At 48.1% G+C, this 133,014-nt stretch overlaps 35 protein-coding genes across 35 annotated transcripts; 18 read left to right on the forward strand and 17 right to left on the reverse strand.

The window, feature by feature from the left end:
- Positions 1-1,282: 1,282 nt before the first annotated feature.
- Positions 1,283-5,092, reverse strand: F4807DRAFT_405353 (putative mportin-alpha export receptor; the record flags this gene model as incomplete). The annotated part of the gene is made up of 6 exons (XM_047996209.1): positions 4,701-5,092; positions 4,409-4,551; positions 4,003-4,341; positions 2,628-3,940; positions 2,489-2,571; positions 1,283-2,433 (listed from the first exon to the last, which is right to left on the reverse strand). Coding segments are annotated over exons 1-6 (2,875 nt in total), but the record flags the coding sequence as incomplete, so codon positions are not given.
- A 958-nt stretch (positions 5,093-6,050) lies between these two features.
- On the forward strand, positions 6,051-10,985 carry F4807DRAFT_449354 (uncharacterized protein; the record flags this gene model as incomplete). The annotated part of the gene is made up of 1 exon (XM_048000012.1): positions 6,051-10,985. One exon carries the CDS (start codon positions 6,051-6,053, stop codon positions 10,983-10,985), a length of 4,935 nt encoding a protein of 1,644 aa, XP_047859504.1.
- Positions 10,986-15,990: 5,005 nt separating this feature from the next.
- Positions 15,991-17,837, reverse strand: F4807DRAFT_455433 (uncharacterized protein; the record flags this gene model as incomplete). The annotated part of the gene is made up of 3 exons (XM_048000731.1): positions 15,991-16,235; positions 16,294-17,608; positions 17,754-17,837. The coding sequence occupies 3 exons, from the start codon at positions 17,835-17,837 to the stop codon at positions 15,991-15,993; spliced, it is 1,644 nt and encodes a 547-aa protein (XP_047859505.1).
- A 3,929-nt stretch (positions 17,838-21,766) lies between these two features.
- Positions 21,767-24,541, forward strand: F4807DRAFT_405389 (Mis6-domain-containing protein). The gene is made up of 8 exons (XM_047996210.1): positions 21,767-22,005; positions 22,067-22,442; positions 22,494-22,565; positions 22,616-22,739; positions 22,800-22,970; positions 23,025-23,285; positions 23,336-23,453; positions 23,503-24,541. The coding sequence occupies exons 1-8, from the start codon at positions 21,930-21,932 to the stop codon at positions 24,426-24,428; spliced, it is 2,124 nt and encodes a 707-aa protein (XP_047859506.1). The 5' UTR covers positions 21,767-21,929; the 3' UTR covers positions 24,429-24,541.
- F4807DRAFT_405392 (CCR4-Not complex subunit Caf16) lies at positions 24,542-26,276 on the reverse strand. Its single transcript, XM_047996211.1, has 2 exons — positions 25,976-26,276; positions 24,542-25,916 (listed from the first exon to the last, which is right to left on the reverse strand). The coding sequence occupies exon 2, from the start codon at positions 25,673-25,675 to the stop codon at positions 24,812-24,814; it is 864 nt and encodes a 287-aa protein (XP_047859507.1). The 5' UTR covers positions 25,676-25,916; positions 25,976-26,276; the 3' UTR covers positions 24,542-24,811.
- A 228-nt stretch (positions 26,277-26,504) lies between these two features.
- On the forward strand, positions 26,505-27,889 carry F4807DRAFT_405394 (uncharacterized protein). The gene has a single exon (XM_047996212.1). It carries the CDS (start codon positions 26,664-26,666, stop codon positions 27,657-27,659), a length of 996 nt encoding a protein of 331 aa, XP_047859508.1. The 5' UTR covers positions 26,505-26,663; the 3' UTR covers positions 27,660-27,889.
- Positions 27,890-29,106: 1,217 nt separating this feature from the next.
- On the forward strand, positions 29,107-30,323 carry F4807DRAFT_16586 (uncharacterized protein). The gene has a single exon (XM_047993389.1). The coding sequence runs from the start codon at positions 29,181-29,183 to the stop codon at positions 30,258-30,260; it is 1,080 nt and encodes a 359-aa protein (XP_047859509.1). The 5' UTR covers positions 29,107-29,180; the 3' UTR covers positions 30,261-30,323.
- Positions 30,324-30,775: 452 nt separating this feature from the next.
- F4807DRAFT_16592 (uncharacterized protein) lies at positions 30,776-32,408 on the reverse strand. Its single transcript, XM_047993393.1, has 3 exons — positions 31,999-32,408; positions 31,274-31,924; positions 30,776-31,225 (listed from the first exon to the last, which is right to left on the reverse strand). The coding sequence occupies exons 1-3, from the start codon at positions 32,075-32,077 to the stop codon at positions 30,894-30,896; spliced, it is 1,062 nt and encodes a 353-aa protein (XP_047859510.1). The 5' UTR covers positions 32,078-32,408; the 3' UTR covers positions 30,776-30,893.
- Positions 32,409-32,501: 93 nt separating this feature from the next.
- Positions 32,502-34,373, forward strand: F4807DRAFT_16601 (S-adenosyl-L-methionine-dependent methyltransferase). Its single transcript, XM_047993394.1, has 2 exons — positions 32,502-33,201; positions 33,257-34,373. The coding sequence occupies exons 1-2, from the start codon at positions 32,913-32,915 to the stop codon at positions 34,147-34,149; spliced, it is 1,182 nt and encodes a 393-aa protein (XP_047859511.1). The 5' UTR covers positions 32,502-32,912; the 3' UTR covers positions 34,150-34,373.
- A 4,491-nt stretch (positions 34,374-38,864) lies between these two features.
- Positions 38,865-39,307, forward strand: F4807DRAFT_16671 (uncharacterized protein). The gene has a single exon (XM_047993405.1). It carries the CDS (start codon positions 38,968-38,970, stop codon positions 39,205-39,207), a length of 240 nt encoding a protein of 79 aa, XP_047859512.1. The 5' UTR covers positions 38,865-38,967; the 3' UTR covers positions 39,208-39,307.
- A 1,120-nt stretch (positions 39,308-40,427) lies between these two features.
- On the reverse strand, positions 40,428-41,993 carry F4807DRAFT_405432 (DUF572-domain-containing protein). Its single transcript, XM_047996213.1, has 6 exons — positions 41,856-41,993; positions 41,699-41,801; positions 41,547-41,572; positions 41,465-41,487; positions 41,283-41,411; positions 40,428-41,228 (listed from the first exon to the last, which is right to left on the reverse strand). Exons 1-6 carry the CDS (start codon positions 41,875-41,877, stop codon positions 40,653-40,655), a joined length of 879 nt encoding a protein of 292 aa, XP_047859513.1. The 5' UTR covers positions 41,878-41,993; the 3' UTR covers positions 40,428-40,652.
- Positions 41,994-42,572: 579 nt separating this feature from the next.
- F4807DRAFT_16711 (Spc98 family-domain-containing protein) lies at positions 42,573-45,594 on the reverse strand. The gene is made up of 2 exons (XM_047993409.1): positions 45,397-45,594; positions 42,573-45,334 (listed from the first exon to the last, which is right to left on the reverse strand). The coding sequence occupies exons 1-2, from the start codon at positions 45,466-45,468 to the stop codon at positions 42,746-42,748; spliced, it is 2,661 nt and encodes an 886-aa protein (XP_047859514.1). The 5' UTR covers positions 45,469-45,594; the 3' UTR covers positions 42,573-42,745.
- A 308-nt stretch (positions 45,595-45,902) lies between these two features.
- F4807DRAFT_405437 (glycosyltransferase family 15 protein) lies at positions 45,903-47,771 on the forward strand. Its single transcript, XM_047996214.1, has 4 exons — positions 45,903-46,366; positions 46,424-46,684; positions 46,739-47,357; positions 47,409-47,771. Exons 1-4 carry the CDS (start codon positions 46,219-46,221, stop codon positions 47,563-47,565), a joined length of 1,185 nt encoding a protein of 394 aa, XP_047859515.1. The 5' UTR covers positions 45,903-46,218; the 3' UTR covers positions 47,566-47,771.
- F4807DRAFT_405441 (WD40 repeat-like protein) lies at positions 47,772-49,353 on the reverse strand. The gene is made up of 2 exons (XM_047996215.1): positions 48,993-49,353; positions 47,772-48,931 (listed from the first exon to the last, which is right to left on the reverse strand). Exons 1-2 carry the CDS (start codon positions 49,036-49,038, stop codon positions 47,886-47,888), a joined length of 1,092 nt encoding a protein of 363 aa, XP_047859516.1. The 5' UTR covers positions 49,039-49,353; the 3' UTR covers positions 47,772-47,885.
- Positions 49,354-49,381: 28 nt separating this feature from the next.
- Positions 49,382-53,575, forward strand: F4807DRAFT_405442 (Pet127-domain-containing protein). Its single transcript, XM_047996216.1, has one exon. It carries the CDS (start codon positions 49,491-49,493, stop codon positions 53,241-53,243), a length of 3,753 nt encoding a protein of 1,250 aa, XP_047859517.1. The 5' UTR covers positions 49,382-49,490; the 3' UTR covers positions 53,244-53,575.
- A 200-nt stretch (positions 53,576-53,775) lies between these two features.
- F4807DRAFT_405444 (serine/threonine-protein kinase gcn2) lies at positions 53,776-59,130 on the reverse strand. The gene is made up of 5 exons (XM_047996217.1): positions 56,612-59,130; positions 56,215-56,553; positions 55,165-56,161; positions 54,696-55,105; positions 53,776-54,638 (listed from the first exon to the last, which is right to left on the reverse strand). The coding sequence occupies exons 1-5, from the start codon at positions 58,940-58,942 to the stop codon at positions 53,916-53,918; spliced, it is 4,800 nt and encodes a 1,599-aa protein (XP_047859518.1). The 5' UTR covers positions 58,943-59,130; the 3' UTR covers positions 53,776-53,915.
- Positions 59,131-62,238: 3,108 nt separating this feature from the next.
- On the forward strand, positions 62,239-63,509 carry F4807DRAFT_16773 (UreF-domain-containing protein). The gene has a single exon (XM_047993421.1). It carries the CDS (start codon positions 62,440-62,442, stop codon positions 63,391-63,393), a length of 954 nt encoding a protein of 317 aa, XP_047859519.1. The 5' UTR covers positions 62,239-62,439; the 3' UTR covers positions 63,394-63,509.
- On the reverse strand, positions 63,499-65,008 carry F4807DRAFT_405447 (uncharacterized protein). The gene has a single exon (XM_047996218.1). The coding sequence runs from the start codon at positions 64,798-64,800 to the stop codon at positions 63,625-63,627; it is 1,176 nt and encodes a 391-aa protein (XP_047859520.1). The 5' UTR covers positions 64,801-65,008; the 3' UTR covers positions 63,499-63,624.
- Positions 65,009-65,059: 51 nt separating this feature from the next.
- On the forward strand, positions 65,060-67,272 carry F4807DRAFT_405449 (acyl-CoA dehydrogenase NM domain-like protein). Its single transcript, XM_047996219.1, has 5 exons — positions 65,060-65,157; positions 65,223-65,350; positions 65,403-65,479; positions 65,538-65,964; positions 66,017-67,272. Exons 2-5 carry the CDS (start codon positions 65,327-65,329, stop codon positions 66,839-66,841), a joined length of 1,353 nt encoding a protein of 450 aa, XP_047859521.1. The 5' UTR covers positions 65,060-65,157; positions 65,223-65,326; the 3' UTR covers positions 66,842-67,272.
- Positions 67,273-70,050: 2,778 nt separating this feature from the next.
- F4807DRAFT_405453 (uncharacterized protein) lies at positions 70,051-71,394 on the forward strand. Its single transcript, XM_047996220.1, has 3 exons — positions 70,051-70,099; positions 70,153-70,915; positions 70,990-71,394. The coding sequence occupies exons 2-3, from the start codon at positions 70,551-70,553 to the stop codon at positions 71,135-71,137; spliced, it is 513 nt and encodes a 170-aa protein (XP_047859522.1). The 5' UTR covers positions 70,051-70,099; positions 70,153-70,550; the 3' UTR covers positions 71,138-71,394.
- On the reverse strand, positions 71,395-73,067 carry F4807DRAFT_405462 (P-loop containing nucleoside triphosphate hydrolase protein). Its single transcript, XM_047996221.1, has 7 exons — positions 72,969-73,067; positions 72,802-72,858; positions 72,718-72,746; positions 72,641-72,655; positions 72,563-72,587; positions 72,076-72,507; positions 71,395-72,019 (listed from the first exon to the last, which is right to left on the reverse strand). Exons 2-7 carry the CDS (start codon positions 72,828-72,830, stop codon positions 71,434-71,436), a joined length of 1,116 nt encoding a protein of 371 aa, XP_047859523.1. The 5' UTR covers positions 72,831-72,858; positions 72,969-73,067; the 3' UTR covers positions 71,395-71,433.
- Positions 73,068-73,937: 870 nt separating this feature from the next.
- F4807DRAFT_16937 (mitochondrial carrier) lies at positions 73,938-76,772 on the reverse strand. Its single transcript, XM_047993445.1, has 4 exons — positions 76,634-76,772; positions 76,323-76,580; positions 75,061-76,254; positions 73,938-74,993 (listed from the first exon to the last, which is right to left on the reverse strand). Exons 2-4 carry the CDS (start codon positions 76,509-76,511, stop codon positions 74,268-74,270), a joined length of 2,109 nt encoding a protein of 702 aa, XP_047859524.1. The 5' UTR covers positions 76,512-76,580; positions 76,634-76,772; the 3' UTR covers positions 73,938-74,267.
- A 1,861-nt stretch (positions 76,773-78,633) lies between these two features.
- F4807DRAFT_455453 (dipeptidyl peptidase III) lies at positions 78,634-81,240 on the forward strand (the record flags this gene model as incomplete). The annotated part of the gene is made up of 8 exons (XM_048000732.1): positions 78,634-78,644; positions 78,981-79,182; positions 79,234-80,011; positions 80,062-80,111; positions 80,167-80,602; positions 80,657-80,730; positions 80,780-80,803; positions 80,854-81,240. 8 exons carry the CDS (start codon positions 78,634-78,636, stop codon positions 81,238-81,240), a joined length of 1,962 nt encoding a protein of 653 aa, XP_047859525.1.
- On the reverse strand, positions 81,216-82,637 carry F4807DRAFT_16969 (uncharacterized protein). The gene has a single exon (XM_047993447.1). The coding sequence runs from the start codon at positions 82,531-82,533 to the stop codon at positions 81,295-81,297; it is 1,239 nt and encodes a 412-aa protein (XP_047859526.1). The 5' UTR covers positions 82,534-82,637; the 3' UTR covers positions 81,216-81,294.
- Positions 82,638-83,389: 752 nt separating this feature from the next.
- On the forward strand, positions 83,390-86,793 carry F4807DRAFT_466343 (uncharacterized protein; the record flags this gene model as incomplete). The annotated part of the gene is made up of 6 exons (XM_048002372.1): positions 83,390-83,397; positions 83,462-84,501; positions 84,557-85,127; positions 85,188-85,520; positions 85,573-86,229; positions 86,291-86,793. The coding sequence occupies 6 exons, from the start codon at positions 83,390-83,392 to the stop codon at positions 86,523-86,525; spliced, it is 2,844 nt and encodes a 947-aa protein (XP_047859527.1). The 3' UTR covers positions 86,526-86,793.
- On the reverse strand, positions 86,250-88,247 carry F4807DRAFT_17050 (NAD(P)-binding protein). The gene is made up of 4 exons (XM_047993454.1): positions 88,057-88,247; positions 87,835-87,997; positions 87,069-87,776; positions 86,250-87,009 (listed from the first exon to the last, which is right to left on the reverse strand). Exons 1-4 carry the CDS (start codon positions 88,123-88,125, stop codon positions 86,654-86,656), a joined length of 1,296 nt encoding a protein of 431 aa, XP_047859528.1. The 5' UTR covers positions 88,126-88,247; the 3' UTR covers positions 86,250-86,653.
- Positions 88,248-90,539: 2,292 nt separating this feature from the next.
- On the forward strand, positions 90,540-92,200 carry F4807DRAFT_17143 (aldolase). The gene has a single exon (XM_047993467.1). It carries the CDS (start codon positions 91,106-91,108, stop codon positions 92,090-92,092), a length of 987 nt encoding a protein of 328 aa, XP_047859529.1. The 5' UTR covers positions 90,540-91,105; the 3' UTR covers positions 92,093-92,200.
- Positions 92,201-93,913: 1,713 nt separating this feature from the next.
- Positions 93,914-95,990, reverse strand: F4807DRAFT_405490 (FAD dependent oxidoreductase). The gene is made up of 2 exons (XM_047996222.1): positions 95,537-95,990; positions 93,914-95,307 (listed from the first exon to the last, which is right to left on the reverse strand). The coding sequence occupies exons 1-2, from the start codon at positions 95,577-95,579 to the stop codon at positions 93,974-93,976; spliced, it is 1,377 nt and encodes a 458-aa protein (XP_047859530.1). The 5' UTR covers positions 95,580-95,990; the 3' UTR covers positions 93,914-93,973.
- A 2-nt stretch (positions 95,991-95,992) lies between these two features.
- Positions 95,993-97,753, forward strand: F4807DRAFT_405493 (thioredoxin-like protein). Its single transcript, XM_047996223.1, has 2 exons — positions 95,993-96,588; positions 96,657-97,753. Exons 1-2 carry the CDS (start codon positions 96,303-96,305, stop codon positions 97,121-97,123), a joined length of 753 nt encoding a protein of 250 aa, XP_047859531.1. The 5' UTR covers positions 95,993-96,302; the 3' UTR covers positions 97,124-97,753.
- A 3,609-nt stretch (positions 97,754-101,362) lies between these two features.
- Positions 101,363-101,905, reverse strand: F4807DRAFT_17241 (uncharacterized protein). Its single transcript, XM_047993482.1, has one exon. The coding sequence runs from the start codon at positions 101,765-101,767 to the stop codon at positions 101,459-101,461; it is 309 nt and encodes a 102-aa protein (XP_047859532.1). The 5' UTR covers positions 101,768-101,905; the 3' UTR covers positions 101,363-101,458.
- A 10,345-nt stretch (positions 101,906-112,250) lies between these two features.
- F4807DRAFT_466349 (fungal-specific transcription factor domain-containing protein) lies at positions 112,251-115,132 on the forward strand (the record flags this gene model as incomplete). Its single annotated transcript, XM_048002373.1, has 3 exons — positions 112,251-113,343; positions 113,400-115,032; positions 115,087-115,132. Exons 1-3 carry the CDS (start codon positions 112,434-112,436, stop codon positions 115,130-115,132), a joined length of 2,589 nt encoding a protein of 862 aa, XP_047859533.1. The 5' UTR covers positions 112,251-112,433.
- A 3,812-nt stretch (positions 115,133-118,944) lies between these two features.
- Positions 118,945-120,170, forward strand: F4807DRAFT_466351 (ribosome biogenesis protein Nop16; the record flags this gene model as incomplete). Its single annotated transcript, XM_048002374.1, has 2 exons — positions 118,945-119,066; positions 119,122-120,170. 2 exons carry the CDS (start codon positions 118,945-118,947, stop codon positions 119,666-119,668), a joined length of 669 nt encoding a protein of 222 aa, XP_047859534.1. The 3' UTR covers positions 119,669-120,170.
- F4807DRAFT_405542 (uncharacterized protein) lies at positions 119,782-121,795 on the reverse strand. The gene is made up of 4 exons (XM_047996224.1): positions 121,378-121,795; positions 121,100-121,301; positions 120,804-121,024; positions 119,782-120,742 (listed from the first exon to the last, which is right to left on the reverse strand). The coding sequence occupies exons 2-4, from the start codon at positions 121,271-121,273 to the stop codon at positions 120,262-120,264; spliced, it is 876 nt and encodes a 291-aa protein (XP_047859535.1). The 5' UTR covers positions 121,274-121,301; positions 121,378-121,795; the 3' UTR covers positions 119,782-120,261.
- Positions 121,796-123,041: 1,246 nt separating this feature from the next.
- On the forward strand, positions 123,042-125,016 carry F4807DRAFT_455464 (MFS general substrate transporter; the record flags this gene model as incomplete). The annotated part of the gene is made up of 2 exons (XM_048000733.1): positions 123,042-124,218; positions 124,502-125,016. 2 exons carry the CDS (start codon positions 123,042-123,044, stop codon positions 125,014-125,016), a joined length of 1,692 nt encoding a protein of 563 aa, XP_047859536.1.
- Positions 124,978-127,635, reverse strand: F4807DRAFT_405553 (uncharacterized protein). Its single transcript, XM_047996225.1, has 6 exons — positions 126,955-127,635; positions 126,655-126,711; positions 126,240-126,593; positions 125,916-126,130; positions 125,593-125,772; positions 124,978-125,490 (listed from the first exon to the last, which is right to left on the reverse strand). Exons 1-6 carry the CDS (start codon positions 126,974-126,976, stop codon positions 125,323-125,325), a joined length of 996 nt encoding a protein of 331 aa, XP_047859537.1. The 5' UTR covers positions 126,977-127,635; the 3' UTR covers positions 124,978-125,322.
- Between the last annotated feature and the right edge of the window lie 5,379 nt (positions 127,636-133,014).

The raw sequence follows: 133,014 nt of genomic DNA on the forward strand, positions 1-133,014 counted from the left end.
CCTCAATATCCGTCAGATCAGAGATCAGAATATTTCGCGCGCGTTATTAAATAGCGCTGACAACTAACGAAGAATATTTAATGCATTGACGGCGGGGCATCAGCGGGTAAAGTCCCGCCTTCTAAGTCAGGTACCCGATTACGTTGTTAGCAGCCACCGCATTTTGTCGTAGGAATACTGTCAACTCGTCAAATCATCACCGTCTTACGTACGTACCTAAGGCATTGAGATAACGACGAATCCCTCAATTCCTATTAATGAAACGTCATATTAATACGTGACAAAACCCTTACATGTCACAGGCAAGAAATTAGTAAGCCATCGCAATTCATATAACTACTGATTGGCGTAATGAGCGATACACAAATTACCACTAGTCGCTTGATTAAACGACTATGAACCACTATGTATGTAGGGAATGTTTATATGGCGACACTACCTATCTAATTACATCATATGCAAAAAGGGACGTTTTTACTAGTATATTAGCCCTTAACGACATTATCATTAGAGTGACCCGTTCAAGAAACACATGCGTAGGCCCGCCGTTGATGTAGTGGGCTTTGCATATAATGATGGAGGTTGGTTGGGTTGGTTGGATATATTGTGTCGATGACACTTGAGCAGAGCGTGTCGTGACTTATTGGCATTCGACAGAAAATTCCATCCGGTGGGACCAGGACCATTCGGCCGTTTATATCGAAAGAAGGCTCGTTTGTAGGGGCGAACGGAGTAGCTTCTATATCACTGACAGCTAGGTGTTGACTTGGAATATCTGGTACGCGAGATTTTGTTATGAATGGAAGCCACAGCGTTAATGGTGATACGCTAAGGAATGATTACCCCGGCCTAGGTGATGATGGCAGGGGTCAAATTTCAATGGCTTCGTTTGAATTTTGTCGTTTGCCGTGTCTGAAATATGAACCCAGAATATCATTCAAACTCTGATATTCGAAGACATACCTACAATGGCCATATTCGAAAGAGCCATGGTTAGGTAGGTATGTGGAGAGTAGAGAGATAATAACAGTCATAGAACTGTTCCAAGAAAAAGCTACCGACTCTCAAAATACGGGTGGTGCTGGCCTGGAAATTGCTGGCTTGAGCATTCGAAAATCGAATTTAGGGCTATTATTTGTAAATGTAACAATTTGCCTGGATGAGACACCAGTAAATTGAACATATCTCGAACCTTGTGGGCCTTGATAACCTGTGGCAAGCAAAAATAACATTTTCCTCGTATATATTGTTCTATTATTTATTCACTTGATATATCCGGGCATGATAATGTTCTGCGATTGCATTTTTGTATTGGCTATCTACTTATGGCTGTCCGCAAGCCTTTTCATCCATATCATACCTGGCGACGTCGCCTAGGATCAAGATCTCCGAGAACATTCCATCAAACCTCAGAAGTGTTCAGAGACGTGTATGCTTACCTAACCATCCACCAAGTGATCATGTCGTGAACTTTTCGCCTACCTAACCCCGGTTCCCAAACTTAACCTACGTAGATCGCCATAGCCGCCTTACCCTCATCCGAAAGTCTCTCCATGATGTACTTCGCAACGGCTCCGTTGTGCCGAGCATTTGCATCGGTCAAGTACTGGCGTACCCAAACCTTGACGTCCTGGATCTCGGGGTAGACATCCTGAATAGACTTCTTGCACGTGTTTAGGGCAGTGAAACCCAGGCCGAAACCAATGTCGTCCACGTCTGCCTCGTTAACCACATCATCACCTGCGCCGCTCGCTACCTTGGGCGCATTCAGCAGCAACTTCAGCATGGCCTCACATGTGAACCGCCACCCCTTCTGGTAGCGCTGGGCAAAAGCGGCACTGTCTCCCATTGACTTGGCGAAGGATATCACGGCAAGTTTGCGATCGACCGGGCGGTTTAGCAAATCTGAAGTCGGAAGAACGATGCTTAGGTAGATCTGGACGAAAAGGTTGTTTTGAACCAAGTCTACCTGGCTGACGAAGAAATCAGTACCTAGACCGGCATCCACTCTGGCCGACACGAGGTGGTAAAATCGTACAAATCGCAACTTGAACGATTCGGATGGAGAACCTTGGAGTTTTGTGAAGAGGAGAGATAAGATCTCCTTGAAGTAGGGCTCAAGGGCGTTTCTAGGAATGAATAGAACGATAGATTCTAGCAAGTCGAACGCGTTCTGCTCCGTCTTCTTGCTGCGAAGGAGGGTTTGGAAAATGCCAAGAATTGGCTGGACCTGGTTTTCTGCGACAATAGAGCCGGACGCTTTAGGTATTATCGCGGCTAGTAATCGTGTAAGAGCAGGGACATTGCCTCTTGTTTCCCAAAGCGTTGGCATCATCAAGGGAGGCACCAGCGCTTGGAAGTTACTGGAAAGGGTTCCGGATGGCTCTAGCTCTAACAACTTTGCCAAGATCTGGAATATGTATGGTATAAACTCTAGAAAGTAATATGTTAATGCTTAAAGTCTGTGTGAAGGGACGTCTTTACGTACCGTTCACTTCCTCTGCGATTATTTGATTGAAGGGCTCCCATAAGCGACCTTCAAGTGTCGCCGTTCCGCTAGACGAGGCGTGGCTATATTTCTATTAGTTAAGATCCCGAGAGCTAGATAAATTGATGGTGGAACATACGTTACAACGGCTCCTAGGGCCTCAAAGTGATAGTAATAGAAGCGGGGGTTGCTCGGGTTAGCCTTGATGATGTTTGTGATTGCTACCAAATGGTCGAGGACCATATCAGCAAAGCTGAGAATGCCAGTGTTCATAACGATTAGTACGCGCATAATGCAGCGCATGAGAAACTCGTTTTCCTGCAGTTTTGCGGGCGAGTTCTCCTTTTCCACGAGTTTGAAAAGGTGGTCTAGAAGATCTTTCGCGACACCCTCAATGTCAGCCCTACCGAAAAAGCGGACACCTGAATCGTCGGCCAAGAACAGAAGTCTCTCTACGCAAATAGCGGCGTAGGTATAGACAACATAGTTCGACGAGCCCAAGTTTTGGACAAGGGGTGGGAATGCTGCTTGCCACTGTTCTTTCGACAATTGACTTCGGAAGGTGTACAGGTATTTGATAGCGTCAACCTTGGAGATTGGCTCAACACCCGCGTCCGAAATCAGGTCATTCGCAATGTGCTGTTGGAAGAAGTCGACTACGTTGACCTGAGTATTTACGGTTCTAACACCGTGTGCCGCGGTCACGGCACCTTTAGCCGCGACAGCAAGGAATAGGGAAATAGCCGTGTCCTTGTCCTTCCAATTTGTCTTGCCTTGCTCTAGATAGTGGTTGATATATCTTCCAGCAACACTAGTGACCAATTCTTCGAAGTTGCCTTGAAGCTGCTTTAAGAAGTCTGTGGCCGCTCTTCGTCGAGAATCCGTATCTGATCCCTCGAGATCACGCCGGATAAACTCAATGGGCTCGTCTTCAAACAACTCGATATCAGTTTCTCTTAAAGCCACATTAGGTAGAATCACCTTCTCTACGACCTGGTTCAGGACGTTCTCGTTGTTGAACGCGGCGGAGTGCGTTGGGGAGGCAGCGATGGCAGTTAGGAAGTGCAATGCCTTGCTGACAAGGTTATCATACTTAGTTTCCGGTCCGATGGCCGAGAGTAGGTTCCATGCACTACCAATGAACACCTGCGTATACCGGCCAAAGTCATCGTCGAACTTAGTTACATAGAGCTGCAAAACCTCGCAGATGTCGGCCTTGACTATCTCGATGATGCCGGCTTCCGAATCGTCGTCAGTTGCTAAAAGCGGATTCTCGTATGTCAAATACTTGTGGAGTAGAGTCGAGATATGCTCCAAGTTCGATTCGAATTGCGGCGGCATGTCCTGGCAAGATAGGTCATAGAATACTTTTATTAGTAGACTCAGTGTATCGAAGTAGTTCTTCAGGGCCGTCTTGTCGTTGGCATGGGCAGTAATCTGTTGATCCGTAGTCTACACTAACATTAGTCTGAGATAATATAGGAGTAGCTGGATAGGGAGCTGAGCGAACTCACACTTAGAAGATTTAGGTATGGTCCGGCAAAGGTGTTGAGTACGTGGTTGATCTCGGTGTAAAGCTCATCAGAGCGATACAGGGGTCGCCATCTGGCGAAGATGGAGTGTGCAACTTCTAGCACGCCGTTGTTGACCTTGTAGTTATCAGGCGAGAATCGTGACACCAGGTCGGCAACGAGCGTATCCCATCGATCCCAAAAGTCGGAGTCGGCAATTATGCTAATGGCTTCTCCTAGTTGTGTTTGAATGGTGGGGGGGCAGGCGATCATGAGTCCAATAAGCTCCTGCTTTATCGTGTTAACCTCGTCGAGGGGAAGCTTGTAGTTTCGATCCTCGTCCTATACGAGATGAACGTCAGTACCGAGCGTCTTGCAGTGTCATCGTAGGTGTAGGGAAGCGACATACGACATAGTTGTGTCGGATGAAGTTTTTGAAGCAGAGTGCACCTGAAAGACGGATCTTAGGTTCAAGGCTCTCGGTTGCAACAATCTTGAGTAGCTGAAGCGAGAACTGAGGCTTCTTTTCTTCCTCCTTGAGTTTACCCTCGGCTGGGATTCAAAGTTAGCCATCGTGTTCCTTTCAACTGATTTACGGCGGGTGGTGGTGAGAATGGTCAAACAACACCAATATTTTACCATCACCCACTATCACCACCACCACCACCACAAGGTGGGGCTGTAGAGGAGCTCTCACGTACCTTTCTTGTGGTGGATAGGATCAAGAGTCGCATCCAACAGCTGGGCGATCTGGCTCAAATCTGAAGCCATGATGGCTGTTGGTTGTGGTAAGAAAAGGAGATCCCTAGAATTGACGTTTGTGGTTTGGGGAAGTATGTTGTAGGTAAAGGGTTTGAAAGTTGTTTGGGTTGCGCCGACGTAGTTTGTGTATGTACCCAGGTAGAGTTAGTTTGGTACAATTTTTTTATTATTTTATTGACATTGCAGGGCTGTTGCCTATTGACAAGCCCGTTGGACGACGAGGCAACGGCAGTGGAACAATGCTAGGAAATCCCAGTTACCCTAGCTGGGTAGTGGCCTGTGCATCGAAGCTTCTACGTAGTAAGGCAGTTAAGGCTCGTTAAGGCTACCCGTGAACGTAGAAGGTATTTGATTGTGGATCGTGGTAGGGAGGGGAACAGTGGGGGTTGATATGCTTAATTCAGCTATCGGGGCCATTGATAAGCGGTCCAGGGTGTGCAATTAGAAGGTGAGAGAATTAGTACACCTCAGCTGGCACAATCTGCATAGAGCTAGGGTTGAACAGGGATATCTATTGGGTAAAACGGAGAAAGAGACGGCGCGGAAGCTGCAGGTGTACGAAAATGGTCATTGTGGAGAAATCTTTTGCGAACATCCTCTGAGTCCACAAGGTCCCCAATCTTGTTCAGTCTTGCTACCAAGATCTTCTCCTTATGTACGGTAATTTTGTTCAACTCAATGCATCCCGATCTCCCCTGAAATCTGTCATCGAGAAAAAAAAGAAAAAGAGTTTCCGGCCTGCGTCTCCCAATGTACTACCACGTTTCACGACCCAAAACAAATCCAAATCGAGCCCTTTATAATCTTTCGTTTCTACCAGCTCAGCCAATACCTCCACCATCGTCATCAACACTACTACTCATACGGTAGTGGCTGGGAGAAGAGGGTGTAAGAGGAAATTAAGCCTGTAATACAGCCACCAGTACCCAGTTGGACCATTTCTGGAAGAGTGTGTCACGGGTCTCATGTCGGCCGGCTTTTTGCACTTGATGGATGCTTGAAATTTTTATTCTTTCTTGCTTGGCCTTTTGTATCGTCTTTTCATTTTTGATTCCCACCCTTATGCAAGACCCGATTTGCTTGTAAGTACAGAATAAGTCCAATAAGTCCACGTCTATCCATGGATTTGATTGCTTAGGTGCTTACCACATATGTGGTATGTCATCATCCGCCATCACCTCTTTGATGTCCTTTTGTGTTTCTGCCAACTTATATTCTTTTCTTATTTGGGCAATATCCTACCAAGAAGACATCTTCTCGACATTAGCGAACATGATTCGGAAACTAATATGTTCCGTCGCATAGTTTCTCTGGGCCGGAAGGCCGGTGAAGAAAGGCAGATAGTAGCTATGTCACCGTCACCCGGAGATGATGCCTCGTCACCTCACGATTCCAAGAATACTAGCGGACTCGCTAGTGTCTTCAAAGGCCTTGCCGGTGCTGCTAAGTTGACTAAATCCCCTCCAGCTCCTGTACAATCGTCCGGTACCTCCATCAATGCCCAGATCGCCGAACGCCTTAATACTACGCCGAGTATCCTCCGTGGCCTACCATCACAGCACAGCGAAGCCTTCGAGTTATTAAAGAATGGGTCGATGAATGAGAGAGTTAGTGCCGCTAATGCGTTGCGGCATACCGTGGCAGACTATCCCCTTAATCCCGTCTTGGACATTTGGTATGCAGCGAAAGATTTAGTCGATCCGACGAATCCAAAGGCGACCCGACTTGCTGGCTGGGAACTCTTGAAGGAATGCGTAAAACATGCCTCTTCGACCGATCTTGAGCGTAATGAGTACTTCCAGACGATATCTGCTGAGGCCAATCCGGAAGACTTCTATTTACAACTTGCTGCCCTAGTCGATTTGACGAACCATGCTCGGAATCTATCCGGCTTCGACTACGATGTCTTCCCGCTTCTATCTAAATGGCTTGAAGAAGCATTTGACGCAGTTCGGACTGCACGAGGCGCCGCGAAAAAGCAAGGGTCGCGGATGAAAGGGAAAAGTCTGGTTACCGGGGAAGATAGGAATTTTGCGGATCTCTTCAGCTTCATTAACGACGTAATTAAATTCAATTTTAACGTCGCCGACGACGATGCCGCCGAAGTTCTGATCGACAAGTTGCTGGATATCTGCATGAATACTAGCGTTGAAGAGGATCTACAAGCATGTATCGGCGTTATGGATGCTATAGTAACATTCGGGGCGATTCCAGGAGATAAGTTGAAGAGCTGCGTTCATGTTCTTTGCTCTATCCACTGTCTCGTTCCTAGTCTCCAGAAGGATGCGTGGCATACTATTAGCATTCTCTGTCGGTCACACAATGGACATACTACTGTAAGGTTACTTCTGGATGTTCTAACAAGTCTTCCGGCAAATGCGGATAAGAAGAAGGAGGTCGTCAGAGAAGTCAGGGGTGCCTTATCGGTGCTCACCAAGCTTGTGTCGAAGAGTTCCGAGAAAGGATATCCTGCTGTTCCCTATGCCCTTCTAGTCGATGGCCTATCCACAGTGGTCAAGGCTACGTCCGCTTGGAAAATACATCTCGATATATTGCGGTTAACAAACGCATTGTTCTGCGACAGCCAAGGCAATATTAATAACATGATGGTTGATGAAGACTGGACACCTGTCTTCGATGTTGTAGTCACGTGTGCTGGAGCGGTTACCACATCACTGGCCAAAACCGAGGATTCTATTCATTCGCTCTTGGGCCCAGAAGAGGCCGATTCTGCCGAGAGCATGCTAGCTCGGGAATTGGTTAAGCTCATACGTCGAATCGAGAACATACTGTCGGATGAGCCTAGTGCTATTGTTACGCTGAAACAAGAGGGCGTATCTCCGGACCAAGCGGACGTCGGCGGTTTAAAGCCAGAGAATGTGCAGACGGAACAACCTAATCCTCTCGTTCAAAGACAAGATTGTATCGTGTTCTTTACTAAGATACACCATGCTCTTCCCGACTCCGCAGCAACACTGGTCCTCGAATATTTCAAGAAGTTCCGATGTTGCTCCCCATCAGATCCTTTCTGGGAGACTAACTTGAGCCTGGTATTGGATGCGTTTCTAGCAGACAGGAAACGATCAACTGACGTTCGCCTGCGGGCATTGCAAGCCTTTACGGAAGTTTACGACATGATTGAACTTCTCAATGATCAGTTTGAGCCCGATTTCATACCAGAGTTGATTGAGCGCTTGTTGGCGGATGTTGCGGGTGAGACAGATATCGTATTATTACAGGAGGTGGTGTCGTTCGCTGCTTCTGTTGCCAGCATCGCGAACCACACTCTTTTCTGTTACATCGTCGATACGCTCCGGGGAATCATATGGAATAACAGACCGCGTTCCCCTATGTCTTCCTCGCTTTCTCTTACTCCAGAGCCGCCGTTGACGCCTCACCAATTAAAGTCGGTTACCGCTCAAACGCCATCCAATGTAGTTACGCGGGGATACGTGCAGATGTTTCTACGTGTACTCAACTACGATGCCACTAAATCAATACGTCTATTCAGCGTCTTGGTATCCATAGCCGAGTCAAATCTCAGCGAGACAGATGCTCGTATCACTGCGATGCAACTACTAATTCGATTAAGAGCTGACTGGGCTAATCGTATATTCGTTACTTCTCATACTGAATCAACAAACCTTGCCACCTCTTTATGCCGAACCGAAGAATCAATGGCGCGTAAGTTTGCTGAAGAAACATCATATGCTGCTCGAATCTCAAGGGCCGAGACTGCTGGATCTGCACGGTCGTCTCGTGGTATATCCCTTGGACAGGGTCAGATGCAAGATAGAGGTTATCCATTCAGGTCAGCTAGTGGCAGCAAGTTGGCTGCGAATGCATATCAGCAGCTATGGGTTGCTTCTGATGCAGATGCATTGCCAGAGGCTCCATCTCGGGCTGCAAGCACGGTACTTTACTGTAGCGATTTTAACGAATCTACCGAAGCTGATGATTCGGCACAAACTACAACCCTTCGAACCGGGTTATGGCTTGAAACCATCTTGACTCTGCTGAGACAAGGTTGTGACTGGGAAGTTTATAGCTTTATCCTAGTTCACCTACCATCCCAGTTGAGCAATCATGCTATTTTCCGGGATGCTGTTCCCCAGCTCCGGGAGTTAAGACGAACCATCTGTGAACAGATTAAAACCAACGGCTTCCAGGAGCCACCAAATGTCTATGGGCTACGCAAAGCCGATGTTGCCATTTGTTTATTCCACACGTTGACCATGATTCTCAGCTATCATCAATACTTTCAGAAGGCAGAGGAAGACGAAATCGTTCGGGCGTTTGTACACGGCATAGCAACATGGGAACGAAGTGCAAAATGTTGTATACATGCGCTTACGATATGCTGCCACGAACTCCCATCGTCAACCGGCAAGGCTTTAGTCACAATTCTGCAGAAGATGGCGCAAATTATCACTCAGCCTCACGTCGCAATGCATATTCTGGAATTCTTAGCTTGCCTCAGCAGATTGCCTTCCCTGTATGCCAATTTCCGAGAGGACGAATATCGGATTGTCTTCGGAATTTGTTTTCGATACCTACAATACGTACGAGGAAGGAAACAAGCGCATCGAATGAGTTCGATCAGCGACACATCAGCTCCTGCGATAAGCGAATATCTTCCCAACCCGAATACGTCAGACGATCTGCCTCAATATGTGTACACGCTAGCATACCACGTCATTGTATTCTGGTTTCTGGCGCTGAAGCTTCCAGATCGCGCAAATCACGTTGGCTGGATTGCGAAGAATTTGTTTACAGATGTTGATGGACCTCAGGTTTCGGACGAGCAAGCCCAGCTCACAATGGATTTCATGCAAAAGGTTGCATACGCTGATGTTGACGAGTCCGCAGCGGACCCTTTGTTTACGGCGGACAGATTTGGGGAAATACTTAAGAAGAGATGGTTGATTGGAAATAGCATCGTTACAATCGAGCAGGCCACTGCAACTGGTTGGGCTCAGATTACGAAACGACAACCGTCTGGAACCTCGTCCTATACAATTAGAGAGCTATTCAGGCCACCCCCAGCACACCAGCGTCCCATGAATGAAAGTGCGAGAGACGGCTATACAGCGCCTTCGAACAGCGTTCTGCCGAATCATCTACTAGTGCAGCTCTTGTCCTCCATGCCCCAAGGAAGCGACCTTTCACGTCCCATTCCGCTACCCGACGACGAGGTAGTGAACAGGGCTATCAGAATGTTCGACCATAATTCGACAGTGGATGGCCATAAAGTTGGCGTAATATACATCGGGGAAAACCAAACCACCGAATCCGAGATTCTAGCCAACATAACCGGGAGCAAGGACTATCTAGAATTTCTAAATGGCCTCGGTACGTTGACTAAACTTAACGGTGCCACGTTTAATACCCAAGGCTTGGATCGGCAGTACGACTCGGATGGGAAATATACATTCTGCTGGAGAGATAGGGTGACGGAAATCGTGTTCCACGTCACTACGCAAATGCCAACCAATCTGGAGCATGATCCTCAGTGTACCCTCAAGAAGCGTCATATCGGGAATGACTTTGTTAATATCATTTTCAATGACTCTGGTTTCCCCTTCAAGTTTGACACGTTCCCATCCGAATTCAACTTCGTCAACATTGTGATCACTCCGGAGTCACGTGCTTCGTTCGTCGCTACTAGGCAGAGGACACCGAAAGACGTTGAAGAGTCGTTCTACAAAGTTCGTTTGATGAGCAAGCCTGGCTTCCCTGAGATATCGCCAGCTTCCGAGACTAAGATCGTAAGCCTGAGGGCTCTACCCGACTTCATCCGGCTTCTAGCGCTGAATGCGTCGGTATTTTCACTGGTCTGGGCCCATCGGGAAGGCGGCGAGCACATCTCGCCATGGCGTAACAGATTACGAGAAATCAAGAGACTTCGAGAAAAATATGGTCCGAAGGTGGCGCCTCAGGGGCCCTCGCCCTCCCCACCAGGAACCGCTCTAGGGTACGGGCCTCCTCCCGCTATAAATGCTGCAGCACAATTAGAGGCAGCTAGGTCAGGTAACACGGTTCGAGATAGCTTCAGTAGCCTTCGACGGTCATCAGTTGCCACGTTCTTCTCCGCTTCTAGTGAGCAGAACTCTCACCGCTCATCCATGCTTTCTACCGCAACGACAGATAATACGGAGGTCATGACGGTTAATGGGCTAGACGCACTAGTCGATAGCGTAGACTTCTCTAAATGGTCAGCGTAATAACACGCATCGTTGTATCTTCAAACACGAACCTTCGGGTATCTTCCCCGGAGGTCACGCATATACGATTATTATCTACGAAACGTTACGGTTTTGGGGGTTCCGAGAAAATACAAAAGCATGGCGCCTGGGTTTGGGAGGATACCACTGAAGTTATTTGTCTATTTTACTTGTTTCACCTTTATACTTCTGACTGAATATATTGCCGGAAATTTCCACTTTGTACATGGTTAAGGGGGGACTCGTCGTCATCCGCCCAGCGGAACCCGCCTCCCGAGAGCCGGCGGTGACGCTGGCGGTGACTCAGCCCCCGAAGACGAAAAGGAAAAGAAAAAAAAATTATACGGGATGGCGGAAAGCGGAAGAGGTTGGGAAGGGTGGTTTTGGGTTTCCGGGTGGAAATAAAAAAAAGTTGATCCCTTTTTACTTACTTTGCTCACTCTTCGCATTATACTATAAAGAGAAATTTAAGGCACGCCGCCACAACTTTTTTTCCCTTTTCCTTTTTCTTTTCGTTTCTCGTGATCTCTTCGCCTTCGAGATCAATAAGACTGATGATGAGATGACGGTGTATACTTTCGACCCAAGCCTAGAAGGAATAAGCGCTTCCAAGGTTGCGAGTCTCCGTACGTTACACAAATGTGACTCAACCCCTACCTTACAGATGTGAAGGTTACACAAAGCATGGGGGAACGAGAGGAGTCTTTTTTTAGGCATTACGGTACCTCTACCTATGTAGGTAGGTATGTATGCGTTGCACATGTGGGTATTTTCGGCGGTTTCGGCCTGGGATGGAGAAAGGCGACGGAGGGACGCGATTTCTTAGGTGAGAGCCGTAAAAGCCGATCGGGAAGCCAAGTACGGAAGCGACGGATATACACTACACGCATACATATTTTTAGTATGAGGTACCTTCTCTCTTCTTTTCCTTTCCTGATTATATGATCTTCCGCTAGGGTTCCCCCCGGTAGGACTTAAAGGATGTGCGCATTAGGTTTTCCCAGGACCGGGGGTTTTACGCTCAGGGCTTACAGAATTTGGGATGGTGCTACTTTGTGTTTATTGAATGTGGCTACCTGATAGGTGCTCGACGCCCAACTTCCAGGTTTTCTTAAGGAGAAAAACGCGTGTCCGGAGTACAAGAGACTAGGTAATATTTAAGCTTGTACGACGGGGAGAGGCGTAGGTTAGTTGTGTAATGAAGAAGAAAAAAATGAAGCGTTGTCGAAGATCAAAGTTGTTTTTTTGTTGGTAAGAAAACGTGCGTACAAAAATGAACCTGGTCGATGGCAGGGGTAGGTTGACTAGAATAGGCATTAGACAAAGGCATCTTGATGTAATACTACCAGGTATGTGCTCAGCTTTCCCGATCTATCTACTTTCGCCTCGCTCACGCCGTTGAAACGCGCTCGGCTCGCTAGCTTTGCTGAAGACAGTTACCGAGGCCTGCATATCCGAACGGGCGAGCGGGCGAGCGGGCGGGCGGAGGATCTATCGTTGGGAGTTAGGTAGGACAGGAGAACTACGAAAGGAATGCACCGCGGAGAAAAAATAATAAATAAATACAAGCCTGTTACGAGACATGCCTACAGGTAGGCAGGTATCTGGTACGAGGCATTTCAGGTGGACAAGGAAATAAAAGAGATTTCTTGGGAGTTGATTCCAAAGGGGGTGGTTACACAAATCAAGCCGAGAGCGTGTAGCGTGCAGTAGGCCTACGACGTCTACATGCCTGATACATAGCTGATGAGATGATCATCAACAGGGAAGAATCAGAAATGAGTAAACCGGTGTGGATCGCGGCAGCGGCAAGCGCCAAAGTAGGTCACATGGTTTCGTTCCGTTCCATCGACTTCATGAGAGTAGTCTGACGAAAGACCAGTATAACACGGCACGTGTATCGCAAACCGTGGTTGATATATCGTAGGAGCTTTTTCGCCGTTTTCCCGCCCTGCCCGGATTATAGGACGGCGATTATGTGTGCCCCGTACAACGTCGACCTGATGTAGAAACAGCCCACCGCGGTGTGTTTCTTGATACAGGAGAGCGCCCGCCGTCTAACAGTGAGGACAGCTTACTATGCGTCTCTCGGTCCGTCACCAAGTCAAAGTACCTAGGTAATAGGTTAAAGAACAAGGAGAAAAAAAACTACCTGGGGGAGCGCATTGTCCAACCAGACACTGCATGGATGAATGAATATTGACGTAGGACAAGTGGGAAGCACTGTAGGTAAGGTAGACTGAGAGCAAGTACCTATGTGTGCAGACGCGGAGCTTCCTGCAATGCAATGCGAGTTGCATATTGCCCAATAAGAGAACCTCTCCCAGAAACAGTCTGATGGATTATTGGCGGCACTACCACTGCACGGGAATAAGAAGAAGCACTTGCTAAACTGGGCTGCATGACGACGACGTGCCGCATTCACACATCCCCCGTCGTTCGTACGAGTCGGTAAGATAAAAGGGTAACTGCCCAGCAACCTTAGAAAGCTTATGTCTATTTGTAAGTTTTGTCAGTTTGGCTCTATTATTGCCCTTGTAAATGATCGAGTTCCTCATATGATATTGTAATCTTGGGATCGAATATCTGCTGGGATCTTGTTAAAGTACCTGGCCGCTCAGCCATTATTATGGCCTGGATGTCTTACCTTCTTGTAAGCCAAGCCGATCTACTTACCATGAACGTTCTAAGGCTAGCAGATCCGTAGCCATTTATCGAGCACGGCTTAGGGGCGTCATGATTCAGTGCTTACTATGGTAGCCTCTTTCGACTAGTAAGATTCAGCACAGGCGGCGGTGCCTGCTCACCGTGTAAGAAAGCTCATACAAGCCCGCTAGCCTTCTAGTGGGAGGGATCTCCCGCCAATAATCCCTAGATTTAAATATGGTAAGATCCATGGTTACTACTTGTGGCTAGCTTGTGCTTCGGCACTGGGTTGAGACACGCATGTCTCGCGTGGCGGCTCGGCTCTAAGTACGCCGGCGCAGCTAGAACGGGTAAGAGATCGGTACCAGATTTATAGCACATATTTCGAATGTGCTGACGACATCTGTTCGTGTGCGCGTGAACGCGGAAGCACCACTTACGCCTTGTTCGACGCTGATGGATCTTTCACACACTCCGCGCTCCAGCCCTGCGAGATTCAGAATTGGGGGTTGATCCGGGTTTGCTGCGCTTATATTCTGTGTCAGATGGACAAACTCGAGCCTCGCAGGCTGTTAACCTGTACACGCAGGTAAGATAATTGCATAGGATCCGTCCAATGCATTGCAACGCCCAGCGACTTCGTGTGACAACCCGTAACTGCGTAATTGGCGCGGGAGTAGTCGCGGCAAACAGTACGCCCTCCTGCAACAGAGAGTAGTACTCTTCACCTGGTTTACGTAGTGTCTGGTCAGCCGTTGTGACACCCTCTGGCTCACCAAATCATGCTGATCTGAAGCATAGTGTGGATGCAATCTGCGCACCAAGACTGCATAATGAGTTGGCCACCCAAGGTTACACAAGGACCATCAACTATCGGATCTTGTAGGCGTTGCTGGGGTGGTATCATTGATCTGCGCGCTCTGTCCCTTCTGGTACGATGGTCTCAACCGTCGTTGACCTTAGGAACGTTGGTAAGTTTCAACGTATCGTAGAATGAACCGGCAGGTGGGAGGGGAAAAGGTATGAAAAGACATCCGGTTAAAAAGAACAACCTGTATGCTGTGTAAGGGAAACGGTGATAATCTCCTTGGGAATAGACCCAAGAATGCTACAGGAAGCATCTGAAAAACGACAGCCCTTCATGAATCGCGTTCTGGATTCATCTTACTCGCTTATGACCCCCGCATCTAGGCCCCTCCAATCAATATTATATCTCCCACATAAGCTAGTGAATTATAATCATTCACTCCTGGATCTTCGAGGTCTTTGAAGCTGTCACTTGACCAATCTCTGCGAAGTTGGGCAGCTATTGCGAAGGATTCCGCCCCCACAAATCCCCGCTCGACTTTAAGGTATCATCACGGACACCAAAAGAACACAATGGCGCACGACTAGTTATAGGACTTTGCGATGTCCGCTTCAGCCGCTTTTAGACTCGACTATCGCGACCTAGGATGCTTAAGGGCTACATCTCAGCTTCGTAATTCAGCGTCTGAAGGGATTGTTATGCCCTATGATTACATTGCATGACGATGAATCTTAAAGTAGTTGTTGAATGTAAACGTGAACATGTCTGATTCTGTACGAGTGCATGAGTGCTTAGGGACTCGGTATACCTGGACTGAGGAGACCATAATATAGATAGGAGCTTGGGGTATTAACAGATGACAGAACTGCAACTCCCAAGTCGAACCTCGTAAGCACTGGTTCCCTGGATACTCAATTCGTTACTCAACATTAGGTCAAGCCAATAAGGTATGCTGTTTGGGAGAGTCGTCAATCAAGAATTAGGGTACCGAGTTCCCTTCTCTTGTCATCAACGTATTTACTAGTTGATTGAATTGGCTAGTTGTGTGGTGTCGTGTTGTCAGACGATATTGCTCGACAAGTATCGTGGTGCTTATCCAAATGAGCCGACCTCATGCGTGGCTTCTCGTGGTTGATCTAACGTCAACTTCGTGCAACCCATCCCAAACATTTCAAGTCTATATCCGTCCCGACGTAAAGTCTCATTCGAGTAGCAGGGGCCGTGTAAGTTTGGACAATGCATCGCGGAACTGAATGGTCGAGCTACCAGTTCCGGCATTCCTAAGTAATATTAGGGATTGGCTCATAGTACTTCACGATAATGGGATATCTCCTTGCTCTCATTCTGCCTCCATTTCAAACCCTTGTTCATGAATGGACGAGCTGATGTTCCACTTGAAAATTAGTTGAAACAGCCTTATATAGCGCGACTGAGATGAGATAAGATGAGACGCGATTGGAGAGGATGGTGCATTTATCGCAGATAAGTATAATTTTGTCGTGGCGTACGCTCGGTGAACTGGGTGAAATCGTTTAGGCCATGTTTACTAGATCATTGGCTGCCATAGATCTTTATATATCGCCCATTTTTGAAACCCTTTGAGAAGGTGACGTTAATGTTGAGACTATCGTAGTTGGGATCTTGGAGCTTACCCATGGACTGAAATCCTTCATAACCGCCCTTCACCGCATCGAGGAAAACTCGTCTCATTCCTTGCTCCTTGAGTATGGTAACACAAGCGTCGAGTAACCTGATCATAGCTGTGTCCTTACTAGTCGTCATGGCAGGATTCCCATCTTGACTTCATGTTAGCTCAGTCTCCAAATTATCCTGGCGATTCGAGCTGTTACTGACCTGCAATGCAAATGCACGCTACACCCCCCACGTCAGATCCAATCGTTCGCGCCCAAGGAAGGTCTTGTGCCAATGAGCTAGCTTCGTTTGGCGTATATATCAGCGCGGAGGCAATAATCTGGGATTGTTCCAACCCCAGAACAATATCGCTGATGCGACCATCGTTTGCCAGATTCATGTACTGGTCATACCAGCCAGTATGATCTTTGCGAGCGGACTCCTTTTCTATAAAATCCGCAATCAAGTTAAAATCGTCGAATGTGCCTTGCCGGAAAGATAGTCCGGCGGAAGCTGCCGAGAGGCCGCTACTGGGCCAATCATCGATGTTCAAGATCCAATCGCATATATCTTGACCACGACCTGGAGCCTGACCGTTCATTTGCCAGCCCCTCCTTCGAAACCAGCCTTCGGACGCAGATGCCGCAGGTATTCCGCTCAATAGGCGGGGAAACGTAGAGCCCAACTGAATTCGATCTACTCCACGGATCCTCTTAAGTTGCTTAAGGGCATGATCGTACAGACTAAGTCCGATCCCCCGCCGCCGATACGCCGGCTTAACGATGATCATAGCAAGTGACCCAATTAGCCTCTCGCCTTCTCTATCCACAAATGTAGTATAAGTCGCACAGAACCCGACGACCTCGCGGTTTTCGGGGAGTCTCACAACGAAATGCATGGCGTAGCCATCCCGTTGGAGCAAAGATTGTAGGGGGAATTTCTCTAAGTGAAACTGATCTGGTAGGCACTGATTCCAGAGCTCATGCACGGGTACCACATTAAGACCGTCCCAATTTTCCGGGGGCCAGAATTTCGGCTCTATCATCAATGATTGAACGTCTAGTCCGGTGGTACCTGTAGATGTAGCTGTAACCTCGCCAAAAAGAACAGCAGCCGCAGATTGCAAGTCAGACGACGTATACCCAGGCAGTTGGACAATCGTAGGAAAGTTTGCTTCTATGAGACCAAGGTCGTGCACATTTTGGCACGCCACGATAATTTGAGGTCGTTGCTCTCCTATCATCCGTGCCATCAAACCCATCTCGACTTGCGAGGATTGGCCGGCGCTCGGCGGCCCGGAGATGACAAAGACAACAGCTTTAGCTCGCTTGATGAAACCAGCATGTGTACCTGTCATCCCGTTCCGAGATGTGTACGGAACATGTCGAATCCACGGATGTCTCGCGGCCAGGGCTCGGCCAAAAGGCTCGAATGGGTCGCTGCCGCCGCCAACATCTGGTTGAGCAGGTGCCACAACTGGTGTGAGAAGAACGACGATGTCGCCGTCGCCGAGTATCCTCGTAAGAGGGATGCAAGCCTATATATCGTACCTTCGAATCAGTGACACACTCTTGATATGAGCTTGAAGGGATCGTAAAGAGCAAGTTAAGACGACGATGACGGCGATGTCAACATTTGAAACAAGCCATCTCCTCGCTTGAGCTATAACAATAGCCACTAACCTGGTGATCCCTAATGAGAGTCACCTGAGACCGACGTGAGCCTCCTCGGTGTCCGGACGTAGTGGTGGATTGGCCAGGAAGCATTTCTTAGAGCTACAAAAATTCGACTATACACTTCGCCCCCCATGAATGTTGGGTATTCCTAAGATTATATATTAGAACGGGTCAGAAGGTTAAAACCAGTTCGGGAAGGGGTATCCGCTCCATGTTGTCAGCATGTCGCTCCAAAATTACTCACCAGTCTCACCGAATGTGAATTGCTTATGTCATTAGCATTAGCATCATCAAGCAAGTCGCCAGACGATTCATATACTGGGTTCTAGAAAAGAGCTTTGAGGCTTGTGGCGGGATGGAACGTTCCACACTGACCCGATGTAAGAAGTAGAAGGATGTGGCGCTGCCTGTGATGCGCCGGGGTTAAGTTGGGATCTTTCAGCTAGAGGTTAGTAGCGGACCGGGGACGGGGATAATAAATCGAATAAGTTGCCGGATGCCTCTGTATGCAGAAAGTGATAACATCTAATAAGTCTATTTAGTATAGATACGGTGATTAGGGCTGGGAAACGATGACGGTGAGCCCCTGCAGGATCATGCGATAAGTACCTACTAGGTAAGCAGCTCCCGTTACCTTGTACGGGAAGTAGAGCTCCATTCTTTGCCATGCGGTTCTTGACACACATACATACCTACATACCTATACAGGCGCCACCGGCAAAGCCTTATAAATTACCTGATCGGAACCAATAAATGGAACAAAAAGCCGATGCCCGGGAAGAGAGCGACCGGCGGTGAAGTTCGAGTTCCACCAGTCTCCGCTCTAGATTGAAAAGAGACAGAAGGAAGCTGACAACGTAGGTGTACGTGCTCTCTTCTGGTATTGTACAGGGTTGGATTGTTGTACGTTGAAATCACTGTTGTAGAGTATCAGCGGTATCAGTGTCAGACAGATGCAACGACAGAGATATGAAATGGTGGAAGTGAGAAGAGACGCTTACTGACCCGAACACACCCACTAGCTCTTATTTATTAACAGTAGATAATGATATTATTGTTGAGCCAAAACGTACTTCCGTTGCGAATGGTTACGCAAGAAGTCTAGCAAGTACTATATGAATAATGGACCTCAAGAGCCAGCCAAAGAATAGTACGGCGTATGTCGCTCAAGTTTATACGCCCTCGGAGTCCAATAGTAGGGCTTTGACCTCGCATGCGTATTTGTGGATGCGTGTGTATTGTTTATGGCTGGTGCAGTATGCATCTACCTTCATCTTACAATGCCCGGTAGCCTAGGAAATTTTAGTGACGCCTACAGAACTGCTCGCAGCAAGCCGATTGCGTGTGGGGGGTGGTATTGGGTAGTATCCCCCTGTACTTCGTACCTATGGATAGGTCGTTAACGTTCACGTGCAGGGCAGAACAGGGTAGACACCTACCAGGTATGGTACCTATATGTACATCTATACCACACGTACATACATATTTCCTCGTCTACGGAATCATGACGGCCCTTCTCAAGTCGTCAAGTCGTACAAGTGCACACATCCATGTGCGTAACACTTTGACGATAACCTCGAGGCCATCAGCTCGCCGAATATTACGTCTGTGCCTGCATGTTGCAAACGTGACCTCGGACGTGATGAGGTGATTGGAAACTCGGCCTGTTCTGCCTACAAGACGGCCTAATCGAAGGAAACATGTGAGTTGGCGGCACAATGCAATGTAACAAGTTGGAGGAAAGTGATGAGCGTTGGAGTTTTCCAGGGTTACTCAAACTTGCTGAAGATTTAAGAGGTTCAAACGTTGCTCGCAGGTCGCAGGAACAACCGATGACCTGGAGCCATATCTTGTTCAAGGGGGAAAGAGCCGGTGACAATTCCGTCCGGCTTTACGCTTTTCTGCGCTTTAACCATGTCCACCACGCCTACCATGCCTACCATGCCATGTGCAGGTAGTACCTGCCAAGTACCGCAACGGGTAAGTCCGCTGGTTCGCAAGGTTCAACTTCCATGGTTCAGGTAGGTACCTACATCATAGGTGTCAGGATGTGTGCGATTGCCTTCAATCTGGAGAATTGATCCCACTAATGCACCCGGGCGCTACTAGGTAATACGCTAATGTACAAAACACATCCGCCTACTCCAGGGCTTAGTTACCTGACGTCGCATTTTCCCGAAGACATCACGCTTTTGGGCGACATTGATCATACCTATCTATAGTTTCTTAAACAATGTCAAAGCCCCCAATTCGCCCATATCACCGCGAGTCCGACTCCTTTTTCTATCTGGCCTACCTGAAACTTCCAATAAATCTTTCCTAAAAGAACAATACATAAACGACGTCGCATTTTTGGTCATGTATCTACGCATCTATCTACGGAGTTGCCGTCTCAGGTTCTTAACTACCGTCTTATGATAACAAATCCGTCCACTATTATCTACCGCGGCTCCTGTGACCTTGTGAGACCTGACAAGATTGGACAGAGATCCGTGGATCTGCGGATGTAAGTAACGATTATCCACCCCACTTTGCATTCTAACCGCGGAAGAGAAAACCGCCTGTTTCCTGATTAGTCTCATCACCTTTCGCTTGTGTCACTTCTTAATCTTCGTTGCATATACAGTCCAGTATACTTTGATTATTATACTTCGCTCTCGGCCCCGATATGTTATTTGAAAGCTGAAAAGATTGGCTACTAGTTACGAGGAGTCAATGTTTACGGCCACCACACACAGGTGGTTATCTCTTTTGGTGCTCTTTGTGATACCTGGATGACATTCTCTCTAGGATTGGTGCACCGTCAGATCGGAGTCTTGTCTGTATCAAAAGCCGATAATTCTACAATTTATCATGTACCTAGCTGCTAAGTACCTCATATGTGACTGAAGCAATTTCGGCACATGAACAGCCCAAGACTAGGTATAACGACATAGGCTATGTCAAATAGTTCTATATAAGACTTAAAAGCGATATTCGAACTGTGTACTACGCATATCGTATAAGCGCTTACGTTACACAGTCAGTCGCTCCACCTATTTGGTTACCATTCTTTCTTAACTCCGGCCCGGGGTAGTCTAAGTTGTTGAGGCTCCTTCGAAAAAGCAAATGTTGCTGCAGTTGGTGTATAAACAAACCCGGAATTATCCCTATTCGCCATACTTAGACCCACCAATTACGCTATAAGGCGTGGAAGTCTTCGAACTATGTACATACATACTAAGCTTGATCTTAAGTATATGAAGCTTAAGACCCGCGGAATTACATTTGATAACTTTCTGTGTGTCTATCAACGCATGATTGAGCTAATCTGGTATGCCGTCGGTACCTCATGGGGGTAGCACAAGAAGTATGACTAAGTGTATACTCTATGACCCAAAAGGCACAATGCAGCTTATCATTGATCGTATAGGGAGTCAAGTAGTACTAACATCTTATAAATATCCACTTATGACAAGAATACCAACCTGATGGCGTAAACATACGAAGTTATTGAAATCTTACTATAAACTTTGAAGGTTCGCAAGATATACCATAGTAGGGAGTAAACGGAGTAGAAGATTGGCAACGATCTCGCTATTTGTTACCACTTCACGCCTAGGTGACTATCGTCACAGACTGCTGTCAGGGGGCACAGTTGCAGGTTACATATCAGAGCCGTAAGAGCCCCGGAAACGGTGATGTAGTTCGGCCAATCACGGTTAATCAAGAATCCCGATTCAGAAAATTCGTAAAACGACGTATAATCATCGAGACAATAGAGACGATACCTAAGTACAATGTTGAACGCAGCGCGTCTTTTACAGCTCCAGGATTGGCGCTAAGATCCGCTGCAAGTTTAGGTAACTTCTGAGGATCCATGTATCCTAGCAGCCTAGCAACCCTAGCTTCGGGATCCGTGGGAGGTTTTAGCGTCACTTTTGTGGGCCACTTCAACTTCGGATGTACATAGTACCGGAAAACCCACATTTTTAATATTCCCAGGGCTTTGTCCAATCATTTCACTTCCTCTTCAACACGTCTAAGCCAGCTCAACAACGCGTCAAGTTCAGTATGAACCGACCTAAGGCTGAGCATACTGCGTACAGAACCAGGCATCCAAGATACTCGTTCCGCTTCGTGCTATCGGCACGTTCCCCCGGTGGCTGATTTAATTTCGTTGCGCAATTGACTCATCTTATTATGTCGGGGTATCATGATGACGAAGAGCTTCAGGGGATGCAAGACCTTCGAGATACACTCTCAGATGTGGTTGCAGGTAAGAGTCTACCGATCAGATGATTATTACTATAGCAATAATAGTCTGCTAATTCTTGAAGCATCTAAATTAACGGCGAAGCAACGTGGTAGTAGCGTGAAACCGGATGTGGAAAAGTTGGCCTTGCTATCGTATGAGCAAGGTCTCCTTCCAGAGGACCTAAGCCAGCTCATAGATCTCCTCACGACTCCGAGCTATCTTGATCAGGCTAGTCTTGGAAACATTTTGAGAAATCTATACCCTGCTGCTGCTGTGAATGCGGACTTTGTCGTTAGGATAATTGGTTCTCTTGGACATGGCAAGTTGAAACCGTCTCTTGCCATTCAAGGGGCACTCCTGAAATGGCTTGTTATGATTTACCACGTTATTGATAATCAGAATATCCTCTCACGTACCTATTCTGTTCTGTTCAATCTTCTTGATACCGCCGCAATTAGGTTTGTTGATCTTATATACTCTTCTGTTACATGACCTACTGACAGCTCTAGGAAACAATTGTGCCATTTATTGGCTCTGATTACGCGGCGTCGACATGTACGGCCTTATAGAATTCAGAGCCTGTGAGTACCCCAGTCTGAAGTGCTTCTTATTACCGCTTACTCTCCTCTAGTCTATCTCTATCCAGGCAAACGGGAAATGATCCTGCAGTGACTGGACTACTCCGGGTGTTCAAAGACTATTATCCTGAGATTATTGTGGGCGAAGTAACTCGTGCTAAGGCATCTACCTTCAAGGTATACATCTTGATTTCATATTACTCTCGCTCTCTAGGTAGTCACTCATACTTTTCACAGCACCCAGATCCTCAATGGCGCGAGAGGCTGGATGAGATCCAACAGGCCCATGCAGCGCGAACAGCAGACCGCTCAGAACGACCACTAGAAGCGTTTAGAGTGGCTCGAAATAGGACACATGGCAAGGGTTCCACCCAACTCCCGGAGGTGCATACTTCAAACGCTACGGAGGTGAGCCTTACCTAAATCTATTAGATGTTGAATCTGAGCTGAAAATATTATTAGAACTCTATAACACTCGAGGAGATTGAGAACGTAGACGGCTTTGTAAACAATTTGGAACGAATTGAGTTACCGAACCAGTTGATAGCAGTTCTTGGAGACCCATTACTCCAAAAGCTATTAACCCTAAAACCACACAGCGAAGCTCACCAACGGGCCAGTAGTTGGTTAGCTTCATATGGGCAAGACTTAATGAGTGGAGAGGGTGCCGTAGACACCAATGATTGCTTAGAAATGCTAAAATCCTATGCTTCCAGTACTAGGGTATGTATCAATGTGACTTGCAGGATGGACTTAGCTAACACTCTCCGTAGACCTTTCCCCCAATATTTTTGGCCTTCTTTAACGAGTATCTCAAGATATGGAACGGCCACGATGGACGAGATTTGGTATTAGCAATATTATCATATTTGCCATTACTTAGCTTTTCAGGTAAGAAATGTAAGCCCAATTATGATTCTATAAGGCTAATTCATCCTAGAACTATCAACTGGCATTTTACAGCCCCTTGAAGTTAAGATCCTAGACAACACCACGGATTCCCAACTACACTTACTTCAATTTTATACAACTCTGCTCCGACGTTGGACTATCTGCCTAGCATCGCTTGAGCAGAAATCGAGCCAAGCATCAGATATCATTGCTGATCTAGTAACTCACGTCAACGACCTCTGTCTCACTCTTGTTCAGACATCCCCTACAGCCTCCACACACTCGAAGGTTCTGGATTTCTATGAACAGACATCGGTTCTAGCTTCGGATCCAAAGCTATTACTTCATACTCGGATAATGATACCGCCCTCCCCGTTGGTATATATCCTTCACTTCAGCTTCGCCCCAAGCACTTTGGCTCGACTCTGTTCAATACTGTCGAAGTATAAAGCAGGATTTCAGAAGGCCATGGCTACGTCTCGTTCCGCATATACCTCGGAATACATCAACGAGTTTAATGGGTTTCTCATGGACATCTGCAATTGTATTTGGCGATCGCGTGCTTTCAACAATAGTGATGTCAACGCCCACGGCTGCTTGGTATCTAGATCACTTACTGATGATTTCATGTCGTACGTCAACAATCTCAACATGGGCACTTCTCTTTCATCGCTCTTCTCTCTATCGTACTCGCCGGTCTTGTGCCTCTCGGCAATCTCACACTTCCGCGAGCTAGAAGACGAAGAGTTACGGCAAAACGAGGGCGAACTCAGCACTAGGCATGCCGGGCCCGTGACACGTGCCAGTCTCAATGCTCTAGCTAGTAGGGGTGGGCTTAGAGTGGGTTGGGATGATTATCGCCTCGGTGTACTAAGTTATCTAGAACGGCAGAGCATGGCTGGTGTTGGAGAGTTGATGTATAACACGATGACGAACGTAATGAAAAGGAGGTCGATGATGGCAGAAACTGCTTAAGACACGGTTTCACAATATCCATGAGGCCCGGCCACTATGGGTCTACTCAGGACCGATAGGTAACCAAAATACGAATTAAATGCACAAGCCAGACTTGATCATGTAAATCTAATACTTCGTTGGACTTTATTCAATCCTTATAGATGCTCAGGTCTATCCTGTTGAAAGGGTATCTTCTAAATAACAAGGAGCTTCCCAATGCTACTTTCGAGTGCTTCCATCATTAATGCTAGTTCATTTATTCCGTTTCAGACCAAAACGCCCCTTTTCCCGCCATGAATGCCCATCATCACAACTTCTAAATGTTGAAAGAGTGCCACACCATGCAAGTTAAGTGCATCATCTCTGATAACGCGCATCCACAACTCTTGCTCAACCCCGCCCTAAGAACCCCCACCAAACCCAATCTTCTGTTTCGACTCGCTGCTCTCAAGCCCGTAACCTCCAAGACCACCCTGTGAATACGTCAGTCCCTCCGTCCCCATCTTCTGCTGGTTCCTCGGCCCGCGATCCTTCAAGTCCGCCCTCAGCCACCCCAGCACCAGTTCCCCCAACCGACTATTCCCCGTGCTCTGCCCCGTCGCCTGGCCCAGGAACCGCTCGGCGGGCCCCCACTCCCGCACCGTGCCGAGGTGCATGTGCACGAGGTGCGTGGGCCAGCCGGCCAGGTTGTCGAGGATGTGCGTCGCGTACACGATCGTGCACTCGCGGATCTCGGTCTCGTGCTTCAGCCAGCCCAAAAACTCGGCGCGGCTCAGCACGTCGAGGTCGACGGTGATCTCGTCGAGCAGCAGCACGGTCCAGGGGCGGACGAGCCCCATGGCGAGCTGCACGCGCCGGCGCTCGCCGTCGCTGACGGCGTGCATGCGCCACGCGACGTCGATGTCCAATACCCCGAGCAGCTCGTCGCGCCTGTCCGGGTACGCGTCGCCGCCGACGGAGCGCAGCAGCTCGGCGACGCCGATGTCGGTGCGCACGATCGGGTTCAGCACCCACTCCAGCCCCAGGTACGTGACGCCCTCGAGCCCCTCCTTGAACGGGTCCACGCCCGACACGCTGATGCTGTTCCCGGGCGCGAGCCGCTTGCCCGCGAGCAGCCGCAGCAGCGTCGTCTTGCCGGCGCCGTTGGCGCCGATCAGCAGCGTGCGGCTGCGCGGCGGCACGCTGAGGGACACGCCGCGGATACCTGTCCGGTAGTCGGGGAAGGTGTACGTCAGGTCCTTGACGGTGATCTCCGGAGGCGCCATTATGGTTGGTTGTTGGATTCTGGGTCGGGAAAGGCGAGGGAGAGATGGAGAGGGGACGGCCGATTAACAGGTGATGCGATGTTAGGAAGCGACCACCGATGACTTTATTGACTTTTTCCGGCGCGGGAATTGTGGGGCATCGCTGATGATGATGTGATGGTTCAATGCACAGTGTATACAGTGTGAATTAACACGTTATTTTCCGCCGGAGTACGTAGGACATATGTTGGTGTACCCGCTTCTAGGCTCGGTTTCAGTATTAGCGTTGCCGCTCTTTTCCCTTGAGTTCGAGGAACGTACCGATATGTTTCGGAAGTAAGAAAAAAGAATGTCGGATAATTGATTGTCTTTGGATAGCATAGGAAATACTGAGCTTTGGTGAGAGTGCGCTAGGTTAATGCCCCTGATTGGTGTAACACCTCTTGAGTCCTCCCCCTTTTACCCCTTTTCAAAAGCGTGCATTGTTAGTTAGAAACATCAGTTCAAAATTTCTAAGGTTAGCTAAATATTATTATATTACTGAGAACTCAGGGAAGATTTTATATACTTGTCTCATAAATCTTACAATTTTCACCTTCTTTTTAGAATCTTTACAACCCTTCTGTGTATCAGTATTATTGTATGCATGCAACAGCCCAGTGATGCTACTAATTTTAGTCAAAGAGCTTGGGACTATATTTCCCCACGCTTAGAAATAACCTCGGAATATAATCGGGGTAAAGTCTAGGCTCGCCATTCAATTCTGTATTCCGGAGCACGCAATCCCAATTACTAATATTCTAATTCGTTCTATCGTTTCAATGATGCTATTTCGGCGTTTATCGATTGCCACCATACGACAACGCCTAAGTAGGGGATAAGCAGCTATTCCAGTAGTTAGTTATTAGTATATAAGAATATACAACCCCTGAACATCCCCACCAGGAACTTCGCATCGCTCAAATACTGTGAACCACATAGTGTCAATATCCAAAATATTCTTTGGTTCATGACTTTATTGCCAACCGTAGCTCGACGAACTCTAACGCGAACAGTATATAACAATTTGAAACAACCCATCTTCCCCAGATTATCGCAGAGAGCCAACATGACAACCGCCATTTTCAAACATATCGATATGTCGGCAGTTCCAGAAGGGACAAAGCCGTGGGTCAAGGTAGACGCCGACGCTACCTCGTTCAAACTAGCTGAGCACAAGCGCTCAGTAAATAATCTTAGGGGGCATGAAAGCGAATTTTCTACCGATAAGTCGGGATTCGCGGTATACAAGGAACCAGCCAGTGAGAAAACTTTCACGGACGACGCCGCGATACGTAGTGGATACTACCAAGAGGTCGAAGATTTGCTGAAGAAGCGAATACCCGGCATTAAGAAGGTCGTCATATTCGATCATACTATTCGGAGACGAACCCCTGAAGCGGCAAGAGCCCCAGTTCAACAAGTTCATGTCGACCAGACACCTGCCGCAGCCGAAGCTCGCGTAAGGCGACACCTCCCAGCAGATGAAGCTGAGGAGCTTCTAAAGGGTCGATTCCAAATTATTAACGTGTGGCGACCCATTGAAAACCCTGCTAGCGACTTTCCATTAGCTGTCATCGACTGGCGCACGACCAAGCTAGATGACTTCGTCCCGGTAAATTTGCTCTATCCCAAACGCGAGGACTTCGCAATGGACAAAGATGATAGGGGAAAGGAAGTACGTCCCGACGAATCTAAGTGGTACTCGACAGAGGGGTATGAAGTACGGGGAGAGACGATGTCCGTGGCACCAAACACGGCCCATAAGTTCTATTACCAGAAGGATATGACGCCGGATGAGGTATTGTTATTGAAGTGCTACGACTCTTGGGGTGAAGGGCAACCGCAGGGAAAAGATGGAATCGCAGTAAGGACGCCACATACAGCCTTCGTTGATCCACAAACTCCTCAAGACGCGCCTGGGAGGCAGAGCATAGAGGTGCGGTGCTTGGTATTTTATGACTAGGTCCAACTCTGGAACTATAGACTGAATAAGATGGACATTGTCGTATAGGTGATCTTCGAATATAAAAAAGTTTATTGTCTATTATAATCTCGGCGGAGTAGTGATTTCAGTGGTCCTATACCGATTTTGTATACTACCTACTAATTAGAAATAGGGGCTGAAAGAGTTCAACGACTAAAATCATCGACCAACAATGCAAATTTACTACAATATTTTCATAGGATAGTGAGCGTATTGGGTTGGTTAATCGATTGGAATTAATGAATATACTTCGCACATAGGGGGGAAGAACACGAGCAAAATTGTAGGATCATTTAATTGGGGTCCATCACCGCCCAACCCAAACCCTTCCTTCATTTGATGGCACACATTGTGATTCCTAAAATTATAGAATATACTGGATGAGAGCTAGGTAATCTAACTAAGGCGTCAAGTTTTATGGTAGGCTATTAGACGCGGGCTCAGCTAGAACGCATGCACAATGCTAATTTACAAGTGATCTAGTGATACCACCTATATAGACAAATTTTACTTTCGTTCCCCAGCTCATCGTGCTGCATTTTCCCTGCTGTCATTTCTAGTAGATTCAAAGATTTCCATCTAGTATACGAACAATTGTTTTTCCCCTCGTCTTCGTCTTCGTCCTCATCTTCGTCCGTAGTTCTATCAACTACAATCCACTGGAGAAGTCGACTCTGAACAAGCTACCACATCGTCTACAGACTGCGATTTACTAGGTACAAAAGAAACCATAGCTAATCTCACCTTTCCTGACGTGCTTTATTATAGTCCAGGGCAAGAACTCACAGGTACGTGAACAACCGTTCCTTTTGTGCCATCTTCCCCGTATCCTATAATGGCAGCCTGTAAGGGTATATTATCAACAAATCTCTTGCGTGCTGTGTGGCTAATCACCAATTTGTTACCTTTCTCATCACGTTTCCTGTCACCTTCCAGAGTCTGGCAAGAAAAATCATCAACAGGCTGCTTGCTCGCATGCCATGCTTAACTGCACTTACTAGTGTCTTGATCTCCTAGATTAAAATACTAGGAAAGATAAACCTCAATCCTACTCGCCATCTGTTTTCGTATTCGGAGAAAATAAAAAAACTTCTAGGTATGTTAATACTCATTCCTTTCTCACCACCTTCCTCATCGCTCAACCTGCTACTATACTGTAGCCCATCATACTCATATATTGTACACAACCGCATCACTGACAACTTCATGCTACAGCTTTCTTCACTCCATCCTGTCACTTGCGTCCACTCTGTCGATTTGGTTGCAATTCTTTTTATACAAAGTCCGCGGCTTCAGACATGACCCTTACCCTTTGCGCCTACGTTGCTACTCCTGATACACTGAAGGCCAATTAAACATCACGGCCTTGCTAGAAACACCCGTCTCCTTACTATTGTGAGTCGAAGAATATTCACTCTTCTTCTACTCAAATATACTTGTTTTATATCTGTCATGATATGATTAGCTGACCAAGTAGGTTACGAGACGTCTAAATACACAATGCCTCGTGGTTCACGTGGTGGTATTGGTTCGCGCGGCGGTAAGAAATCTGATGGCGGTCGCAACAAGCGAACGCGTGACAGCGACAGATCCCAGCAAGAGGAGCTGCCCAAGAAAAAAAGGAAGTCCACTCGTGGCAGAACCAGCAAGGAGACGGGTCCTTCTCCTAACACTCATTTAGCTGGCTCTGAGCCCGAGGGTAGAACTACCGAGCAACCAAGTTTCGAGGATGAACTGGGACACCACAAGTCAGGAAAACCATCCCGTCCTCGTTGCGCTCCGAAGACCAGAAAGCCGACCCTTACCAAGACCCGCCCTGGCACAGCACGCTCTCTGTACGAGGCACCAGCGGCCCGAGAATCACTATTGGAATTCCAGGCGGACCAGTCATCCCCTGATGAATTACAAGCAGACACCCCTTCGTTGCCGTCCGATGTTAAGAGGCAGGCTAGCTTAGCACACAACGACAACAACCATTTAGATCTCTCTTCTCTGCCCCATCGAAAGAACAAACGAACCACCAAGCTCCTAAAAGGGAGGAAGGAAGATCATCCTGCTGGCAATCTCGAGCCGGAGGTTCCCAGTGGAGCCGGATCTCGGACCCATGCACGACAGGGCTCGCTCATCTACTCTCAGCCGCCCGATCTCTTCGACCATCTGGAAATGCCCCAGCCTATCCGTACTAACTACGTTAAACGCTTCCTAGCGAACGTTGCTGCCGATTTAGAATTGAGCCCCCCTCCGCCGCCCCTCCGCCGCCTGTTCGCGCCTCGGGTGAATAATGAGGATGGTCGGCCTGGCGGAATCGAACCCAAGGAGGTTGGTCGTTTGCATGATGAGACGAAGACGAGACGAGAGCCCACTTCGAAACCGCGCTCACCCGATCCTGTTTCGTCGCAAGTCGAGGACGATCCCTTCAAAGACTTCCAGTGGAACTTGGAGGTTGATCCTATTCCAAACGCCGAGATGGATCGGATTTTGGCCGAATATACGAACGTTCATGTCGATTGGGACGCCATCTCTCATGCAGTTGATGAAGTGGCTTTGCCCAACGATGACGACGATGTTGGCGGTGATTAACGAGCTCATCCACACTGCCGTCGTGGTCGTCGGCTCTGATTTCTCTGATTGGCGGGTTGGGACGCGATTTATGGTATACCAGTCCCTCATTAAGGCATGGTGAAACAGTAACCTGTCTGCTTCTCCCTATCCTTTCCTTTCCTTTCCTTTTCTCTCTTCATCGCATCGTCTTGAGTCGACCCTTATAGGACTAGGTACCGCTCTGTCCGTTGGCCCCTGAATGGGCACTTCACGAGAATTTTCTTCTGTTTCTTTGTATTGCACGTTCCGTCGGTCTTGTAAGATAGTTCGAGCCATCAAGGCTTGTGGTACTTACTTTGCTATAACTACTATAAAACTCTCATAGCAACGGCACAACCGATCGAACACTAATAAAGTACCGTGGTCCCTATGTAGTCTTTACTGATATAAGTGATATATAAGTGATTGCCTCGTAGAGTATCTTGGGAGGGTGTATCCCGTGGATAGGTTAGGAAGAGAAAGGTATGTTAACCTACTATTACAACTAACAATCGCGAGTTACCGTTATGTTACCGTCTGGTCAGCTCCCATCCATACACAGTACACGTCCTGAACAGCCAAGAAACAAAATTGATGTAAATAATATAAAGTCGACCTACTCTAAAATATATGCTAATGTGTGTCTACGGTATCAGGAATATGGTCATCATCCTTATTAGTTACAGTCGTGGTAGGATAGAGTGGAATAGCGTCGATGCTAGCTAGCGTTGCTTGATGGTCCGTAAGTCGATGTCCCCTTAGATTCTTCCACTTTCTTCCCGGATCGCTATATTGGGGACCGCTTTGGCCCAAGTTCGAGTTACTCGTGTCGCCTTTGCTGCTTAAACTCGTGGATATGGTTCGCTTGACTGCTCGGAAAAGGGGTCCCAGCGTGGGGCAAGAGGAGCCGAGGATGAGAACGAAGCCCTCAGCAAAACCCAACATGAAGAAATAGGGGGTGGGATCTATTTTTGTTCAGATAGTTCAGCTTGAATGGCGTTGATAGGACTTACATGTAGGGTCTTTCGCCAGCACATCGAATACCTGCTTGAATATCGCTAACTTGTAAATTGACACCGCAGAAGCCGTGACGCTAAGGCTCATGGCTGCCGAGATAGCAATGCGGCTCTTGAGAGGCATATTCAACTTCATGATAAACGGAACCGGATAGAGGGCGAAGAACATGTCTAGGAACGCCGAGTACGCTGTTGTGGCGTACCCGAGGTTCTGTATTACACTGACTGGCGCACATTTCCCTTGAATAGACTTGTCCCATCCATACTCAACAGGAGAGCACTGATGGACCCACCAGACGGATGTCGCAAAGATGCAGGCTTGGGAGGTGAGGCATAGACCCCAGAACAATATTGCAGTTTTGGTTTTGAAGTCCAGAATACGCTTGAGGATTGCGACGATAGCAAATTTCGGTAGTGAGAACACCCAGACGTTGACGGTCGAGGCGATGACTGACCATCTCAAAGCTTCGACAGCGTCGGCTGGATCTAGTACCTTGTAATGCTTCCCGAGGCCATAACCAATGCCGATCGTGGTAAATATGCAATCGACATAAGCGACGATAAGACACAGGACAACGATCCAGTCATCAGCGCCTATTGCGTTTCGACCAAATGATAATCGACAGTAAACTCGCATTCCAATGACGACTAGAAAACCCGACAATATGGTAAGTAACTCGAATTATGGCGCTAAACCAACAAGTGATGCGATCAAAACTGACCTGTCAGAATGGATACCATAGACCAACAGCCCTTTTTCGCGATGATGCCGTAGTCATCTTCTTGCCATAAACCGGCCATCGGGTGATTTATGAACCAACAAGCAGAAATGCCGAGTTTCGTTCAATTAATTTATTGCCGTCGGCGAGGCGCCCGCTTAGATCTTGAGTAACACTCTTAGCCATAAGGGAGGTGGTAGTCGGGTATTTAACTCATGGCCACGACAGCGAGGAACACAGCATAGGGACATGTTGTGGTATATGTTGTAAAAGAGGACAGCCTTCCTTTTCCTAGACTGGGCAGCAGATTTAACAGTTACATCTTGTCCCCGACAAGGCTCTTTTTTGCGAGTGTCAGCACGTTAACGGCGCAATAAGATGCTCCCAAACTTATGGTGTGCCGTTGCTTATGTGCATAAATACGTAGTGACGATCTTCCGCAAGCCACTCTCCCGCCTCTTAGTTGATTTAATACACGTTAGTACAAGGGTTTTAAGAGGCGATCCCACGTATCTAACCCGAATAAAAGCTCGATGGTCTATAAACCTACATACAGCTAGCGAGTCTGTAGCCAATCAGCATTTAGAAGCTCGTATTTTGGACGGGAAGGATGCATATTGATCATACGGAGGATTCGTCCTTGCAGTGGATACTACAACGGCATATGGGGAGAACTACATGATAAAAAGGCGCAAAGGAAGATGGTTGCATTCCTAAATTATGATCATATCCTTGGCGATCCATGGCCTTACGGCAAAGATTCCAGCAAATGCCCCTACCAGCAAGCACTCGCCTTTCCTGATTGCTTCGTGTTTTACCAACCATAGAATTTCGAGCAATAGTTATTTTCGAAGAGTTCTTCTCCTTGTGATTGCATCACTTATATGCCACAATTGTGCATTTCCTAGGACTTCATCATGTCAGCTCTAAAACGCCTATCCGCCGCTCTTCGGGATCTTGACTTTGACTCTTTTCCAAATGAGGACGAGCGGTCGCGAGCGGAAGATCTAATTGTTGATGCTTTAGTAAGAGTAAGAAAACCCTGGGATATCGCGTGGAATCATAACTGGGTAAATCCATGCACCAATGCTGCCACCAAGACTCTCATCGACGCCGGCGTCTTTAAGAAATGGGTAGAAAATGGAAGTAAGCCACAAACGAGCGTCGAGCTTGCTAGACTTACGGATACAGATCCTACGCTTATCAGTCAGTAAATCTCGTTTATGATGGTTTATACTAGCTGATTCTCACCAATGGGAAGAACGAATTGTGAGGCAACTCGCAGCGCAGCATCTTCTCATAGAGACGGCGGAAGACACATATTCGCCTACTCCATGGGCAACGACCCTAGGAACTGACCCCTCCTTTCCAGCCTTATATGGGGCGCTATACCATGATATAACCACAGTAGTGTTTGGCGGGATGCCACCATTTCTGAAAAAGACGGGATACAAGAATCCAGTTGACGATAAGAATGGTGTCATACAACACGTGAAAGGATCTGACGCTTCATTTTTCGGGTACATCGTAGCAGACCCAGTGCGCAATAAGGAGTTCACGCATGCGATGGAGTGCCATTCGAAAGGGAACATGGTGGCCTGGCCGGATGTGTATCCCTCGGATACGCTCATAAAAGATGCTAAGCCGGGTCGAGCGTTGGTAGTTGATATTGGTGGAAGCAAGGGTCACGACTTGGAGAAGTTCCTGCTTAAGCATCCAGACATTCCAGAGGGTAGTCTCGTGTTGCAAGACCTTCCTGGAGTTCTCCAAGACGTGCAAGTAAGCAACAAGATTATTTCAAAGCACCCGTATGACTTCTTCACTCCGCAGCCCATCAAAGGCGCCAGAGCGTATTTCCTACATACCGTCCTCCACGACTGGCCAGACGACAGTGCAGCGGAGATTTTGAAAGTCATCGCTGCTGCTATGGAAAAAGGATACTCGAAAGTGTTGATCCACGAATGCATGGTCGAAAATATCAAGCCGTCACCGCGTACAACTACATCCGACTTGACGATGTTGGCATGTACGTCTTCAGCGGAGAGGACGGTAAAGGAGTGGGGTGATCTCCTCAGTAGTGTTGGATTAAGGATAGTTAATATTTGGAAACAGCCGGCAGCTATGGAGGGTGTTATTGAAGCAGAATTGGTCTAACACGGAACGAATTCAAGCGATTCGAGACTCTAATAGCAGCGGCCTATGAGAACAGGGATCATCTTTGCAAGAAAGCTCAAGTAACTTGGGAGTAATACCATCACCCATGATTAGATTCCTCTAGCCCAGCGTGATAATTGGAGGTCTATTCTGAAGGAGGGATAGGTTGTTGGAGATCTGGACCTATCAGGTATGTAGACCGGATAGATGTTCTAGGCAGTAGGCCTAAGACGGTGATGAAAGAGGGGTGTTACCTTGGATACCACTAAATAGAGACAAAACTGTACCATACCGCTTTAAGGTTACACGTGGAATGGCCATCCCTCGTAGTGGTACAAGCGGAAATACTCTCTTAAGACGGCCGGCCCGGCTTTAAAACGAAGGAGACGGGGTAAGTGCGACCCGGAAGGAGTGAGCGGTGGGTCGACGCACCCGCGAACATCCGCAATGAGTCGGCACGTACGATTCTGCGTATGGATGATCCGTTCGGGTACCGAAGTCTCTATAAGATCGGAAGGTTTAGGGATCGAAAACGGTATCCTTCATCGTGAAAATGATAAATTTGCCTTCTGGTTAAGGTGCGCACTGACAGTACACGATGCCTATGTAGCTGGTACGGCGAATAAAAGGGAAAAAGGTGAAAAGACGCAAGGGTGTTATGTTGTTGTAGCGATGGAGTCCCTTCCACGGATATTCTCCAACAAATATCGATTTAATCACACGCCGTGTGTAAGAGGATGAATTAGGGAGCCGATCGGCTTGGGGGGAAAATGATGTTCTTGAAAGGTAGGGTTAAGTAGCGACGTCTTACATCGTACGACCTAAATACCTCCATATTCGTCAAGGCACCGTGCAAGTGACAACGGGATTTTAATAGCCACAAGTTCTCATTTGAATTTATGAAACTTACTAGGTAGGTAGGTATTGGATGTTATGTTGACTTAGTACTTTAGGTACCTAGTTTGTAACTTGCGGTGTGAATGCCCTAAAACCTGTAAGTGGTTATCCGTGACTCCAGCCAGCTTCTCCGCAGGGACATAGCTCTGGAGTGACGATTTGCCAATGCATCGATGCGAGCTTGGGCTAATGTGTTTCTAAATGAAAGAACTCGGGGCAACAAATTGGAGAAACACGGTGCGTATCACTGTATTGTCTGTCGGTGTCTAGGTAGTGCCGGGCTATTTTGAGGAATAGGGGCGAGCACTCATATAACGACTCAACGGCCTGGATAGTCTCTGTTGACGAGCTCGCGAAGGCATGATCTGTGCAATCCCTCCAACTTCTTTGGCTGTCACACAGATGGACAATGGTTTGATAAAGTCGATTTGGGTGATGGTTACAAATAGAGATTGGATGAGGTCACTCGTTATTATGAGGGCTTGTTAGCTTATCGTGTGACGTACAGTTTCCGAATTAGGCCACCGGATCCAGACAGAGCATCGTGATCATCGACGGCCAAAGTTTCTTTGTTTTACGATGTGGAAAGGAGATTCTCGTTCGACTAAAGCGGCATGAACGAAGGTTATGCAGATGAGTCGATCGATATTGAGTCTAATACAATCAGCGAAACGATACGAATGGGAGAGTCAGAACTTAGTCTGATGTCAGATTCATATGTCATGCTTCACGAGGGTGAACACAATCAAAATTCTAGCTGTTCAACAGTTTCGCCTCACGATACCAGCTGGACGGAGGGATTACATATGGGTGGCTGGTCCCGGACTGTTTGGGGGATACATATTGGCCAACGACGTGATGATTCACCTCATATTTCGTCATCACGTGGGATTGCTGGGGATGAGTGAGGTCAGATCTGGCAGCGAAGGCTTTAGATGGCTTTTTTCAGTGGCGAGAACCTGAATCGAGCCTCTGACACGGCGGGCGGATGCAGCCTCTTCTGTCCCTCCCGGCGTCAACCTAATAGGATTTGTGGAGTTAGTGCGAGTATGTTGGTGTTGATGTTGGTATGGTAGGCAGAGTCTCTTCCAGCACAGTTGAAGTAACGGACTTGGACTTTTGGGTACGAAAACAGAAGAATATGTACGTGCCTTTGAAGAGATTCAGGTAGGGAATTTGATGGAGAAGACGAATTTTAGTCAGCAGTTGTCGAGACCTCGGAGGATCTCGGTACTAGTAGCTGACATCATTAGGCTTCCCGTTCATGGGCTGATAAAGTTAAGAGCACAGACCAACTCTTACCTCACAAATCCCCGACGAAACAGGAGATGCCTAAAAAACCTAAATAGAAGGGAAGGTTCACAACCATCTTTTGATAGATGCTACCTAGTTTTACCCTATTATCCATGGATGTGTGTGTTGATGAAGGAAGTTAAATGTGTCAACTACTATGTAAGTACTTATGTAGTTACTATATAGGTACACACACATAGTGAAATATAATAATTCTTGCGCTATAGGAACCTATGCACGTAGGTATTGGGGAATTGAGAATATCTGTAGGAGGTGCTACGGAAGTATGAGTGGACTTTGTAGGAGCGTCACCGCTCTCGATCTTGTTTGCCAACTTCACACCTACATGTTTACTTACAACAAGAGCAAACAACTCACAACCTATCATTTTGTCTATGGCGTCTGGGCGTCTAGACACATCTCTGTCGAGGACAATTCGCTTGCAACCATACCTCACCTAGTACCGGTACCGCTAGGCAGATCTGCCGTACCCCTTGGACCCCTATTTTGGCTTGCGGTTAACGGACCTCATTCTTTTACAGGCTCGCTTGCCTGTCAGCCTGTTCTTGACTGACGTGCATCCCGCTTGGCCCGGATCTACTAGTTCCAACATTGCAACGCATACATTAACTTGAATGCAGCCGACAGCCCAATTTGATAATACAGTGCTACGGATCAAATGTATAATATTGTGTACCCTTACCTATCCTCCGGTTGCTTATGTGCCGCCGTCCTCGGCTCACCTGCCCGCACCTACAGGAATTTTAGATGGGGTGATGGGCCACCAGGCGACATTGCGAACAGCAGACGTGCGCATTGTCGATCGCTACATATATAGAATTGCTAATTACGATAACCCTGAAGGTGCGCAATGCAAATTCGAAGAAATCCCATAAGGTATCCCGGATTTCCTAAGGGATCTCCTCAGGAAACATCTGCTCGTCCTCGATTGGCACTAGCCATACCAAGGGTTGCTATCGAGCCAACAATAAATCCGAAAAGGGCAGCTTACTACGAGTTTACATGTCCTGCAAGTTCTAAAACCGTCCGGACTTTTAGGGGTCCTTCAGTTAGCTTGCTTTTTTGTCCCTGGAGCCGCTCGGTTCCTGCTTGCCGGACCACTTTTTTGGGGATTGATGAGAAAACAAAAGTGACACAACTTTCTTGAATTTGGGACGCCTCTTACCTACCGCACTTATATTGACCTTTTGGTAAGCGAGAAACCAAATACCACCTAGATACTTGAGTACTAGTAAATTGACAGATTGAACAGGAATACGAACCTTGGAAGTCAAAAGTACGAAGTGCGAAGTACCCGAGTACCTACGAATTTTTCTGAGAAACTTGCGTACCACGATACCGCCATCCCTGCACGTGCTTATTCTTCGCCGAAATTCAATCTTATTACAGCGGTCCCATGACGTCACATCCATAACTTCATAACTCATACGTTCATGGTTGTGTGTGACTTTAGGTATTCGTTACCTATTGTCCTATCGACCAATTCGAGCAATTATCCAACTGTTTTTCGAAAAAAACAATATTCTCATGAGAGCTGAAGTATATTGCTGATACGCAAACACTTCATGCAGCTCATGGTCAGCCAGGACCCTGAATCGGTACATACGCGATATGTGTACATATTATCCCATGGCCATGTATAATACTAGGTATGTCCACATGTCCACACACCAGCATACCTATTACTACTACTAGGTACATCACGGTACTAGTCAATAAGCTTGGTCCGTCGGGGGCGCCTCCACTATTGTCTCGGTACAATGAGCCAAACCGTGGCCAATAGAATGACATATGCGATGACTTCAAAGGTCCAATGGTCACGACAAGATCGCCAGGGTCTTTCCCAATCGTCACAAGTGGAGTCTTTCACGGGCGAGACATGTTTTCCCCTCAAGCTCCAAGAGCCCCAGAAGTCCCCAAGTCGTCCGTTTCCTTTATGTCCTCTCCCGCTAGTGGTGTCCGAATGCAGAATGACATGCGAATTCTAAAGCATTACCCCTTTCCTTCTTTCCAATTTGATGGTGTGGTGACATGGGCAATCAACTACGTAGTAATGAATCTCTGCGAGTCTAGTGCACAATGCATCATCAGCCTTGCTCGTGGCGAACGTCTAATGGCCCCGGCCCGGTCATTGGCCTGTCGCTTCTCACTTACGCCATAGCCTGCAGGTTTGGTTTCCCATCCCGGCACTAAAACGGCGTCCATACATGTCGATCACCGCATATCTCACTTCGATAGCACTCCTAGTCTGTTTGTCTGCAGTAGGGTCGTGGGAGTCGACCGCTTGTACAGTACACTAACTAGACCCTCTCGCCCGTCTATCAAAGCCACCCTACACCCAACACGTTCTTGAATTCTAGCCCGAATCCCACTAGACTCTTCCGTCCCCTCTTTTCCCATCTTCGTTCTTATTATAAAACCTTTTGATCTTACGCTCCCTTCCGTCGTCGTTATTACGTTTCGAGGTATCAATCGTGAGATTTTACTCTTTTACCAAACGAACTATCTTCGACTTTCCCCATAATCTCTACAACTCTACAACTTAACTACCCTTTATCTTAATTCGAGCATTTAGTCGGCTTGACCGCACATTACCAACTTTTCACAATGTCGTCTCGAAGCAGTTACAACATGTCCATGCCAGCATCGCTTCCTCCACCAGTAGATCTATTAAGCTACGCCCGTTCAATGCACCAGCACACCAAAAGACAGATGGAAGCCGCAAATATGCCAACAAGCCGACGAAGTATTCGGTCTCCACGTTCCCACGTCACAAGTTTACCGAACGGCACATCAGGTAGCTCTTCGTCGTCGAGGAGTCCAGGCGAAGTCGAATATCATGATTGAGGAAGATTGATTAACATTTGAAGCATTCTCATGACAACTTCAAAGCACACACGTCGTTTGGAAACGTACACACACATATATACAGTATAAGGCCGTCATGTTAACGGCAAACAAATCATACAAAACATACGCTCAGCTCGGATGAGCTTTGAAGCCGTATTATTTATACGCGAGGCGTTTAGGACATCCCGAGGAAAGCGATGTACACGCATGAGAGGGATTCAATACTACAGCATGGAGGGCCAGTGACTACAAGTCACCCACGTCTTAGCGATGAGGAGTCAGGTCGGTTGGAGTTACAATTGAGAGGCAAGAACACAAGGAGCCGCTCAGCAACATCTACGAATGGCCAAGCCATCACCAAGCAACAAGATGGCGATAATTGTTTTAAGTCCAGACCAAAATCAATGAACGATTTGCCACAGGGCAGTCGTATGAGAGTACGATATCTGACGATGATCCCGCGTCGGTGGGACGATCATATACAATCAGCTTTAGCAACTACATCACTTTCCAATATCTCATGACTGTCTTCATCACCCGTGCCAGTAATATCTTGATCCTCCATCGCTAAGATACTTGGTCTGAGACATCTAGTTCATTAGTCCGTGCATCTTGCATTGAAGTCTCCCACTATATGCGTAAATGTTGTATTTTCCATACCAAGAACGTGTCGGTAGTCGAATGAGCCCAACTATGAGAAGCTCCCTCACCCCCTTATTCAATATCAACCAATCAGATTTGAAGATTAACACAGTTCGTTGAATGCAACGCTGAACATGCTCTCCGCGCCCCTCCCGACCATCTCCCGGGCGCAGCCATGGATGATAATAGCCCGAGCTATAATACACCAAAAAAAACCTGTATGGCACGCGAACGTAACGGCCTCCCTGGTCTTGCCGCGCAAAAGTCACCAGTAAACGGAAAAGAATCAAGATATGATGAATGATTACGTAGGAAACCGCACGGGACAAAATTGCGTAGGATTGGATGGCTTAGGTCAGCCCTTCGCCGCAGGATTCCCCCCGGCACTAGAAGGGGGGGCCAGAACGTCATCGGCCACATGCCGAGACGTTATTGCAAGTCTAAGCCATGGCTGCGGTACGCTCGACAAGAAATTTAAAACGTGCAAAGTGTGCCTACCTAGGCATCTCTTGAAGTGTAAATAGAGCCGAGAAACACATATTAATAATATCTCACGTTATTGAAATGTTCGGGACTTTGTTCAGGGCCTACGTAGTACATAGCCACTCTAAAAGTTCTGCCGCAAGCATAACCAATCAAATTTAAGGGGTTTCAGAAGGGGTTGACTGAAGGTACGTATCTCAATTCATTGGTACCTGTAAGCACAAACTATATGCCATGGTTGAACGCCGTCCCAATACCGCCTGCTATGCTGTGAATCTTGGCAATCGTAGTTGTAACCGATCGAAAGCTCGATCGGGTTATACAAGAGACGGCTTCTTCTTGATACCGAGGAGAGCCGCGTGATCCTTCTTCTTCTTGACAACACGCTTGAAAGACGGGGGCGGCATGTCTGTGGACGTCGCACCCGCTGCCGAGGCTGCAGGTTTTGCCAGTTCTGGCTTAGGCGTGCCGTTGCTGCTCGACGCAGGCGTACCCGCCGAGCTCGAAGCCGAACCTGCAGCCGCATCCTCCATCTCTTCGTCAATTACGTCCTCCGTGATACTCTCCACCTGCCTCGCGAACTCGAAAGCCCTTCTCGCGGCTTCCGCATCCTCCCTCTCCTGGCGCTCTGCCTCGGTATCAGCCGGCATCGCAACGCTTACTTCCACCCCATCCTGGTTGGCGCGCTCCAGTCTCGCGTTTCGGGTGCGTATCTCATCAAGAGCATCCGCGACGGCCATCTCGCGCTTGGCATCCACGGTTTTGGCCTCGAGTTCGACCATGGCGTTGCGTTCTTCCTCTTCCTTCTCCAGACGGTCAAGACGCTCTTCGTCTGTCTCGTCGCGGCCAACACGCCACGGTTCCGTACTACGCTTTGCGCCGCTCTCGCAGGCCTGAGGCTGGAGTTAGAAGGATAGTAAAAATAGGAGACTGGGGCTGGGACGTACGTAGTCTTGATTCTTAGGGTCGGTCTTGAACGTGATCTGTCCGCTACATCTTGTACAGCGGATGTAGAATCTGAAGATCTGGATACCGAGATACTTCTCATCTAACGGAGTCTCCTTTCGCGCATTGAACTAGTCATCCATGTAAGTAGGTGGCTTCAAGGCGCTTGGTGAAAAGTTCGTACCTTTCTGCCTTTGTAGATGTACTCTATTAGATAGATTGTTAGCAGGGATGTTGAGCAAGATTCTAGATGGACGATAACATACCTCCACATGTCGTGCATTTCATCGAGCTGTTGAAGGTTAGTATTCGTTTCAATTTCAGGCTGGTCTCAAATAAACAAATAATATAACATACTGCGATTAGGTTAGGAAATATCCTCTCAGAATTGGCAAGAATGCAGGGGACTTCACATACCAATGGAGCTGCTAGACGGACAGTCTGAACTTTTGGACCAGCAGTCTTGGGCCCCTTGACTCTCTTGATTTGGCTCGGATCAAAGTCCGGAGGATAGTACTTGGCTGCACGCGGTCAGTAATTAGTACATCAATAAATAAGAGGAAAAAAAAACATACTAAGGACTTTTCGTTCAGACATTGTGCGTTATTCTGATATGGGAGCAGCCCTTGAAATGGCTATTTTCATATACGATGTTATGCGATGATGAATCGGAGATGAGAATGGTCGTGATGTGATAATATGACAAGGCAAATAGCCGTGAGAGCCACCCAGTCTAGGAACTGAAAAATAGAGTGGATCTAAAGATGTGGCGGGAGTCACGTGCACAGTTCAGCCTCAATTTCTTACTCATCCAGGAAGCTCGTCCCTGACTGCGGCTGAAATTGAGGCTTTCAAATTCTATACATAGGTACAAAGGTACAGAGTCACTTGAGTACGTATTTATCACCTCTCATTTTCGTATTGGCCCACTTCCCCATGATATGATGCACGCCAAGAATCATATCAGTGGGGGCTACGTCGTTTGCTCGGACCTGAACTTTCATCGGGTTCCTTTCTTTGTCATCCCTAGCGTCTCAATGTCATAGTTCACGGTGAAGATCTCGGTATATGCCCTGTCATCGATGCCAACACCAAACGGATATTTTACATACGGGATTAGGTTAATTTCAAGGTTGACTGGTGAAGTTAGACAACTTTCAGCGTTACAGGCGACTTGCTGGAGCTTCGGGTTGTACAATCTGAGAAAGGATATGTCATTGGAGACCTTAATCAATTGATGATGCCGAGGTGCAGTCAGCCCAGCAGCTTGAGTTTATTATAACCTTATGATGGATCTCGATGTAGTTTCACATACGGCGGAGTCCAATATAAATATGTGGACGTCGTAGACTGATCCATTACCTATATTTGACAAACAAGGTAGCGTGTGCATTATACATACATATCTAGCTATGCAGTATGTTACTAGCAGCACCTAACAGAACTGCCTATCAGGTCATCGTGGTTACCGACGCCCCTGAATTCCAACCTCAAGCATTTCGGCCAGAGTGTCCCATTTTCCTGCAGCAGCATCTCCACTGGCTCTCGCAACCCCTCTCAGACCACTGGAAATGAACTTCAAGTGCCGATCGAAGTCGGCTCGGATCTCACCGAGAACTTCGGTAAAGGACATTTCCTTGTCTTGCATCATCGAGCTTTTGTCCTGATCAAAAAGAAATGTTTCGTCTTCCTCTTCGTCACTCTTGAGATACCTCCTATGCTTCGTCGGTGAAGACATCACCGATAATCGCGATAGCTCTTGGACTTCTTCTTGCTCTCTTTCGGCTTCTAATTGGCGCGCATCCTGAAGCCTGATGGTGAGATCAAACATGTCTAGAATACATTGCCTGATAGGATCAAGTTTGCTACCTAAGCACATTTCACCAATCATCCGTTTTGTGAATGCACTGTGTGAAGAGATCATAGCAGTTACATCTTCCGCTTGCTGAAGCGTCTCTTGAAGCTGCGTCGTAAGTGGTCCCAGAACCAATGTATTAAGATAGGAGTGAAGGATATTACAGAACCAGAGGAACTTTGCCCTGAGTCCATAGTAAACTGATTGGTCTGATGATGTGATTGCTGTGCCCGAAATGCTGTCAGATACAAACCGATATTTGTGGAGGACGTAAGTGGCCCGTCGGAGTTGCAGCAGGAACGTGAATGCTGCTTGATAATGAGAAAGGCTCTCATCTGACAAGATAATCCGAATTGGCCAGGATAGGCGATGAATTATTTTAATAAAGGGTAGACCTGCGCGGACAGATCTTCGGATTTCGATCACATCGCTTTTTAGACCTTCTGCAAATACATTGACAGTTATCTGATGAGCATCAGATAGGACACCGAACGCCTCGTGAGCCAATGAGGTCAAGTTGAATCGGTCGTGCCAATTAGCATTAAGAAGGTCGAGGTTGTTGAATATTGCGAATATGAACGAATCAGATCGTGAACCGTCCGACATAAGATACACGTGCCGGAGAGAATTCAAGACCGACCACAGATTACACGATTCGAACAGGGTTCGTTGAAGAGTCGTAGAAGCAGCATGATGCTTGCTTTCCATCCATTTCTTGAATGTATCACTGAAGATTTCGGAGAAGGGCGCAAAAGTTCCATAGATAGATGTAAAATTCCCAGTAACTTCTAGAGACGGCTCCGGCGTTTGAACACCAGTTGATTGATATTTCCCTAGAAGCTTTAGAACAACAACGCTCTTGCCAGTTATGAGAATCTTGGACGCCGCTGGCTGCAAAAATCGCGGCACATATAATGCGCCATCGGATGTCCTTCTTAGCGTGAATTGGTCTGCCCAGACCTGACTCTTGGGAACTTGGCTTGACGAGCTAGAAATGAAGAAGGTTTTATCTTCTTCGATGAGCTCTCCAGCTTCCATCCAGAGACGAATGGATCGAAGGTAAACTTGGAAGCATTCAAAGAACAGACTAGCAACGAATTCGTATACTACGTTGTTTCCTTCCAACTGAGCAATTTCAGCAGCATCATAAAGAAGCTCCAAGTAATGAAATGGGTGAGGGTACTTTGATCTTTGGAGCTGGTGAACAATATCTGAAAGGCAAACAAGGGGCTGTAGATGAGGTTTCACATCATCTAGGACTCTCGCTATACTGACAACGACATCTTCTTGGATATCTACGTATCGGCGTTGTAACTTCGAAATTTCGGTGTCAAATGACTGAAGGCGTTTTTGGACAGCTTCTTGAAAGACCTGTAATAGCGGTACGTGTTGGGGATGCTTCGCAAACTCGCGGAGAACGTACAATTGTCGGCCCGCTTCGCTGAGTGAGCCTAGCAACGCCTTGTAAACTTCCCATGATGTGTACCTTAATTGGAATTGGAGAGACGGGTTTCCCTGTGCGTCAAACAAGGTATTATCCAGACCATTTAGCATGAAAAGCGTCTCGCGTACTGCCTGGAATTCTGACATGATAATCTTCTGGGGTCTACCCGTTGCATCCTTTGGTGGCATGGCATTCCTCCAAAGCTGTGTTTCCCTGACCTGGTCTAGTCCACCCTCATCCTGGGAGTCAACAAGGAAATCTGTGGGGAGTTTCCGATGTTGTGCCTCAGCAGACGATACTGATGTTAGCTCATCCCCAGCTGATATGTCAGATGTACCGTCGTAGTATTCATCATTAGAGCTGTCTTCATCGAATCTGGCCGTTTCCCATATATCGCGGTCTTGATCCCAGCCATCTTCTTTAGCAATATCAGCCCATTTAAGGGCCGGCTTAGCATCATGTTCTGGCTCTTTGAGCAACTCAAGATCAGCTAGCTTAGTCTTTTTAATAGGTTGATCTTCGAGCTGTAATAGTAGCTGGAGAATGTCAGGAGTCCAACTTTTAGAGATGCGAGCGAGCGCATCTCGACGTTCCCTTAAAGCATCAGCTACCTTGTCCCGATTAACGACACGGAAATGCTCTTCGAAGCCGTCGAGCTTCTTCTCAACTTCAAACTGATTTGTGCGTAGAAAATTGTGGTAACGAATGCTTCGTAGGCTTGATTCCTTGAGAACATTGAAGCGGGCAGGATCTGACTATTACTATGTAAGTGTGCTTGATTGACAATATAGTTGACTACCCCTAGTACTGTGCCTACCTGGCTTGACGTTGAGGTGATGACCTCAACTAATTCTTCAGTTAGCGTGCTCAAAGTGGCGGCGAATGCCATGATTTTTCATCTGTCAGCACAAGGCCAACATTTAAGATAAAGTTTTCACTAGGTGAGTTGAGGTATATATTGTGAGATGAAATATTATTAATAGCGACTTCATATTCATTGAAGTTCAAGTTTCGTTTGTTGATTTCATGCATATGGAACTTCATCTAGGTTCATATCCGAAGAATGTATACTCTATATTTATATATGCTGCCTATAAGCATATGTACGCAATAAAGCCTTATCATACCTTTTTAATCTGAAAACTGGCTGTTGATGCGCGTTGACGCGTCCTCTAATTGCAGGGATGATAGGTCATACAGTGTGGAATAATGGTCAGGATCGCCCATTCTTCTTCTTTTAGCACTGTAGTTCCCCTTTTCCGCTTGCTGGACCCACCCCATCTCTGGCATTAGGTTAGGGCACTAGGGGGTACATCTGTATCTGTAAAACAGGTATTGCGTTGGCGTTGCTTAGATTTTCCGATTTCTCCTTTGCCCCAATGAAACAATTCGAGATTTGATGTAGAGTGTCAAATTAGGAGCCATCGCTAAGTCACAAGTTGATATCAAAACCTTCCCTTCATCTGTACATTTCCCACCATTTAATTGATTTTCCGCAGTATCACGACCGTGATTACGACCGTAACGAATTCACCTTCTTTCCACATCACACATCGCATCTTCTAATTTAGAACAAATCCTCGATAATTACTCTCCAACATCGACAAGGTTAATGACCAGACAACGTTAATTCCTCAATATGGCCATCGCGAGGCCCGTCCGCGCTCTGGCGCTCGCTGTTTTCGTAGTCTGCGTTTTCTTCCTATACACAATATGGCGCCCTGATACTGGCATGAATCCCTCCGCCGATTTCCATGGTACCATCGAGAGAGACCCTAATCTAGATCGTGAGTCCTCGTTATTCCACTTCCTGCCCGTATCATGCGTGTCTAACAGTCCAATAGTTACGGGAGAACCAGAGGGTAATCTTGTACGCGCCACTGAGGGGTACGCTCCCGGCGTCGCTGGCACCGCACGAATCAATGCGACAATCCTAGCCTTAGTACGAAACGAAGAGCTGGACGGCATGTTGCAGTCTATGCACGATCTGGAGCGAACATGGAACTCCAAGTTCAACTATCCGTGGACGTTTTTCAACGATGTCCCTTTCACCGAAGAATTCAAGCGAAGAACGAGAGCAGCAACCAAGGCTGAAACTCGATATGGTAAGCTGGGTCATGTACATATTACCCAAGTGCGTTACTGACGTGGTATCATAGAGGTCATTCCTAATGAGCATTGGGATACTCCATCCTGGATCAACGACGACTTATACAAGGAATCCGTAAAGATCCTCGAAGAGAATGACATCCAATACGCAAACAAGATCTCATACCACAAGATGTGTCGGTGGAACAGCGGGCTTTTCTACAAGCACCCAGCATTAGCTGAGATACAGTACTACTGGCGTGTCGAGCCTAAGGTTCACTTCTTCTGTGATATCGACTACGACGTATTCCGTTACATGCAGGACAACAACAAGACATACGGCTTCACTATCTCCCTCTACGATGCGCCCCAATCGATCCCGACTCTGTGGCCAGAGACGAACAAGTTCATTGCTCAACACCCCGAATATTTGCATGAGAACAGAGCCGAGGCTTGGTTGACTGACAAGGAACGCCGACCTGTCCACTGGGACCAAGCAAATGGTTATTCGACGTGCCACTTCTGGACCAATTTTGAGATCGCGGATATCAACTTCTGGAGAAGCCAGGCATATGAAGACTACTTTAACCACCTGGACCGTGCTGGTGGTTTCTTCTACGAAAGATGGGGCGACGCACCAGTTCACAGTATTGCGCTGGGTCTATTCGAGGACAAGACCAAGATTCATTGGTTAGTAAAGCCGTCTTATAGTGTTGACTTGAGTATGCTAATATTTCGTAGGTTCCGCGATATTGGATACCAGCACATTCCTTTCTTCAACTGTCCCAACTCGCCAAAATGCAGAGGTTGCGTGACTGGTCGTTTCACCGACGGTGAAGCCTGGCTAAATAAGGAGGACTGCCGACCCAACTGGTTCAAGTATGCAGGAATGTACTAATCGGCTGGCAAGGGATAATCTTGAATAAGTGGAATACTATGGCTGCACGATATGATCCGATGCTGTACTAATGTCTGGGATATCCCATAATGGATAAGGAAAGCATATCGGCATGCGGTGTTTTTGGCGTAGGACAGGGGCACTTGATACATAGAAAAGGGGTTGTTTTCGAAAGTCGACACGGTATTACCAACCAATTGGTGTTGCATAGAATCAATGTCGAGGATCACCAGTACTTGGTGTCAATGTTCAATTAAGTATCAAATAACGTGATCGCCGATGCAAAAACTCCTTTCGAATCCGGAGACGGGTTTCCTGAATCAGGGATATCCAAATACAGTGACAATCCCAGACGTGCCGCTAACACAATATTGGTCTCCAAACCCATTCTCTTTCCATGCGAGACAACTGATCACATTGCTCCGTTCTTTCGGTTTACCATCTTTGCCGATGCTTTTCTTAGGCTCGTGGCCGGGAGGTCCCCAGGGAACGGTGACTTGAGCTACTAATCCTCCGGTTAGGATATCCCACGCCCATATCCTACCCTCACTATTCCGGCCTGGGCTGCCCGTCATCTCATCTCCCGCTACTACATATTGCTCCTTGCCACCTAGAATGGATTGGACACGTAGGTCTTCGTTTTTCCAACCCGGATCGGAATAGGTCTTAAGGCACCCTCCGCTCTCCCTATCCATCAGTCGTAGTTTACTATCCAGGCTCCCGACTAGAAGCGCTTTACCATCCATGGTCATACATAAACTCGTAACGCTGGGGCCGATAACGTCCGTCACACACCGTCCCATGCGCACATCGTACGTCCTAACACGGCCATCTACACTGCCAGCGACAATCTCAGATCCGCGCACGACAACAGCGGTCACGGAGTCGCGCGCCTCATTTAGGACCTGGATCGGTTTTAGAGACTTGCTCTTGAGATCCCAGATCCGGACGGTGGTATCCAGGCTACCGGTAACGACGAGGCTGTCGTCCTCGCCGGCGAAGGCCACGCAGTTGACGCGCGCGGTGTGGCTCTGCGGCGTGCCGCCGAAGCGCCGGATCGTCAACGCCGTCGCCACGTCCCAGTAGAAGACGGTGCGGTCCCCGCCCACAGACGCGAAACGCGCGTTGTCCGCCGTCACGTCTAGCGAGAGCACCTCATACCCATGCCCGGAATAGGACTGGATTAGGAGACCTTGCGGAATTACCGGAGAGGCGGCACTACTACTGCTGGTCCTGGTTATGTGCGATGAGCTGGGGTGAATGGTTGTGTTAGATTGCGGGTTGTACAGCCTCACGGTCCGGTCTGCGGAGCCGGCGAGGATATATGTTCCCGGCGAATGCGAGTATGTGAGTGCATGGACGGGACCTATGACGGTTAGTGAATGGTTTTTCGTATGTAAATTTGAACGGATGAGTCTCTACTTTACCGTTAGAACCTAATAGGTGAGAGATTGGCTTGTTGGGAAAAGCCATTTTGAAGTATCATGTCGGCACCCATGACCTAGAAACCTCTAGCCGTTCATATAAGAAGATCGAGGTACTAGTAAGTGGATTAGACGAGACACTTCAGTCCTCTTCTTTCTTTCAAGTGTTTTACTTAGTAAGTGAGAGAGTAAGATTGCCCGTTATTATTCCTACCTTGCTTATAGGACCGGTGATATTGGATAGTTGAATAATTGCTTGTTGTCGCACTTGCTACTAGGCACCTAGTACCTAGTATAGTGGGGTACCCAGTACCGGAATCTAGGAATATTCTTTATCTTATCACGGATAAGTACACTATCGATAAAGACTTTTTGCTATTCGCCTTCAATGATCCAGAATTTTCAGACTTAAAAAAAAAAAGTTACCACTGTCCCACTTCCACCATATCATCAATTAATCGGTTTGACGACTTAACGAGTCCTCCACGCATAGTGCTTGCAATGCTTCAATTGAGCAGTCGGAGCGCACGCCGTATTGGAACGTCCTATGTATGCGCCTCATGTTTTGCGGCTACCCAATCGGCAAGGTCGCGGGTGCTTCGTCCCACCTTAATTCCTAGATATCATGGCCGACTATTGTCGAACACACCTCTCCGAGCTGCGCAGCCGGTTGAGACCCCAACCACGCCTGCGGATGGGGCTAGTGATATAGCGGTTCAATCGTCGAACCCATCCCAGAAGAAAAAGAAGAAAAAGGGTGCAAATAAGTCTTCCAAAAAAGATCAGTCTCAACCAGATGTCCAGCCTCTGTCGAAGAAAGCGGCCACCCAGGCTGCAGATGTACGCCAATTACAGGTTCTGCAAGGCGCACTCGAAGCTCTGAAGAACGTTCTTGCTAGCCAGAACATCAATATCGACCAAATTATGAAATCTAACAACCAATCTGACCAAGCAACCTCAGCTTCACAACCCAAAGCCCAAGCTGAGACGAAGACCAAGGCTAAAGCTAAAGCTAAACCCAAAGCTAAAGCCAAGTCTAAGTCCACCACCACGGCTGCTACAACTGGAGATGAAGAAGTTCAGGACCCGAAACCAATCGGAGCAAAGGCAAGGCGCAAAAGATCGAAAGCGCGGAAACAGGTTGCCGGGGACTCAGCTACAGAGGCTCAGGATGAACAGGCAAAGGCGTCAAAAAGCGACGAAAAGGACCACCAGGAGTCGTTGCCAGACACCGCCGACGATGATATTAATTCTCTAAAATTCGCCACGCCTGAGCTTCAGGACAAATTCCAGGTTGTAGAGGATCCATCCACGGACAAAACCCCGCCAAAAAGTTCAAAAAGGAAATCAAAGGAGCAAAAATCGCAGAAGTCCCAAAAGGCACAAAAGTCCCAGAAATCCGATAAATCTCAGAAAGCGCAGAAAACGCAAAAGCCCGCGAAAGCCCCCTTAGCCATCAATGTGATTCGTGCCAAGGATCTACACATGACCCCTATCCAAGCAGACCGGCCTCCAGTTCCGGCATTGTCATACGGGCTTGAGAGGGTTTTGTTCAACCCTGGCGTGTATACTCTCCAAGATCCTCGATCTCGGGTTTACAATTTTGATCCGTATCTCTCGGAGATCATGCCGATCCAGGAATTTGATTTCAACGCGTTAAAGCAATATGTAACCTCTTCCAAGGATACCAACCTGATTCGGATTGCAAAGGAAAATGCCAAGAAATATACAGGTTCAACTTCAAGCATGACTTCCATGCTTTCCCATTTCCATTATCTCTTGTCATCCTGGCGAGAAATCAATACAAGCATGCTCTCAAGGCAGTTTGAACCAGACTCTCTTCAATATACAAGAATCATGAGGGGACCATCAGCAATATTCTTAAACTGGAGAGATGGCACTTACGCGATAGATGCTGATAAAGAATTCGACACGGCAAATATCTTGAGTATGCTCGGAAAGTCTATGGAGAAACTCCTCACACTCACCAAGGAGGAGTATGAGAGATATAGACACATTAATTCGGATCAAATTACCGAGGAAGAACGGAACGCCGATGAAGCATTTCACTATACCGGCTTCCGCGACTTCATGATGCGTTCGCAACTCGACGCACATGATCCAAGAGTGCCAGGGTCTGGCATGTTCGATCTTAAGACCCGAGCGGTCATCTCGATTCGTATGGATGCGCAAGGGTTTCATAAAGGCCTTGGGTACGAGATTCGCAACCGATTTGGCCAGTGGGAGTCGTTCGAACGAGAGTACTACGACATGATCCGCTCTGCATTCTTGAAGTACTCCCTTCAAGTTCGTATGGGTAGGATGGATGGTATATTCGTCGCATTCCACAACACCCAACGCATTTTTGGATTTCAGTATATTCCTCTAAGTGAAATGGATCTCGCATTGCATGGAACTTCTGACACCACACTTGGCGACAGGGAATATGCGCTGAGTCTTTCATTACTTAATGATATTCTAGACCGGGCCACTAAGAAGTGGCCGGAGCAATCTCTACGGATACATTTCGAGACTAGAACATCAGTGGACACACCATTCATGTATATCTTTGCGAAGCCCGTATCCCAAGCTGACATAGACGAGGTTCAAAGCGCTAACAGGGCAACTATTGAAGCATTCGAGAGAGGAATACTTGGTTTAGTGAAAGAGGAAGCCGAGGCCGAATCGGAATCTATCGTGGAAATTGATGACGCCCCCAAGCAGGAAGAAGAGGTGGAAGAAACCTCACTAGCCCAGGCAATGTCGACTTTGGCTACTTGGAAGGAAGTACGCCAAGTCGTCGAGAATGCGGTAGATGATGACGAGGTTGGTGTTGGCGCCGTAAGAGAGGCCATCGAGGATGCGCTAGAACAGAGTGGACTGCTTCATGCTAAATCCTCCGCAGAAGCGCGAGGATACGTGGATGCCTTACTCGCTGCCATCACCAGTAGCATGCCCCCCAGGCCCGCGGTATCATCTCTGGAGGGATCAACGAGAGAGGAAATTGACGTGGATGAAGATGATTCCTCGTCCTCTATTCAGGAACCAGGACAAGAATCAGAAACATCCAACGATGAACAACTAGCCTCTAGCGATGAGCCCGATGCGAAACAGGCTCGAGGCCACGAAGAATCTACTGAAATTGAAGATGCGGATAATCAACAGCAAGAGACCACCGAACAAGCCGAGGATGTATTGGTGTCACAATCAGAATCTGAAGTTGAACAGAACGAAGGGCAATCAACGACCACGGAACCTCTGGAGAGCCAAATAGACAGTGCTGATGAACACGGAGATAATACCGCATTAGAGCAAGAATCAGTTGCGGAAGCTCATGTTGAAGAGCAACTCGATAAGTCTATCGAGCAAGTAACAGAGGAGCCTGTGGAAACGAACCAACTTCTAGAGGAGGAAGCGGAGGAGGATGAAGATGACGACGAAACTGATGACATGGACGATGAATTGGAAACAGCAGAATCCAAGAGAGACCTTAACGCTTCCACTGCCATGTCTCCGCTAAGGGATCTTATTGTGCGAATAGCCCAAGGGATCGACGAAAGGCCTATTCCCAGCGAACCCGAGAGCTCAATGGATGATTCGTCGAAACTAAAAGAGTTTGAGCGAATTCTCGGCGAGCTGATTTCTCGCACCAAAGCCGAGCAGGCTCGTCCTCAAACGGATGACGTTAATCAGGTGACTCCGGAGAGCCAGACGGAACCGGGGGTACAAATTGAGGCACAGTCGACCGAGTCTGAAACCGAGAAAGTAGGGGAGACAGAGGACTCTACTGAGCAGTCATCCTCAGAACCGGCTTCAGAAACCTCGGCGCCAGCTGAAGAAGAGGTAGATGAGAATTTGCTAGGCATGGTACTAACAATTAAGAATAAGGTCAACGGCCAATACGTACCTAGGCCCGAGAATATGAGCAAGGGCGATAGCTGGAGTGTAGAGTACAACATTGAAGAAATTGCCAGCAAGCGAGCCAGTACACTTTACAATCAATGCAAAACCAGACGCCGCAAGATCTTCGAAGATCCGGGCAATAAAGAGACGGAGTGGTTCAAGATGTGGCGTGGCAAACTCGATGAATGTACAAAAGCCGGTCGCAAGTTTAGGGCGCAGGAGCTGGAGAGCGCAAAGACACGCCCCGTCCACGTCGTAGGGCACCATGAACCCTTACTATGGGAAGATGTTTTCGGAAGGAAAAACGGAAAGGAGGAGAAGCCGGCAGAAGAAGACGCCGAGACTGTGTAGGGGAACATGAGGCTGAGGGCGGTTCGGAAAAGGAAAATCAAGGTTATCAACAAAGACTTATGGGGAGGCAAGGCTCCATTGGTCAAACGTGATATTACATGCATCTACTCCACTGTACAACATCTCGCTTTGCAGCGCTGTAGTACTTACACATCGGTCTGGGTTTAGGCATGAGGGTTTAGGCCATATGTAGAATACTTCGGAATATTCTGCTGCCTCCCATCGTAGGTGACTTACAATAGAAAAAAGGCTGTCTCGACTCCGTAAAAAGTTTATCCCTGTATCTATACTGTCAATTAGAAATTCATGCATAAGTTGCCTTCTTCCCACTATGTTTGGCCTAATACCCCGTTTTCGAAACTCCAAGTTGAGTCACCTTCGCTCTGCCGCGCGCCAAGCTCTAAAAGTCCCACGATGATCAAATGGTACTCATCAAATAATCATTGTGAATGGTGCAGGTTATACCTGTTTCGTATACGTAGACAAGTCAATGGGCTCTAGTCAAGTAAGGTAAACACGCGAAGACTCGAGATCGCAAAGAGTAGAAATAGTCATTCAGGGTATATATCTCCCACCTTCTCCCCTACCTACCAGACCCAACACTGAGGTCATTCCACCTCCTTCCCACCCATTGAACCCTCGCCTACCCAGAACCATCCGGCGCGCCCGTATTCACGCACCAAGGTCGTAGCAGATGCACTTCGTAGTCCTAAAATTGTAAACAAAAGCATGGCGGCTGCCATCCTTATTCTCCCAAGCCGACCGCCACGCCTGTAACATGTCATGGATCTCGCGGACGTACCTCCTCTCGTTCTTGTCTACTGACTGCTCGGCCCGACGCCAGGTCTCGGCATCGGAAAGCGCGGTTTCTTGTATTAAATCGAGGACGACGTCCGAGGTCTCGACAGCGGCGATCGGTCCGTCCAAGAATGTCTGCAGGAGCCTCGCGGCGTTGGCCTGGGCTTGCTCGATGACGACCAGCCGGTTAAATTTTTTCGACCGCGTCCCGGCCACGAGGACGCGCACCTCTTGGTCTGGATTTGGTGATACGGTTGCGCCTGAGGCGATAGGCGCTGCGCCACCAGCAAACTCGGATTGTTTAGCAGAACCGCGCTCGCGCAGGGCAATACGTAGCCATGGAAGGAGCTGAGAGGCCGAAATCTCTACGTCCGGCACCTCCTTGCGGTCCATGGTCCTGATCTTCAGCACGTTGTCCTGCTTGATGATTACAATCCATGAGTAAGTCTCATCGCGATTCCTAGACGTTAGTTCTTCCGGAGATCGTGAATCCCGAGCCAGCTCCGCGCTGATGTCGTGGGACCATAGCGTCGAAAGAATTTCAATGCCGGCCGTGCGAAGAGTATGTGCGTCGAAGCTAGCGACCAGGACGTCGCACTAAGTAATAATTAGATATTGTTATAGCATTCAAAAGAGGATTTAAAGTAGACTCACTCGTTTCGTGTTGAAAATCCCGGGAATTTCTTCCTCAGGCTTCTTCAAGAAAGCCTTCCCTCCGCTTTTTGGCGGCCGTGCTAATTTGTCCCATGCTAAGCTAAAACCAACTGCGTGAGGTCCTTCGCCTATCTTTGGCTGGTGAGCTTTAATTAAACTGTCGTAGCGACCGCCAGCCGCAAAGACATCTTTGAATTTCCTGTCATAGAGACACTGGAATAGCATTCCGCCGGAGAAAAAGTTCTCTTTGACGCTACTTAAGGGGTTGACGTAAATCTTCGCGTGGACTCCGAGGCGTTTGGTATACTCGACCACGTCCTTTAAATGAGCTAATGTCGGCTGTAGTTTTTCATACATTCGACTGCCTTCGAATATGGCCTTGAGCTTAGCGAATGCTTTTGCTGGTGTGTCTGGTGCTTTGTTAGTTGTTGCTTGAATAACTGTTGAATGGTGAAAGTTAAATGCCCACCTCGAAAATCGAACCGTTTCAGGTCCTCAATGCTCGTAGCTGATATTCCGATTATGGGTGATCGAAGCTCCGCTCGAATTTTTTGAAAAGTATAGGAATGGATATTAAGCTTGCTGAGAGACTCGGCGGTTTGCCTCCTTGCGCTTAAATCTACATTGCAGAAATCGAATATGAGCTGCAATAAATCGGAATGGCCTAGATGAAAGCACATTGGCGACGTCGAAGGGAACGTGTCTATAATTTCATCCAGAACCTTGATGACCTCAGCCTCCTTTAAAGCTAGGTCTAATGTGTCTGTAGAGACGATATCAAAATCAACCTCACCAATCATCAGTGGTTGGGCACCGCTTCGTCTGTCACGATAAACGCTGCCGAATGTGAAAGACTTTCGAACCCTCGAACAATTCGTATGTTTTGCCAAAACTCTAGCGTTCCCGAGCATGAGGTCAAAAGGCAACTGTACTACAGTACCACTTTGGTCCAGGAGCTGGACGACATCTTGATTTGGAGAGTAGTGGGAGGATCGGGGATAGATCGAGCTCCTGGGTGCCTCCACTGCACCGTGACGACGAAAGACGGATATCAACTCCTCCTTGACTGCACTTTGGTACAATAATTCCGTAGCGGTAGGGTTTGGTGCTGTTAAGTCCCAAGCGTAATCCTTTGTCGGTTCCACGGGTGTCGAGAATAATGCCGAGACGACTTTTGGGTAATACGGCGAGGCAGAGCTTGTGAGACTTGCGAGCGCCCTGCGTGTCGTCTCATTTTCCATCTGGATGGGCAACTTTCCACTTCTCAGAAGCTCAATACTACTAGGACGTTCTTTCACGTCATGGGTGACTAAAGAAAGCACGATATCCGACTTTACTTTGTCACCGGGCTGGAAATCATCGGGGAGCAGAGATGAATTTCCTAGTTTTCCTAGCTTATCCGCTCTTTCCATACCGACAACGGGATGGTAACACATCTCAAAGAATATTATACCTAGAGAATACATCTTCGATCGAGTTAGTTAGTAGTTACAAGGTATATGTTGGCGGCGTGTCTTACATCAACTTTCGATGTATATGAACCTGCGCCAGTCCTGCGGACTTCGGGGGCAACATAATAAGATGTTCCGATGCTTCTCGTCAAGTCACTGACATCTAGATTAGTTGTGATCGATTTGTCGGCGGCAAAGTGGCCACTAGTAGCCAATCCGAAGTCACCGATCTTAACATTGTTCACCCCATCAGGGCCGAGGCCGATGAAGACGTTTTCCGGCTTAAGGTCGCGATGGACTATGTTCAACCCATGAATATGAACCAAGCCCTCTAAAATCTGCCGAAATAAACGCCAGATCTCCTCTGCTTCCTTCCAAAGGTCCCTTTGAATCAGATCTCGCAGCGTCTTGTTCGCAGGATTAGCAGCTTACCCAGGGAGTACCAACTTGAATTGAATAACTCACCCTCTTCTCGCAATACTCCATGGAGATGTACATAACGGTTCTATAGTGTTTTTGTTGACTACTCCTGACCCTTGTAGGCGAAGGCATGGAGTCGTTAATAACAGAAACAACATCTGACTCGTCATCGTCATCATCTTCGCTTTCTTCTGATTCGTCATTTTCTTCAGTGTCTGATTCATCTGAACCGAATTCGATATTGGGGTGGCTTGAGGAAATGAAGTCCAACCCTCCAGTGCTAGTGGCGAATTGGATATCAATGCCTTGGGAATTGGTGTTTTTGGACTCGTTAAGATCTTCGGTGGATGTGTCCTCTTCCGAGTCTGATAAGTCGGGTATTTCCTCCAACCAAGTGTTATAATATCTCACCACCGCGGGGTGACTTAGCTGGGAAAGTAGCCTCACCTCTTTCAATATCTCGGTAAGACTTGATTGAGAGCGCTGGCTGATCTTCTTGATCGCGTAAATTTGACCATCTAGCTTCTTACGGGCTTTGACAACTTCGCCAAAGCCACCCTTGCCTAATCGTGCTTCTTCGACGAAATCTTCCTTATATCTAGAAGAAGTCGGTCCGCGCGTGGAAGAATCACGCCTAAGCCTTGTAGGAAACGCGTGCGTTAAGGAACTCAGAGATTGGGAACGAGAAAAGACGGAAGGGGTATCATCGACAATGACAGGTGCATCTGTTGCCAGAAACTCACTGGAGCTCAACTCAAACGCCCTTGGGCGTTTCTTAGGGTCAAGTTTGAAAAACCTAGCCACCAATTCGTGGAGGGGTCTGGACAAGGAGAGGGAATCCATTAGAATAGCTGGAGACTGATATTTTTGGAAGACATCTAGACCAAATATCATCTGTAGGAAAACGACTCCGAGATCCCATATGTCGGTTTTTTGGGTAAATTGCGGCCGTGAACTTCCAGCAATCTCCGGTGGCAGCCAATAGGTGGACCTTGCAGAGTTCGCAGACGCATTTTTCTGAGACCTACGGCAGATACGATACAATTCTCTTTCATATGCGATATCCGAAAGCTTAGGAATAACATCGCCTGTTGTTTCTCTGAAAAGAAGCACGTTTCCGGGATGAATATCTTGGTGAGTAATACCATGGCTATGCAAATGACCCAAGGCATTAAGAAGGTCCGCGGTCCATGAGCGAACTTTGCCGACATCAAGATGTCCCGCAAGATCAAGCAGCTCTTCTAGCGGGCCCTTGTCTGCTAGAGGGGTTAAGATTCGGGCGGTCCAGGCCATCGTGGCTGAATCGACGTCTCCATGATCTCGATCAATACGAAAATTTAATAACTCGAGAATGTTGCGGTGCGATATCTTCTTAACAGTCTCTAACTCCCCTTCCAAAGCTTGTAACTGCTTTTTGAATTGAGCGGATTCCTTGGAAGTCGATCGTAACTCGAATTCTTTAAGAACTAGGCTTGGCCCGTTTCTCCCGCCGGATATCTCAGGCCAGACACAGTACGTAGCCGCTACCTGTCCCTTGCGAAATTCACTTTTCCCCGTAACGACGTTGAAGATAAACGAATTTCCGACGGAGTCGGCAACTTGGCATGTTTGATCAAACTCAATTCTTCCAGCTTCTAAGATACGGGAGGTTTGAGAGTGATTATTACTTGGTGTCGCAAGCGTCTTATTTTTCTTCTTCGATTCCTTGACCCTTGTTCGTTGCCGGTCGACTTCTTTCTGTATCATGTCTTGCATCACTCTTTCTTCCTCTTTCATTGCATCCTGTCTCTTACGCGCCTCTTCCTCTTGCTGCTCTCGGGCCTGTTTGGCTAACTCGGCCTCATGAGCCGCCCTCTCCTCTTCTAACGAGGGCAAATCTAGTCCTTGAGCCTTTGCTTGAGCAGCGTCCTCAAGGATATCTTGGAGACCTTGTGCCAACTCATGGACCATGGGTTCTGGCTGCTCCAGCGCGACCAAAGCCTTCGGCTTCGTCTCGATAAACTTCTGCAGCTTAAACACCGTAGACTCCTTCAAGTTTTCCTCGTCCTTTAGACTAAGCAAAGGAGCAGACCTGGGGTAAGTCGCCGTGAACACAACTCCAAGAGTAATAGCCACTTCTTCGTCCGACAAAGCCTTGACGCGAATATCGAAAGATGGCTCGGATTTCTTCCATGCGGTGTTAGCAGCTTTATGCTCAATGTAGTCGTCGCCATAGATGGCTTGGAGAACCATAATCTCCTCATTCTGAACGTCAGTGTATTGCGTCTTGGGTCCTACATCCGGGCTGGCGGGCTTCAGCCCGGGATAAGTTGGGTCATTAGTTTTGGTGTTGAGCTGCTTGGGCCCTTTCCATGGTCCAGTCGGCTTCCAAGCCATTTTGATATTTCAGCAGATCGTTCGGTAAAGAGGATCGAACGAATGGAGACTCACGCAGCCGGAGCTGCACGTGGTCTACTGAGTTGTGGCCATATTGCAGCAACGATAGCATATGTAGAATAAAATCTGTATATCAAAGCAGGTTGGGTAGCGGTGAAACAAGTCAATGAGTACAAGTGACAGGTGACAGGTGAAGCTGCCATTAATTCATGGTGGGGTCCAATTCAGCTGCATACATTGGGTCCTAACGCCCCACTTCGATAGCTACATACATCATTTGGTGCATAGAACGAGTGCTCGAGCACCTAAGTTTCTATTTACATGTATACATGTGTAGATCTAAAGGTTCGTTCCTCAACTCAAATTACTAGAGTTTTGACCGAAAAACTCAGTTTCTGCAGGTACCTATTAGTTTAAATTTCCTCTAAGCAGGAGTAATTGAATAAAAATTTTCATATAGAGGGCAAACAAGTGATCGTCGTGAAATATTTAGTAAGTGACTTCGTACTAGCAACCTACCCACTTGTAAGGCCCCCACTTCAGCTGCCATTATCGATAAGAGATCCCAGTAGCGGCAATACCTAGTAGTATTTTGACGTTGCCCTGGCCTGGATTTCTAACTTTACTTCCCGAAGTAAACACTAGACCATCCAAACTTTTCTTTCGTTAACAACATTGAAAGTCTTCAATTCACCACCCCACACTTATACATCTACGCAAATATTCACGCCCAATTCACGTACGCATCCACAATTACACAATACCTAGCCTTTCGTCAATAAATACACTCTTCTGGGGATAGCTTGCACCTCGAGCAAAATGCTCGGATGGGCCCTTAAGAAAGGCCTTCAAGGTGCGACCGGCAAGAACGACGTGAAGAACGACACGAAGAACGACGCGTCTGGTGGAGGTAAGACGTGGTACAAGTTATAATTCGACCAACTATTGCTATTGCTGATACCAATTACCAAATAGATGACACTACACTAATCGAGGCCCCCGATACACCGGCTCCTGTTTTTGCAGCTCGTGCGATAAAGAACGCCATTTTCGGGACATCGAACGCGTCCGAAGCTACCACGGCTAACGAGAAGAAGCAAGCCAAGTTAGCAAAGAAGAACAAGCCTAGTGACAAAATCAATGGCAAAGCTGACGACGCGACTGGACCCATCATGCATTCACCCCCACCTACAAAGCAACCACTACAATCCCCTACCAAACAACCTACTAGCATATTGTTGACACCAGGCACTGGAACTGCCCGTAGGAAGCGCGTTTCGTTCAACCACGATGTTAAGGCCGGCTGTAGTTTGGACTCGAGCCCCTCGGCTTCTGCTCGCCAGCGAAAGAGGACAAATCTACAGCAAGCTCTAGAGAGATCACGCAAGAAGAGACCGTCTAGCATAGTAGAGGAGCAAGAGCCCCTGAGGACTCTTGACGAAAAATCAGAGGACGAGTGGGAGGATGACGTTGATGTAGAGGTTGAGGATCGTGACTCGACAGTGGATCTTAACGAGCCCCACTCAGAGTCAGGTAAATTCTGGAAAGCTGAATTTACTCGATACCGCGACGAAGCCATGGCCGATCTCGAGCGGATGGTGAAATTCAAGGCATTGGCTAAGTCCTATGCTAAGAAGAAAGATGCTGAAGCTCTAGAGCTAGCCCAGCAGCTAAAAGAGGAACAGTCGAAGGTAGCTAAGATGGAGGAAAAATTGGCTGCTATGACTACTCAGGCTACGGATAAGAGAAGACATAGCAGCGATGGTGAGAATGGGTCTCTGAAGGAGGAGTTAGCTAAGCAAACCGCTCTGGCCACGCGCTATCGAGAGCAAGTCAAAGATCTTACAGCCACTCTCAAGAATCATGAAGGCGACGCTTGTTCTAACCAACTTGAACGTGAGCGGCACATCAATACATCGCCTCGGACCGAAAAGACGTTGATTGATGTACAACGCGAGCTTAGGCGAGCACGCTCGGAATTGAAGCACATGGACAGACTTCGTGAGGAAGTCAAGAAGCTCAAGTCTGATCTGAGTGCAGCAGAGAAACGAGCAACCGAGCTTTCAGGGCGAGGTCAGCCAGATTCATACCGCACGAAGAATCTAGAGCTTGATCTGCGTGAGGCCCAAGACAAGTTACGCCGTAAGGACTTCGAGATGCGGGAGCTCAAGAATAATTATGACTCTTTGAAGAACGACGCCAAGAAGCGAACAGCCGAGGCTATACAAGTGTTGCAGGAGAAGAACGATAAGATCAAGAAGCTAGAGGAGCGAATTCAGGATCTCGAAGACGCGAAGCCCTGGGGTAAAGCAACCCGCGATTTGGTGTCCAACATCGGGTCTCTTGGCAAGACATCCGAGCCCCCTAAGCATGAGGGGATTAAAGCTGCACGCTACCCTAGACGCACGGCTTCAGTCGAATCTCTGAATCTTGAGAAGACTAAGAAGTCTCAACTCGGAGACGTGGAAGAGTCCAAGATGGGCGGTCGTTCTGGAAGGCGGCCTAACTCGCTCTTCACAGACTGGTCAGATAGTTATAAGGACATGAAAGGCCAGCTGAGTGACGAGAAGAACAAGCAGATGGCGGAGGACAAGAAGTTCAAGAATTCAATCATGGAGGATGATCCTCCGTCCCAGCCCGCCGCTAAGACGAAGAACTCGTTATTGTCGCAGCATGACACCGGTAGAGTCATGTCTAGTGTCCTTCAGAACCGACTGAACCAGGACGCCACTTCAATCCGCGCCCGTAGCGGAAGTTCTCGTGCTAACGAGTTCTTCAATCAAAAGCTTGCCGAAGCGCGTGCCGCGGCCCGTGCAGATAAGGATGCCGAAATGCATGGAGCTCGAAGTCCAGAAAAACCTCGATCCAAACGACCTTTGTCTTTTCCTGGTGAGACACCTACTTTCGATCTCGTGGAAGATAAATTTGCTCGAGTCGGTGGTCCCGAAGTCGAGCGCAGTTCTATGAATGCCTCTCGACCAACGCTATCTGCTGAACGAAAAGCAGCGGCACAGGCTCGTCTTGATCAGAAGAAGCGAGAGAGACAGAAGAACAGCGGGGATCGTAGCCGCGATAAGGAGAACGTCAAGTTCTAAGGCTACTGCTTGCTATTATGACTGAGATGTTTGAATGGCACGGATTAAGGATAAGGATTATGGCATTGATGGTTACATACATTGCATTGAACAGGCGTTGGGCCCCCTTTTACGTTGCAATTGGCGTTTTTATCGTCGTTGATTTGGGCATTCACTAGGGCTAGGGACGGGGTGAAAATGAGCTGAGGTGCTTGTGTGGAGTTACTGGTTAAAGATAACCTCTTGTAAGACTTTTTTGTACGGACTAAAACTTTGCTGTGCTGATAACCGCGTTGCCGACGTGGATTGCGCCAATTGCGCAGCTGATTGCAAGGCCTTACTAAGGTTTCTTGCCGAATGCCAAATTGATGAATTCCTTGATAAACACGTTTCCTTGCATACAGTGTTCCCTTTGATTATGAGATGATGAATTCAACCACAGACGAAGGGTCCCGCGAGGTCCTTGAAAATGAAATCGCAGATCTGGAACTTCGACTCCGAAGAGCTAAGGAACGGCTAGCAAAATCAGAGACCGCCACCATATCGCCGTCCCCATCAGCGCAATCCGCGCACCACTACCTACTCCTGCTCTCGGACTCCGCGCTGCCGCTAGGATCATTCGCCTTCAGCTCCGGGCTGGAATCGTACCTCGCGCACACGCGGCGGGCCCGCGCCTCTTCCTCCTACTCCTCTTCATCATTATCATCATCGTCATCTTCTTCCTTCTCCTCCTTCCTCCCGCTATCGCTATCGAGCTACGCGAGCTCAACCCTCCCCTTCGCGCTCGCGGCCCACCGCGACCCGCAGCCGGATAACGTGGCCGCGCTCGACGACGCGCTCGACGCGGCGATCGTGTGCACGGTCGGGCGGCGGGCGTCCGTCGCCCAGGGCCGCGCGCTGCTGAGCATCTGGGAGAAGAGCGTCGCGGCGACGGCGGATCCGGGGGCAAGGTTGAGGCCGTTTGCTGAGATGTTGCGCTCCTCTTCTTTCTCTTCCTCCTCTTTCAATCATAATTCAGCGAATGGGAGCGGGAGCGGGAAGGGGAGTAGGACGGACGGACCACCGCTCGTATCGGCGCACCTGGCGCCGCTGTTCGGCGCCGTGGCCGCGCTGTGCGGACTCTCGCTGCGCCAGACGGCCTACGTGTTCATGCTGAGCCACGTCAAGGCGCTGGTCTCGGCCGCGGTCAGGGCGGGGCAGTTCGGCCCCTACCAGGCGCAGCGCATACTCGCCTCCGCAGAGGTCCAGGCGTATCTCGAGGCCGCGATCGAGAGGGAGTGGCGCACGCCGATCGAGAGGGCGGGGCAGAGCGTGCCGGTGATGGATCTGTGGGTTGGGAGGCACGAGTTGTTGTATTCGAGGATTTTCAATAGCTAAGATGGATAAGATGGGTTCAATTTGGGTTAGGATATATGGATATATGTATGTATGTGTAAATGTTTGTGTATATGTGTGTATACGATAATGATGAAGTGCAGTGCATGAATGCAAGTTTACTCAATTTGATGCGCCGAGCAATGGTATCTATAGAATGCGCGTGGGCTTGTATATACAATTCATTATTCGATGTCTTGAGAACACATCGTGATCCCGTAATGTCTAGAACGCCTATTCGTCATCTTCGCTATCACTACCATACGCCACTAATGGTCCTGACGATGCCGCCTGGACTTTGGGAGCTGCCGAGACCTTCGCAGTCTTCAATGCTGCCAATGCACTGCTTGAAAAGATTCCTCCTGCCTGTTCTGCGTTCTGTTGTGGCGGCGCCTCAATTGCTGCGAGGGCAGAGGTGGCCCCATCACCGCCACCCGCGTCGCCATTTTCAATCATTAGCCGTTGCTCGTGCTCCAACTCGTAACCCTGTCTTCCTGCTGGATTAACCGCCTGCGCCCCGCGAGCAAAGTAGATATCATCCGGGGCCTCGTATCCCTCCAAGCCAAAGCTACTCTCGATCTTCCTTCGTTTCCTCGCCTCGGGGTCGCGGCCCTCGATCTCCGCTACGAACTCTTCCGGTAGTGCTCTCCGGATAGCCTCCGCGGCCTGCTCCTCGATGCGTCTCGCCTCACGGGCCTGAGCCATCGGGTTCGGATCCACCGTCGCCCATCTCACGTTGAGAACCTCCTCGTGATCCAAAGATTGATGGGCCATCGCCTCCTTGGCGAACTGCGCGTTCGCCTCGTTGGTGTAGGTGATGAAGGCGACGCCGCGCGTGTTCAGCACGCGTATACGCTCGACCTGGCCCCACTCGGCGAAGTGGCGGGCGACGATCTCCTCGATGTCGTCGGTGACGTGGATGCGGCCGACGTAGATGGTGCGGTTCTGGCGCATGAAGCTGCCGACGCCGCCCATGTCGTCGCGGTAGTCGGAGTGGCGGTCGCGGCCGAAGCAGTCGACGTTCGGGTTGAACAGGTCGTGGATCGTCGGCAGCCGGTGCAGGTACTCGCAGTCCTGGCCCTTGGGGCAGATGCCGCGCGCGAAGAAGAGGCAGAAGTACGACCCCGTCACCTTGTCCGCCCGCGTGTACCCGCTGTCCTTCGCCACGTTGCACCGCCCCTTCGCGTGCGTCTTCGACAGGTACTTGTCCTCGCGGTCGCCGCCCGACCACTTGTTGTACCAGATGTTGAAGATCGTGCCCGTCTGCGGTGGCGGCTCGGAGGTGATGAAGGACGAGTCGACCTGAGGCCGCGCCGGCCGCTTCTTGCGGATGATCTTTTTGACTTTCTTGGGTGCCGGCGCGGCCACCTCGGTGGATTGCGCCTGTTCGACTTCTCTTTCTTCGGACATGATGGGCGGTGTGGTTATTGAGGTGTTCTTGGAGATAAGGCTGGGAATTTCCAAGTTTTTGATGCGAGGCTACAAATTCAAACGTCCAAATGTTTTTTTTTATCAAAGTTTAGGTACTCATTAGTAGAATATCGGATAATAATATAAATGCAAGATACATGTATGGATTAAGCTTATGTAACAAAGGAGTTAGTTTATTTCCCCAGATTATTTCCCAACGCTATGGCCTGTTAGTTCAGCTCATAGACTCAAAGCTTGTCCCTGGCAGCCCTGGCTACAGCTTCGGCTTGGAGCTCCTGCCCGCAATAGGTATGGATAGATGTACCCCGCTAGCAGGGAGTGGACCTCGGTTTGACGGTAAGGGCCGGTCGTTGTTCCTTTCGCATCATACCATTACCTCGGAATCCTAATTCCATAAGTAGTTACGTCGCTTCAAACTCAATTGATTTTAGTTTTCTTGGAAATGATAGCTATTCACTTTCACTATTCCGAATTAATTAATCTAAGCTAAATACAACTGCCCAACATGTCTTCCGGAATTCCAGACATTGTGAGAAGAAACGCTAGACTCAAAACAATGCATCGGCTTACAAAGCGTCTAGGTGAAACATCGCGTCAGCGAAAGGGCGAAGAAGACGTTAGATATCGTGGCCAAGTTTGTCGACGAGGAGTGTATACCGTAAGCGTAAAGGCTCTTTATATTTATCACCAATATGTCTAACAACCGAATCAACCAGAGCGGATCCCGTCCTCGAAGCCCAGATCGGCGAAGGTTCAGCGCGATGGGACCACCATCCCCCTATTATCGAAGACCTAAAGGCGAAGGCGAAAAAGCTGGGTTTATGGAACATGTTCTTCCCTAAGGGCCACTATAAGGAATCACCAGGCTTCACGAACTTGGAATATGGTTTGATGGCCGAGTGGCTAGGCAAGTCGAGGACCGCACCCGAAGCCACGAACTGTGCAGCGCCGGATACGGGAAATATGGAAGTTCTAGCCAAGTACGGCAACGAAGCGCAGAAGGCACAATGGCTGAAGCCTTTGATGGAAGGCGAGATTAGGTCTGCTTTTCTCATGACCGAGCCCGATATCGCCTCGTCCGACGCGACAAACATCCAGCTTAGCATCACGAAGGATGGAAATGACTATGTCCTGAACGGATCTGTGTGTTCTCCCCCTAAATTTCCGCGTTTTATATCACACTAATGGCTTTAAGAAATGGTGGTCAAGTGGTGCCGGCGATCCTCGGTGTAAGATCTACGTTGTCATGGGCAAGACGGACGCGAACAACAAGGATCCTTACAAGCAACAATCCGTTATCCTCGTCCCCGCAAACACAAAGGGTATTACCATCCACCGCATGCTCAATGTCTACGGGTACGACGACGCGCCACACGGTCATGGTCATATTTCCTTTAAGAACGTCCGAGTCCCAGCCAGCAACTTGGTCCTTGGCGAGGGGCGAGGTTTTGAGATTATCCAAGGCCGTTTAGGACCAGGCCGCATCCACCATGCTATGCGCAGCATCGGCGCTGCTGAACGAGCTCTCGAATGGATGTTGATGAGGATCAATGATCCCAAGAAGACCCCTTTCAAAAAGCAGCTGAGGGAACACGGGGTAATCCTCGAATGGGTCGCTAAGTCGCGGATAGAAATCGACGCGGCACGGCTCATCGTCCTCAACGCTGCCGTAAAAATGGACGACTTAGGCCCCAAGGCAAGCTTGAAGGAAATCGCCCAGGCCAAAGTCCTCGTCCCGCAGACGGCCTTGACCGTCATCGATCGCGCCGTTCAGGCTTTCGGCGCAGCGGGTATCTGTCAGGATACGCCGCTCGCGAATATGTGGGCGCAAACCCGAACACTTCGGCTGGCAGACGGACCAGACGAGGTTCACTTGCAGCAAATGGGACGCAATGAAAACAAAAGGGGCAAGCAAGTCACGCAAAAGATTCACGGTCAGACTGAGAAAACGGAGCAGCTACTAAGGCAACACAACCTGAAGCGTTTCCAACCTGGGTCAAATATCAAGTCTCGGATATAGGAGCATTATTGGCATAGATACGTTTTGTATTATCCATTTCGGGCGGTAAATGATTTATTCTTATCTGGGCGGTACAATGTAGTAGCATCTGTCTCCAGCGCATTTCGGAACGAGTTCCTTGTATGAATGTTTTCCCTTGTCCAATAATTGATATTCTTCAAAAGCTTGCAAAGCCCTTGGGGGCCTGGATTATTCAAAAGCAGCAGCATTGGTAGAATGATATTACATCCTGAGATATCGTTGGTATACTACGGGTATCCAACTTGCGCCTATCCAGGCACTGGTGACTGAGAGGAGTGAATATCAAATCCATCATACTTAAGGAAGTATCATATTACCCATTGACCTATTAACTCATGAACGTGCGTAACATAGATGGACTAGTATACTGACGGCCTTTCTAATTTGCATAGATCATCTCTAATTTCAAGAACTGGTACTATTCGCAGTGGAGCCGACATAAACGACTTATATGGCAGCAATACTATTAGACAGATCAGAATACGTTTACCAAGAGGTTAGGAGGGGTGTGAACACGCTGTTATGATCGCTAGAGCCTTATCCGATTTGAACTGTAGTCCCAATACTAATATCGCTGCGAAGGTAGCCGTGAATGCAAGTATGAGACCAATACGAACTATCAGCCTCTCAGCGAAATAGAAGACTATGATGGGCAATTCTGGAAAGATGCTCGCAATAATTGTCGAGATCGATCGATCTAGGGTGCCAGCCGAGGAAGTATTGACGTCGTGAGGCTTGTCGGGGTCGTTGCCGCGACAGAGCAGTTGTGATATAGAAGCGAAGATAGCACCTACACGAAAGACTAGTCCATCATTGGCCTTCAAACGCGTAGGAGTCATCAACCCTTTCTAGCTTAAATTCGCCCGTGGGCATCTGGACGTTCTAGACGTCTTCAACATGTCACCGGATGCTACTTCGGGTTCATCGTATGTTCCTAATGCAACTTCCACTCTGTCCGTGGTAACTTAACTGACAGTTTGTGCGCAACCCCTATGTCCCTCGAGACTCTCCTGCGTGCCGGCAATTTGACAAGAGCTTCACAATCTCGTCAGCACAAGAGAAATGCGGGCTTAGACCATCATAACTGTGCCGTCTGACGGAGGAAACCCCTACATTATGGGTGGAACCAAGATAGGAGCAGGCAAAACTGCTATCCACTCCGCTCCGTGAGAAGTATATCCTGAATGAGCATGGGTAAGTAACTCTATTGACCATTAAATCGCGTAGGCTACCTAACAAATCGATCTTAATATGACATAGCAAAACAACGACAGAATCTAGCCTTGTGGCATTTACATGGGCTCCCGATGGACCATGGATTGCGCATATAGAACGACGCAATTCAAAATTGGGTGCACTACGGTGAACATTCGACGGAATACCATAGCGTTCCGTGTGATGATAGGGGTCGGGTTGGCGTATAACTACCTGGGAACCACCGCGATATTAGCCCTTGGGTGATCTAGAGCTTCGCATATTACCTTGTTCCATACGTTATGAGTAATTGTTATCCTTTACCTACCACCTTACCCTACCTCCTTATTATATGCTTTCAGCTAAGCCACGAGGCACTGGAGGCATTGTGCGCCTAGAATTAGATTAGTTTCTCCAGACTTTCACGTAGATGTTCGAGTATATTGTTAGCTCATCACAGCAGGGTCGGTCAGTATGTATGTGTGGTAGAAGGTGACTGTATTGATCCCCGAGTTTCGAAGTTTTGAATAGGAGACTTTACGGTATGCCACCAGAGGTTGCCTTGAGGCCAAAACCATCAGTCCCCAACACAACTAGTCTCCATGATGTGGCATGAGGAGCACTTGCTAGACCTTAGCAGTTCCTTTCTCAATATCGTTCATTCCCTAATTTTTTATTTATTTCATTTCTGCCGCCATCCTTGGCTTCGCTGGTGCCTCGATCTCTAAGACTGGCACAGTCGTAATGAGGGCATTTAGAATGCCACTCTGCGCTGGTGAAAGTATATCCCGCTAAGTCGTTCAGGTCCTCCCATCCATGTTCACCTACATCGTCTAGATGAAATTCACCTTAGGCGCTCAAGCGCCTCCATCGTCCCGTTCTCCTACTGTCCGTGTTGCCAAGGAGATTCATGCTCACCTGCTCAGTTCTCTCACCCACGCCCTCTGACCCGAGAGGACTCCGCAGAAGGGCAGAGGCGGCTCAGCATGTGTATATCACAAGAGACTGGGTCGGTCTCACTCTTGGGGTCGTAAAGTACGGGTGGCTGAAAACCATGACAAGAAACATCCCAAGGGCCAGGCCCTAGGTGATCTGGACTCTGCACAATCTAATTAATAAAACGGTCGCTTTCAAACGGGGGAGACATAGGAACACGGCAAGGGTGATTGGAGGTAGGACTTACCCTTCAATGCTTTGAGTCCTCGGACAACCCCGAAGAACCGGAACATGTACTGGTAGCGGCGCGTGTTGGCTCCGATGGAAGCTTTGTAACCCTACGTAACCTCATAATGGGCTTCCATGTTGACATCTTTGTAGAGGCCAACTCCGAGGCATATGTTGACTGAGATTAGACCGATGTTGAAAAATACCTACACATCACGAAGAACAAAAGCGTTCGTTTTGTTCTAGCCCCGGTTGATGGCTAGTGATGGAAACGAACCGTTCAAAGGTGAGGATGATCGTAAGTTATTAATTGTTTATTTTAGTAGGTAGGTAGGTAGGTCGGATTGTTTATTGATTTGTCGAATATGCCGTGAGGACAGCTTATTGTTTTTAGGATTCATACACGATAAGCCGTAGAGGCAGTTGGTGATCCGGGAGATGCATGGTTGCCTGTTGTTTACTCTTGAATATTTCCAAGGTTACCTCTGTATCTAGGTAGAAACGAAGCCAAGCAAGTGAGTCATCCTTATGGCTCTCGAAAATTGCCGGGAATGTGTTGCATTGCCGGGATAAAATATTGAAATGATTTGGTGGGAAAAGTTGTTGATGGGACGTTTAAGTGTTGTTTGACGTACCTAGCTGTGGGGTCCCGAATGTTTATGCCTGGTAGGCATGTAGTGTAGTACCTTATTGTCACGCTACGGGGGTTTAAACGTTTTATGTGGGGTACCTAGATTACTGGGCAACTGCCCCTGGTAACTGCCCTAGTAGCTGGTAAACTGCAACCACTCTGTCACCAATAAAGCTACCTTGGTACCTGGCTTAGTAGCATAACAACTGCCGTTCACGGGCCCATTGAAATGGTTACCTGGTCAACTAGGTTAGTGCTTTCTGTATTTTCTTTCCAAGGTCCACATCCTGACTGATCCATGGCTCATTCTTTTCTAGAAAAGAAAAAATCCCCACTGCAAACACTCGTTGATCATTTCACATGCACAATTAAATACAAAGTCCTTCGTCGCATTCTTCATTGGATACGCAAAGACTGTGCATCTCCAGAGATCATTCATTCTCGTGCAATTGCAATTATCGCCTTCAATATTCACTCCTACAATACTTCACAGCACTTTGTAACGCATCGCCTGTTGTTGAATTCTGCCAACCACTGTCAACTCTGCAATATTGTCGGCTTGATTATCTCCCACCTGCCAATTTTGCTACGCATTCCTCAGCACGATCCGCTCTCCTCCCGCGAACACGCCTTACGATCTTGCAGTTTTGCAATAAACAACAGACAACTTTACTAGTCAATATTCACGCAGTTAACACAATGGGTTCTGCTCTGTCCGAGAAGGATGTTAATGTCCCCGTCCAGACCCAGGACGCTACTACTGCCAACAATAACGGCAAACCCGCTGGTGCCAAGGCTCTAGAATACCATCGTCAGATGCTCCAGTCCAAGATGGCCGACGAGAAGTACGGCCTCATTAGTCCTACACCCATCACCAACTACACCAATCCTGCTGGCATCCCTAGCAATGCTGTGGCTCCTCCCATGCAGAATCCCCAGAGTCTCATCATTGCTAACATGAGCCCCGCCAACAACAGACAGCAGCAGTACATCTCGCCTTCTGACAGCATCATGAGCCCCGCTACCGCCAAGTTGAACGCTTTCAAGGGCCGAGTCGCCGGCCGGTAAGTACACTTTTACTTAGCAATTCCTATCGCACATTCAAAGTTTGATTGTATTAACTATGGTCTCTACGTAGTGTCAAGCCCAAGTCGCTCTTCGCCCAGACTTCCGCCAAGAAGTTCGACACCAACGACGTCTTCGGCTCTAAGAACGCTAAGGGCGCTCAGGATTCCAAGGACGACAAGGACCCCCCGACCGAGGACCAGTCCCGACCTACCCAGTAGATACATCCTACTGTTCCCTTTGGTGCCTTCGGTTTACTGGACGGTGTTCTGAGTTATTCTCTTCTGGTCGATGATTTGACTTTGTCTCTTGCGTTATGGCGGTACAGGGACGTGCAATGGCGTTGGTGGAAGGGAGTTAGCTCTTGGGTCATGAACAGGGGATCCCTTCTTAAGATGTAACATAGGAGGGACTCGATGCTTTGATAATTCAGCATCATGAATGAATCACGAAACTAAAACATAGGTTGCCTTCCTATGCTCTCTTCAGGGAGTATTGCACGATTGAAGATGCTATGCTACGCCTTGTACCCGCTAACTACGTAGACCACATCTTCGTCTGCCACGACATGTCCTAAGCCAACCCTCTGCGGAATATGTCTAGCACTCGCACCCCATACTAACGAATACTTGTAGGTATCCTTCAGAGTTCTGTGGATTCGGTCGCAAACATCCTCGATGGTGGCATTATTCCGTACGATCAACGCCTCACTGAAATCAGGGTCTATGCCTTTCCTCTTCGTGTAAATCCTAATCAGTTGCAATTCCTTCCAACACCGATCCACCACATCCTGAATACCAAGATCTAATTCGCAACTCATCACGACGGTGTTTGGCTCGCGTGCTAATTTGTCTAGGAAGTCGAGCGAGACGCTGTCGATCTTGTTGTAGACGTAAAGACACTTGATGTATTTCCGGTGGTCCTTCATGATGACATCAATTAAATCGTCGACTGTTGCCTCATCATCTCGGACTAGGACCTCGCAATTCAGCATCTTGTAGTCTCGCAAGATGTTGTACACCATCTTCTCGTCTAGATGTTTCGGCGACGACTGAAAATTGATTTTCATCCCTCCAGCTTTCTTAGCTTTCAGATATATGTTCCTAGCCCCAGTTAGTCTTCTGGATTAGGAGTGGAAGTAGATCTAGCTTTAACTTACGGGGGTTCCCTATTCAGCCGAATGCCGACGGCTTCTAATTCAGCTTCTAGCAAAGCTCTTTGCTCTGCTCTCTTGGTAGCATCTAGGACCATGAGGATGAGGTCGCTTGTCTTGGCAGCCGAGATAACTTGTCGCCCTCTACCCTTGCCTTCCGCGGCTCCTTCGATAATACCGGGCAGATCAAGTAGTTGAATTTCTGCTCCACCATACTCAAGCACGCCGGGAATAGCAGTCAGAGTTGTGAAGGCATAGGATGCGACTTCGGATTTCGTTTTCGTGACTTTGGATAAGAATGTCGATTTGCCCACCGACGGGAAGCCCACCAGTGCTATTCGGGCATCACCACTCTTGCTGACATCGAAACCAGCGCCACCCCCACCACCCGCTCCAGGACCAGGTTCGAGAAGTTGCGCTCGTAAGCGTGCGAGTTTCCTACCCAATTTTCATCATTAGAAGAATCCCACAATGTTCCTGAATATGATCATACCCTTTCAGAAGTCCAAGATGGTATTCTGCAACTGATATTAGTACGATATTCTCATTATGGGGGTAATTATGACCTTACCAGTGGCCTTATTCTCTGTACATCAACCAAAAAGTTAGAACATTGGCCATCCAAGAGAATCGGTTACGGGTTCTTACTCTGCGTCCTCTTCATCTCATCCTCAATCCTATGTATAGTAAGTATATGAAGCAACATTACAGAATACACGGAATTCAACTTACTCCTTGATCTTCTCCGTTATGTTCACCATCTTGGCGGCTTCAAGTTTTGAAGTTTCACTAGGTCGTCAATCAGCGCGCTCTGGTCGGCGCAAATCTCAAAGTCGTCCGCCGACGCTGTCTAGATTCCAATCCCGGAATCGCGAGTATACAGAGAATATCTATCATACCTTAGTAACAAGAGCTATGTTCGTCAGGTGATATTTGACTTCAAATCGTGAAGAAGCCGCGATTCATCCAAGTCCTTGTCGGAGTCTTACTTACCCCACTACCCCACTTTTTGGCGGCAGAATTTCAACGTGGGGTTTTAACCAATACACTCTTCCGCACCTACCGCCTTCCTTATTTGTTTACCCTTATAAATTGCCCCCGAGTTTATCAGTGAACCAACTTAAAAGACATCCATAAGTCTCGCTTATAATCTTATTTTGATACCATTTGACCGTGGACTTCAAGGAACAGCTTCACTAATGTATGGTCATCCTGATAGATAAGTTCACTGCAAAAGTCGAGGTTAGCTAAGCTAATCTACTAGGCACTTATCATTCTATAACCATATTATTGATTCTAAATTCCTGGAGTTTGAAACGGTATGGATACTACAAGAAGGATAGTTTAGGTAAGCTATGGAATATGGTTATAACCCAATCACATCGCTTGGAAACGAGCTGGAGCTGGAGCTGGAGCTTTGAAGCATGCATATGCGGCGGGTACATCGATATGTCGAGATCATTCCACCTTATTCCCATATTTAGTCCCTTGCCAACTCAAAACAAGCAACGACTTCAATTTCAAGCAAGCAAACTGTAATTCATTAGTTGTTGAGCGATGATTAATCTCATCCATTTTACATCCCGCCCCTTTTTGCTTTTGCATATAATCCGAAATCAAGCAGCAACTGTAAGGGTGATATGTATTAAAACTTACCTACATACAAACTTGCAAAACGATTTGCCACGAGGAAGCGGATAAGTATCGTGTGTTTGAAGTCCTTGAACTCAAGTCGCCGACAGGAAAAGAGGCGGATGCCTGGATTATGTGATTCGGGATGAGGTCAGTCAATCACGCTCTGCTACGTATATGCTTATCCTGGAGCTTACAAATAACTGGGCGATGGCTTGATCAATATGTTGGATAGAATGCTGCAAAGCGAGACTCGTCTATTCGCGGTCTATGGGGGTATGAACGGGGTTCAAAACCCGAGGGTTCTATCTTCCCTCTTTAAGCTCTTCAATATGACTCCCTAGAGATCATTCAATCGTGATCTTCCGATCTTAGCTAGTTACACAAGACGCCATAGCTGGCTACGACCATCAACTTTTTCTCTGATCGCCCTTAGAAAAAACGCAAAACGCAAGTAAAAAGATCCCTGAGCCAAGGGTCGCAAACGCCAATTTTATGCAAATGTCTCGAAAGAAAATTGGGACTGAAGGGAATGAGGACTATGTAAGGTCCTCTCTATTGGAACATCATGATTTTCCGCCACCGAGGAGCTTCGGCACTGCCTTCCAGGTCTGGTGTTCTGGAAGCTTGACGCGACCGAAATTCTCATCGAGATCGAGGATCATCTTCAAAGCATTTCGGCTACGAGCGTGAGGCGATGCGACGTCCTTCTCCTTGATCGTATCAACAACGTCCGCGACACCGGTGTGAATCTGTTCCTGCTTTGCCTTGCCGGGGAATGGCAGGACGCTCTGAAGAACTTCGTACGCCGCAAGCGTAAAGCCAAATTGCGGGGATGATCGAAGGATACGGGCCGGTCCGCCTTTGAAGAAAGCTCGGAAACCTTCTTCCTTCATAATCGTGGTTGCGGCGTGTCGGAGACCGGTGTAGTTTGTGTCACCCTTACGTGCTTCGACCTGCAGACGGGTCTTGATCACATCGCACGGAGTGGTAAGGTATGCAGCGGGCATACCAGCTATGGCACCGGCTGTGAGAAGCTGGACGACGCCAAGCTTCTTGGTTGGGGACTCTCCAAAGAAATCTTTCTTGAGATGGCTGTACGTGGGGAAGTAGATGGCCGAGAAAGGAACGTCGCGGAGTAAGCATGCAGAGGCACCCTTGTAAAGGCCTGCGAGACCCAAGTTCTTAACGATCCACATCGCAGAGCGCTTCTGGGCGCCTTCAGTAGCTTTCGCAACTTCTCCCTGAACTTGTAGTCGAATCTTAACAATCTCAAGAGGATTGGTGAAGACCTGGAAACATAAAATTAGCAACCCTAACTCCACATCACCAACAAAAGCAGTCCGAGTTAAGACTTACAACTTGGCAACCACCAGCACTACCACCGGCCAACACTTCATATTCCCACGAAATATGACCTGTTTTAGGGTCTGTGAACCAACCTCGAACAAGATCATTCACCGTAAGCTTGATGGCCTTTTCTGGTGCGACACCAACCAGCTGGGGCAAGACTCCCGAATATAAACCACGGAAACCTTCATTCGTAACGACTTTTCTAAAACAATCAACTGAGTTTTTGTAAAGGCGTTGTCCCGGATCGGCACCTCGCTGGTTCTGCATTCGTGTCTTGACCAGGTCGATAGGATACACCATGAAGGCGCCAAAAGCACCTGCCATACTTCCTAGGACAAAGTTGTACGCCGACTCAACAACCCGATTCAGAATACCCTGTGTTACAGACTTGGTCTTTCCTTGGGCTCGGCGGGCTGCGGCTTCTTCGGCAACACCGCGGTATCTCCATGAAGGATCCAGGACTTTGGCGAAGTCTGAGAGACCTAATCGGCCTGATGGTTCGTCTAAGCTGGCGAAGTGGAAGAGGATGTCTGCTTCCATAGGGGTGAACAAAGAGAATCGAGTAACTTTGGCAGCCTCGTTCAAGAACTCCGTTCTCGTAATCTTCCCATCGGCGCTCTTCTGACAAGCCTTGCGAATGATGAGCTCCACCAAATCCATCTCCATTATCATGTTCTGGAAAGCTCGGACATTGGCATACGATATCCTGCTGCTGGCGGAGACATTGCACAATGTTGTCAAATTATCCAACAAGTGGTCAGATAACTTGTGCTTCGCCGTCTCTAGAATAATTCTCGCAAAGTCCTCTGGTTCGATATAACCATCCTTATCCCTATCGAAACGTTGGAACGCTTGCCTGATTCTCTCGCCCTGGAGACCACGGAGCATCTGGGAGAATTCTGGGTAAGAGAGGACATGTCTCTTGTACTTGTCCCCAATGTACAGCTTTGCCCACTCACAATCCCAGTCAAATGGAATACTGTCGGGTCCCTTGTTTTGCTCGTAGAGTCGTTTGAAGTCGTCATACTTGACAATCCCGGTACGGCCGATATCAAAAAGACGGAATGCGATCTCGTATTCGGCATCGGGTTTCGTCAGGAGGTTCTCGAAGGCCGCCCAATCGCCAATTGTTATCTTACCAGTCCCTCGACGGTCAGCTACACGAAAGAGGAGACCATACTGGTCACGACCGATCTTGTGCTACAAGGAAGGGTAAAAGTTAGCGACAAGAAGTTACTCATTAGCTTGCAGGAACATTGGTAGCTCACGTAGTCTTGTTCAGGTGGCGCAATGGCTGAGATGAATTCCTCAGGTCCCATGTATAACTCCCCGGTTTGCTCATCCTTGATTGCATTGTTTAAAAATGAAGCGCGATGCGAAGAAGACAACTTAGCAGGCTCCTCGGAGCCCAGGAGGCTCTCCTTAACCGCTTCCTTCACAGTCGTAGAGGTCGACATTTTGGCGTGGTCGATTTGCGACGTTAAAGGTGGGCGTCTCGGTTATTGTGAAGCGCGGACAAAGGGAAGCTTAGGGATTAGTTTTGTGAGTCGTGAGAAAGTCGGCTTATCGATTAGCGCACCGAATTGACCAACTTTTTGAGTAATATTCACGATCGTTCGGTTAAGGAACGCCGATGCAGGAGTGAATAGCGCGTGAACTCGGGGAACCTCGGGATCCCGTCGACAGGGTTACTAGACGGAACTTGGAAGGCTAGAGTATGCGGCGGAAGGTGATATGAACATCAACGAGGAAAATGAATTCCGATCAGGGAGTATGGGGGAAAAGGGTCGAGCGGTTTTCCGCAAAATTGTGTGCCGGGCTTGTGATGCTGTCCGAAGAAAGAGAGAATAAAAAAAACTCGCAGAGTGATTTAATTTTTGTAAACGGCGCCTGAATTTGCTGGGTTGAACCAAGGTCGTAGTATCCCATGACTCGCATCGGTCTCCTTCCAATCCTAAAATCCCTAAAGTCAATGGACCTAACTGTCGGGTGGGCGGGTGTTCCTGACCGGTTCGGGTTACTGCTGTTGGTAGAATCTTTCGCTATATCATTCTTCCGGTCGTTATCAGCCCCAGCACGCCTCGCCTATCTCTTATCGCCGCATCTCTGCTAGCCCCTTACGCCGTAGCGCCACGCTAGGCCCACTGGACTGAATCGTAGCTTCCTAAGCTTCCCGTACGGCTTCCCCGCCTAAGAAGTTCCCCAGCTTAATCCCCAGTTTCTTGTCCCCTGTCGATCGTCCTTAGTTCCCCAGAATCTTCATTCCAACTGAGTGGAAGCTTTTGCCTACTGGTAACTTCGCCATGTCTAATCTTGGGATCTAAGTCTGAAATACAAACTTAGATCAAACTAAGATTCAAAGTCCAGCATCATCGGAATCATCGGAATCTATCAAGTGTCAGCACTTACAGAGAGAGAATGAAATCATAATCAATCATGGCCGCTGCCATCGTGGTCATTGGAACTCAATCATCTGATGAACATGAAGCAGAAATACCAACACAAAAAGATCATTGTTGGTCATTGAGTAAACCTTGGGGAGAAGTCCCACGCGCTCCTTACAAGCCACGAGACGATGATCATATACATCGTCACAAGTGTCCAAGTTGGATGGGAGACAAGGTTAGATACGCGACCGGATGTCCGACACGTATTAAGAAGCAAGAAAAAGCCGCCAGGCCGGTTTGGTCTCAAACTAGCCAAAGCACGGGCTTCAAGAACTCACATTTTCTTAGCGAAAACTCCAAAGATTTATTGTTGAGGGAAAACGGCTGTTTTTTATTATTACGCGACCAGCTCATATATCAAGCTTCAAGATCTCGAGTAACCCGATTCTTGGCGGGTGACTCCGAATCTCCTCGGCAAAATACAACAACCTAGTCCCGGCTCTTACGAACATGCAGATTGCACATGATGTGCATACGATCAACGACTGGTTGGAGGCAGACTAGGAGTAAATCTCGGCGCAGGATACACATAGTGTATTATCCATAACGGCGCATACCGAGAGCACTCTAATAATCGGGCCGCGTATTGCGACCGAGTATACTGTCATTGATCAAGTTCTCCAAGGACAATGAATGAACCTATGGGCAACGAGGGGCTTATATACCAGGTAGGTTCGATATGTAGAGAGGGGATTGAGGCCGGGGTGGTGTGATTCGACTAGATTGCCGCGGAACCTACCACTTTATTACACACATATTGTACCATTGTATTAGCAACTTAGGCACCAATAGACATGTGATTTGATGTCCTTTCATTGTGATATGTGATAATTTTCCAAGTTTTTCGAACAGCCCCTATTGTTAACGTCTCCGAGCAGAGGCAAATGAATTTACATATTATTTATATGTTATAGACGTAGGAAAAAGGGTATAACAATGTCATAAGTCTTACTACAAGCAGAAATCTACGCATTTGAAGGAACAATTAAGGCCATGTTCTTAAGCAGCTGGTATTCAGTTGATTGTCCCTATATATGGTTTAGATTTAGATTCAGAATTTAGGATTGCGTATTTAAACTGGGCAGATTCAACATAGCCGACCAACAGGTAGGCAAAGCTAGTGGCATTTACTATGTCGATATTGTAGGTACCTATCTACCATCATCGTGTAGAAAGGAGGTCAGCCACAGAGGTCAGCTTATCAAGCTGCTGCATACGTAGGGCTGTTATCGAAGAGTGACACGACAGATACCTAGTTCCTTCGCCCATTCAACCCCGCCTTCCACTCGGAAATTTCCTCAAAGTATACCATAACAGACATACAAATGGGCATGGCCGCGCCAGTGCAAATCTACAGGCTAGGCATTGCCCCGCTATTCGACCGCCTCTCCGAGCAGGAAAAGCTATATGGCCACTTTCTATCAAGGCTAGTTGAAGTCGTTGACTACAGTCTAACTTTTCGTTAACAAGTATTATTAGAGCCGCTTGGTCTGGTACAAGGATAATCCTTCGCCAGGTCTCACCGGAGTCCATACCGATTTTTGATTTCATATTAGAGCTGTATAGATCCTGTGATGGCAACTGGAATCAAATTTCTGGGGGTGATGGGATCGTCGAAGAAGACGTCGAAGAGTTCCTCAAATATGCAGCCACTTTCCTGTCTAATATCGGGAATTACTACGTGCGTACCGGTAACTTCTAAAACTCCTGAATAGGGGCTAACCCCCTGAAGGGGTCTGGGGATCAGAAGTTCGTTCCACAGATCAGTTCTAGTTCGATAGAGAAACTTGCTGCCCGGTCACTCAAGCTCTGGGACCTCTATCTGGAGTTCCGAGACTCCATTATGACGGTTCCACCTTTCACTCTCGGCTATCCTAGTCCAGTAGCTCAAAGTTCTTATTACCCTGGGGAATTCATCGAAAAGGAAGAAATCGCCCTCGTCTCTAGACATATGGGGGCGCATTCTATTCTACCCGAGAACACCAGAGTTCGAAAAACCGGAGAAGACACATTCGAGGTCCTTCAGGCCTCAACTATGATATCAGAGGTTCCACTGCCTCTAGATATCCCAGATTCGACAGCTAGGGTCAGCTTAGTACGGGGTGACCATGCTGATGATCTGGAAAAGATCTGCCAAAACTTGTCTAGAGCTGCTACGTATGCGGCAAACGACGCCCAGCGAAAGTTCATAGCTCAATACATCGAGAGTTTTCGAACCGGAAGTCTCGATGCGTATCGCGACTCTCAGCGGACATGGATCACCGATAAAGCACCGAAGATTGAGAATATCTTCGGGTTTGTCGAGCCATATAGAGATCCGGCTGGAATCCGTGCCGAATTTGAAGGCTTGGTTGCCATCGCTAATGCGGAAGAAACGAAACTGTTGTCAAAATTAGTTGAGAACTCCGACAAATTCATCCAGCGACTGCCTTGGGCTACCCCCGAAAACAATGGTAAAGGGGCTTTCGAGAAATCCCTGTTCGACCCACCCGACTTCTCTAGCATTCATAGTACGTGTCATATTTATTATTGTGATAAGGCCGGACACTTACGATAGAAGCACTGGCCTACTGTTCCAGTATCATATTTCCAGGAATCAACCTTCCAAATGTGAGTATTCCCTAGATTATTCATTGGTCTCATGTTCATCAGAGAATACTCTTAGTACAACGATATCCGTCAAGATGTGGGGTTCAAGAACGTCATCGTTGCGAACCGTATGACGGCTGAAAGTACCGCGATGCAGTGGCCCTTCATTGAAGATTCTGAAATGGAGCTATTCCAGAAACATAAGTATCCTGCGTATTATTGGTGGGTTGTGCTCCATGAACTATTGGGTCATGGTACGGGTAGGATGATGATTGAGGAACCTGCTAATAAATTCAACTTCGATCCTGCGAATCCGCCAATAAGCCCTCTTGACGGGAAGCCCATCAAAACATGGTACAAGCCAGGTCAGACATGGACTGGTGAGTTCGGAGATCTAGCTACGACGCTGGACGAGTGTAGAGCCGAACTGGTAGGGGCTTATCTTATGGATGATCCGGAGCTACTAGCTCTCTTCGGGTTCACAGATCAATCGGAAATTCGAGCCGATGATTGTAAATATGCTTATCCACCTACGCATATTCAAGTTCAATACTAACATATAGAAGTGACTTACAATCTATATCAGCAACTTGGAGTTGATGGCCTTCGAGCTCTTTCGAATTACAATGTCGAAGGATCGGTGAGCTACCATCACCATAACGAAGGTCCTTGCTAACATTATTTTGCAGAAATGGGGGCAAGCTCACAGCAGGGTATCATAATTGCCGAGGCATCGCATGAAATAAATGCTAACAGATCATAGGCTCATTTTTCTATCCTTAGATGTCTGCTCAGACACGGTCATGGGTGTATTGAAATCCACCACGATATAGGGGCTAAGAAGCTCAGAGTTCAGGTTGATCGATCAAGAATCAAGAGTCATGGAAAGAAGGCTCTTGGTGACATGTTATTACGCCTTCACATGTATCGCTGCACTGCCGACGTCCAAACTTGTAGGGAGTACTACGAAGACCTTTCACATGTGGATGAGGAATGTCTGGAGTGGCGACAGACCGTTGTTGAAAACAAACCGCCTCCCTTATTGAATGTGCAGGCCAACACATTCATTGATGGAGAAACAGTCACCTTGAAGGAATACGATGCCACTATAGCAGGCGTTATCCAGAGCTGGTGCGAACGTAGCGTGTAATGAATTAGAGAAGGGTCTCAAATTTTTGAAATCTAGGTAGTTATGGAAACATTATTAGTTCGGCTGCTGTACGGACATCGCTACCTGCGCGATCTGAAGGGCTACTTGAATGAAACTGAGTATAAGTCCTATACCACCAATGACAATGACTGCCCAAAACGTCAACCATGACGCCGAATCACGATTATCGAGCCATAATTCCCTCCATGACCGTGGCTTCCGATCATCTAGATAAGTGTTAAGCCGAACAAGCCGTGCCCTCAAGTGAGGAAAATCCCGCGCGAGTTCATAACTATCGCGTTCTACGATCCCTAATGAGGCGTCCAGTGGTTTCCCCTCGCAGACATCGGACAGAAAATTGTCGCGACCATTCGGTGGTACATGATCAAACGGACGAAGCTTTCGAAGAAGTTTCCGTGACCTGTGGTGCTGTCCAAACAGGAGTCTGTAAGAGAGAACAATCTCTTCAAGCAACTCCGTAACATCTTGCGGTGTAGCCCAGTAGCTGTTACTAGGGATATCCGAAGCACATGAATAGATCACTGAGTGGCTGTTACCCTCTGATGATTGGTTTTTCATGTTTGCCGTGCAGAAGGATGGGTAACGAAACAAGTACAGAAGGCGGGAACTGCTGTCTAACTCGAGATGGCAGGCTAGGCAGTCAGTCCAGCTCACGGTGACACCACCAATTGTTGTCAATAAATACATATTTAGAGTTGAGTGATCAATAGACTTGAGCCGGTTGAAATTTTTAATCTCTTCAGGGTCGTCGAGAGTATGGTAATTCCGCGGTGGAAGCATCAACCCGAACCCCAGAAGAAAATCAGGAAGCCTTTTGTTACTTCCTGTTCGGGATTGCCTGAAACAGATGTGACTTTCTCCCCTGTGGCCGTCCATCTCGTCAGCGATGCCGAATTCTGATGGAGGACATGAGAACACATCCGGCCGGTAAAGCATAGTTTGCCAACCAATAATTGAGAAAACTAAGTCTATTGCTGATTTGAGTCCCTGCGTTTCCTCCGACACGATGATACCGCCATCTTCTATGAGTCTCTGAACTATGTCATTGATACTCAAAGTCGGCTCGTTGACAACAGCATCCGAGATTTTAAGATAGAGGGACTTTATTTTGCCGAATAAATTATCGTTGAATTCACCATCGGAGTCTTCGATACAAGTATATAGTTCTTTGGGCTGCTGGCTGGCTTGTGATCGAAGCCAATAATTGTACCATGGTAAGTTACCGAGCAGTAATTCGCGTGATTCTCTCTTCGTTGGCTGACGTGCCCCCATACTGCGAGCAAGTTTGACGTTAGGTACCAGGTAGTAGAATTAAAAGGGAAGTTATTATAATTAATTGTTGAAAAGAGCAGCAAACCGCACCGCACGAACCGGACTAGTCTACGAAAAGAATACATGTGTTAAATATAAGTTTAAAGAGTGAGAGAATGGGTTAATTAACACAGAAATTATGATATATCAGCTCCGGAGACATCGACCATGAAATGGAGAGTAAGTAGTCAGAGAAGGTCAGTAGAGGCTTTTGGGGGCCAGTTGGTTAGACCTGATACGATCCATGTCAGGTCATCAATTGGTTCATACGACATAAATAGAATATTGTCTTGTTTGAGTCAGCCAACTTTGTTTGAGGCTTCTTAAGCCTCGCCTCAATCTCTCTCTCTGGCGATTCACGTTCAATCACATACATATATTGGTAGGCTGTGGGTAATCAAGCACCGATGATATACATCGCTAATACTGAGAAACTTATATGCAATACACATCTTAGAATACTCTCTTAAGTAGTTCTTCTAGACTTGGCTTGGCTTAAAGATAGCTTATGGATAATGGCGATTACCCCCAAGTTGATGACGCGCGCAAAAGCAGTATTCACCGATGCGTAAGCGCCGAAGCACCAGTCACAGAGCGTATCACTCCGAACGTTGGTATCGGTGGCGTTCGGAGGCTGCATACAATACAACCCTTACACCTTACACCCTAGCCCGACACCCCGCACCATGATCGAGGGGACTTCAGTGTTCATTGTCAATTCAAGAAACGCTCACCTACTAGATAGAAGGCATCTTCGCGAGGACATAATATAAGAGCGGGTTAATTAGCGGTACTAAGGTAACCAAAACTACCTAAGATGGAGAAGTAAGTATACCCACCTCATAGTATCTACGTATGAATCAAAGTAAACCAATGTTAAATTTAAAAGGTCCATCGAAAATAAAAGTCCACTATGGCATCAAGCCCTAGAGAGATATCGGGAAGAGCTAGGGGGTAGTGAAGACTACCAAGCGATAAATGAAGTTCACTCTCTTGACGACCTCTTGAGCCATGTGAACACCATACAGGCCACACCGTCACGAGATAGGCAGACATTAGCATCTCTGAATAGACTTGCGCCGAAGTTCAAATTCGTGGACGACTTTTCCGCAATTATAGCTCTAGCATTCGGGGCAGACGCAACATTGACAGCAGTGGTATGGGGGAGCATTCGTCTCATACTGACATTAGCTGCTTCAGCAGGGGATACTCTTCAAGATGTGTTGGATATGCTTGAAGAACTGAGCTTGACTCTGCCAAGGTTTCGAGTTTACGAAGATACTTTGCCGATGAGTCGCCAGCTCGAGACTGCCTTGATTGATGTATACACAGAAGTGATTTGCTTCTATGCCAGGACGATACACTTCTTTCAAGATCACCCGCATGTTTTATTACGGCGAAACGCTTGGGAGAAGTTCCATACCGATTTCTCGAGGACCAATATGCGTATCAAGAGAATCTCGTCCATTGTTGAGAGTGAGGCTGATCTTGCTCGCATGAGGCTGGATGAAAATAAGTACAAAGAAGTAATTGAGCTTATGGACAGTCTTAGTACTAAGAGAAGCGACGACAATCATCAGATAAAATACCATCATATTCCGTTCCTGCAGAATGGAAGATTCTCTGGCCGTTCGGCGACTTTGTCAGCGATCCAGAACATCCTTGATCCAGCACAATCATCATCTTCAACTAGATCAATAGCATTATTTGGGATGGGCGGAGTTGGCAAGACACAACTGGCGCTGCAGTATGCACACCATAATGCAGATAAATACGGCGTAATCCTCTGGATTGCTGCCGATAATATCATTACGATCGGCCAGAGTTTCCGAGAAGTAGCCCAAGGTTTGCAACTTTGCCAAGACAAAGACGAAATCCAAGACTCGGCAGCTGCAATATGGAAAGTCAAGAATTGGTTAAATATCACATGTATGTTGCGATAGCTTCTTGTTCGTAACATGAATCAGACTGACGGAGTCTTTAGCAACCCCTTGGCTAATTATCTTCGACAACGCCGATGATCTGCAAGCCATCAAGGTAGCATGGCCCACAAGTTCCCATGGTTCGATTATCCTGACGACTAGGGACTTCGATGTCGCAAATAATCCTGCTGCTCAATGTATACAGATAGAGCCCTTTAACGAAATAGAAGGATCCTTGATGTTGCTCAAGCAGATTGGACTTGATCCGACCGTTGCGTCAAATACGGAGCATGCAACTGCAATTACCCAAGCTCTAGGAGGATTGCCTCTTGCATTGAGCCAGATTGGAGGCTTCATAGCACAGAGAAGATTGCCATTGAAGGACTTTCTTCCCCTCTATGAGCGTAACGCGTCAAAAATTGACTCCAGGAAGACAATCAAAGATGACTATGAACACACTTTGAGTACTGTGTGGGATGTCTCGTTTGAGAAACTCCCAGGAGATGCTACCAAGTTGCTGAATATGTTAGTCTTCTTTGATCCAGATGGAGTCGATGAAGCTATATTCTTGGAAGGGTCGCAAACAGGATCCGGGATTGATCCCGACTTTGACTTTGTTGCGGATGAGATGGAGTGGGTTCAGATGATTTCATATGTTTCTCCTCAGGCTTGCTCAACTGCTAACTTATACAGTCTTGGCGATGCGGAACAACCTCTCCTTCAGGCTGCCTTGATTAACAAGACAATGGAGAAACCAGTTATCACGGTTCATAGACTAATACAATCTGCTGCAATTCGCAGGCTGTCTTCACCGGATCGGCCGAGATATTTCGATGTAGTTACCCAACTTCTATCATGGGGATTCCCTGATACCTGGAGCAAAGACATCGGTCATCAAATCAATGCCTGGCAAAAATGTGAAAAATGTCTGCCACATATCGACCACCTCGCTAAATTGTCAAAAAAGCATAATATTCAGCCAAGTAACGCACAGCAATATGCAGAACTGCTCCTTCGCTGTAGCTGGTCAGTGCCCCTTTATCGTCCGCCACATGAATCTGGACTTACCAAACATCAGGTATCTTTACGAGCGCGAGACCTATGATATTGCACGAAGTCTAGTCAATGCTGCAGTTCAGACATTCGAGGACAAGTCGACTTTGGCGTATGCAAGTGCTATTGATCTAGCTGGGTTGATTGACCTAGACATGTGCCAGCCATTGCTTGCGCTGAAACCATTTCAAGAGGCCCTAGAAATTCGGAAGAGACGACTTGGGCCGGATGACTCGTTCATTGCCTTCAGTCTTAACAACATAGCATTAGCATACACTGAGATGGGCAACTTAGAAGAAGCGTACTCTACACACCAACAAGCGATAGATATCCGACTTCGAACCAACAGCGACAGAATCGGCAATTCATACAGCAATATGTCGAGCTTGCTGTTACGCATGGGAAAACCAGACGAAGCGGAGGAGATGCTTGGGAGATGCCCTTCGCTGAAAGATTTCACGGACGAGACGTTCCTGAGCACAGGTAACCCACGCTTTTCTGGTGATATGGTACTTTTGTCCCGCATTCGACTTAAGCAAGGTCGTGTGGATGATGCGCTACGGTTAGCATCAAAAGCCCTCGCATTCCGGCAAAAGTTATTAGGTAATCGCTTGAAGACCAGCGACTCATTGTATGATGTGGCAAGCATCTTGTACCTGCAAGGCCATTCAGCCTCGGCCATGTGAGTACAGAATTTCTTCTTGTTCTCCACTGAGCATAGCTCAAAGCTAATATTATTAAAGCGAGCTTCTGAAGCAATTGATCAACATTTCGGAGTCTTTGAATGAGGGTGAGGGTCAACTTGCTCGTGCCCTGTACAAGCTGTCGATCTTCTACGCCGAGAAGGGATTGGTAGAAGATAGCGAAACTTGTAAGAAACGCGCTCTAGAGATTAGGGGGCGCCTAAGGCCAGAGGATAAGGAAGCACCTTTTGAAGAACCGTATTTCTCAAAGTTGACACTCTGGATGTTATGGTAGAACTATTTCCCTACCATTTATGTAGTCGCGATCACCACTAAAGAGTGACTTTGCTTAACCTATCCTAGAAAGCTCATCATCCCTTCTTTTCAATAGTCCTACATGGCTAGACCGTTAGCGGTGATAATCTACACCAGCTTCCAAAACCCATCCGTGATTTCAATTTTGATCTCCCTGTTTTCGTCTATGCTTCGTCGCCCCGCTTCGAGGATAGCCGTTGTCGCTATCGTGTTATTCAGCGTAGGAAGCCCTCTCGCGTCAAGATCGGTGGGCTTAAGCGCCCCTGAGTTGACTGCTCGGCACCCGTCTACGAATTTTTCGAAGGAGACATAGCCGTAGCCGGTTTGGCCATTGAAGTTGCCCTCTTCGTCCGGTGCGTATTTCATGTAGAATGGGTTGTACCATACGAGTTGGCCTGCGGCATCCTCCGCGACGTCATATCCACGCTTAGCCTGGTTGATACGGACTTCTCCCCCGGAGGCCACTTCAACAAGTTAGCAATTTCCTATGACAAGAGGGGTAGGTAATTTCAATGTTACATACTATAGTGAAAGTACTGGTTAGAATGCACACCAGCCTTTTGCGGGGCCGTCCACGATGCTGTGTATACACCTGTGGCGATTTTGCTGGGGTCACCTTGTTTCTGCCAAGTGACCATCACTGTGATAGTATCCTCTGTTGCTTCATTGCATCCGAGGGTGGTGGCGATGCCTTTTGCTGCCGAAGCTGATACCTTGACGGGAACGAAGCCTAACTGCGAAACCATTGAGTCACAGATGTCGATGTGGTGACTGTTTAGATAGTACGAGATGTCGGAGTCGACACCAGCCCACGCCTTGAAGGTCTCCAGCTGCGACTTTGGCTGGGACATGTAACTATAAAAGTAGTTGAAATCGCCCAACTTCTGGGCTCTGAACTTGGCGTCATTGTATGCAGGGTCATAGCGCTTGTGATGCTCAATGTACACATAGACATTGTGTTTTTTGGCGGCTTCAATGAGTGTTTGATGATGTTCAAGAGTCTTCACAGCAGGTTTGGTAATCAAAACGTGTATCCCACGCTCAATTGCATACAAAGCTATTGGATAATGGGTTGTATCCGGAGTGAAGATAGTTATCGCGGCGCCTGGTTTTAAGGCGTCAATGGCAACTTTATATGCGTCGGGGTCCTTCACGTCATTCGCAGGGTAAGAGTCGAAAGAGCAGTCCAAGCCATTGTAGACTTTGGAGATGTTGGTATCAAGATGTTGCCCTGCTCAAGTCAATGCTCATTCTTCATCTACCTATGAGAGATGAAGGTGCAAACTTACTGATTGCTGGGAACTTGGTTCCATTTGTACCAACCATACTCAACTTATCCACCTTTCCTCTTCTCCGAAGGTCGAAAAGGGATAGGCCAACAACACCTACCTTCTTATCCGACCCTGAAGCACCGCCTCCAACAAACCCGGTGGTATACTCTCCAGTCCCGACCTTGGGTAGTGTCAGTTCCCGGAGGCAATTGAACAAAATTGTGCCATGGAGAGACGTACCATCAAAACATTCAATGGAGAGGGGGAAGTCGTTGGGACAACGACGGACTTGGTCGCCTCCGTTGCCATTATGATGAGGTTCTGTCTTACAGATACAGAATATACCTGAAAAGGGGGCGAGTTCACGCAGATACAGGAGCGTCGAACATCACAAAAAGGAGACAAAAAGTAGAAGGGGTGAGATATTGCATTTTAACCTACATGTAACCTTGTAGTCTTAATGTTTTGTTAAGTTTAAGCTACCTTTTACCCCGACCTACCTTAGCTTGAATACTCGATTGTCATAGACGGAAAAATTGAGGGGAAATTGGAGAAATCCCTACCTACGCCTGACTTCAACATCAAAGGGTAGACAAAGCTATCATGCTACATTACATGCTTATACATAGATGATTAAAAGGTATATTTGAATAAATGAAGTGGTAGGTGATGTCGACCACTTGCTATCAAATTTCCGTTCCAGCACTCGGGAAGCTTGGACTCTTGTGGAAATGCAGATGCGCAAATAAGACTAAGGAGACGACGACGAACTGCACACGGGATTGCTTGCACGAGTTTGGCACTCGATCGAGGGGAAATTGACCATGTATAGTCAATGAAGAACATCAGAGCTCAAGGCTCAAAGAACAAGTGTGTTCAAGCCCATTATTTCATCAAGTTGGTAATAGCCGATTTGAAAGGGATACATGATGTAAGTTTGAAAAGAAGAAATAAAAGGGAAATTTGGAGATCCAATTCCGATGGCCTAAGTGCAGTAAATTTCGGCTTACAGGTAGCTGCTAGCCTGGAGTTGTCGAGATTTATTACTGCGTACTAAGTGGAGGTACATGAAGCTACCCCGCCCCCGCCTATTACAAGGCACAATGGCCCGCCCCCACCAAAGTTTGCTGATGAACACCCCGAGAGTGATTGCCCCGCGTTTGATGGGCTACTTTTTCTTCAAAAGCGAGCCGGTCATCGGGCTATCATTGGGCTAATTCTACAATGTAGATTTTTTTCTAAGTACTGCAATCTCGTCCTTAACCATTTCATCATACAATATCCAAAATGAGGAAGGTCAAAAGTAAAGGTATCACCGCAATGTTGCCCGGGTAAATGCAACAGCGCACGCATTTTTAAAGCATTCTCCTAAGAGTCCGACGATATCTCAAGACGAGCAAACCCTGTACAGTTGAAAGGTACGCAGAGTTGCATCCATGGTTTGATCGTACTGGGATTATGAATGCCCGCAAACGTGGACGTGGAATATTGCCCGAAGTCCCATGAAAAGGGATAAACCTGGAGAGAGGGTCTTGGCCACATCAAAGCCTTCTTCTGCTTCTTCACTGGAGGAAAAATTTGCAATATGATTCTTCCGTAAGGTCTATGCCGTATCTGGCCTGGCCTGCAGATGAAGCGAAATCGACTGACTACATGTAGGCCGCTACCCCAGACGTCCAGAAATTTAGAAAATCAGCAGTTTATTATATACGTACTGCTGGTTCACCCAACGGGGCATAAGTGCTTCTATTATTACTGTCACCCACCGGCAAGAGGTACCACCTACCTCATACCACATGTTGGTAAGGCCCTTAGTCCGAGGGGGTTCAACAGGGGAGTCGAGGGGGTCATCGTACAGACTTCCAGGGCTACCCAATAGTCGTATTGTACTCCCTGCACGAAAATACATCTCCCAGGAACCTATGTTCAAACCATTCATGCCCTGGATCTGGAAACAGCTTCGTCTACTCCACATAATGCGGCAAGCTTTCATTCTGACCCAGGGCAAATCGCTTCTCATGTCCCTAGCCCCGCCAAAGGTCACCCTCCAACAGACTTTGATCCTGCCAAGTGAACGGCATACCTCGACCATCTTCCACTCGTTGTCGTCTCCAAAAAAAGGACTCTTAATTCCCGATGCTTCCATTTGGAGGGTCATAAGACGACCTGGTCGACGCGAATGACGTCTTTACCAACTTCATCCGCTTCAAGTACCAACACGTTCACAGCTCGCCTCGACAACCCATCAGCCGCCATAAATCTTTTCGACGCGCAAGGCACGGCTTCTTTAACTTTCTAGAATATCTTACGGGCGCTGGTGACGACAGAGTGCCCTCATCTAACACCCTCAACTTCAGCCGACTCCATTGCAGATCCCCCCCGATTTCCATCAGCCCAGTTTCTGAGCCCACCCGGAGATTCTGCTCGGGTCTGGCCAATCGCGGTGCCGTTACAAATGCCACCGCAACTATCCTGGTTCAACGCGAATTTACGGGTATCTCAACTTATTCTTTGCATGAGCAGCTGCCGAATAAGGTGCGCATTCTCTTTGAAGGGGACATTCAACCGTCTCTAGACCCTTGCTTTCGCTCAAGCTCCTGGTTGCAGCTTCTCTCAACCACGAGGCCGAAACGCAATCTCTACCCCGTATAACAGCCCGACGATATTTGCACAATGTCCTGCAAACTCAGGAATCGGGCTGTCTGCGTGAGTCCTATGATCCATATACGATATATTGCTTTGATATAAGTCCGAGGTGCAAATGGCCCGTCTCTCCTAGGGCCGCTAAGTATTTCGGCTCATCTACGCCTAACCTTGTGAGTTTAGACCTCGTAGAGGAAGAGCCCTGTGCGATTCCGTACCAATCCGTTTCCATTAGCTCCTTTTCATTAGGGGCGTTTCGGGTCCAAGACGCAACCAATGTCGCCTCCTTCGGACCAATGTCCCAACGAGCAAAAAACAATTGGAACTAGTAAGACTAAACTATTCTCTACGCTGCTGACCCACCCCCCACAAGGCATTGCATGCAACTCAGAGGACGAAAGATATTAGGTTATGGAAAGAAAACACTATGTTTCCCATCCACTATATGTTTACTTCAAATCCTATAAGTATAGCTACAAGCCCTCTTTCTCTTTGCCTCAATTTTCCCCTTTCCCGGCGCCCCTTTTCATGCTTATCTCCTTTTCCCAACCATCATCTCTACCTCGGTATATATCGGTCCGCAGGCTAGACGGTAATATCTTCATTACTCTCAATTTCACATTATCGCCACTCAGTCAGAGAAACCATGACTGCCTCAAGCAGCAGCACAGCTAATGGTCACACGACCACGAGACGGTCACTACCATGTGGCATTTATGCTCCCACCATGACCTTTTTCGACCCAGAGACTGAAGAGCTCGACATACCCACCATCAAGAAGCATGCCGAGCGTCTGGCCAAAGCCGGTCTAGCCGGACTGGTCACTATGGGGTCTAACGGAGAAGCTGCTCACTGCACACGCGAGGAGAAGGTAGCAGTGACACGTGCTACCAGAGAAGCTTTGGATGCCGCAGGTTTCACCACCACGCCCATCATCGTTGGGGCTACTGAAGGGAGCGTGAAGGGGACCGTCGAACTCAGCAAGCTCTGTGCAGCGGCTGGCGGAGACTATGTCCTGATACTACCCCCAAGCTACTTCCGTGCTCAGATGGACGAAGAGGCTATAGTTGGTTACTATACCGCTTTGGCAGATGAGAGCCCACTCCCAATCGTCTTATACAACTATCCCGGCGCTGTTGCTGGCATTGACATGGACTCGGATCTCATTATTAAGCTTGCCGAACACCCCAACATCATTGGAACCAAATTTACCTGCGGCAGTACCGGCAAACTTACCCGAGTAGCACTAGCTACCAATGCGAAAACTCCCTCCTCCGAAGGCAGTGGCTACATGGCATTTGGTGGCATATGCGACTTCACAGTCCAAACGCTAGTATCTGGGGGAAGCGGCATCATCGCGGGTGGCGCAAATGTGATGCCTAAGGTTTGCGTCAAGGTATGGAATCTATACTCGGAAGGGAGAATTGAGGAGGCGATCGCATTGCAAAAGGTTCTCTCGCGAGGTGATTGGTTCTTGACCAAGGCAGCAATCGCAGGTACCAAACAAGCAATTCAGAGCTACTTTGGATATGGTGGCTACCCTCGGCGCCCACTCAAGCGTCTGGAGAAAGCCAAGATCCAGTCCATCGCGGAGGGCATACAGGAAGTAATGGAAGTGGAGAATTCGTTGTGAATGGGAGAAAACGGGTTACCGGGAACTTGTCTGTGAGACCCACGAGGACTGGCTATATGCCGTCAATATTAGCCGCGTGGCCGTCAAACACTTATTCTTGGAAAGTGCGGGGTTTGAATCCGGCGTGACGGATGAGGCTCTTGGAGGGTTGGAACACTCAGTTTCAAATTTCTCAACGAAAAAAGGTCACTTGACGTAGGTGGTCTCACATACGGACATGCAAACGATGATACGCCTCGCGGAACTTGACGTCTCACCTTGCTCCTTTTTGGACAATGAACACACACTGAGAACATTCGTTGGTCTTAATGATCTACAGGCCATGGTAAAGATTCGCTGGTTCCAAAATTTGCTATTTAGAACTTATATCAAATCGCACACGAGGAAGGAAGAAAAATGGTGGCAAAGACCAACCGATCACATTCTTGTCCTGTTGCCAGTACCTTCGTAACTCGGGTTCGCTAACACTACGGCCATAAGAAGATGTCTTCTATGTCTTCGTTAGCATGGCAAATTCATTAAGACTCTGGAAATATCCTCCATGTCAATAATGTGGTCCTAGTGAATGTAATATCTCGTCGTGTAACCATCCCAAAGGTTTCCCTTAAATTTCTCCCGATCATTTGAAAGTGATCAGCGCTTTTGCTCACATGTCTCACTTTCGAGTTTCCATAGGACCCTGCAGACACCATCTACCATACATCTATGAGTTTCGGAGGTCGTAGATCTGCGAAGCACCTCGCGTCCTCGCTAGGACGTATGGCATGGCATGTGCCCCCCCCCCCGTGTATGATATAGATTACATACTAAGAGTAAGGATTTTCGGGTTACATACGTACTTAACTGGCATACTGGGAAAATGGCCTCAGTCCGTAGGAAAGGGCTCCTTTTTCTTTTCTGTCTCTCTTGGGCTCCATTTTGCTCATGTGTCTAGGGTCCCGTCCAGTTTGGGCACCTCTGGTACGCCCAATATAGTCGCGGCGATCCGTAAGGTATTAATCCCTGGCGACACCACCCCACGAGGTTTCTTTTTCCCTCGACGTGTACGCCGCCCTCCTTCCTCCTCCCCTCCCCGCCCTCTGTTTACCAACTCGCTTGCTGCCACCCGCTTACACGGCTCGGACCGTCCCATCGTGACAAGATAAGGGCTGATCACCTACCCCTGGATATTTTTTTATATTTATTTTCTATCATTTTCCCGTTTTCTTTTTCACCCTGGCGCTGACGGCGGCAAAAAAATATTCAACAATAGTAGCATAGTTCTTTTAATGCCGCAAACGCATACGCAAGCTACTTATCTAAGGTATCGCGATAATACGTAGAGTAAGAGGTACGGGACTTCATCCCTTCCAGCCCGTCATCACCTATGTACATACATAAGGTAGAACAGAAAATGCAGGTATGTATGTAGGTCAGGAGCTTTTGTGCTCCTCCCCTCTTCCCCACACCCCACGCATGCAAGTATGATGTACGTTCCCGATCCGTTCAGCCTCTTTCTAGTGTATATCGACGTGTCAGTGGATACGGCACGTACCGATGCTATCCCTCCCTTCCCTTTCCCTCGGCTTCCCGTCAGACCCTGCGCACATATTGTAGTACACACCTACTTTTCTCCCACGCACGAGCCAAGGGGCTAAGCGTACCTACAGGCTGAGAGGATGGATACGTAAACCCCTCCCTCCTTGGACCCCTAAACCCTCGGACCCTTAAATGCCATCATCCCATGCGCTCTGTCGTCATAGTGCCTTAAACCTTATTCGCTGTTCCGTTACACGTGAGTACCCGTATCTCTACCCTCTACCTGCAACCCTCCCTTTCCCCTTCCCCTTCTTTTCCCCGCCCTTCTATGCCCTTCCGTTCGTTCCCTTACACCACCACCACTCAGACCTTGTACCTCCTCGGATCCAGCTCCGCCACATCGGCGCTCCTCGCCTCGCCATCGAAGATGAACTCCGCCATAAGCTTCCCGGTCGCCGGCCCGTTCTGTATGCCCCAGCACGTGTGCCCGGAGGCGACCCACAGCCCGTCCACGGCGGTGCGGCCGACGAGCGGCGCGCTCTCCTTCCCGAACCGCACGTGCCGCGGCAGGTAACAGGCCTGGCGGGCGGCGACGCCGGCGGCGCCGAGCACAGGGCTCACGGCGCCGACGTACGCGACGAGGTCATCGCACTGGGCGTCGTCGCACTGCACGAGGTCCGCCGTCTCGGGCAAAGGCGCGCTCGCGTCCGGCTCCCCGCACGCGTACACCTCGCCGCCGGGCCGCGCGTAGATCTCCGGGTCGACGTTGCCGCGGTGGCGGCGCCGCGTCTCGCCGCGCGCGGCCCGGTGCGCGGGCACCCAGTCCGGAGGCAGGCTGATGTCGGTGAAGACGGCGTAGGGGCTGACGTCGGCGGCGAACACGACGCTGTGCGCGCGCAGGCCCTCGACTTTGGTCCGCGGCCACAGCGTCCCCGTCCACGGGCCCGCCGCCACCACGACGTCCGTCACGCCCGGGAGCGTCGATGTCTGGCCTGTCGCGCGGTCGACGAAGGATACGCTGTCGACTGCCCTCGAGGACTTGTTCAGCCCGATCCCGGTCACCTTGGCGCCGACGCGGATCTCGGTGCCGCCCTGGCGCGCGAGCGCCGCCATCGACGTCGTGAACTGGTACGGGTGCACCTGCGCCGTCTCGGTGAAGCCGGGCAGCCCCATCTCCGCGTAGTCGCGCACCAGGCTGCCGTTAATCCAGTCGAGGTCCTTCGGCAGCACGGAGTCGCGGAGCAGGGAGCGAGCCTTCTCGTCTTGCTTGGGCAGCTTCTGCCACTCTACCTGGCCTTCGCCGTCGCCGTTGCCGTCCTTTTGGTCCTTTTCGTCGTCATCGTCCTCCTGCTCCTCTTGTTTAGCGACGCCGAGACTGCTTCTGCTCTTTCTCTTAGCCTGGGCAGACCCGCGCGCGACCTTCTTCCTAACGGAGGCCGTGAGCTGTCCGCACCCGAGGCGCCTGTATCCCCATCTTTCGGCGCCGTTGTGCTCGGCTGCTAGCTCGGCGTGGAGGTGGTAGGAGAGCGGGACTAGACATGACGGATAGGCCCAGAGACCTAGAAGTCCGCCCGCTTTCCCCGATGCGGCAGCCGCTAGCGAGGTGGCTTCGAGGAGCGTGATGTGGTGGATGGCGGTGTTGTAGGAGGGATGTCGGGTTAGATAGTATGCTGTTGTTGTGCCGATGACACCACCCCCTGGGAAGTACGATTAGTGGATCTATTGCCTATTCTTACTAGGTGCTACCATATGTACGTAGTGATATGCGATATGCGCCAATGTTGATCCCAGACCGGTGGACGGGGAACTAGGAGGTCGGTGTGTATATGGAACCAAGGAGGGGTTCACGGACAATAACCATAGAGTACAACGAACAATGACATGGTAGGGAACACAAATAGCGGAAATAGAGTAAGACATACTCACCTATGATCACGATATGTCGTGGCTGGGGCATACGACTGTCCATTTTATTGTATTTGACATGACCGAATCAGTGGTAAACAAGGTCTTGGAGGATTGGACGGAAGTTAAGATTGACCTTTTCGTCTCGACTAAAGCAGCTAGGTTAAGATTTCACATGGCTTGGCTGCAATGCAAGTTCGAAGTAAGGAATGGGATGTTAACAGCTACAGCAGGTAGCAGTTACCCGTTACCCAAATTATGGGATTGGTAAGTTAGGAAGTACCGACTTCGAGGTTCATTCGGATCTACCCGCTGATTGGTACCACGTCAAGTATGTATCTACGTTCAAGCTAAGTATTCGAGCATCAAGCCATTGACGTCGTGAATCCCGACGTTTTCAATAAAAGGCAGGGATTATCGAGAGACAATAATGTATTGTAGTCAATTCTGTCTTGTCTGACTAACAAAACATGTGATGTAAATGATAAGGTATTTGGAATTCATGATACGATGGAGGTCCAAGCTTCCGGGAGCTAGCTACCAGCAGCTAGAGCTATCAATACGTCATTGGTCGGACAGAGCGGGTAGATCCACATGTCTTCACGCACTGACCGTGACGAACCATGCCGAGGCTCAAGATTTGATACGTTTAGCGTTTAGTGTAACAGGTAGCTCAGTCCTTCCGAACTGTTCGTACCGGATCTACGGGGAGGCTAAAGAAAGAAACGAAAAGAAAAAACGGAAAAAAGTTAAAAGGAAAACTACAGAATAATCAACAACCATATTCATGAGATTGTTTATTAAAAGGGGCTGGCATCCCGTACATTCAACCCTTAATCATCATCTTTGCAAAGTGACCTCATTGGGATTACAGACACGGCTCGTATCATCCAATAGTAACTCTAGATACCCCGCCAACGACAGCATCATCGTTAGCTTTGCGACCTCGACTTCGACTCCGATTTCGTCAGCATATACCCCATCACTTTCGAGGCATCATCTTTTCATCAACACCAAAACAATTTCCACAATGGCTTCAGCTACCACATTTTATGACTTCAAGGTCAAAGACAGTAAGTACTAGCATGGAGCCTATCCTAAGGTGAAATTGTCAAACTAATCGCTGCCATCCACCCAACAGAGAAGGGCGCCGAGAAGTCCTTAGCCGACTACAAGGGCAAAGTTGTGTTAGTCGTCAACACAGCATCCAAGTGCGGTTTCACCCCGCAGTACGCTGGGCTCGAGAAGCTATACAAGGACATCAAAGCCACGCACCCGGATGACTTCACCATCCTCGGCTTCCCTTGCAACCAGTTCGGCGGCCAGGAGCCCGGCACCGACGACGACATTCAGAACTTCTGCCAGGTGAACTATGGCGTCACCTTCCCCATCTTCGGCAAGACCGACGTGAACGGTGAAAAGGCCGAGCCCGTGTTCGAGTGGATGAAGTCGGAGAAACCCGGCCTTCTTGGCCTAAAGCGCGTCAAGTGGAACTTCGAGAAGTTCCTCATCGGAAGGGACGGGAAGGTCAAGGAGCGCTGGGCCAGCACCAGCAAGCCTGAGAGCTTAGAGAAGGCCATCTTGGATGAGCTGGAGAAAAAGGAGTAAGTTCCTGCTTGTTGCTCGGGAGCCTTGTGGGGGGTTTTCTGCCGCAACTGTATGGTAGGTACGCGTTGACGAATGCCGATAGGGTGGCTAAAATGTAAGATGAGACGAGCTTGCTGTTCTGAGCAACGAATCTTTTACCTCATTTTACGAACCATGTGTCATGAATCATACTAAAAACGAATCTTTTCATATATCAATAATTTCTATTTCAATAAGCAGCGGCTTAGAGATAGTACCTCATGGTAGTTACCCTGACGAGACCATCGGTGTATTGCCATGATGTATGTTGCCTAAGAACTTTCGTGTGGCCGAGGCAAGAACGTCAAATATACATCGTGGAGGCTCATGGCTTCTTTCCTTTTCGACTTCTCACGCTTCCTCACTATGATTATAGGCCCAAAGTCGAATAGGAACCCGGGGCAAGCCGCCTTATTTTCTGAAAAGGCCTCATAGATTTAGCCCAAACCTATGCTCGGAATGATCACACTCTACAGTTCCAAGCCATATCCCGAGTACATTATCAAGCGACTCCTTTACACTGAACAGGTCGGCCAAGGCAACATATATACATTGTATCTCATCTGTCATTAGATTTCAACATGCGGCTCAGGAACTTGCAATCTCTGCGTGGCGGATGCCTAGGGTGATACTGAGACGAACATCGAAGCCTAAGTCTAACGAAGTCATCGCAGAGAAGTTGTCTCATACGGCCATTACAGTTACCTGGGCAATGGGGAATAAGATCGAGTATAGTAGTTCCGACGAGTATCGGGCTTATATGAACGGTTGTATTGTTCATGTGAGTAACTCGGGGGCTCAAGTTTCATTCTATGCTACTAGGGCAATTCTCTATGCAGGACACGAGGCCATGACAGAACCCCTCGATGTTTCCCATCGCAAAATATGACCCTCTACAAATTTATCGGAGGCATCTTTGAGCTTAACTTTACGAAGGTTGCTCTGTTATTGAGCTAGGGTTAGAGGAGAGATCACAATGCTATCTAGGTAACTAGGTATCTAGGTATCACTCCCTTCTAATACTGTTTCTAACATTAATACTCCTACAGTCAGGTCATTAAAGGAGTTTATTCACCTCGAAAGCCGACCTGAAGAGCTTTCCCGGAGGATATGCTCACACTCAGAGATCATATGTCATATCTCAATCCGCTATCGTGAAGTTTCCTCCAGGAAAAGGACCATCGACAGCCATGTTACCAATCTTCAATGACGTAGTGTTACACTTATTCGAAAAACTATCGCTAATTCGACTTCGCCTACATAGTTTTCCGTCATTACGCAAACGATTGGGACATGGAAGCTCTTGGGAGTCATAGCTCCAGGAGCCTATAGAGCTTTACACCTCGTCTTCATTAACTCGAAGTTCGAAAGGAAAGGATCACGATAGCGTTCTCGATTTTGGTCTAATAAGTACTCTTCTTACTAGGAATCCATACAATGATTCTTCACATGGCTCTACAGACCCCTGGACGCCTAACTGATACTTAGGATAAGAGAATATACCAGTCATTCTCCTACAATGACATACCTACGGTTGGCTTTTCTATCTATCATGGCAAGCCATATTATAAAGACGATAGTCTAACGGGCTAAGTTATTATGACATACACTTTTACCGTCATCGAGCCATATGCGTCAAAGCGTCCTAGAGAGGTTCCAGCTCTTGGGACCATATGTTGGTTTGTCAACGATAGCATCGGCGATCACAGGTCTATCTGTGGATTGCGCAAAGTACTTTCAGAATACTTGCAGAAAACCACGCAACCAACGCCAACAGAGTTGAATCGCTCTCGTTTCAGTAGCCGAACCAGCTACCTACCTGTTCCCAACCTTTCCCGTCTCTAAGCAGCTCCTGTGGCTCCCCAGTTCCAACAATCTTGTCAAAACAAGACGATCGCATTCGATTCAGCCTCTTTGTTTCGGGAGAATCCGAACGCCGCAAACTATTTGGAAAAGAAAGCGCACACAAATTATATTATTCGTCTCCGATGTTTAAGAATGGAAACCGAGATGACTTCGCTTCATCAAAACCCCAATCAAGATCTTCCTGTATGCAGTTGGCACAAACAATGCAACCAATGGCCCTAAAGGCGACCTTGCAGAACTCCAAAAATGCAAATAGTCGTCTAAGGAGATCAAAAGGACATATCGAGTGAAAGCAGAAATCGCTATCGCCGACGAAAGCCATCATCCTATCGTCTGGACTTCAATAGGTGCGAAGGGGATCTGCTCTCTCAGTGACATCTACAGAGCGCTCGGATGACGTCGGCGAAGCTTGGAGCTGTAGCTATGGATAGATAGCTCCCCTAGCTATGCCAACAGCGTATCGACAAGATGAGACAGAGTCAAAAGATAATTACAGCATCGTCATTTTATTTTGGTTTTGGCTTCCTCCTCACTTGAATCCATCCCGAACGCAGGAACCCCCTGCAGGACGTTACGACGTAAAAGACCAGCGCAGCCGCCGCAGAATAAGGTACCTGGAGCTATTTGGAGCTATTTTTAACCATCCCCAACCGACAAATCCTGTATTACCACGCGGGACGCGGCAACGGGTTGCGGCATCAGCATGCAAGTTGGACTGAAACTTCTTCATGAGCCTCAACGCTCCCATCCTCCCAACTGGTACCTACTCCAAACCCCAACCCAGCTTTTCGACGACAAGAATGTGTAGTGTAGGAGCAGGAAAATTAAATGGGGTTAATTTCCTCTCAATCTCAAACCTCGGTTGGGAGCGAGTTTGCCCACAATCCTGCCCGCGCTCCCCGCCTCCTTCGTTGGAAGACGCGAGCGGAATAGGTCGCTACCTATGCAGGTCGCACAATTTCATCATCGTCGTTGTTTCTCGTGGGGGTTTGGTTGGTTTCTGACGGAATATCATAAGTTAAAGCGGCTCACCGAGGACCCACGATATTCTTCTATTTCTTTTCGCGTGGTGCGATGCGCGATGATGTGCGATGATGCACGATCTCATTTCTTGCCCATCCGCGGTCTCCCTATCTGGCGGTCAAACTCACAACCAACACATGGCACTCCCAAATCTCCGAATAGTTAAGGAAGATATGCGAGCAATGGAGTTGCGATGGAGCAAATGTTTCTTTTCCTTTCTAAATTACTCTAAGCTGCGATCGTCTTTAGAGGAAAAAGAGTGGACGGCCCACCAGGTTTTCAGAAGGATCAATAAGCCCGAGTGGCGCGGAGGGAGCGCGAAGGATCAGGGGTCTTAACTCTTGGGATTATTAGCGGATATCCGCGTTGCCGAATCTGTTTCTGCTATCTAACCGATCTCGTCCACGGATTGCCCATGCCGTTTCCTCTTTCAGGCTTCATCACAGGAGCCTTATAGGCGCGGTCTCCATTGTCTCGCGGCGGCCGATAGCCGCCAAATCTCTTCGTAGGGAACGCCGATGGGGGGATCCCCCAGTAACAAGAAACCCCTACATTCGTAGAGGGGCCAGTAATATCGGCGCCTTACGGGGAGATACTCGCAGGTTACCTAGACATGTATTCAACGTTACTGTGGATCTCTTAAAACAACTTCAGTGACCGACGGCGAGACTTAGCTCACTCGATATGGAGCTATGGGTCGTAGTCAGGGGTAATAGGAGACTGTAATAACACGGCAGTAAACTAAGGGACCGCAATAATAGTAGATATAGCTTTTTATCTAGCTTTCACTATAACGATCCTACCACTTCTGTCCATATAGGGCATCGGCATTTGGGAACGTGGCTGCCTATTCTGTCGAAGTTCTCGCTATAGCTGCAAGATAGGTAGATGGATATACATGTGAAGACAAACGTCATAGCAGATAGATCTTGCGTTGGAACAAAGGTGTCACAAAGAAAGGGGTAGTGTTGGGTACACAAGTTGCTTCTTCATGGTCCATCCTCATCAGAGAAGGGCTAGAGTACCAATAGCTGGCGGTATGTTGGCAACACGCCGAGAGAATCCTATCTCAGACTTCGATGAAGCAGCATGCCACGGAGGACTTTGGAGATAACCCCTATTTCCACGCCGAGCACAGATGTCAGCGGCCATACCAACGCTCGCGATGTCGGATCGAACGAGTTCACCTGATAACCTTGAAGGTGGACCTGGACCTCATTAGAGATGATTGCTAATGAGTATATGTCCATCAGGAAGTGAAACCTAGGTACTGACTACCGGACGGTGTCCCAATCAGTATATCCTCCGGCGACTACATATGAGATACAAAGCTCCAAAACTGGAGCCGGGAAACCTTGTCCTCTACATGAGGGGTTCAACGTTTCCAAGGTATGGTTCTATCTGCAAACTAATAGATGGATCTTTGGCTCAGTATCGATAGAGAGGTGATATGTTTGAATATCTGTCAGGGGTTGTGACAGCTTCTAGGCCACACTTCGCCACCAATCCATGTCTCAAAGCCCCTGTCACCCTAGCTACGCAGACATGCGGCGTTCGACTAGGGACAACTAGGTATGCTGGCATCAGACAATGGGAAATGTAGTGGCACATCCAGTCTGAACGGACCTCGATGCCGGGGTACGTGCAGATCGATCTCCACGATATGGTGGGATGTAGGAGGAGGGTAGTAAGAAAACTACCGAAATGAAGATACCTTGGCAACTCTTCGAGCTTCATTGGTGTTGACGAGTGTACCAAGGTTACGTCAAGTATGTTAGACTAAGGGTACCTATGCCATTATTAGACGTTGTTTTCTGTCAGTTGGAAACATACCTCGACGGAGACGCGGTCGATAGCTCTTCCGTCAGTCCCCATCTTCAGATTTGGGGTCGCCCGAGGCTAAGTGAGCTATGTGGTTGCTTGTACCTGCAATGAATACGTTACAATCGTTCGACCCCTGAGGGGATCCATGGAGGGGCTTCAACAGCCGCGAGGTTGCATGTGAACACCGACTAAATTAAGCTTGTTCTTGAAACGGACATTGTCTTCACAGGGTGGCCGCCCGGCAACTTGACGTGCACGATACCTTGCCCATATCGATTATCGCCAGCATCTAAAGCTATCGAATAGCATTTGATCGATGCGGCGATCCTTGTATTACCCCAGGAATCATAGGCCGGGCCGAATGGGCAAGGGGAAAGCATATATCATAGGCGCGAAGGAATCAGGGCCCAGGACAACTGGCATGAAATAGCGATTCCGTTCATCTCACAGCTCGCCAACGACGACAGTACAAAGAACATCAACTTGATGTCATCTCGAATCTTTACTATCTAGGGAGACAAGATAGCTGCGGAGATTCGGCAGTGAAATCTTCGGTGCTAAATGTAGTTGTATAGATAGCAGGAACCGTCCAAGTTGTTCTGCGGGCAAGACGGACCGCTCGGTGCTTAATAGGAGTAAAGATCGTCAGCATCCTGAATTAGAGCTAGGGTTCGTTGCACAGTAATGAGGCTGAGCGCTGAAAGGGGAGTGTTCGTAGATGGATCTCAGCTCCTTTTGCCTCGGCTGGCGCTCGCAAGTGGCGCGCCTAGACAAGCCCACGGTACGATCCTATGCGCCAGCGTACAAAATAAGGATTCGGCGCCTTGCGCTTCGGTCCTTTCCGGGTTTTTGGAATTCATAAATTTCTGATAGATGTCTCGGCACGTCTAATAAGAATTTGTCAGACTCTTGTTGGCCGCCGCACATCGTGGTGTGTAGGGCGAGGCGTTCAGATGGTGAACCACTTTCAGCCACGCCGGTCTTCCGAGATGAAATAGGGTTAAAGGAGGCGCCGAAGTAAAAGCCCGGTATAAGTCATTGTGTTGCACACCAACTCCATGGCCTTAATGATCCTTTTGCGCCTCTGGGTGAAAGCCGTAGCTAAAGGTAGATAATCTGTCCAAACGTCGAGGGTCTTGCTGCAATCCCTGAAGTGGACCACCGGGCACGGCGCATGCGGATTTTACGACGAAGTCATGCCGGCAGTATTATCAAGACGACAAAGATAAAAATAAAAATGTCTATGACCCAAAAAATCTACAAAGTACTTCATCTGCCGTGACCTTTGCTCTCACAGCATCCTTCCCTGGTCGTCTGGGTTCGGGATCATCACTTGCAGCATTTGACAGCGCTACCCCCGCGTTTGCCTCGAGCTGCCTGGCTTTGGAGTGACTGGCTCTTTCAAATGTTCGCGGATCGGCATGGTATCAGAAACCTTTTGCCCTGTCCATGTTAGAAATACCAGAGTTATCTGCTCTCATTTGGCAGGGAAACGGCACGCGACAAGGTGCTTATTGCTAGCCGTGACTTGCGCGCAGCGGAATTCTGGCACCTGAGCCGCTGGAGGGGAAGATTGGGAAAACATGTATTAGCTAGCTGCCTGCAGAGTGGGAGGTCAAGCCACCATGCAGAAGACAATGACAAGGTCGCAGGATTGGCCGAACTCGATCGAGTTGATACCACATATTGTATGGTAGGATGACAACGAACCAGTCGGATTTTATCAGGTGATGGGCCTATAAAGCCCGACCTTGATCGACTCCCTGTTTACTTGATGGTCGGTGCACTTTGACACATCGAAGTGGGATCAAATAGACGGTAGACAAGGACACACAGACACACAGGATTTCCGAACCACGTTGCGTGAACGTGAGTATGTATGTATGTTGTCGTTATGTGATCTGCTATCCGCATATTATTGCCAATTCGCGCGAGCTCGGTGGAATTATGTTGACCCACGGTGCGCATAATGGTCTGTGATTAGAATTTAGACCGATACCAGGGTCCATGGCGTTCTATGAATAGAGTCATGACAGGGACACGGAATCGAGCCTCATCTGGAACGCAACAAGCGCTCTTAGATGAGATGAAGCACATATAATCGTGCTTTCGATTGATGATGAGACGGTGACATTTTAGCCTCAAATTCATCTGATCTAGTATGGACTTAGATCCTCCTCGCCTAGAGTAGTGGTTTTATGTGCCGTGTGTGAAGCGAATGCTTGTAAACTGGATCTAGGCGTATGCTAGCTCCTCGTGCCAGAGAAGATACAGCTGACATAACAGCCACATCTTGATTTTAATGCGTTAGCATACTTGTACGTAGCGGTATTCATGAACATACCTCCACACTCGCCTACTAGCGGCAGCTGGAGCTGGGTTGAAGAATAGAATGGATAATCCTGATTGGAGAGTGGACGAGATGCAACGTTGCGTGTTAACTATGATTGGATCTCCACCAATCAGAAAACACGGTTCGAGACGGAAGGGTTGCTAGCCGTTTAAATGTGCCTAGGAGAAATCGCTACTGAGACAATCGTGTAGTCGGCTTGCCTGCTGTCCACTACTCGAATCTCATCCATAATACCAGGCATGCACCTCATAGTTATTGCTGCTGTTGGATAGGTATCAGTGAGCAGTGATACAATAACCCTTAGGCTATTGTGCCACGACATTGAACAATTCAACACGAAATTCTATAAAATTGATAGATAACGTATCGGTAAACACGAGAACAGACCAGTAGGGGAGGGGTTTAAGCTCAAGCAACCCTAGCACAGCCATGCTTGCAAGATCAGGAGATGTCATAAGATGGTATTAAGGTGTACATTTCTGAGACCTACGTCCAATGCAGGATGTAGACCAGCAGCGGCTCAAAAGGCGGCGGCTACTCGGCACCCCTTCAAATTTCCGAATGCAGTCCGGGGCACGGTGAGCCTGACTTGGTGTGAACCTGACCTTGAGATTCAAGGAATAGATATTCACGAGGTAAAAACCCGTTGCATTATTCTTTATCAGCAAATATGCAGCCCCCCTCGTGGAAAGAAAGATCCGGCCAAGGTTACTTACAATCCATGTATTACCGATATGTACTATGAGGTCCAACGGTCCATGCGGTTAGCCCAGTGTTGAGCTAGCCGTCATAGACCCGGCCTCTTGGAACATGCACGTCCATACGTACATAGTAGGTGTCGAGAAATGATAAGTTAAAAGTGTTGGAGGCTAGGCCAAGCGGTCTCCGAGGCGATATGAGTGATTTCCAACGGCGGCGTCTGGCGACCGCCGGGGTTTTCAACCGAGACGATCGTTATTCGAGCGGCCGTTTACTCTCATCCAGCGATTCTTCTTCGCCATGGCCGACTTGACACGGGTCGGAGAGTCTTATAAAATTAGGTGTTTTGATTCATGCCGTCTTCAAGGCCATGGCAGTCATGGCAAGTCCTTCGGTCGGAGTTGATTGGACCGGTCTACCTTGACCTGCGCTGTGACATTTTTCGGCCATTGAACGAACCGAAGAGCAAGACCGGGGCTTTTTTTTCTCTCTTTTCTTTTCATTGTAAGGATATGGCGCGCACCAATCATATGCTAACCCGCTGATAGAATTTAGTTAGGTCAAATGTGGGGGGAAGACCAGGGCTGGCCAGGGTAGCTCAATGGTAGCAGTCGGTGACTGAAAAGGTCAAGGACAGAAAATGGAATTGGGCAAATTCAACTGGTTCGTCAAGTGAAGTTGTTAAGTTCAAGTTAAAAGAAAGCGGATGAGTTCTAACTTCTGACTAAAGGTCCCGCGGGTCGACGGGAATTGCTCGAGGCGGCAGCTGCCGGGCAAATATTGAGCTGAATAGCAACTTCCAAGCTTAAGAAGGTCAATATGGATTATCGTAGACTGATACTTCCAAGTTACCAACAACCTAAAGTACTAGTTTGCATCAGTAGTACAGAATGTGTACATGCTCACTCGCATCCGCTAGCTTTAACTCTGGACACCTTACCTTAGGGTTAAGGTTCTTGCCGACTACGCCAGATAGCGTTTAGTCAAATTCTGTGCAGGTTCCTCGGTCCTTCTAGCGCCTAGCTTAAATCTTTAGTCAGGCCTCTAGAGTTCTAAGCAGTCTTCACCCCGCCCGGGTCTTCTCATTCGCCTTTTTCTTGCGGAATTCAATATTATTATTTCCAAAGAAGGGAGCCAATAAGATAAGCACGAGCTCAAGTCAGCTCAATTATACGATGTACATAAGATAAGAGAACATCGATATTGGCTAGTTGACAGACCGAACATCGAAACCAGTTAGACTTTTCTCAAATAAGGGACTGCACTACCGTCTACATGCACCTCTGTCAGTCATAGTTCCCGCTATTCTCGCATAAGCTGCCACAATATGGAATAACGACGTTCATGATAATCCGGAAGCTTAGACGAATGAACGTCTGGATATGGAACTGCCGCCGTCGCACTTAGGAGGCATAATATTCGGTGCCGAGTTAAAAGCCTTGAAAGTCTCTCACAAGCCCACCAATAGGCGTTGATACGAAGCCTAGAACCAAACAGTGGTCAACTGTGTCCAAGGGGCAGAGATGATGTCACTTAAAGAGCGGTAATTGCTGCGCGGGTAGTCTCTAGCGACATTCTCTAGCGCTCGGGAACCGTCAACACTTTCGGGGGGGAGTAGTGGAAGTAGGGAGAAGGGGGAAAAAAGTATCCAGAATGCTTGGTTGAATGGTCGATTTAACGGCGAAGAGACCCCGAATTGGAAGGCTTCGAGAACTCCAGTTGTAGTATACTGAAGTCACACTGCATGCAGTCTGCTCTGCTGGTTATAGTACCTTGAGAAACGCTTACAGGCCATTAGGAGATGCTTAAGTGTTCCTTGACCTGCATCGAGGCGTCCCTCAGCGAAGCAGACACGGAGTACGGAGGCCCGCCAAGATTTATCTGTGTGAATTGTCAACTACGTCGGCAGAACTTGGTTCCAATTGTGCAACGGTCTGTCTTGGCATTGGCATCGCGTCCGTCGTAGCGTAGTGTCGCGCAGCACCGGGATGAGAAGAAAAGAGGCTTGACGAAGCTTCTTGATGGGGGCACTGGCAGTTGGGAGTCGGTAGGTGATAGCCATGTACTAAGGCTACTTACTACCCGCGGCATCCGACCTCTGATTAGTAAAATATAGAGGCCATCGCCTGTGCCTAGGCATGTGCATCCCTACGATTTTCAAGGTTCTATAAGTTTGGTAATTATTTACATGTGCTTAAGGACTATGTCCATGTATCAGGGTAAGGGTAGAGGCTAAATACCCTGAATAGGTACCTAGATGGTAGGTAAGTAAGGAGGTAATATGTAGTGTTCTTTTCCCATAATTCCCGGCTTTCAGGTAACATTTCAACTTGAATCAGGGTTTGCAGTAGCCCTAGAAGGAATTTCTAGTACGTGAATAGTTAGCTGCATGTACAGTTATATTGGGCCTAGGTAGGTATGTACCCAGGTAGCTAGCTATTTCGCAAAATACATGATCGTCGACTGTCGGGGGTTACGGATCTGGATCAGTTAGGGACTTGATCTGGGACGGCATGTCATCTCTGTGCCAATGAAGTTCAAAATGGAACAGCTCGGCAAGAGAGCGGCCGTCTCCAACGAGGCCGGAGAGTCGAAGTTTCGTATGTGTAACTGATAAGCAAGCTAATTGATGGGATGTCTTATGCCAAGCACGATTGCGCTAGCATAATCCGTGGGGCAGATGCAGTCTGCTTCTCAGTCGTTACATAGCGTACGTTATGTACATGCCAGGGAGTTGGTAGACCAGCGCAAACATGTCCACAGTAAGCTCGTGATGAAGCAGATTGCGCATTTTGGGTCGCAAGGACGGTTCCTTATAGACGAGAGGATATATCCTATTACGATGTTTTATCGTGCTTGGCCCTTGGAAAAAGTCTAGAAACAAACAAATTCTGTCCCGTATAGACCTAGGTAGGTGGTGAGGTAGGCATGTATTCCAGGGATCTTGAAGATCCTACCCCCTGTCGCTCATCATTGGAGGGGTATCCCTCATTGCCCTGAATTTTCCAAATCTTTGGTGACTCCGACAGAACTGCGCGAGGACGGTTCGTAGAACGGCGATGCAGACGCAGCGACGACGATCATGATTTGTTTACGGATGCAATCGTATGTTACATATTTACATACAGTAACGCGAACTTCTTACTTCATTCACCCTTTCCAGTTTCGACATCGACTTAGCAACGTATGCGTTGGTGATTAGATAGTTGCTTGCAAATTGTTGTCCCCTCAACAGAATCGAGTCGGTGCGGTCCGAAAGGGGGAGCTGCAAAGAACAAATTGGCGGGGGTTCGAGATAACGATAGAAGCTTGATGGAAACAGCAGAAGCAAAGACAGTAGTAGAGAATCCATGTCTCCCAAGTCTCGGCGTCGTCTTAGACCATCCACACTTCATGGTCGCCGTTACACGATCCACCAGGTTATAGTATACGACCAATGGCTCGAGGTCGAGGCTAACCAGCCCAAGTGCAACCCGCAGTCACATACATAATGTATGTAGGTTTATGTATGTCTAGGAGGCATGTATGTAGGTAAGTATGTAGGTATGTAGGTAGGTAGGTTAAAGTTCCCCATCTCTAGTAATAAACCATCTAACCGCGTATATGCTCAATTCCCGCTCTCGTTGCTACCGTAGTATCTACCTAACTCATGTATACCGACTGGGAGAACATGGCGATGAATAACTTCGAGAAGCAGACGCATTCTTGGAGACACGATTTCTTGGCTTCATACTTCCTATTGCGTGACGACATCAGATTGGTACTCCGTAATTGTTCGGTCTCCCTTATAGACCCTTCTCCAACAGAGCGACGCATCCATGTAGTATGTCGTTCGTGTAGTTCATCCCGGGCAGTCGAGCATCGGTTATCTCGTGATGGTTGTCCGCTATGGCGAACATCTCGAATACGACAAGGTCCTGGACTCCTGGTATACCTAGTAGTTATGTGGTACGAGAATCATAGACCCATATAATTACAACTGCATTGTTGAGGCTTGGGTTGAGTCTAGCACTTGAAGGCTTGCCCTGTCTCTCGTCATCCTGTATCTGTGGGTTGCACGTAGCCTATATTGGATTAATCCTCGGCCATTCATCTGAGTATATGTGAAAATGAACTTCACACCTCGGATTAATATTATAGCTTACACATGATGATGTCCGACGCGGCCAGTTACCTATCATATGCAGTAGCGCCGCAGCCTTACCCTTAGTCCGACTTCAATAAGAGTTATTTCGCCGGACAGCCAATGTGAACGTCTCTAGAGCTATCTCATAAATTAAGAGCAAACATGATTATAGTAGAGCCGTGTTCACACGCAATGATGCAGCCACTTGAGAGGTCAGCTGAAAAATGCGAGGTAATTACTAGACACTCCTTTACCCAAATGACATCTTCCACTGTTTAAATTTTTGGGATATGTCTTACGAAGAAAAGCCCTCAGGTTTCGATCGGTAATCCCACCCTATGTAGAATTGACAAAAACGCCAAACCAAGGGGCGGCTATAAGCGAGGAGGGGGGGCCACTTGTCACAGTAATAGGATGTCTGGTTCGTTCGTTTAATGCTTGAGCTCGATTCTGCCCAACTACAAAGCAATCCACATAACCGTCTCGTCTGGTTTCCAGTTGTCTGCCATAGGCAGCATATGTAAATTTTCCTCTGCGCCAACGCGCTCGTTGAATGTCCGCAACTCCCAAGATCGATATACTAGGTATATCATAGGTACTATGCTACCTAAGAAAGGGGTTGAGCGGTACAAGGCAAGACGAGGCGATTTTACGTTACAGGCGTAACATAGATGCTCTGTTACGCAGTTCGCAGCGATACTAGACCCCGGATTAAAGAGCTTACTTGCCCTGCTTGCCCTATTGCGATCGAAGAGTGGGACCCCGGCAGATCATCGATTACTTGGTTAAATGTTAGGTAATGAAGCTGCTTGGTAAGAGGGCTCTAAACATCGTCATTTGAGATAGGACGTCCCATAGGTAGCTTGAATTACTGAGGAATTGGAGTCGTCACATTACCTCGCCCGTTTCCATGGGTTACATACAGTAAGCAACTACGAGCACGCCAAGACTGGTAGAGCTTGTTGGCTACGATCTGGCGTATCGGAAACACTTACAGGAAAATTAAGATAACCAGTCGGAAAGCATTTGTAGAGTAGAATTGCAAGGAACTGTGGTTATGGAATTAAACATTCGTTATGGTTTGAGATCTCCGTCCAACCACGGAGTTGAGGAGGGTTGCCGATTTTACAAGATGCCTGGGAAATCCAATATCAGACAGGCATACTATGTATGGAAGATGGCACAGCTGACTTGGAGGACGGTAATACTAGTCCAGCCTGTCCAGCGTGACAGATGCTCACACTAGGTGCTGTAAGGGTATACGGTGGATCGTGTCTAAGTAGGCTAGGTACCTCTCTATAGATGCCAACCTGACCCTTTAGGCTTGTAGTGGCTTCGCGCCGCCTGAAACTCCCCGCCTCAAAAATCCTAGAAATCCTCGGTCAGGATACTCGCCTCCAGGGATGATCGATCTAACATGCACAGTAAATCGATAAAATGATAAGTCGCACGGTATATGTCCACCTACGTAATTAAAGTCCCGGAGAGCGAAAGCATCGTTCGTGTACTTTGTACGGTAATGCCCCGGTGCCACTGGTGCCACTGGTGCCACTTCGTAGATAGCGCTTGGATGAGGACCGTCCCCTGATCACAGCGTCTTTTTTTATGGGAAGGGGGAGAAAAAATTGGGGGGTAAAAAGGCACCGATCGAAAATCCTTCCGCAACAACTAGGGATTCCAATTCTAATGTTAGCACAACTGCACGGCATTACCGTAGCTACGTCGAAGGCGCGCCGAGGCACCTTGAAGCAGCACCTGTAACGTAGCCCTCACTGATACTTGTACATCGGACCATTGTGTTGGAACTGCACATACTATTGAGCGTACGTGAGTCTGCTCTGCTCTAATCTGTAAGTATGTGTATCATCCGTATGCACAATTAAGCGGCACATTACCCCTTCTATCAAACCATCAAACTTACAGACTAATAATAACTTCAACTTACAAAGGGTGTCTAAGGTTAGGATTCGACGTCCCGCTTGGCTCACGATGATGGGAATGATGGGAATGATGGGAAATGTGGGAAAATTAACCCATAAGCCAAGAACTAAAATCGAACGATGCTGTTTGCAGCATCTCGCGCATTTCCGTGTTAAGCAGTGCTCGTTTCTGGTTTCCCATCCACATCCCACTCGCTACTTACATACATACATACATACATACCTCTACCTACGAGACTATCCCGTAGGTCATCCCGCAAGCCTACCGAGGTTTAGTTGACCAGCTCCCTGTACGATTCAGTAACACAAGCCAGCGAGCGCTGTATGCATGATTTCAGCCACTCTCCTCTTCATCCGCTGCAGATGGCGCTATGTAGGCGGGAAGCCCTTCACTAGCCGAGCTGACGGCCACTCTCTCCACTGTAGAACACCCACGTATTTGAATATTTGCTTTCCAATTCCTCGGTATTCTCCTCTAGTACTGTACTTCTGAGGATCTCGACATTTCGTCCGAAGTTTGTCGCATAGAGAACCTTGAGCGATACGAAAGGAGGTAGGGAATAACAACAGGGCCATCGCTCAACCCCCCCCCCAGACTCGCCATATGTCTGCTAAGCCTGATATCGTTAGGACTCGCCGTTCGGTCCTGACCCTTGTTCCTACAGTAGTCTCTGAAATCGCAACAGCTACAAACTACAAAGTACCTGCCACGATGTCCCCTCACCCCCGTTCTGCATGCATCTCAAGCCTACAGGGGCCACCCTGCCCCCCCCTGTCGCCGTTCTCTCCTCTAGCGTCCCTCGACCTGCTTGTACAATGTAGGTATATCCCGCTGATCTTGAAAGTAGGTGACCCACTCCCATGTCGAAATGCTCATTCGTTCCCCTCGATCTCGCACATCCATCTCAACTTGTAGCATAGGGTCAAAATCAGATTCCCCGTCATTTCACTTCCAACCTTTCAACGTTCTTCTCTGCTGCCCGGTGGCACCCCCAAACTACACCCAAGCCGGGCCCACCCATGCTCTCTCGTCTGCGGTTTGGCTACTGCTACATGCATATGTATTATCGCCTCCCTGGACAAGGTAGGGGTCGAGCATGGAGGGTGAGCTTGTACCTCTCCCGTACCGTCCTAGAGCGGGTGGGGAGCACGACCTCGATACGGTAGTGTGCTCGTTCATATAGAGACCGCGTTCGCATCATATATCTGGTCGTCCCATTCGTTCCACCCCCATCGATCTTGTCTGCCTCTTCCCATGCAGTTTATATAACATCTTGCTTGGACGATCCATCTTTTCCATATTAACGTCAATTTACCCACGCCAGTCAACCTCCCCCTTCCTTGAAAGACAAGAGATTCTATACTGCGTCGAGACCGGAGTCGAGACCGCTGTCGTCCCGAGCTGCCTTATGTGCTAAGAACGACATAAGATCTTTCCCTCGATATAGTGCCTAGCCTAACATGACAGTCTCACTTCCACCTCAGTCTAATTCGTCCAAGGACGCCCAGGCCGCCCGCAAGCGCCGGAGACGGGCCCCCGCCGGAGGAGCTGCCGATGACTGCTTCACCTGCATCAAGAGGAATACCAAGTGCGATAGGCGGCGGCCGTACTGTTCGCAATGCCTTGAGATTGGGAATGAATGCTCCGGCTACAAGACTCAACTGACCTGGGGGGTGGGTGTGGCGAGTCGAGGCAAACTTCGGGGGCTCTCGCTGCCCATAGCAAAAGCGCCGCCAGTTGCGCCAGTTGGGAAGAAGGCCGCGAGCCGGGCCCGAGCAACAAGTTCTGCGACAACCTCAACTCAGTGGAGCGACCCGGAAGAGGGGCGTCACAGGACTCACCGAGACGATGTCGATATCAGCGGAGATCACACTACATCTGTCCCTTCAACACCATATGGGACCTTTCCGGGGTACTCGAGGTTCCCGCATGGCGAACCGACGCCGACTTCCCAGAGGGTTTGGGGAGGCCTTCCGACGTACGGCGGCGGTGTGAACGCCAACGAGCAGTCCAGGTATCAGAAGTTCAGCTCCTCGATGGGCCACTTCCCCATAATGGGTGACTCACTATCGTCATCCGTGGACTCGCTAAACGAGGTCGACTATACCTTATCACCTATAGGACATGCTTATACTAGAGAGGAGATCCCCTTCGTACACAGCCCAACCCTCATGTACGAGAACTACACGGGCCAGAACTCTCCCTCTCCCCAAAGTCCCGCCGGTGCGATTTTAATCGATCAGCGAGCGCCAACTTCGTGCCCTAGCCTAGTTTACGCGCCATCGGAGCCGAGCTCGAGCCTCAGTTCTCACCCTGACTCCTTCGAGCCGCAGATGGCCCATAGACTCGTCGCAGACAACGATACTCTGAGTAAGGATCAAGCGTTCCGAAATGCCATGCCTCGGATCACTGACAGCTCCTTGCAGGCGTCCCTGAGATGGAGTCCTACGGCACCAGCCCGCATTCCACACATGGTTCACACTGGGCCTCTTCGATTTCAAGAGATGATGATGTAACACCTCACGCCGTGGACACCGCTTCGGCCGCCCTGTCTCTCCCGTACGAGAGCCAGTCGATACAGGTTAGCCCTGATCTCATTGCTAAGATGCCATTCTTCATGGACTACTACGAGAACATTATGTGCCCGTCCATGGTTCTTGTAGATGGGCCGAACAATCCATTCCGAGACCACATCCTACGGCTAGCGTCTGGTAGTCGAAGCCTACAACATGCCATATGTGCCCTTTCCGCGTGCAACCTAAGGATGAAGAGAAGGCTAAGTCTTGGTCAACGTGCCAGGGACTCAGAAAGCAGCGGCTCTGAGAGACTCTCGGATATGCAATCAGACCACCACTCCTTGTCCGAAGAACACCAGCACCGCAACCTGGCCGTCCATCTCCTCAACCAACAACTGAACGATCCCGCTAAATCATGCCACGACTCTGTTCTGGCCACTATATTACTTCTTTGCCACTACCGCATGGTCGAATCTGGCGTTGCAAAGTTCCACACGCAATTCGCCGGCGTTAAGAAAATTCTCAGCATGCGAGGCTCAGCCCCTTATCAAGGATCCAGCGACTCCGCGTGGATGGAAGCTATTTTCACCTACTTTGACTCAATATCGGCCAGCATCAACGACCGCGAAGCGCAACTTAACCACTCGTTTTACGGACTTCCCCCTGACGCCAATCTGTTGCCACCCGGAGCCGAGAACTTGGTCGGCTGTGACCGAGAGTTATTCAAGACCATCAGCAAACTTGGCCGCCTCAACCTCCTATCACAACACCTTCCCGTACAGAGCGTCCTGGCAACACCCACTGGTCGCGTCGGAACACCAACAACTTCTTCTCCACTAGGTTCTCCGCTAGGTCACTCCTTCAAGCAGCCCGCCCCATCGCTAGGAGATTTTTTTAGCATAAGTCATCATCGCTACGACGGCAACGGCTTTGCATCGCAACTAGATGATGAGGAAATCCTATCCACGGGGCTTTGCTCCTCTCCTCAATACGACGAACACCGCTCAACCTTCTGGCGCGAGTGGAAGGACGCCCGCATGGCTCTTCAAAGCTGGGAATTTGACGCTCAGCGAGTAGCCTCGTCTCTCCCTAACTCGGCAACGCAGACGCAAGTTCGCGAACTGCAGTGGCTCTCCGAGGCTTTCCGCTACGCCGCTCTACTTTACACCGAGCGCCTGGCTTCGCCTAATGTACCTTCCACACACAACAACTTCCGCAACTTAGTGAGCCAGGTCGTCTACTACGCGAGCTCGCTCGAGGCCGGTTGCAACGCCGAGAAATTCCTGCTCTGGCCGCTCTTCGTAGCTGGCAGCGAATGTGTGAACGAGCTTCAACAAAATATCGTGCGCGGCAAGTGCCGCGAAATCATGTCTCGCAGCGGCTACATGAACAACCTAGCAGCCATCGAAGTACTAGAAAGACTCTGGGCTGGCGAATATTACGAGCCCCCTACTAGTCCCGGGAACAAGCTAGGGATGAGACGTGGCTGTTTCAACTGGACAAAATGCATTGGAGGACCAGGAGTTGAAGTGGAGTGGATCATGTTTTAATAACATACACCACGCGCACATTTTACCTTCTACCACGAAAAAAAAAGGCGGCAATCTCGAAAGAGGCGGAAACGGAAATATACTGGATCATAGAGGTTTTATGTCCTTTTTTACCAATTTTACCTTCTTGTCACATATTTTCAACGCCAAACTTTTTTTTTCTTGTTTTCTATTTCACCATTCCCCCCCTTTTATCACGAATGTACTATTATATATATCGCATGTTGATATCCCCCGGTTTTATGGTTACGGCGGACATGAATGAGATCTGGATTATGGGTTTTTGTTTTTTTAGTTTTAGTTTTCAACATTTGGGAGATGTTCTGTACGAGACAAGTAAGAAATGTGGAAATGACCTTGTTAGAGAGGAGCTACCTACGGGATGTGTGGGAGAAAGAGACATGTTCGAATGGTGGTAGTGGAAATTAGCTAGCTATTTTAGGAGCACATGACATCCATGAACAGAGACATTCATGTAGATGAAGAGACATGCAGAGAAGAGAGAACATTTCCCAAAAGAAAAACCAGTACCAAATCGCAGTTCGTCACTTTGGTCTCGTGATTTCTAGCACACGCCCGATGCCGTCCCTCCTTTACCACACCCTCTGGTAGGTTGGGGGTGCATGTGAGCAGCTGTCAGCACGCAAAGCAGATCTCCCGGTGGCCGACGTCACGCCATAGCGCCTCAGATGGCCCCCCAATACAATGGACGAAGTGGGCTAGCATACATGTATTTAGTAATGACATATTATACGGTACATATCCAGACTAGTGTAGACAGATATTTGACCACACACCCACCAACAACCGACCACCCTCTGTTAATCGAGCGGGAAGGAGCACTCCCACCCTCCCTGGTAGCCAATCTTTCCCTCTCCAGACCCCCATCGTTAGTGAATACCGTTCCGTGGTGGAGTGAGATCGGCTCAGCCACATCTTTTTTTTCCACAGTACCATTCATCGACCAGTTACTATGTATGTAGATAGGCCAAATACAAATACACAGACGTTGAAGAAGATATCAGTATGTAGCTACCTTACTAGCGTGTATCCACCAAGCGAATGCGAGTTGAAATAAACCAGCCTCAAACTTCATGATACACATGTGAAAACCCTCATCCACCTCTCTATTCACTCACCGCGAAAGCCGAGGCTGAGCTAGGAACTCGCCTACGAACTCGCCTAGAAGCCCGTCTAGAAGCTCGCTTGGAATTTTTAGGTTGCTATCAAGCTACGGAAGTGCTATATGTCCGCTTATATGAGACATGCCAACCAAGCCTTAAATCCTTAGTACGAGATCTAGACATATCTCACTAAAGCAATAGCAAAGCTTGTATAGTTGCCTCTTATTGCCCCCTACCTCCGTCTCCATCGTCCTAGGGCGCCCCCACTCCCCACACATTTCCCAGATAGGGAGGAAGAAAGGCCGCCGGGGCAGCCTGGCTAACGGGACTTCTTACGCCTTGGGTTCCAAAAACCCCCCCCCAACCCTCATTGACGTAATAGTAACCTTCGACGCATGATACCGAAGAGATCTAGTAGATCAATATGTGCCCGGGTACGAAATAAGTAAGATGAGAAGGACTGAATATGTAAGAGAGGAGGCATATAATCAGACACCGAGCCAAGAACGAGCAGGAGACTTCCAGAAGGGTTCCGCAGCTATTGGAACACTATGCCTTATCCCCCTAACCTAATCTATCCAGCTATAGCTAGCTAGGCAGCTGTCAGTGATAGCCTAAGCCAAGAAGTTGCAGCACATGATTCATGTACGGGTAGGTCACAGATAGGCGTACATGATTGTATCTATCCCGTACGGTTTTTGTTATTTACTTTCTCTTTTCTTCTTAGCTGCTTCTGCTCTTCGCGATGTACCAAGTCGACGACAGCGAAGCTTGGTTCGTCCACTTATCGTCCGTCCCACTACTCCCTGGGGGTCGACCAGCGCCATCACACCCAAGACCTATAACGATCGTCGTTGTACAGCTGTGCGGCACGCAGCGGTTCTTCACCTTCGTCGGTCACCTTTGCTCGGTATGTCAGACCCACGGTTGGAAGATGGATCTACCGTAGCTATAGCGCTAGCTAGGTACGGTAGATAACTCGTGTCAGCATGCTTACACTCTCTCCCTTTTGGTCTAACCATTGATTACCCGCTTACGGTTGGCTATTGAGACTTGTTAATAGAGCTGCGAACAGGTCATCTGACCACGGAAACAGCCTTCCCTGCGAACCATGTCTGCTGGTTGGCGGATCTGGCCTCAGCTCCTTGCTGCTTACACTAGACGGTGCGAACCGCATAGGATCCTATCCGCTTCGCACCGGGTAAAATCTAGATGATTTTCATAGGGTGTAGATCGTATGGGCGTACAGACCTACATAACTACAGTATCGTAAGGAAACGTCAACCGACCCAGACTTCTAGCGACGGTTCATCGAGTCGATCAATCTAGCAACCAATTCATGGCCTTAGAACGAATTTATTGGCCAAGACGTACTCCGGGATCCGAGATCTTCCGCCAGGGCAGCATCGACGTAGAGCAAGGCCATATCGTAGCTAGTGCTGTAGCTAGAGGGGGTCCACAGGTAAATCGACGAACATCCCGCACAACAGGTGGTAATGCGAGCGTACATAGAACGTACATAGAAAGATGATGGGTATGATCCTGAATGATTTTAGCTTCTTCTTCGCGGGTTCTAGTAGCTCGCCGGATCTGCTAGTCAGGGGACCATTTTAGGGGGATGGCTCCGCGATTCTCGACCGGAGTCGAGAAGCTCTCGAGTTCGGGGGTTATTCCTCATCTATAACTAAGGTGCGCCCTATTATGCGACTCTGCGCGCAGCAAGCCGGTCCAATGCATCAAAGGTGCGGGCTTGGCCGCATCGGCGGGTTCCAGAAGTTCGTCTAGCTGCCGATTGGCCCTGTTCGGACCCTGGCATTTCTCGGATCACAAAAAGCCTACTGGACAGGGGGTTTCGGCGATCGATCAGAGATTGGAGCATTAACTAGGTTGATTGCCTTGAAGCAACTTGACGAGACGACAGGTTCGTATCCGGAGGAGACTAGGAGTACGTCTATTATGCAGGAATCGTAACATGGGACTTTGTGTGTTGTGTGCTGTGTGCGGGATCTTTGGAATCATCTCGGGACTTGAGAAGTTCTGTTACAGTCCCTCGTAGAAATATGGAAATATGCAACATCAAGGTCTCACTCGACGGGAATTGCACTGCCACTCCTTACCGTCCCTTACCATTCTTAGTCGGAATTGAGTGGGTTGGAGGCAGCAGAACATCCCACCGTCGAGCGGCTTGAGGGCTGTTTGAGCTCACGGATTTCATGATAAATAGGTACTTGCGTAAGACTTCCCCAGGTTGGACGGCAGATGTTGGAAGCGTCTCGCGACAGGACGAACTAAGATAGGGCCCTCGCCGGACGCCAAGCCCGACCAACATGCGTCGATATGTTGCTACAGGTATGTTGCTACTATGTGGCAAGAAGCATTTGCCGCGCAAGGCTCCAGGGCATTTCTCTCGTATCGAATCTCTCCCGTGTTCTTTAGACGAAAGTTGACGAATCTCTAACGGAGCACTACAAGACTCCAAAAATGATGTTGCAAGAAAGATGAACTGCCCAGTGTTACACGATTATAGGTAACAATTAATATTTGAGAATAATGCCAAGAGATCACGTGTGGATAAGATCCCCAATGATGTTATCTTATCGCAATGCTTATCTCAAAGTTCCGTTTTATCAATCAGCAAGAAATTTTGGTGGAATTTTCAAATGAACGTAAAAGCCAAGAAACATTGCGATTGCGACATTGCGACATTGCGCCCGAATCGGACTCTAACTTTGAGGTTGAATACTTCATATTTGAAGTCACAAGATCAAAGAAAGTAGAATCATGGGTCGGGATCTTCAAAAGCGCAAGAGGCGCTCGTCTCGCAACGCCATCCGCCAACCGTCCTCATCGAAATCGAAGCGTCTTCTCAACCCGCTGGGAAATGACATCGTCGCGAAAAATTGGTACGCTCTACAAGCTAAAGGGGAAACAATAAAAATCCAAACTAAACTCATGCAGGAACAAAAAGGAGACCGCATCACAGAACTATCGCCGCCTAGGCCTAGTATCACGTCTCAAGGCGCCGACGGGTGGTGTAGAGCCCAGCGCCAAATCGCAGTCCACGAAACCCGTAGATCCGTTCGCCATTTCCCAGCCGACTGGCGCCGTCATCAGTGAAGTGCGCGTGGAGCGTGATGAGAAAGGGCGGATCGTGCGCGTGCTGGACGGATCGAAGTCGAAGGACAACCCGCTCAACGACCCCTTAAACGACTTAGATTCTGACGATGACATGGATGACGAGGAAGCGGCCGAGGAATGGGAAGGTATCGACGAGGCAGAGGACGGTACCGGGATTTTCCCTGAACTCGAGACCCAAGCCAATCAGCCCATAGCCAAGAAAGCAAAAACTCAGAGCAAGAGAGAGGTCGAATGGTTGCAAAGGCTCGTAGAGAAGTACGGCGATGACACGAAAGCCATGGCCAGGGATCGCAAGTTAAATCCAATGCAACAGACGGAGGCGGATATTGCAAGGAGGATAAAAAAGCTGAAGGGCCGGTCAACTTGAAAAGGGGTTAAGGGGGCTATAGTCTTAATGGGTTTTGAGACAAGACAACTGCATTGCAAGGCGTTATAGGATCTCAGATTTCGCTGGCTGATAGGAGCCAGTAGTCGACATGATAGTGCTCTTCAAGGCGCTAAAACTAAAATATCATTGGCAACTTAACTACCGTCGTCCAAATACCCAAAATGCCCACATATCCATGTATTACGAACCAGCCTAGACAACAATCCGTAATTAGTAGAGTAGTACAGTACCACGAGGTCAAGCATGCCATGTCAACCCCTAGAGAACCCGAGAACCCCAAAGAATATTGAATCTTCAATGGATATATTTGCAGACCAGAACTATCGAAACAAACATAACCGCAACAATCGTAGACACTATCCTGATATCTGTGAAGTGTCGTAATGAGCATATGTATCCGGAACACCTTTCAACCGTCGTGAGTTTTATACTAGCCCGCCGCTCTCGTTCCAACGACACGTAAATCTACTTCGTATAGGTATTATTCGTATCATACCATCACAAGGTACACACCCCTCGAGCTGCTACCGCATATTCCGGCAACGGGATACCGTTACGCCAACTTAAGGTACTTAACGCAATGTGCGGTCGTAATTCGCGCTAGGGAATTGCACCGGTCTATCGTCATCGTAGTCCTCTGCCGCGGGCGGAGCGTATATGTGAGGCTGAGAAGGTCTGGATGATACGGAGGCGTATGGGTCGCCGTAGAGGTCGCTGTGCGACGGCGAATGGCTGTGCGATCGGTATGCGTTATCGAATGGGTTTTCGAGGGGAGCGGGAGATGTGCTATGTGGTCTATACGCGGTATCGGTGTCGAGTCGGCCACCAAACGAATCCGGATCGTAGGGACTGTCGTGGTCGTGCTCGTCATGATGATCGTCCATGTGCACGGGCGCATATGCTTCCTCGTCGTGGGGCGCCATCGAGAAAGCCGCCTTATCGGGGTCGATGTTCTGGCTCGCGTTAAGGTTATCGTACCCGGGAAGACTGTCGGTCTGCCGGTAGTATCTCAACGTGTATACGCTGATAGCTGTTGTCGCAACCCAGGAAAGCCTATACTAGCAGTTAGCGGGTATGTTTATTGTTATAATGCTCGTGGTAGTCGAATCTATACATTTGAAAGAAGGCGATCCCAACGATAGCCTTGCTGACAGCGCACGCTGATCCACACGAATTCGCGGTGTTGTAAGCTGCTTGACTGGCGAAAGCAGATAACCAGAAGATAGCGAAGACGGAATCGACGACGACCATCGCATGTGGTTCGGCAATCTTCCGAGTTCGCTCGAATCGCGGTGACATAGCTAAGTAGATCCAGGCCGGGACGGATAAGAAACACTGTTACCGGGAGTCCAGTGAGCATACGTGCACTATCGCATGTAAATACGAGGGGGAAAGGGGGAGGTTACGTACCAGTCCGAAAGGCCAGCCATTATTACCGTTGATGACCGAATTATCCGCTCGGAACAAGACGATCTCGAGTATAAATATTACGAGGCCTAAGATGCCCTGAAAGATGTGGAGGCCGAGCTTGGTGTTGGGCACCTTATCGGGGTTGATATCTAACTTCTCGATGATTGCCGCCATTTTGTAACGGCTAAGCTCTGGATATAGACTTTAAGGTTAATCTCGACGTTCGACGTTCGGCGATGCTAGACGAAAGTTTCCAACGTCTAGATGAAGAGTTTTACCTCAGAGTAGTACGAAGCTTGTAGAAGCAACCAAAACAGCCAAGTAGGCTGCGTCGTATTTTAGGGGCGGCTTTGCGGCTGATGGGGTTGTCGAAACTTAGCTAACAAGGGCTTGGGCTAGTTTCAACTGAAATATATTTGTACGTATTGGATGTATCGGATATGTATTAGATGTACCTAGTCGACTTAGGGTCGCGAAGGGTTGAAATTGCAAAACTCGATTCAAAGAAGAAGCGAGAGACGGAGAAAAGCCAATTGCGATGGAGTTGGTTTATTATGATAATAATATGAAGTTTTTGTGTTTTTGCCTAACTACGGCACTACGGTTACGTATTAGCTGACATGAGCCGGGCTGATGAATATCGATTGCGCGTAATGTAATAGGGAGGGTCTACGAAGAACTTGGGACGTTCTATTTTTAAGCTCAGCCACAGTTGGGTGGGGATATTTAACCTCATATTCAGTATTGGCGGCAAAACACAGCCTATTAGCGCCACTCCAGGACTATGCTTTTGCTACCAAGCCACGATTCACGCACCGGGCCAACTGCAAGCGCCCTTAGTACAGGGCTCTTAGCGACGTTCTTATTAACTAGGCGGCTGAAGAAGCGGCTTACAGGTACGCAGTTGTCGGCATGAGAAAATGAGAAAATGAGAAACAAGAAACATGGCCAATATATCATTTAATTATTCCGCTTTTACCGCAAACAAAGAGAAAGAAGATTCAAAACACTTCGTAGGTATTGCATAGGGTTCCCTCGAACTATAGTGTTGGAGTTGTCTCACACTCTTCGAATAATATTCCGTCTAATCCTCGACACCTCAGCCTGTCTCTCCGCCACTTATATGGGTCTTCATGCGATATGACCTATCCTGGCTTTTTTGGAATTAACATGCTTGGCCGAAGATTCCCTCGTGTTCTACCCACTTACTGACGGAAATGCAGCCTGCCGACGCTCACTATCCGCAACACGTCGGGGTCACCTCTTGCGCAGCCGCTGACTTGCATGACTAATAAGCAAGTCACTGTCGCACCTTACACACCTAGCACCTCACTATATCGGATGAATACCCATGGCAACAAGGCCGTGTAACCCGGCGCTATTGTCCGGCCTGGAGCTGCTGCGATTCCGAATGCAACCCGTTAACGGCACAGCGCCGATATAAGTTTTCCGTCCCTTCTCCTCGGGACATAATTCCCATACTTCGATTCGGGAAACCGTAGCAGCTGGTGCTAATATTCCACGATGTATGTAATAGTCTACATTATTCATAAATTGGAAATAGGTTGCCGGCATGTTTATTCCTTGGTTTCTGTTGACCTCAGGTGTCCGGTAAAGTCTAAGTCATTACGTTGCGCTGAAGATATTTATACAATCTTCGCCGCATCCGAAAACTCGGTAGTCGCATGCCGATTATCGGGCCGTCAATCAATAGCGCAATCGCGCCTTATCTAAAACCCGACAAACGCATAATCATTGAATCATTAAATCCGTCTCGATTTCCATCGTCATTTTTAACCATCTGATACATAATCTTATTCTTACATTACTAATGCTAACAGTTTTACGCGCATTGGGAGCCTTTGAACGACTACTGCATCCAAATTCAGCCCATATAAGCGGATGCTAGTTGAGTCCAGGTCGAAGAGGAAGCATCACTGATATGACGGGAACCGAGGACATATCCGCCCAAGACAGCGTTGCGCCGCTGCCGGTGAACGGAAGCACGCATAGTCGGGGTGATGAGAGAACTCCTCTACTCAATAACCAGAATAGGAACGTCTTCCCAGCCGAGGAGGCCCCGTCGACTCACAATGATGACGAGCAGGTTATCATCGTTGAAGAGGTGAAAGGGTTTAAATTATGGCTCATCCTCTGTATCTGTTGGTTAGGTGTCTTCCTCGGCGCTATCGAGTCTACTATCATCGCTACGCTATCAGCTCCCATCTCTAGCGAGTTTCACTCCTTAAGCCTGTTGTCATGGCTTGCGTCTGCTTACCTAATCTCGAATGCTGCGTGTCAACCCGTATCCGGAAGGCTGACGGATATCTTCGGACGAGGGCCCGGCCTCGTCTTTAGTAATATTTTCTTTGCTGCTGGAAACCTCATCTGCGGCCTCGCACAGGACGCCAATGTTATGATACTTGGAAGAGTCGTCGCTGGTATTGGTGGTGGCGGCCTGATGGCTATTGCTACTTTCTTGTGTACGGACCTCGTTCCGCTAAGGAATCGAGGCGTCGTTCAAGGAATAGGGAATATATGCTACGGGGCTGGAGCCACGTTAGGCGGAGTCTTTGGAGGCCTAGTCAACGACAACTCGTCTTGGGGCTGGCGTCTGGCTTTTTTGATACAAGTCCCTCCGATTTTGGTTTCGACTTGTCTGGTCGCCTATCTCGTCCGGTTGCCGCCAAAGGTATCAGAGAAGTCATACTTGGCTCGTATAGACTTCACAGGCGCCTTCTCGCTCATAGTCTTTCTCGTCCTACTCTTACTTGGGTTGAATGCTGGGGGTAACCTGGTCCCCTGGATTAGCCCCCTACCATTGACCACTTTGCCACTATCGCTCGTGGCACTCATTGCTTTCATCATCTGGGAATCCCGCGCCAAGCAGCCCGTAATCCCGGTCCGTCTCCTCTTAGATCGAACGGTCTTCAATGCCTGCATGGTGAACCTATTCTTATGCATGGTATACATGATGGCGCTATTCTACGCTCCCATCTATATGCAGGTGCGCGGAAGTTCGGCCACAGATTCTGGCCTAGTAGTCTTATTCGCTCCTATCGGTATCTGCTTCTGCTCGATTGGAAGTGGATATGTCATGAAGAAAACCGGACGTTATGGTAAGTGAGATAAGGTCCCACCCCAAACGTCATAACTCCCTTTTCTAGTTTATTCTCGAATTCTTCCTTTCACCCAGCAGTGTATTACTTGCATACGCTAACTATGAAGTAGTAAGTTCTAAACTCGGGATTCATATGTATTGTTCCCTTTTCGGCCACAGCTGCGTATACAGAAAGCTTAAAATCCCAACTTATCTCCGCCACCCCTCCGAATCGAGATGATCGTAGTAAGCAAATTTATACGCCCCCTGCATAAGACTAACCCTGCAATAGTTACCTGTAGCTATCTTGGCTGTATTGCTGCAGCTCGCTTCTGCCGTCATCTTCACGACCCTCAAAGAGGACTCCCCAGAATGGCCCCTGATGATCGCATTCCTGCTTCTCGGCGCTGGCTACGGTGCCATGCTGAATACCATGCTACTGGCTTGCCTAGCGGCTGTAGACCACACGCACCAAGCTACAGTCACATCCGCAACTTATGCGTTCCGATCGGTTGGCGGGACGCTCGGTATTACTATAGCATCGGCTATCTATCAGAATGTACTGAAGACCCAACTGTCGGAACGGTTCGGCGATTTGCCCGACGCCGCGGAGGAGATCAGCAGAATCAGGGACGACCTTGACGAGTTGAAGCATCTTCCTGAGGGCTGGTATGACGGCGTCATGGCTTCGTTTATGGAGGCTTTTAGAAACGTCTGGTTTGCGATGTTGGGCTTAGTAATCCTAGGGCTGATCAGTGTGTCGCTACTGAAGCAGCACAAGCTGCACTCGACTCTATCTCGGAACGAAAGCGACTAGAGGACTGCATACGGACGGAAGCACTTGTGTGTTATCACGGAAAATCGTACGAGATATGGTCGAATGTAGACGGTTCTAAGCCATACGTACCATGTATTGGGGTCACAGCATTTATTATCTAATAGGTAAGGAAAACTAAAGTTGTGAAAAAGTCAAGACTTCTATCAAATCAAAAATATCACAATCTAGCACCTCAAGTTCACCATGACTTCTCCTTCGCCTCGCTAATACGAGAGATTGATGTACCCTTAAAACTCAAACGTAGCATACCACTAACTTTCTTTCTCCACCCACATTGTTATATATCTAGACCGCGGCGCGGTTAGGCACGTTCGCGAGGAAGGCGACGAGCACGGCGTAATAAGCAGGGACACCTACGAGCAGGTGGTCGTTGCGAGCCTGAAAGGTAACCATGGCGATGGCAAAGATGGCGGAGCAAGCGACGACGATGCCGAGATAGGCGCCGCGAGACCACTACAGGATAGCGATAGGCGTTAGCAGTTGCAATTCTCGAAAACACGGCTTGGAAAAGAGGTAGGGGAATGGGGAGAAGGGGTATACGTCTCTACCACGTACATTCGCTTGGAGATATAGCAGCGCAACGGGGATGATCAGAAGCAACTGGCTGCTGATCACGAGCAGCGTCTTGATGAGTAGACGGAAGGGCCGCAGGCTATAGGTTATGCGCTGGTCGTCGTTTTCGGAGGATGGTAGGGTATCGCTACGGAAGAGGCAACAGACGTACTTTAAGAGGTTCTAGCCGTGGTATGGTTGTTAGTTTTGGTCTTCTTGCTTAGGAAATGGAAAGGGGGATAGGTTACACAAGACGAGTGGAGACGGATAGAAATAGGGGGCGTAAAAGGGGGGTATCATAGAAACCAATGATAGATCGAACATACTCTTGCCCAAGATGATCTAGCACACAGAAGAGACTCGAACTGTTGGAAGATATGATCTGGCGCGTTGGAGATGAAGTCGTCGATATATCGCATGTAGGCCAGCGCTTCGTTGTCAAGCCCCTGGTGTCTTCGCACATCTTCGAAGTGTTCCTCGTGCGCACGCCTAGACACTCGGGGGAACTTCTTGTTCTCATGTTGCATGTGAACGAGTGTGTCTAGTGGATTTTTTCATGGTCAGTAACAGTTGACTCGTCTCATCTCTTTTCGTTGGACGTTGCCTCCCAACGAATCGATATCAAGTTGGGATATTTCTTTAAAACTCACGGTATTTTTGAACATATCTCGCCCTGGCATCCATTAGATTTTCCCTCTGTGCCGCACGATCAAGTTTGCCTGCTGAGCCCGGATCGGGAGGTCGTATCGGCAGGTGTCCAACCCCTTGGGCACATCGAGCTATGAACTCCTCCGGATTGAAAGGAAGTGACCTGAGCGGCTTGCCTTCGGCCTCGCTATCCTCAAAGTTCATCTCGTCTAGCTTATTATCGATACAGTGAATCTTTTGCTGATAGTAGGTAAGGACTTGTTGTGTTGAAGCTCCGAACGCCCGCTGAGAGCTGAAGTTTGGAAAGTATGCCTGCCTTGCCGTCATACTCGGCCAACCCATAGGTGAGTTATTTACTTTCAGGCTGTCAGCCTGTTGTTTTTCCTGAAGGAAATCGGGATTTGAATTGTAACATACTAACGTCTTCATCTGTGTAAAAGTCGGAGTAAGGACTGAGGCCAGCTTGTATCCTAGCTAAACATGCTTGTTAGCTGCAAAGATCGGTAGAAACATAGCTCTAGATGTGCAAACTTGCCATTTGCAACTCTTTCAAACATTGCAGAATGACTTTGTGGTTGTCGCATGTGTGGATGAGAATGATAGGAGGCAACTGGTGTCTGCGGAGCGCTGCTCCTATTGTGTGACTGGATGTCATTCAATGGGTAAGCCGGGCCTGCACTGGATGAACCGGCCATGATGGAAGATTGCAATAAATACCAAAATGATCCAGATGCTCCATATCCAACCGTATGGTATCTATCTCCTGTATAAATAGTGCGCCAAAGACGCGACGTTAACGCTAGAGACTCCAAGACACATCATCCCATCGGTTGTCGACATGAGCGCCGACAAGAGTATTCAAATGAGAACACCCTCACAGGATGCTTAAATGCCCAATTTAGCCCCCGAGAAGGTCGAAAAAAAGGCCAGTGTCTGGAGTTGGGTGTGGTGAAATCAGATATTAGGGGAAGAGCCTTGGTGCCGTGCATTTGAAGAGCAAGGCGCAATGAAGCGGTGAAGATAGAGACAAGCATCGACGCAAGCCTCAAAATTGGGTTGCTGCAGTAATAAGTTACTTAAAGAATCCCACTTCTCTATTAGCGTACAAGAGTGATTGGGGGTTGTCCAATTATATCTACCATGCTGACGAAGGTGTGTACCACTCCACGGCTCGTGAACAACCAACATATACCACTTCAGGTAAAAACATCAGTCGATACCGGTTTATGACTACAATGCAGTCCGCCTAGATGAATATTCAGCCTCACATGAGTTGCATCGTGTCGTGTCAAGCCGAGTATCTAGCATAACAAGTCATCTGACGTGGAATAAGACTACTATCTCTACTTAGCATTAGGCACCAAAGCACCGGATCTGCTCGACATATATATTTCGGTGAGAAGGATCGTAGGCTTATTTAGTATTAGTATCATCATTTAAATCAACCTTGAAGACGTCAAAGCCTTCGTGAGAAGCACAGGGCGATGGAAGCTTGCATATCTGAGGCTTGTTCGACGTAGACCCTCCTCTAGTCATGAAATTTACCTATCTTACCATTTTTAGATGTAATGGCCTTAGAATGAATAAGACTACTCTCGAGAAAAAGAGATGGAAAAGGTTATGGTCGTCCTGATAACGACAATCCAACTTTTCTTTAGAGGATTGGGACCTTTATATCTGTGAGGGGGAAAGAGAGTGGCGGCAAGTCACATTTCCATCATTCTGTGAATAAACCCCGCGTGAATAGCCCGAAATACAGAAGGGATCCGTGACAGTCCAATGCGACCTCCATAGAGAGTTATATCCAGACTTATCCCAGACGGCTATCGCAAAGCCTTGCAATCTCAAATAGGGGATGCTTAAAGTCTATGCTACAACCATGCTCGAATAAACCAGAGAATCTGCGCTGTGGTACGTGCGATATTTGTCTGGGAAACAATGTCGTTGATTAGTATATACAGTAATGGGAGACTAGTGCTAGAAGATAGGCCCATTCGTTAGATGAAGACATGCTCCTTATAGACTATACTAGGGAAAAGCATGGTAGCCCCTTCCCTGAGAGTCGATGTGATACTCGGAAATAAGCAGGATTAATGGGATTGTTCTTCATACCAAGTTCCTACTAATTATTTAGCAGAAAGAGAAACGTGTAGTGTATATATCTATCTACCTTGTAGCAGGGATTTGGTGCTTGAAAAGATCAATTCCCCCATGTCTCAGATCGTAAAACCACGCTAGGGTTTTCTAGTTCCGCCAGAAACATCTTTCCGTGGAGGCATAAAAGGGATCTAGAGATACCTACCTACCTAGAGTAGATGAATACGGAGATACTCAAGTTCTACGGGAACGTAACCCCTAGCGACATTAAGGAGGTACCTATTGTTACCAAAACGTGATAATGGGTGAGATTGGCTGAAAGTAGTAGCATGGTTACTCTCATCGCATATAACCTCCTTAGGTAACAGAATTATGAAATAAAAAGGCATGCCCCCACCCCTGAATTCGTCCTAAGTTAAACTGGATTGCATTCTAAACCCCATCCTTACCTACTCACCAGCTTAACTATCAAACCATCAACAACATACCATGGGCAATATCTACCTACCTAGATTTGAAATCTACCTAGATACGGCAGACTCTCGTGCTATATCCTGACCTTACCAATGAGTCTTGAATGAACAGTATCTTATGATTCTGATGCTCATGGCGGGATGAATGGTAACCATTGGGAGGGAACACACAAGGAACAGAGTGCACCGGTCAAGAATCCTAGGGCTAAAGGGCTGGCCCCTTAACGCTCCCCTAGCAAATGTCTATGGACCGCCATTCACGCCAGGAAAGACCAAATGAAGACGTATGCAGATGCGAGCAATCTTCTACTTGCGCCAAAGGTCGGAAGCGAGCACCCGATTGGCTAGTATACGGTCGGCGCACGAGTTATAAGTTGGCAATATTCTCGCCGGTTCTCGCACGCGGCTAGCAACGAACGTCTGGACAAAGAAAATTGGAGTCTCGGGCGAAGCTCGACAGTCGCAACACCCCGCATTTGAATCATCGTGGGAGCGGTTTTAATCCTGCTCTCTCCCGATACAGCGCCTATATAAGCGACTGTATGGATAAACAAATAGCACGCTCTCCGACCGTCCTTCAATTCCGGGTGTCGAAGGACTAAAATAACGAATCGCCTAAAAAGCCTAGCCTATATTCTAAAGGCAAATATCAGCAAAATCTTGAAGCTTGAAGCAAAGGTTTAAACCGAGACGCATCCACACGGGCGATACTTGCCTCAAGGGAGATCACGTGAAGAGCCAACGATTGAAGATATCTCTGACGCACAGACCACATATATCCGATACACGGACCACCTGACCTTGGATAAGATTTGGGTTAGAGCACGTGACGATGAGCCATCTACTCATCACCTGACTGACATGGAGATGGAATCTAAAAATATCGTTTACCACATCCAAACAAGGGAGAGTCATTGGGCGATGAATGTCTCAGTCAATTGATGAGGTGAAGGCTTCCAATGGGGAAAATGAAACCGGCCTGGTCGGAGCAATCTTCAAAGCTGGGACTCAAGAGTGGTCAAGGAGGACTGATCTACCAAGATCGTTGATGGCAAAGTACAAATTCGTCATTTTAGAAGATTACCTCCGACCAGAGTGCGGTCTTCTAGAAAGAATTGAAGTTGTATCTCACCATAGTGATAAGAGTGGGCTAGTACGTAGCCCCTGTAGGCCTTCACGCCGGCCCGGTCGAAACCTTTGATCAGCAGTCGCCTTGCAATGATGAGAGTCATGGAAAATCACCGACATTGTCTAATAGCTTTTGCGACGAAAAAAGGGCCTATTATTCGGAGATCTCGATGCGCCCCTGGAGCTAAGGTATTAGGAGAAAAGCTGATGTTCGACATTTAAGGCGTTTGACGGATTCCAAATTCTGGGCGAAATTAAAGATTCATCCGACAGTGGGGATGGGCATCCATTCCTTACCCCTGCGTCTCCAAACCTAGCAACGAGATCATATACAACGGTACATTTAAAGATGGCCAAGTATTTCATGAGGCTCTTCAGCAAGGGAAGATCGAATTACTGCAGCATCGGATTTCAGCCAGGCATAGTGCGCTGTTCACTAAGCTAGTGTTTCAACATCTGAGGCTTTCCCAGCTCGCTCTCCAACCAAATTCCCCTAGATGTGCCTGTCCCCCCTCCTCTTTCGTGCCCAGCAGAAGGCCAAGGACCGTCCGGAACGTTCCGATTCCCATTTATTCAAACCCCAGGATGTTCTTTGGGTTGTTCGTCAAGTAGGACTTTGTGATCAGCAGGAAACACATTGGCTACGGTACATTTGATTCTATCTGGATGCTCTGGTGGTTTTGCATGTATCACATACGGTTCACCCGGGTCCCGAATGCTCTTAAGCGGCTACCGTCACGTCAGCACTACCTCTGCTCCAAGCATACCCAGTACGTACTCACATGCAATTACAGCGCGACGAGACGCCCATTCGCATTACCGGCATAAACAAGACCCTTGCTATTGCGGAACGGGGGTGCTTCCCTTGCAATTGATAACCCACGTTTCGTGGCTTTCCATTGATTTTACTTTGGCAATTTGTCGGTCTTTAGTGATGCGTGCTAGTCGCCCTCTTAGAGCCCTAGGCAGGGCACCCACCAAATGAAAAAAGTATATAACTATTTAGGTGATTGAACATATTATTACCTTTATTTTTTTCGCTTTAATCAACCTTTGTATATTCATCCAGACTATCCTAAGTAGCTCTCCCAAGCTTCTCCAACGTTGACTGAGTATAAAAAGTTTTCATACGAAGAGTTGGCCTGTATAAGGTATGACTTTCGTCCTCATGGTCTAACCCGCGCTGCCATGATTTCTCGATGTTGTCCTTGGCCCCCAACTCACGTTGAAGCTTAGTAGGTCACGTTTATCGCTGTCGTCAAGCCCAAATCAGTACGGTTCATTCTCATCGGTCAACGCGTCCTTCAAATATCAACTTTACCTATCCCAAAATGACATGCTTTGGGAAGCGTCGCAAGGGCCAAGGCGGCGGCCGAAGTGGAGAGTTTGTACAGGTCGCCTCAATATCCCCAAAAACAACCCCACCGGCGACTCAAGGCGGCGATCGAAGCAGTGGCAGTGTCAATGGCAATGGCAATGGCAATGATAGTAAAAGCAGTGGAAAAGGCAATGGGTCTACAGAGAATACAAAGTCTCAATAACTGCTCACGTGGAAGTTCGATAACGGACGCCGAGGGGAATCCAAAGGATATACCAAGGGCTTATCGTCGTGACGGCGGAGGATTCTCGTAAAGGTCGCAAGCTTTAACCTACAGACAGGTTTCCCTCCAATTTCACAGCAATCCGTCCCTCTCAAACTAGGCACTTCGCTTAGTTGTGCCAGCAATGATTAAGTGCTCGGCATTAATAAAAAATGTAATATTATAGATATATCAAAAAGGATATGGCGATGCCTAGACCTATCACATTATTATATGAGACAATGCGGCTCTATTCTATAATAGAATTCGTTACCTGAAACACCCATTTGGTGCTCGTCTTATCATCCTAGGTTGACCAGTGTCTCGCCCAGTTTAAACATGTTCGTCTGGTGAAGACTTATCTACCTAATTCATGGAGACCGTTCACTAATCGAGACCAAACATGTAAAGATATATCAAACAATACGCGAAGAACGTAGGAAAGACGCCCTTAGTCATACGCGTGATTACGAAGAGGTCTAGACCCAACCAAACCGCCTCTAACTGAGAAGCCCGCCGCCTTCTTTACCCTTGGCATTGATGATGTAGTGAGGAAAGACTTCACATTCGTAGGCGGGACATAGAGATAACATCCCATGCACTGCCACGCAACTTTCACTGGCCATGCCATAAAAAGCTAAGTCCTACGTATGTCCACCCGCCGAGTTTACTCAAATTTCGTGGTCCATACAGACAGGGTTAAAAACCAGCGCTTAACCTTATTCACCAACAATTTCACCAGCTCATGACTCGTGAACAGCAAGCATTCAAGGTTTTGAGAGATTTCCGAGCTTATTCCCGTATTCCCTGCCATCAAAGATATTCTCTTCCTTCTGGAACATTCAGCTGTAACCGCTTCCCCGGTCGCCTTCACTGAGTATGTGGGTTATTGTTATGTTAGGGCAGATTTTGGCGTACTATAACATAAGACGGCTGCGATGTGTGGCAGGGGATCTACGCACATACGTACTAGATATGATCCTTGTGTGTAATCCTTGGTATGTCGATACATAGAAAATGGAGATTTGGTTCACTGGAACATGAAAAAAGGCTAGAAACGGGATGATTTCAGACCAGAGCCTCGTCTGTCCATGTCTGTGCGTGTATCTACACCCACGGAACCGCGGTGCATGTATGCATGGATGTTATGTAACATATTAACCAATATTTACATACTATCCAGTTATTTGAAATTAGAATAATACGACAATTCTCATAAGATCAACAGCATCGAGGCTTTTAAGACATTGTACGTAGAGGTTTAAGTATGGGCTGTCGCTAGTGGAGTTGATGTCTTACATAACCTCCGCAGGGATGGTATATGCTACTGTACGCTAGTCTCTAGGGTTGTGGGACTGCTGCACGAGACTAGGCCTAAACTAGACTAGCTGAGCTCCCCTACAAGGATGTACCCGATCAGTACTACTAGGTACAGGGTTCTAAACAATACTACTAGTATTTTACTAGTACTAGTACTGGTTTGGTACTAGACTAGTATT

This window comes from Annulohypoxylon truncatum (assembly GCF_022578515.1).
Source record: "Annulohypoxylon truncatum strain CBS 140777 unplaced genomic scaffold F4807scaffold_1, whole genome shotgun sequence".
In the NCBI taxonomy this organism is placed as follows: Eukaryota; Fungi; Ascomycota; class Sordariomycetes; order Xylariales; family Hypoxylaceae; genus Annulohypoxylon; species Annulohypoxylon truncatum.

Coding starts and splice junctions, on each gene's coding strand:
- F4807DRAFT_405389 (XM_047996210.1), top strand. CDS start 21,930: ATGTCGGGGTATCATGATGACGAAGAGCTTCAGGGGATGCAAGACCTT. Junction 22,006..22,066: donor ACTCTCAGATGTGGTTGCAG/GTAAGAGTCTAC, acceptor TAATTCTTGAAG/CATCTAAATTAACGGCGAAG. Junction 22,443..22,493: donor CTTGATACCGCCGCAATTAG/GTTTGTTGATCT, acceptor TGACAGCTCTAG/GAAACAATTGTGCCATTTAT.
- F4807DRAFT_405392 (XM_047996211.1), bottom strand. CDS start 25,675: ATGGCGCCTCCGGAGATCACCGTCAAGGACCTGACGTACACCTTCCCC.
- F4807DRAFT_405394 (XM_047996212.1), top strand. CDS start 26,664: ATGACTTTATTGCCAACCGTAGCTCGACGAACTCTAACGCGAACAGTA.
- F4807DRAFT_16586 (XM_047993389.1), top strand. CDS start 29,181: ATGCCTCGTGGTTCACGTGGTGGTATTGGTTCGCGCGGCGGTAAGAAA.
- F4807DRAFT_16592 (XM_047993393.1), bottom strand. CDS start 32,077: ATGGCCGGTTTATGGCAAGAAGATGACTACGGCATCATCGCGAAAAAG. Junction 31,925..31,998: donor TATGGTATCCATTCTGACAG/GTCAGTTTTGAT, acceptor CGGGTTTTCTAG/TCGTCATTGGAATGCGAGTT. Junction 31,226..31,273: donor GCTGGCGAAAGACCCTACAT/GTAAGTCCTATC, acceptor GAACAAAAATAG/ATCCCACCCCCTATTTCTTC.
- F4807DRAFT_16601 (XM_047993394.1), top strand. CDS start 32,913: ATGTCAGCTCTAAAACGCCTATCCGCCGCTCTTCGGGATCTTGACTTT. Junction 33,202..33,256: donor TACAGATCCTACGCTTATCA/GTCAGTAAATCT, acceptor ACCAATGGGAAG/AACGAATTGTGAGGCAACTC.
- F4807DRAFT_16671 (XM_047993405.1), top strand. CDS start 38,968: ATGTCGTCTCGAAGCAGTTACAACATGTCCATGCCAGCATCGCTTCCT.
- F4807DRAFT_405432 (XM_047996213.1), bottom strand. CDS start 41,877: ATGTCTGAACGAAAAGTCCTTA. Junction 41,802..41,855: donor GTCTGAACGAAAAGTCCTTA/GTATGTTTTTTT, acceptor GACCGCGTGCAG/CCAAGTACTATCCTCCGGAC. Junction 41,412..41,464: donor ACATCTACAAAGGCAGAAAG/GTACGAACTTTT, acceptor ATGGATGACTAG/TTCAATGCGCGAAAGGAGAC.
- F4807DRAFT_16711 (XM_047993409.1), bottom strand. CDS start 45,468: ATGGCATTCGCCGCCACTTTGAGCACGCTAACTGAAGAATTAGTTGAG. Junction 45,335..45,396: donor TCACCTCAACGTCAAGCCAG/GTAGGCACAGTA, acceptor ACATAGTAATAG/TCAGATCCTGCCCGCTTCAA.
- F4807DRAFT_405437 (XM_047996214.1), top strand. CDS start 46,219: ATGGCCATCGCGAGGCCCGTCCGCGCTCTGGCGCTCGCTGTTTTCGTA. Junction 46,367..46,423: donor GAGAGACCCTAATCTAGATC/GTGAGTCCTCGT, acceptor ACAGTCCAATAG/TTACGGGAGAACCAGAGGGT. Junction 46,685..46,738: donor CAAGGCTGAAACTCGATATG/GTAAGCTGGGTC, acceptor GTGGTATCATAG/AGGTCATTCCTAATGAGCAT.
- F4807DRAFT_405441 (XM_047996215.1), bottom strand. CDS start 49,038: ATGGCTTTTCCCAACAAGCCAATCTCTCACCTATTAGGTTCTAACG. Junction 48,932..48,992: donor TCACCTATTAGGTTCTAACG/GTAAAGTAGAGA, acceptor TAACCGTCATAG/GTCCCGTCCATGCACTCACA.
- F4807DRAFT_405442 (XM_047996216.1), top strand. CDS start 49,491: ATGCTTCAATTGAGCAGTCGGAGCGCACGCCGTATTGGAACGTCCTAT.
- F4807DRAFT_405444 (XM_047996217.1), bottom strand. CDS start 58,942: ATGGCTTGGAAGCCGACTGGACCATGGAAAGGGCCCAAGCAGCTCAAC. Junction 56,162..56,214: donor CATATACATCGAAAGTTGAT/GTAAGACACGCC, acceptor ACTCGATCGAAG/ATGTATTCTCTAGGTATAAT. Junction 55,106..55,164: donor GAAACGGTTCGATTTTCGAG/GTGGGCATTTAA, acceptor ACAAAGCACCAG/ACACACCAGCAAAAGCATTC.
- F4807DRAFT_16773 (XM_047993421.1), top strand. CDS start 62,440: ATGATGAATTCAACCACAGACGAAGGGTCCCGCGAGGTCCTTGAAAAT.
- F4807DRAFT_405447 (XM_047996218.1), bottom strand. CDS start 64,800: ATGTCCGAAGAAAGAGAAGTCGAACAGGCGCAATCCACCGAGGTGGCC.
- F4807DRAFT_405449 (XM_047996219.1), top strand. CDS start 65,327: ATGTCTTCCGGAATTCCAGACATT. Junction 65,351..65,402: donor CTTCCGGAATTCCAGACATT/GTGAGAAGAAAC, acceptor CAAAGCGTCTAG/GTGAAACATCGCGTCAGCGA. Junction 65,480..65,537: donor GTCGACGAGGAGTGTATACC/GTAAGCGTAAAG, acceptor CGAATCAACCAG/AGCGGATCCCGTCCTCGAAG.
- F4807DRAFT_405453 (XM_047996220.1), top strand. CDS start 70,551: ATGGGTTCTGCTCTGTCCGAGAAGGATGTTAATGTCCCCGTCCAGACC. Junction 70,916..70,989: donor AAGGGCCGAGTCGCCGGCCG/GTAAGTACACTT, acceptor GTCTCTACGTAG/TGTCAAGCCCAAGTCGCTCT.
- F4807DRAFT_405462 (XM_047996221.1), bottom strand. CDS start 72,830: ATGGTGAACATAACGGAGAAGATCAAGGA. Junction 72,508..72,562: donor CATCTTGGACTTCTGAAAGG/GTATGATCATAT, acceptor AAAATTGGGTAG/GAAACTCGCACGCTTACGAG. Junction 72,020..72,075: donor CGGCTGAATAGGGAACCCCC/GTAAGTTAAAGC, acceptor AACTGGGGCTAG/GAACATATATCTGAAAGCTA.
- F4807DRAFT_16937 (XM_047993445.1), bottom strand. CDS start 76,511: ATGTCGACCTCTACGACTGTGAAGGAAGCGGTTAAGGAGAGCCTCCTG. Junction 76,255..76,322: donor CGCCACCTGAACAAGACTAC/GTGAGCTACCAA, acceptor CCTTCCTTGTAG/CACAAGATCGGTCGTGACCA. Junction 74,994..75,060: donor GTGCTGGTGGTTGCCAAGTT/GTAAGTCTTAAC, acceptor TTATGTTTCCAG/GTCTTCACCAATCCTCTTGA.
- F4807DRAFT_16969 (XM_047993447.1), bottom strand. CDS start 82,533: ATGGGGGCACGTCAGCCAACGAAGAGAGAATCACGCGAATTACTGCTC.
- F4807DRAFT_17050 (XM_047993454.1), bottom strand. CDS start 88,125: ATGGCAACGGAGGCGACCAAGTCCGTCGTTGTCCCAACGACTTCCCCC. Junction 87,998..88,056: donor CTCCATTGAATGTTTTGATG/GTACGTCTCTCC, acceptor ACACTACCCAAG/GTCGGGACTGGAGAGTATAC. Junction 87,010..87,068: donor TAACCAGTACTTTCACTATA/GTATGTAACATT, acceptor AACTTGTTGAAG/TGGCCTCCGGGGGAGAAGTC.
- F4807DRAFT_17143 (XM_047993467.1), top strand. CDS start 91,106: ATGACTGCCTCAAGCAGCAGCACAGCTAATGGTCACACGACCACGAGA.
- F4807DRAFT_405490 (XM_047996222.1), bottom strand. CDS start 95,579: ATGGACAGTCGTATGCCCCAGCCACGACATATCGTGATCATAG. Junction 95,308..95,536: donor ACGACATATCGTGATCATAG/GTGAGTATGTCT, acceptor CGTACTTCCCAG/GGGGTGGTGTCATCGGCACA.
- F4807DRAFT_405493 (XM_047996223.1), top strand. CDS start 96,303: ATGAGATTGTTTATTAAAAGGGGCTGGCATCCCGTACATTCAACCCTT. Junction 96,589..96,656: donor TGACTTCAAGGTCAAAGACA/GTAAGTACTAGC, acceptor TCCACCCAACAG/AGAAGGGCGCCGAGAAGTCC.
- F4807DRAFT_17241 (XM_047993482.1), bottom strand. CDS start 101,767: ATGAAGCTCGAAGAGTTGCCAAGGTATCTTCATTTCGGTAGTTTTCTT.
- F4807DRAFT_405542 (XM_047996224.1), bottom strand. CDS start 121,273: ATGGCGGCAATCATCGAGAAGTTAGATATCAACCCCGATAAGGTGCCC. Junction 121,025..121,099: donor ATGGCTGGCCTTTCGGACTG/GTACGTAACCTC, acceptor TCCCGGTAACAG/TGTTTCTTATCCGTCCCGGC. Junction 120,743..120,803: donor GGGATCGCCTTCTTTCAAAT/GTATAGATTCGA, acceptor CTGCTAGTATAG/GCTTTCCTGGGTTGCGACAA.
- F4807DRAFT_405553 (XM_047996225.1), bottom strand. CDS start 126,976: ATGGAGCATCTGGATCATTTTG. Junction 126,594..126,654: donor TTACACAGATGAAGACGTTA/GTATGTTACAAT, acceptor ACAGCCTGAAAG/TAAATAACTCACCTATGGGT. Junction 125,491..125,592: donor TGCTATATCTCCAAGCGAAT/GTACGTGGTAGA, acceptor GCTATCCTGTAG/TGGTCTCGCGGCGCCTATCT.